General features: G+C 40.0%; 1 protein-coding gene and 1 non-coding gene across 9 annotated transcripts; both read right to left on the bottom strand.

The window, feature by feature from the left end:
• Positions 1-32,137: 32,137 nt before the first annotated feature.
• ENPP2 (ectonucleotide pyrophosphatase/phosphodiesterase 2) lies at positions 32,138-137,693 on the bottom strand. Of its 8 annotated transcripts, none has more exons than XM_036830746.1 (27): positions 137,407-137,693; positions 105,960-106,062; positions 96,240-96,395; positions 91,942-92,067; positions 89,862-89,922; positions 87,697-87,794; positions 87,403-87,482; positions 86,531-86,650; positions 79,275-79,330; positions 74,334-74,399; positions 73,321-73,393; positions 68,744-68,899; positions 66,623-66,731; positions 63,252-63,377; positions 59,925-59,956; positions 59,087-59,214; positions 56,002-56,089; positions 55,750-55,837; positions 54,444-54,628; positions 51,840-51,891; positions 45,965-46,039; positions 44,502-44,638; positions 43,392-43,527; positions 42,626-42,703; positions 39,325-39,457; positions 37,303-37,459; positions 32,138-32,740 (listed from the first exon to the last, which is right to left on the bottom strand). In XM_036830746.1, exons 1-27 carry the CDS (start codon positions 137,425-137,427, stop codon positions 32,570-32,572), a joined length of 2,811 nt encoding a protein of 936 aa, XP_036686641.1. In that variant the 5' UTR covers positions 137,428-137,693; the 3' UTR covers positions 32,138-32,569. The 8 variants fall into 8 exon arrangements, with proteins under 8 accessions (XP_036686641.1, XP_036686640.1, XP_036686643.1 ...); XM_036830745.1 differs by lacking the exon at positions 137,407-137,693 and adding an exon at positions 106,282-106,363; XM_036830748.1 differs by lacking the exon at positions 137,407-137,693 and adding an exon at positions 106,282-106,363 and having other exon boundaries at positions 54,456-54,628.
• Positions 88,825-88,897, bottom strand: TRNAW-CCA. Its single transcript has one exon. It is a non-coding gene; the product is annotated as a tRNA-Trp (tRNA).
• Positions 137,694-144,179: the final 6,486 nt, after the last annotated feature.

The raw sequence follows: 144,179 nt of genomic DNA, 5'->3' as shown, positions 1-144,179 counted from the left end.
CCATGGCCCATCCCCAACACAATACTGGCAACAAGACTCATTCCAGGTTCTTTCCAGTGGTAAGAGGAGGACCCTTAAAATATGGTCACATTTGGCCAGAACTGGCTCAGGCCCCAAGGCAGGACTGAGAGTCTTTGAGTTGAAAGTTTTCTGTTCCAGCAAATGAGTGGGGCCGGAGAGGGCGATGTTAAGAAGAGAAATGACCCAGAAAGAGACTTGAATAGCTTTCATCTCTTTATCTACTCCTCCAGAGCCCTCCCCCAAACAAAGGAAAGGCAAGTAGCATTATTTACTGCCAACTATACTAAGCCTGTGCTAAGGGTTTTCATAAATATTCTCTCTTTAAAACCTCACAAAGCCTGTTATCCTCATTTTACCAATGCAGAAGCTGAATATTATAGACGTTAAATAACATGAACCGACTCTCAGAGATCAGGATTCATACTGTAGTCTACCCCAAAACAGAACACACCCATTTTCTATGAGTTACACGCTCTCTGACCCCTACTTTATTTTAGATCCTTCATTCCTCACCTGACCCTGATAGGCACTTTGTACTTCTTAGAGTCATGCTTCTCTAATGGACATTTATATTCTCATTAATATAACATGTCTGAGGGTATCTGAGGTCACAGACTTAGAATAAGCACATTCCTACAATGACAATTTTACTTGAGGATTTTGCAGGGCTGGGATTACAGGTTGGGGGAGGGTGCAAAGTGGAATATTTTAATTGGTTAGTATTTAAAATATTTTTTATGAAAGCAAGCACAGATGCATGTAAGATATGAATATTTATGACAAAATAAGCCATGTTGAAGAAATCACAAGCCACTTCGGGCAGATCCCTCTGAGATATGCATTCACATTACTCTGTCATTAAAGATATATTAATAGCAACTTTTATGAAACACTAGTTATGAGGTTAAGAATCCGCCTGCCAATGCAGGGGACACGGGTTCAAGCCTTGGTCCGGGAAGATCCCACATGCGACTGAGCAACTAAGCCCGCGAGCCACAGCTACTGAGCCCACGTGCCCTAGAGCCCATGCGCCACAACAAGAGAAGCCACCGCAGTGAGAAGCCCGCGCACCGCAATGAAGAGTAGCCTCCGCTCGCCACAACCAGAGAAAGCTCGCACGCAGAAATGAAGACCCAACACAGCCAAAAAAAAAAAATTTTTTTTTAAATAAATAATTTTTTTAAAAAATTAAAAAGAAACACTGGTTATGAGGAGAAGACCTGGGGGAAACTCGGTTAAGCTCACCACCACCTCCCAAGCCTACTCGTGTGCAAACAATCTCCGTGTTTCATGCTGGAGTTTCCCTATATTGGGAGAAGGTAAAGAGTTGATGACTGTCTGGAGAAGCCAAGGCACTGGGGAAACTCCCTGAGAGTGCCATGCCAGCCTCTGGAAAGAATGGAAACTGCTAGAAACAAAAGAATGAGTCAGAGGCCCATGAGTATAATGGAGGAATAATGAGATGAAATGCAGCAAAGGCAAGCTTTGGCTTGGGGTCAGGACAATTTCCAAGCAGTAAGAACAGTTAGGTGGCCAACTCATAGAGGAAGAAAATGAGATTCCCCCAACACTTAGCTCATCAAACCCAACAGGACTAACTCAGGCTGCCTTGTCTACAGGGAACCATCTGTACTGACTCCGGAAAGGCAAGATGGCCAAGCAGGTCATTTTCAGCTCCTATTTCTGTTACTCTATGGAACAGGGGTGATTCAAACCGTATGTCTTTAAAACCACTCTTCATTTTGGTGGTTTGGTTGTTTGGGTTCTTTTAAAGTACCACGTGACTAAGGCCCTTGTGACAAAACAAAGCACTTTCACAAACAAAGTTTGTTTCAAACCTAACTCACTTATCTTCTTTTCCCTGTGCATGTAAAGTAATGTGCTTTCTTTTAGAACTCGTTCCAGGCTAAACTGGATTGATGTGCTTTATGTAAACCGTGAGGCCAAAGAACAGAAGAATATGAAAGATCCCACACTGGCTAGGATCAAATTTCAGGGCAGCCTGGGGTTCTGAATCTGTCAGTGGTACCCAGGGACATGTGGTTAAAAAAAAAAAAACAAACAAAAAAAAAAACACGCTGGTTGTTGTTAACCTCAGAAAGACAGGGATGAGCCCTAAGCAGACAAACATGCCTATCTTGTGGGCAGATGTTTTATGACTGTCTTGTTCCAACTCTAGTCAAAACAGTAAAAACAGCCTGGCCTTCAGAATCAGACAAAACTGGATTCTGACATCATGGCACACAGAGAAAGGGACTTTGAAGGGTGACTTTATCTTCTCTGAGCCTCATCTGTAAAATGGACACAATAAAAACTACCGCAGAGTGGCTGAGAGAATAAAATGAGAAAATGTATGTGCCTTGGCTGGCATATAGCAGGTGCTCAATAAATCTTAACAAGTAATATGATGGAGGTTCTGTCTAAAACTCTCTTAATACTATATGTTTTCTGAAATTGAGTTATTTGTAGTGAGGTGGATGGACCTAGAGTCTGTCATACAGAGTGAAGTAAGTCAGAAAGAGTAAAACAAATACCGTAGGCTAAAACATATATATGGAATCTAAAAAATAATAGGTTCTGAAGAGCCTAGGAGCAGGACAGGAACAAAGACGCAGACGTAGAGAATGGACTTGAGGACACGGGGACAGGGAAGGGTAAGCTGGGACGAAGTGAGAGAGTGGCATGGACCTATATACACTACCAAATGTAAAATAGATAGCTAGTGGGAAGCAGCTGCATAGCACAGGGAGATCAGCTCGGTGCTTTGTGACCACCTAGCGGGGTGGGATAGGGAGGGTGGGAGGGAGGGAGATGCAAGAGGGAGGGGATATGGGGACATATGTATACATATAGCTGATTCACTTTGTTATACAGCAGAAACTAACACACCATTGTAAAGCAATTATACTCCAATAAAAATGTTAAAAAAAAAAAAAAGACTATATGTTTTCTCAATTTCTGGTGCATTAATACTATAGTTTAGTTGTATATGAGGCCCAAGCCATTCTTATAATTACATGCCTCTAATGAATGATTTCCTACCTCACCAAGAGATACTAGCTGTCTTCCTAGCTGGAAATTGTCTTACTCTTAGTCTGCTCAGGCTGCTGTAACAGAATAACACAGACTGGGTGGTGTAATTAACAAACATTTATTTCTTATAGTTCTAGAGGCTAGAAAATCCAAGAGTGAGGTGCTGGCTAATTTGATTCCTGGTTAAAGCCCTTTTCCTGGTTTGCAGGTGGCCATCTTCTGGCTGTCTCCTTACATGGCAAAGAGAGAGCAAGGTCTCTCAAGTCTAGGGCACTAATCTCATTTGTAAGGGCTCCACCATCATGATCTAATTACCTTCCAAGTTTCCCACCTCCAAATACCACACATTGGGGGTGAGGGTTTCAACATGGGAATCTGGAAAGGAGGGTGAAGGGGGCACAAACATTCAGTCCATCGCAGAAGGGAATGTTGGTATTTTGCTAACAGTGCCCCAAATTCAGACTACAAGGAGAGCTCTGCTCTGTTAATTCTTGGTCCCTAGGGTGGTCTTTACTGCTCAGACTTCCTTTCTCAATCCCTTCCTGAATCCTAAGGGATTAACCTCTGCCTTACTTTCCAGATGTTATGAGTTAACTTTCCCCTTTTACAGGTTTACCTAAACAAATATAACGCTCTCTAACATCTGCCATTTAAATAAGAGGAGATTTATTACTTACTTGTTGCCATGAGAATGTCATAAGAGTCAAGAAGAAATCTGTAACAGCTTGTGGTTGCCTTGCAGCTTCACCGGGTTTACCAAGCAACCTCTTTTCTTACCGTTGTTATGGTAGCCACAGATCAGGCATAGAGCTTTGAGAATGCATCTGAATGAATGAATTAGGGGACCACTCTGATGGGAGAAGGTCTACGGCTCTAAAGTTTCTGACTGCAGGATCCAACACATTTCTTTGTTCCTGCCAGTTTTTTAGGTGCTACAGAACTAGAAAGGGGACTTTAAGATGGCCCTGGGCCACTTGCTCAGAGATCAGTCCAAGTCCATGAAACAGCTATTCTTCAATTTGCTGGTAATCACTTATAAATAAATTCAGCATTTTGTTCATTTTTAGGCAGTGGGGGTATCTGAGATGTATCCCTGCCAATGCAAAATGCCCTAGTGTCATAGATAAACATGGAAAACAGAGAGCAAAGAGTACAAGGAACAGAGTCAAGGCCAGTAGGTCCCTCTTGCTTATATTTGCTGGGCTATCACAGAGTCATTTCCTTCAGTGTACAGACCCAGGCTGCTTAGGGCAAAGAACAGGAAGGTTGTTTCATCCAAGGATGTCAGTAGTGGAGACGTGCTTGTTTCTCCCTATTTCCATCTACTTTGCACTGATTTGCCCTGAAGTTCAAGTGTCTGAACTCCTCAACCCCATTAGGTATCTGTGCTCCTATGACTTATGAGTGCCCTGGGATATTCAGATACTAGTTAGAGTTTGGGATGCAAATTACAGAGACAGATTCTGGCTAATTGACACAGAAAAGGAATTGATTGCACAGGTATTGGACACCTTACAGAAATGGCAAGAAGATGAGAGAACCAAGTATGGCAAGAACCAAGGGAAACAGCCTAGAGATGGTCTGCTATATTGCCACTGTTCTACATAGAATATCCCTCAGCCACCAAATTCTTGCTATAGTGACACTGGACTCATGAATCTGCCACAGCCTGCAGGAATAATTGTTAACTGACCATGTTACTTGCTTGCATAGTTTCTTCAGCATTCAAAGTTGGATGCTGGAGAATCTGATTGGCTACGCATGGGTCACATAAAAATGCCCAGCTACTAGAGCAAAGCTAAGGAGAGAATAGCCCTCCCCTTTCAGTTCTGTGGGAGAATAACCTCCCACCTCTCTTAGGACTATCCCCAAAATACAAAGGACATTTTAAGTTCTGGGGAGCCAAAATGACTAACATCCATCACAGTGCTCCACTCTGGCTAACATCTCCCTAGATCCTTTTTTGCTTCGTAACATTTTCAAAAGCATTGCTCCTGTCTAAACACAATGAAATGCTCCCCAGGACAACCAAACTCTCAGTCTTCTGATGGGAGCAAAACAATGTCTCATCTGGTACTGTAGCGAGCCCCAGTTTCAGGATCTTTCTCCTTCCTGATATTCTTCCACTTTGACTAAACCAAAAGTCATTCCCCAGTAATACATGATATGTACGTACATATAAAATGGGAGAGAAAAAGCAGAAAAGGAAGGAAAGTATATGCACACACACACGGGCACACATATACCTATACACACACACCAAGGAACAAAATATGGGTTGAGACTATATTCCTCATTTTTGTAATTGAGGTGAGGCTATAGCTGATGTTTCAGATTGGGTTCTTTGGGAAGAAGACTCTGAGGTGGCGTTTAAATTTCAGGATATTTATTTAGGAGAGCCCTTGGGATCAACGCCTCTGGAAAGGTGGGGAAGGAAGCAGCGTAGACAAAGGGCAGAGTCAAGCTGCAATGCGGGCCGTTTGGAAGACCATGGTTAAGCAATGAGTGGGTGAGTCACACATAATTAATCCATTTCAACCCTCCTATCTCGAAAGTGTTTGGTTTCCGTCTCTACGATGAAATTGGCATCTTTTTCATGTAGGTCCAGATTTCAGTCAGCCAAGTGAAAAAACAATTAGAACCACTCCCAGATGTTCAAATGTGTACAATGTACAATGAATCCAAAATAACCTGAAAATAGACCAAAATCAATAAATTGGGACTGAAATAAAATTATCTTCTTTCATCCTTAATCCAACACCCTCAGAATCCATTCCTGCACACATATCTCAGATTTTTGTTCACATGAATTAGTAAATTCTTGAAATATTTCTAGAGTATAAAATTTCTCTTCTCAGATTTAATTTTTTAAATGTCCCCAACCCACATTTTCCAGGAGCAAACTTTTTTTTATGGACAGAGAGTCAGTGAGGTTGGTGGAGAGAGGACAACGGGAGAATTGCCTTTCCCCTGCAAGAGTTAGGGAGTTGGTTACAAAGACTTCCAGCAATCTTGGAAAGAGGTGAGCTATTTCAACTGGCCATGGAGGCTCACTGCAGTTGCAAGTGTAGACATTAAATTCTCTCACATGGTCCCATTCTAATTTATGGGGCCTCACCCTATTTCATTGTCTTTTTTTTTTTTTTTCAACATCTTTATTGGAGTATAATTGCTCTACAATGGTGCGTTAGCTTCTGCTGTATAACAAAGTGAATCTGCCATACATATACACATATCCCCGTAACCCCTCCCTCTTGCGTCTCCCTCCCACCCTCCCTATCCCACCCCTCTAGGTGGTCACAAAGCACCGAGCTGACCTCCCTGTGCTATGCGGCTGCTTCCCACTAGCTATCTATTTTACATTTGGTAGAGTATATATGCCAATGCCACTCTCTCACTTCGTCCCAGCTTACCCTTCCCCCTCCCTGTGTCCTCAAGTCCATTCTCTACGTCTGCATCTTTATTCCTGTCCTGCCCCTTCATAGGTTCTTCATAGGTTCTTCATAACCATTTTTTTTAAAAATATATATTCCATGTATATATGCTAGCATACGGTATTTGTTTTTCTTTTTCTGACTTACTTCACTCTGTATGACAGTCTCTAGGTCCATCCACCTCACTACAAATAACTCAATTTCGTTTCTTTTTATGGCTGAATAATATTCCATTGTATATATGTGCCACATCTTATTTATCCGTTCATCTTTCAATGGACCCTTAGGTTGCTTCCAGGTCCTGGCTATTGTAAATAGTGCTGCAATGAACATTGTGGTACGTGACTCTTTTTGAATTATGGTTTTCTCAGGGTATATGCCTAGTAGTGGGATTGCTGGGTTGTATGGTAGTTCTATTTTTAATTTTTTAAGGAAGCTCCATACTGTTCTCCATAGTGGCTGTATCAATTTACATTCCCACCAACAGTGCAAGAGGGTTCCCTATTCTCCACACCCTCTCCAGCATTTATTGTTTGTAGATTTTTTGATGATGGCCATTCTGACTGGAGTGAGGTGATACCTCATTGTAGTTTTTTTTTTAAAATATCTTATTGGAGTATAATTGTTTTACAATGTTGTGTTAGTTTCTGCTGTACAGCAAAGCGAATCAGCTATACATATACATATATCCCCATATCTCCTCCCTCTTGAGCTTCCCTCCCTCCCTCACTATCCCACCCCTCTAGGTCATCACAAAGCATAGAGCTGATCTCCCTGTGCTATGTGGCTGTTTCCCACTAGCCATCCATTTTACATGGGTAGTGTATATATGTCAGTGCTACTCTCTCACTTGGTCCCAGCTTCCTCCTCCCCGCTCCGTGTCCTCAAGTCCATTCTCTACATCTGTGTCTTTATTCCTGCCCTGCCACTAGGTTCATCAGTACCGTTTTTTAGATTCCATATATGTATGTTAGCATACGGTATTTGTTTATCACTTTCTGACTCACTTCACTCTGTATGACAGACTCTAGGTCCATCCACCTCATTACAAATAACTCAATTTCGTTCCTTTTTATGGCTGAGTAATATTCAATCATACATATGCGCCACATCTTCTGTATCCATTCATCTGTTGATGGACATTTAGATTGCTTCCAAGTCCTGGCTATTGTAAATAGTGCTGCAATGAACATTATGGTACATGTCTCTTTTTGAATTATGGTTTTCTCAGGGTATCCTCACTGTAGTTTTGATTTGCATTTCTCTAATGATTAGTGATGTTGAGCATCCTTTCATGTGTTTGTTGGCAATCTGTATCTCTTCTTTGGAGAAATGTCTATGTAGGTCTTCTGCCCATTTTTGGATTGGGTTCTTTGTTTTTTTGATATTGAGCTGCATGGGCTGCTTGTATATTTTGGAGAATAATCCTTTGTCAGTTGCTTCATTTGCAAATATTTTCTCCCAATCTGAGAGTTGTCTTTTCATTTTGTTTATGGTTTCCTTTGCTGTGCAAAATCTTTTAAGTTTCATTAGGTCCCATTTGTTTATTTTTGTTTTTATTTCCCTTTCTCTAGGAGGTGGGTCAAAAAGGATCTTGCTGTGATTTATGTCATAGAGTGTGCTACCTATGTTTTCCTCTAAGAGTTTTATAGTGTCTGGCGTTACTTTTAGGTCTTTAATCCATTTTGAGTTTAGTTTTGTGTATGGTGTTAGGAAGTGTTCTAATTTCATTCTTTTACATGTAGCTGCCCAGTTTTCCCAGCACCGCTTATTTCATTGTCTTAACTTTAGACAAAGTCTAATAAAACTTTGAATTGGACTGATTTTGTAATATGGCAAAGCCCAGAACCAAACTATTTGTTTGGTTTTGGGCCATCTCTGTCCTAAGCCTCCAAGAGATAAGATATTCTTTTTCCATAGTCATAGAAAATACCTCTCTTTCAGGCTGTTCCTTGAGCCAAGAATGTTGTAGGAATTTGAGTTGGTCAATCTCTTGAAAGCTATCTAGTGTCATTAGAAGTAGCTGCCCTTCGAAAAATAGTCTCCATTTGCCCACCCTGACCTACACTACATTATTTTTTTCCTTGCTTTTTGCCCCAAAAGAGTGATCTCCATGTACTGCATCGACATGTACTTCATCGACAAGGTGAAATTAACCTTCCAGCTTCAGGTTGAGTCCAGCCAATGGGATGCATGAGGGGGAGAACCAGATTGAAGAAGATAAGGGGAAATTTATTTCCTGGTCCCCAGGCCATGAGATAACAGTGGCTGGATTCTTTTACCAAAGTCCATAGTTCCTGGTGGAAAGCCTCATTATACAGCTACAGCTGCAACTACAGCTGTCTCTAGGTTCTGGTAACTGCTCCTTCCCCTTGCTCTTTCAGGCATAGCGGGCAGTAAGGGATCTTGCAGTTCAAATCCCTAAGCTGCTTCACCATCTTTTGTTGATTTCCCTTAGCCTTGCTCACAGTATTGTAAATAAACCCTTTGTTAAACTTTCCTCAAATACCCCATTTGAGTGTACCATCTCTTTCCTGCTGAGACCCCAAGTAATACACACCCCAGCCAATAGCTCTCAGATCCTAGGAGTCTTTATTCCATTCTAGGGTGTTAAACGACTCAGTCCACCAAATCCTTGCCTTATATATGCATTTTATTCCAGACTGACAGGGATGATAGCTTCATTAGCAGACTCTCAACTATGTGTCATGAGCTTCTGGATTCTCAAGACTGAAATTGAGCTGCACTTCCATTGCTTTTCATTCTAATTGATTCAAGTAGCCTCATATTTCTCACATTTTCCTGAGATACACCTGCATATACTACATGTACCAGTATCTGCACTAGTCAAGTTCTTGTTTACAAATGACAGAAAGTAACACTGAATAACTTAAGCAAAAACAGTGATTTCTTGGAAGAAAATTAGCAGCTCACAGAATTAACAGGAGAGCTGGAAAATGATATTCCAGATGGAATAAAAGGAGATAAAATGTAATCAGAACACCGCCACAGCTATCACTGAGGTCAAAGCCATAGAATTCTCACTGCCATCCTTGATGGCACAAAAGCCACTGGACTTGAACCCCTCTGCCTTTGGCTACTCAACTCTACTGCAGCTGTTCCGATAACCTCTAACTTCATGGCAGTTCTTTCTTTAGTCCATTGGCTTCAACATTTTCACATCAGCCACAGACCAACCCTGAAATTAGTGTCAGCATGTAGTTTGGCTTTTTTATCCTTCTTGGACTCAGAGCTCTGCCACCTCATCTTTGTCTGTTTCTCCCCCTATTATACATTCTAATATAAGACATTTTTCTCCCTTTCTCTGAAAATAAACTGAAATGTAGCTTGAGTAGAGATTCACAAGTCAGATGTTCATAAATTTATTATTCCTATATAATTTCTTAGACTTCTTTCTTAGATCCATTCATTATTCAAATGTCAGGGCAAAGTCCTGTTTCCGTACAGAAGGTTTATCTAAATATTTGTATCACACAAGGCTTCAACTTTTTTAGTAGTCTGGGACACTTATATCAAGTTGCCTTGATAGGAAAACATGAATAAGTTCTTGGTTTTGCTATGTAAAATATGTTGCAGATATATCCTTTTGACTTCTTGGTTCCACAAAGAATCATTCAAAATGCCTCTCTTAAATATGTAAAGATAAGGCAAGAGTTAATTGGAATCATTTTGGGGTATTTACTGAAACCCCCTCCTGACACTCTTCGTTATGGCAAAGACATTCCTGTGATTAGATGGCAAAGTTTGCATAGAGGTTAAGGAACTTTTGGATACCTAGGTGGTAGAGGCTTCAACAACTTCCATTCTGATATTCAACATTAAACCCTCTCTGATAGATTGGGATGATGTCAACGTAAGTCCACCAAAGGCCTTCGAAAGGGGGCTCACAAAGATGGAGCATAGACAGAGGTCTAGGTTCAAGGCCAAGGTCTACTGTTTACAGGAAGAGAACGGATTCTAGCTGAGCTGGCAGCTGATGTTGAAGTTCTTCCTGATCCAACAGCCATTGTGAGCACTTTGAGAATAATACCTTTACATGAGAAGAAACCAAAAAACTATAACAGTGGTAAGTTCTCTGGCAGCAGATAACAATGGGGAAGTCAGATTATTGTCACTTGAAGAACCACTGTGGCAGGTGCAGAAATCTGGACCAGCAGTGTCTTCTACCAAAGCAACTTCAGATGCAATTAATTTGAATATCAAAAAAGTTAAAGAAGGATCTTCCTTTGTACCACTAAGCTGGTGAGGCAGATCGTCATAGTTAAATGGAATTTCTACCCACAAAAGATTCCTGTTATAATCTCTCCCTATTCTTTGTAGAGCCTTCTTTGTATGTCTCAGGAGGAGGTACTTGGTATATGTATGATGATTTGGACTAGTGAATCAGTAAGACCACCACTGTGTTGACACAAAGATGCATCAAAGTCCAAGTCTTGAAGAGCAAAGCTATGGTCTTTAGTACCTTTTCTATCTTCATTATGCCTGCCTACCTATACCTATGGTATGGACATTATCTGATGCAAAGACTGAATTGTCATTCATTCATTGAGCATATTTAAAAATCTTACCAAGTAAAACCACATTGTTAAGTATATTAAGCACTAGACTGGGAATGAGCAGACCAAGTTGATTCCCAGACCTCATAAACATTTAATTATCTGTGCAAATATGAACAAACAAGTTACTCTCTTTAAACCCAGTCCTCATCTGTAAAATCCATAAAATGGAAAAAGTAAGACTGCTCTTGACTACAACCCAGAGTTAAAATGAAGATCCAGTGAGATAAAGTATGTAACACTGCATTGCAAATTGGATTAAACAATGCATAAATGTGAGAGATGACTTAATTCATCTTCCAGTTTTAACTGGTAAATTTAGGATTGGCAAGTACTCATTTGAAACAACATTTCTAAGAGGAGTTCAGGGCCTCTCCATCATCAATTCTCCAAGGCTTTTAAAGAGAGTCACAAGACTGACTCTCCACTGCCACATTCAGAGTATGAAAAGCCCATTTAGCTGTCATCCCCTGCTCTTGGCAAACTCTCAGGGAATGCCAGCAAAACGCCTGAAATTGGAACGGCAACCCACCAAGTACATCCAAATCTTTCATCAAACTGTGCCTAGTTTAGAAGCAATATTATATTAACATTACCCCCACTGTGGATTATTTCTAATGAAACCAATCTGCCAAGGTGAAATGAGAGTATGTGTCACAGAGAAGCATAATTGGATTGAACTGAAAACTGGCTTGAAAAGTAAATATCCTTTCAATTAAAGATGAGCAAAGAGATTCCAGAAAATATCAAGATTTCTGACTCCTTTAAATCTGTGGCCTGTCCCTTAGACCAAAATATAATCAAATCTTTTAAAGTTTCTGAATGGAATTAGAATAGAAATTTGTAATTCTGTTTGTTGAGTCAGATTCTTCTGATGGCTAAACTCTCTTAATTGTAGCTTAGCAAACTTCAAAGGCAGAATCAGCTCTTTCAAGCTGACATGGCACCATCCAGGATGCAGAAGGTACCAAAACAGTCTTTAAGTTCAACCTCTGCGTGGTCATCATTTCCTTCTTCTCTTTCATTGCTTCATCATCGTCTATCTCCCTTTGCAGCCATCTCCTGCTACACCCCAGAATTCTGTGGTCGTTCTATTTTCTGGACACCATAATGGGCTCTAGGAATATAGAGATGAGTAAGACATGACCCTTGACATTGAATACTCTGTTTTCACTCTCAGATCAAAGACCTCCTTTATGATGTTTACTTATTCATCCAGGAAGACTTAAAAATTCTTTCTTTATGATTTCACTGCTCTTTGAACATAGGTCCATTCTAATTTATATGGTATTCTTTATAATTATTAATTTATATATTTCCTTGAAATCAATGATCAAGTCTTTTCATCTTTGTACCCCAATACCCCACATTGTATCTGGCACAAAATAAGTGTGAAAATATTTATTGAATAAGTGATTCCCCAACTCAATCATTCCCCAGACACCAAACACTTTCATTTCTACCCTCTTACTGGTTCTTCTCCCCAAGTCCCTTTTCTTCACTACTTTTATTGCCCAACTTTGGCCGTTCATCACCTTTTACTATATCTGTCTCAAATAAGTTTTTCATATATTATCCTTACACATCTCAGATGCATTTTATGTTCCTACCAAAGTTATCTAAAGTCTGTGTCCTACCATCTTACTCCATTCATCAAATATTCTCTCCTAGATATACAGTAAAAATATACTGTTCTAATTCTGCCCTCTCCCACCAAGTTCCTTTTGCTCCTAAATAATCTATGTACTTTTGATATCTCTGTGACTTTGCTCATGTGTCCCTTAAGCTTAGAGGGCCCTTCTACTCATGTCTTCCTATTGAAAACTTAACCTATCTTTAATGTTTTAGCTTAAAGATCACACAAAAAAATCACAAAATCACAGGCTAATAAGAATCTAGCCCTTCAAACCTACTAAGGTAACTTGCAACAATCACATCTAAAGGCAGAACTAAAACAAAAACCTAAACTCCTAATTCCAGGCCTCTTTACACTGGTCCTGCTGCCTCACCTGTAAACAGGATGTTCAGATCATGTATGGATCAATGTGGAACACTTCTGAGAGTTAAAGAGGGTACTAGTAATAATTGCACCATTCATAATTACACCTAGACAAAAAGTGTGAATGAGGACATATGGTCAATCTGCGCAAATCGAATCCCCCTTAAACTATGGTCAAATTACATGGACCCCGTTCAACAAAGTGCTCAGCTAGATCTTTCTCCTAATGACAGCTCATTAGATAATTAAGATGATTTGAGCCTTTAACAAGTGATTTTGCACTCTGGTTCCCTATTTTAAAACAATAGCAACAATAAACACACACACATGCAGTGTGACTTGTGTTCTTTCCTTAGTAATTGCACAGCTGTTCTATACCAGGTATTTCTTGGATTCTAGAGTCAGACATACCTGTGAGAGCCACACAACTCCATCCTTTATTGTGTAAGCCTCATAATGAAGACAAAATGAAGACAATGGGGCCTTTCTAATGGGATTTTTGGTTCATTCATTCAACAAATATTTGCTGAGTGCTTCCCAAGCGTGAGATATTGTGCTGGATACTGGGAATACCATGAGCAGATCACTAATCTCCATTACAGTCTAGTCAGCTAGGAAGATATTAAGCCCAAATGAACGTACTATCCCAAGTGAAGACGAGTGCTGTGATACTACACTACCACAAGAGAATCCGAACTACGTTGTGAAGTCATGAAATGCTTGAGGACACGATGTTTATCTTGATACCTTAAGAGTATGTGCAAGTTAACTAGGCAGAAGAAGAAAGGAATTTTATTCCAGGAATAGGAAATAGCATGTGAAAAAGTCTTGTGTCCATGTAGAACCCGGCCTAATCAAGAAACCCAAGAAACGCCTGGGTGACAGGAGCAGACACAGTGAGGGAGAAAATGGTGGCAGATGAGCTGGAGAGGGAAGCAGGGACCAGGATAAGAAATGACTCCATTGGCTGTGTTAAGTAAGGGTCTCTGTTTCTTTGCAAAGAGCAATGGAGCGTTAAAAATTTTAAGTAGGTAGGTGACTGGTGGAAAAGATTGGTACCCACAATTAAATTTGCATTTGGAAAAGTCACTCATAGAATAAAGAGTGGATTACAAAGAGGGCCAGAACTCATGCAGGGAGAACAAACAGGAAGCTCTTACCTTGGTGAGAAGCAAGAGTGGTTTAGACCAGGAAGAAGACAGACAAGGTGTGAGAAGAAAAAAAATAAAGAGGTGAAATTGACAGATTTAGTGATGGTAAAGCAAATTGAAGATAACGGCCAAAAATGACTGCTAAATTTCTGGCTGGATGGTGATGCCATTCACTGAAACAGAGAACACTAGAAAAAAAGTGGGTTTAGGGAAAGTTTTTACATCATCCTGGGTATGATGAGCCTGAGGTGGCCTTGAAACATGCAAGTGGTGATACTGAATAGAAATCTGGATATACAAGTGTGAGGCTCTCAGGGACAATCTGGACTAGAGATTGAGTTTAAAGTCATCCTTGACTTGGTGGTAATGACAACCATGTGCATCAATGGGATTCCTGAGATAAAATACAGAAAGGAAGAAAATGGAAGAGAAGGGGGTCTAACACCAAGCCTTGAGAAACGTTAATATTTAATGGCAGGTTAGGGGGAGAATAACATTGCAAAGAGAAAGAAGACTTAGCCAAAGATGGAGGAAGAAATCCAAGAAGATGTGGCATTTTGGAGTGATCATGAAGGAGGCAGGTATCACTGGTATAAAATACTGCTGAGAGGTCGAGAACTAAAAAGTGGCCTTTAGATTAAGTGGCATGAAGGTCATGAGTGAAGGTCATGAGTGAGAATGCAGAAGCCAGATGGGGGTGGAGAGGAAATGGAGGCCCCACGTGTAGACAGGTCTTTTGAGAATTGGCTCTGAAAATTGGAAAGGATTAGAAGACTGTTTGGAAGAAAAATAGTTAGAAGCAGCTATAAGAGGATACAGGTATAATGTAGGGGAATTTTTTTCACAGACTGAAGAGAGTGAAGAGTGTTTAAATATTTATGGAAAGATCCAGTTGAGGGGAGTCATTGATAATGTAAGGTCCCTGTGAAGACAGAAAAATGTAGAAACTAGAGCACAAGGAAGGAGAGGTTGATCTTAGGAGGAGAGACCTGCCACCACCCCAATAATGTAACAGGAGGTAAAGATGGGTTTTACTATAGGGACAGGTATACACTTGCTAGTCTGCGTTTGAAGAACTTCTGGTCCAATGGTTTCAATTCCTTCTGCAAGAAAGAGGAGATGTCAGCTGCTCACAGCAAGGGGACACGAACCATGATCAGATGTCGGGACAGAGTGACGGTTGTTACTGTGGAGGGTGGTGAGACAGCTGATGGGCCATATGAGTGTGACCATGAACTTATTGTGATACCACTGTGTCCTATTGTGTGGCTTTTTCCAGTATCACCACGCTATTCAGATAAAAATCTAGAAAAGCAGAAAATAAGTTTAGGGTTTTGCCATATCAATGTCAGAACAAGAGAGGCGGACAAGCAAGTGGCAAGTAGAGACGAGCAGGTCTGAGGACTGACACCAAAGCTCTCTCTTTACAAGTAGGTGTTACAGGCTATGGAATGGCCCTTTTCCTGGCATCCCAGAGTTGCAACTGAGGCCAAAAGCTGAGGGCCGAGTTGCCACGTACAAGCCACATTCTAAAGGGAGCCTCCAACGCTGGTTGGCTACAATTAAAGCCTGTGCCCACTCCCTTTCCCTTACTTCTACCACCAGGATTTACTAAGATGTAGAACAGGCCTTCTGACCACAGAACTTCACTCCAAAACCCCCATCACTACCATCAACTGTACACAAGCATCTACAAACACCTCATTATCATTTTAAAAAAGAAAAGAAAAAAAAAAGACTGAACAGGAGGGGTATAGGCTTTCTGGAGGATGCAGAAGTGGTCAGCAAGATATGTTCTTTGCTCAAGACCCTAAAGGAAAGGAAAGAGGGAAAGAGTCACTATGTGTTTCTTGCCCTGCGTGTTATCTCCGCCTTACACATCAGTTACTTTCACCTCACAGGTGACCTGTGACATGTAGTTACCGTGAGTTCACACGGAGAAAGTGTTGTCTAAGGAACTGTGGTTTTCGCTGAACAGCTCCGTCCGTTGTTTTTTTTCCATCTCTGTGCTGGCATCCCTCTCTCATGCTTCTCAATCAATAATTGGGCTTTCTCACTGCCCAAACTCAGCAAGTGGAGGAGAGATAAGGGCCTAGGGTGGAAAAGTCTGACCAGATTCTCTCTGACAGCTCCTTTTCTGCTACAGCTCACATTTGCCCAGACTAATCAGGCGACAGACACTCCTCCCACCTCACCCTTGCCAACGTCCTGGGACAGAAGGCAAGGCTTGTCTCCTCTCTGTCCTCAGGGAATCGAGCCTTCACTTCAAGGGCACAGCACCTTGGTCCTTGGAGACACAGAAAGTGTTACCATGGGAAGGCTCAGGCTAAATGTTTTCTGACTGCAAGTGCGTCACCCTGCCCCTGAAATCTGGGAGACATGGCACCTCTCCCAGGCTCGGAAAAGAGCAAGGGATTCCTGCCAACGTTTCAGTCCCACTGGTGCAATGAGATCTTACCTTAGTGCAAATCCATTCCTGAGCTCCAAAGCAGTGACTTCCTCTCCCTTTTCCAAAACCAACACTTGACTGTTTGATGAGTCATTGGTTCCCTGACATTTGTAGAATACGCTTGAAATGCTCCCAGAGGGAGGAAAATTATACTGTAATCAAACCACATGCTCTCTCTCCTTTGCTCTCTCCAGCCTCTACAAGTGAAGAACCCACAAGCTTAACAGTGGAGGCCTCTGGAATTATGTCCCTTTCTCATCTAATTCAGCTGAATGAGCTGGTTTGTGGGTTTTCAAAAAAGAAATAAACTAGGTCTCCCCAGCCTCACACAGGAACAGGACACTTGAATTTATCCTTGTAACTGAGAAAGCTCGGAAGGGATAAGACAGGAGCAGCTGTGAGGTGAATATTGGTTATGTATTTGTTCTTTGCAGCACTTAAGAGGTGCTGGTAGCCAGCTTAGAGTCTGTCAAAGACCAGCAGACATTAACAAGGGAGCCAGGCACTGGGAGGGAGCTAGTGAGGAGAGTGTGGGGACCAGGTGGGCAGGGAGATTTGGGACCAGGTGGGACATAAAGGAGATGAATTAATGGAGGTGCTTGTGTGGCAAAAAGTTAGAAGTTGAAGCAAGACCTTTGAAACAACAAGGCTGATGATGGGAGGGGTGGGAGGGGTATGTGTGGCTAAGATTGTTTTCTAGGTTGTGAATGGGTTCATAGATCTTAATCTGCAGAAGGAAGAAATGACCAGCTCTTGTGCAAGTCAGCCTTCTGTCAATTATGTGCCAAATTCAAGCCCAAACTAACTGAAGCACAAAAGACATTTGCTGGCCCATGTTACTGGAAAGCTTGGCTGAAGTGTCTACCTACATGCTTGGCTGAGGCAGGGGACCCAATCTGTCTCTCTTTACCTTGTTCTGAGTCCACTGGAATACCCTGTACCTGGAGTAATCTTCCCTCCTGGAAGAAAGAAGAATATCGTTGTCCAACTTTACATCCTCCTGGGATCCAGTCTAGTGGGAAGAAGCATCTCCTTTCGGGACATTCCAGCCAAAGTCCCACTGTATCTGGTTGGTCCTTATGAGGTCACATGCCATTCAGAGTCACTCACTACACCCAGGGAAAAGCAGGTCTATAATTGGTCAGATCTGAGTAACCCGCCTGTAAAACGGGGGTGGATCTATATCACTCAGATTGCATGAACACAGAGAAGGGTAAAGAAAGGTGATTTTTTTTTTTTTTTTTTTTTTTAGCTGAGCTGTGTGGCATGCGGGACCTTAGTTCCCCAACCAGAGATGGGGAACTTAGTTCCCCAACAGTTTCCTGCAGTGGAAGCTCAGAGTCTTAACCACTGGACCCCCAAGGAAGTCCTGAAAGGTGATTTCTTAGAAGGAAACTGGAGTGCTGCTATCAAAAGAGGGGTGCAGTGAATCCCAGCAGCCAAACACACTGCAAATGTCCTTCACAGTTTACTGAGACTTCGTGATAATCTCTATAGTCTGATGGCTTCAAAGAAGATCAACAAACCAAATTAAGTCTGATTTATGTAACAGTGTGAATTTTTCTGCAATAAACATTGCTAACCTTCATGCCAGGTTTATCTGAATTATCTTACATTATTCTCACAATGATTCTATGAAGTCCGTGCTTTATTACCATATTTTACAGACAAGAAAGTGAGACTCAGTGAAGTTATGTGACTTTTGCAAGGTGTCATTGCTAATCAGTGCGTGAGTCAATAGTCACAGCCAGGCAGACTTAAGCCAGAGAAGCTGCTTGAAAGTTTTAAAGTATCATAAAATCTGGCGGAGAGTTTTCATTTTAGAGATGATTAAGAAAAAAAAAAAAATCCCTGAGGGACAAAATATCTTGCCCATAGTCAGCTAGGGAAGATGCTTATAAGAATTTATATAATTTTAAATCACATACAAGAGCTGTGGTGCCCAGCTCACTTCCAAGAAGGCCTTAAATTTATTTTCTTTTGAAGTTAAATGAAAGCAAAGTTAAATGATTGCAAAGGAAAATGTCACTGAGGTCTAGAATTCAGCCCATCTTGCTGGGTTCTTCAAGTCTCTTCAAACAGCTAACCAGGGAAGGAGAAAGGCCAGAAGAGTAGAGGTCAAGGGGAAGTGTGAAGAGAGACGGGTTTAGAAATGCCCAGCCATTGGCAATGGCCCTGGGCAGCATAAACCCAAAAGCTACTTATGTTATTTTTGGTTAAGTAAGGTAATTTGATGTTCCTTCCCTCCCTCTGAGAATCATTTAAAACTCCTTGTTCTTACGTTCATCTAGTCCTCTGACATTATCAAGTTCTTGGTAGACACTAGGAATACACCAATGCATAACAGAGATTATGGGCCAAATATTTTATAACCCAGCCAGAGAGGAACCAGTGGCAATCAACTAACTAAAGAATATAGAGATAAATGTTATCTCTTACTTGGTTAGACAGCAATGGGAGTACAAAGATGGGAGTAAATAATCTTGACTTTGGAACAAACTATTGGTGAAGGGCACAGGAAGAATTCTACATTTGAACTGAGTAGACAGATTTAGAAATTAGGAGTGGAGTGGGAGGGAAAGTTTAGAAACTCAAAATTACAAGATTCTAATCATTGTATTAATCCAGAGATCATCCAACTCACTCTCATTCTGCATGTGAGAAAGTTGAGGAACAAACTGAGCAAGGTCCCTCCAAAAATTATTGACAGTGTAAGACTAGAACCCTGATTTTCAAATTCATGATTTTACCTGGAGCTCGTCTTGCTGCTTTAGTCCAATACTACTCAATTAGTATGCTCTGAGTATCTACTGAGGTTCAAACATGGTGCTGAGACTTGACAGTGGAAGTCTAAGTCGACAGACTTAGAAGCGATATCATATGATATTTGTCTTTCTCTGTCTGGCTTACTTCACTTTGTATGATAATCTCTAGGTCTATCCATGTTGCTGCAAATGGCATTATTTCATTCTTTTTTATGGCTGAGTAATATTCTATTGTATATATATCACACACCAAAAAAATGAACTTATTTACAAAACAGAAATAGACCCACAGACATAGAAAACAAACTTATGGTTACCAAAGGGGAAGGTGCAAGGGGGAGGGATAAATTAGGAGGATGGTATTAAAATATACACACTACTATATATAAAATAGATAACCAACAAGGACCTACCATATAGCACAGGGAATTATACTCACTATTTTGTAATAACCTATAAGGGAAAAGAATCTGAAAAAGAATATATATATATATATATATATGTATAACTGAATCACTGCTGAATAACTCCTGTATACCTGAAACTAACAAGACATTGTAAACCAACTATACTTCAATTTTTTAAAAAAAGAACTTAAAAGTGTTGACTAAAGCACAGTCCATGTTCCTGAGGAGCTTTAGAGTAGAGGCTACCCCAGAAAAAGATCAGTAAATAGAGCTACCAGGGGGTGAAGAGAACCTGAGAAAGGAGTAGCAGCCCCTCTTCTAGAAGAGGTGTTCCGTTGAAAATTAGCCTGGGAAAGAAGAGACATAAGGATACTCCATGGAGAGATCAAAGACACACCTTCATCGCTGGAAATTCTGCTCTATGTCCTCTGTTTGCCTCTGCATCTCCACTCTCCACTATTCTTCCTGTTTGGTTCAACAGGAGCTGTGGACTTATCAACCGGATCCCTTGTCCTCCAGTGTTCAGTAGGCTCTGACCAATGGGAGACACCAGCAGGAGAGATACAGATTCACTGCATTTATCTCTTGGGTCTCTCCCTTCCAGGCAATGGTTTGACATGGCTGCATCCCTCTTCTGAAGGTCACAGCTACCACTCGAGGACCATCTCTACAACCACAGCTCTTTCTCCAGGTTCCAATAACCTCTTTCCTTGGCTCGTCAGACCAAAAGGCAGTAATTCCCCTTTGCTACCACAAGAGAGCTTCACTACCTCTAGCTGGTTTGCCTCAACCCTTGCAAACTATGCCTTCATTTAACTCTCTTCCATCACGCCCTTTGAATGTGCCTTCTGTTTCCTACCAGACGAATAACAGAAACGAGTAATCCCCTCCTCCTCCCCAGGGAGAAATCTCAAAAGAAGACCTCAAGAAGACAAGAAGAGAAAGAAAAAAAAATGCAAACCTGGAGGCGACTTTCTTCAGTTAAACAAAATGCTGGCTTCCCATTTAGAAGTCAGCAATGGTTTATTTTGACATGTAGAACGTAGTATGACAGCTCAGGTATCATAAAATAGAAACAATCCTGAATCTTCCTCATACATTCTTGACTACAAAGATCTTACTGGTCACCCCAGGTAGAAATCCACCTTGGGTGAGACAGGAAGGAGTGTTATTGCCCCGTCACTTATGGAAACCAAGACCTAAACTAAACTAACCCAAGTCCAGCTCAGCTTGTGGAAGGATGGGTTAGTTGGAACAGAAGCAAGGATTTTCCTGTCAACACATTCTCAAACATAGTTTTTAATAATATTTTAAAGGTAATGTATTATAACCAACAAGGATCTACTGTATAGTGCAGGGAACTGTACTCAATATCCTATAATAATCTATAAGGAAAAGATTCAGGAAAAGAATATATATATATATATGTATATATATGAATCATTTTGCTGTATACCTGAAATTAACACAACATTGTAAACCAACTATACTTCACTAAAAAAATTAATAAATTAAGGTAATGTATTGATGTAATTATTATTAGTAAAGACAACAGAAGAAGCAGTGTAAAAGCAAGACGTGGATACATACAGAAAATGTAATAGAAGAGAGCGTCTTTTTCATGAGAGATTTTACTTGATACCAAAGTATAGGCCACTGTCCCCCACCCGGCCACACTCCAGGCTCCGGTCCCCAGGTGGCTTTGCTTTTTGGTACTCTGGAGAAAACGCCATAAAGATTCCATCTGCCTCCTGCTCCTCCAGATGCTGCAACTCTTTGGAGCTCTCCCCAAAGTCACTCTTGTTTGGCCTGTCTCAGGTCCAACACATGAATGAAAGGCACATCTTATATTAGGGAATCCCAAGTATTACCCACCCGTGGATCATCCCCATTCACGGGCCTATGACAGCTGCCTTTTCATTAGTATTATTGTTAATAAATATTGCTCAGGAACAAAATACTGTTGAATTCAGGAGGGTTCATTTTACCCTCAAATACTTGGACTTTTGTCATAATGAGTGTGGATGCCACGTACACGTGTTGTCAGAGACAAACTGACATTTTTATATTCAGATCCTGTATAACTATTTACATCTCTCTGGATAAGGACTTCTGACTTGTAAATGAAGAGAAAAGAATTCTTTCCCCAGATTTAGAGCAACAGAACTCCTCATTATGTCAGCAGATATATGTGATGTGGATTTGTACAAGCCACAGAGAGCTGTTTACTGTGACCTTGACAGAACTGAGCTTATTTTGCGCTTTTACTAAAAGTGTAAAAAAGAAGAGATCAGACTCCACCTCTGCTCTCACGCCCCACCCCCAGTTTAAAATGCTTTCCCACCAGGAAAACGAATGTTTTCCTTCTGGTGTTAAATAAAGGATAGAACTCAAACCAGCCTTCCTTCAACTGCCCCCCACCCTCCCCCCCAAAAAAATCCCAGGCTTCTATGAAACTGAGTGCTCAGCCAAATTCCTACTGAGAACTGACAGCTTAACTCTCTTACATCCAGTAGAGCTGGAGGAAAGGAGAAAAAGCCTTGGGTCACGATGGAGAACTCTGGATCGGACCTTGTACAGCTGTGGCTCGGGATCCCAGCTCTGCCACAGATGTACCATCTTCGGCAAGTTCCTTAACCTCCTTAAACGTTAGCTTCCACATCTATAAAATGGGCCCACTAATACACTTAACTGCTGGGCTTTTGGGTGACCGATTTGTCCCAGCCTGCCTGCGGCTGTTCCAAATGTTAGAGCTAAAAGTCCTGTGTCCCAGGAACACTGTCATTCCCAGGACAGTAGATCATGTTATTTTTGTAAGGATTAAATACAGTAACTCCTGTGAAGTGCTCACGCAATGTCTGAAACACGGTACGTTTTCAATATATTCATATGATTAGTATAGATCCCCATTGTCACACCTCTGGGTTTTTCCTTTTTTTCCCATGGAGATACTAAATGTTCATTGAACTAGGCATAATGCTAGGTGTCGCACATTCATTATGTGGATGAAGAATATCACCTGCCATATCAGTAGAAAAAGGATCTTGCAGCCATCAAGCCAGCAGTCGCTGTGGCGACCCCCAACTGTGCACTCTGAGGAAAGCTCGGATGGAAAAAACCAAAACAAAACAGGATACCAGTCTTAGACCTAGATAGTTAAGGTGCATATCAAAGGAATGATTTCAATGAGCCAGACTCTTCAATCTTCCCATACATAGAAAAGCACTAAATTCCTTAACTTGAGATGCCTGGTTTTCTTTAATGAACAGTGATCTTTGATGTTCCCACTACCTGGTTTTTGTTGCAAAAACTCCTCTATATCCTGGCTCCTCCTGCTTCTTCGGAGCAGTCCCCCAGAGGGATCTGAGAGGCTGGCCTCTTGTCTTAAGTCCTCAGAAAATCTGCCGAATAACACATAATTCTCAACGTTGAGGTTGTGCATTTTTTTTCAGTCCACAGTTATCTCTAATTTTCTTAAATATCCAAAGAGGTACGTACAAGCATTCCTATTTTACAAATGAGCTGGCCACAGGTGAGAAACATGACCAAGAACTAGTACGTGACAGAGCCCATGCTTGAACCTACATCTGATTTCAAAGCCCCAGGGTCTTTCCTCATGTTGCAGATTCAAGCTGTTTATGTGAAAGGGCACAGCAGAGGGATGGGGCTCTTTTGACCAGGTGGGCAACTGAGTTTTAGCAACGTGGAAGAACAGGACAAAAACTGTAAGTCCCTGGCTGGGGTGTTATCATAGCGCAGAGTGAATGCTATCAACACACAGAAGAAGCACCGTTCTCATTTCAGGAGATGCGGGCCTCTGGATTACCATTCTATCTTCATCTCATCCTAGAGCTTTTCAGCCACAATGACATTATCTCAGAGGGTTGAAGAGAGAGGAAGCCCCATCAGTCACTCATCAATCGCTTAATGATAATCAAATCTATATGAGGCACTAGGCAAATGTCTCTGAATATAATGATGAACAAGACAAGATCCCCTACTTTTGAGGTAGAGGAGATAAATATATTAAAGTACAACACTGGTTGGAGTTACTACTGAAATGGCAAACAAAGCCCTAAGGGAGAAAGAGATAAAAGATTTTTAAATCGGTTAAGGAAAATGACAATGCATTTTCTGTGGCAAAGTAGATAATAGAAATGTAAAGTAATGTAAACATAGGGACATTGTGACCAGCTCATCATGGTTTGCCCAAGACTTTCAGGTTTTAGCACTAAGTCTGTCAGTCCAAGGCATCTGGTCACCCTACATGGGGGTCAAAATCAAATGCCTAAAGACAAGCAAAGTAAATTAATGCAGTAGGATAAGTACCAGCACAATAAAACAAAAGTACCAGCACAATAAAAAAAAATGGCAACTTGTACTTCACCTGGGGTGGAAAGAAGGACAGTAAGAGAGGTATTAAAGAAAGTAAAGCCCGTTCGTTTATGTAGTGTCTATGGTTGCTTTCACTCTACAATGGCAGAATTGAGTAATTAGAGGCTGTATGGCAAAGCCTTTTACAGAAAACTTTGCCAACCCTGTTCTAGAGAATGCTTGCCCTGTCTAAAGGCAACCAAATAGGCTTCCGCTGATGGTTGACAAGAACTATAGCCTACAAACAATGACTAAGTAAAAAACGCTTAATGTTTTAAGAGAGGTCAAAAATCTGCAATCCGTTGATTCTAAATTTTGGCATCTAATGTATTTTTTAAATATCATGTGGGCACAACAAAGCAATCTGTGGTCTGTATCCAGCCTGTAGGCCACCATTTTGCAAAGTACAATGTACATCATATGTTCTATACTAACACTTACCCCAAGAGAAAATTATATTACTTCCTTAATTTGAAGGCAAATCTATGACAAAGGACTCTATTCGTTCATTCCTTTCCATTTCAAATTTGTTTATAATTCAGTTGCTTTACCCATGAAGGCCTTTCCAGGGTTATCAAATCTTCTCAACAGCCTATAAAAGCTTTCTTCCACCCTAAATAGCATGAAGTCCTCCCTCAACTCTACCCACCTCTTGCAATTATTGTCTATTTCTCCTACTTCCTATCTTCAAAGGGCAGTCTCCACTCACTGCCTCTCGTGTGGTCTCCCATTCTCTCCTCGTCCCAGTACAGTTTGGCTGTTTCTCAGTACATTCATTGAATGTGCTTCCAGGAAGGTCATGGATGACCACCTTATTGCAAAATCCAATGGATTCCTTCAAATTCCTGTCTAATTTAACTTCTTTCTGGCAGCTGACATCACTGACCACTCCCTCCATTTTGAAAGTGTCTCTATCCTTGCGTTTCACAATACTCACTCTTTCCCCGTTCTCTCCCTACCTCTCAAGCTGCTCTTTCCATTTAAAAGAAAATTTTTTTCCTGGCTCATTTTTATTTAGACAGTATTCTTGAACACCTGACATGTACCAAGCATGGTGCTAAGCATTTTCCAAATGTAGCTGGTATGTATCTCACTCCCTAACTTTATTTCCCTAAAATAAATTTCATTTCTAATCTAAGATCCCAGCTAACATGGCTTACATGATGCTTTAATTCAGTCTTTATGGAGAGTTCCATCTTCCCCTCCAGGTTACACCAGAATCTAGTAAATGGAGAACAATGAGAGAAGGATTGGGTTGGCCAAACTGTTGGTTCGGGTTTATCTGTAGGATGTTATGGAAAAAAACAAACAAATTGTTTGGCTAAACCAATACAACAGGCAAGGATATCTTCACTGTGCATATCCCCGGGTCCCTTGAGGTTTGCCCATCTTCTGTTTCCAAGCCACAGCCAGGACCTCCAGGACCTAGGGCTCCATCTCTCTAAAAGGATCATACAGCACATCCCAGAGTGTAACCACCGCTCAGATCCAGACTTCTCTCGTCCTGAATCCCAGGAATGTTCCCTTTCTCTCTTGGAACTCTAAAGACTATTTCTTTCCACCTCTTCAGTGGGTTTAGGTTTTCACAAAAGACAGGAAATCCATTAATTTCAGACTATTTCTGCTTCCCACACCCACTCTGCAAAAAGCCCCAAAGCCCAAAAAACACTTTAAAAGGGGATGCCTTCCTTGCTGGGAAGTGGACAGAAAAATGGAGGAAAAGTGGATCAATTTGTATTTCAGCAAGGCTTCCTGCCATAATTCTTCTGCCAATGCTGAGAAGAGTTATTGTCACCGTTTTATAGATGAGAAGCATTAGACGTAAAGTTGCCCAAAGCCGTATACCTGCAAATCTCCAGCATTTATCCCACTGCCTTGTCTTCTCTCCTCTGCCCTGAAATGCTGGCATCCTTCCTCTATCTTGGTTTTTCTCACTCTGTATACCTTACAAGGGTAGTGGGGCCCACACGTATTGTATTAACCAACACCTACATACCAGGTGTGCAGATTTTTCCTTATCTTGAGTCTCCTACTTCACTTGCTTCCTGGTCACCTTCGCCAAGATGACTTGTTCACACTTCCATTTCAGCCCTAATAAATGAATGACTTAATTTATTGTCTCCTTGTTACTCCAGCATCTTTCCACCTGTTCCTTTTCCTAGAATTTTTGGGTAATGGCCCCATCATTTCCCCAACTGACCGAATTAAAAGCCTCTAAATTATGCTTATTTTCCCTCTTTCTATCTATTGAACCTCCTATTTATCTGTCAAATCTCCCCCTGCTTTCCATCGCCAAAACTATTGAAACTGTCTGGGCCTCCATCCGTATACCCAGTAACAATAAGACTCTTTACTGGATGCCTACCCAAATTATGCTATGCATTGAAGGAAGATGGAGCTTCCTAAGTCACAATCTTGAGTGCATTGGTCTTCATAGTAAACAAGTTCCATCAGGATGAAGCCTAAATCCTTTCAGCAAGCTCCTTTGTTACTTGAACTCAGCCTTACCAGTCTAACTTTTAGTCTCCACACCCCAGTTCCAAAGCCAGCACGAGCATATGCTCCGTGAAACTAATTTCCATTCCCTGACAGTGTTACGGTCTATCTTTCAGAATTCCTACTTTTGCAAATGTTTGCTAGAACTGCCTTCTTTCATTTTCTCCCTGAAAGACATTTACTAATTCTTCAGGTGTCTTGCCGCTTGAATGTCATCACTTCTCAATGTCTTTTCTGATCTGCTCCTCCCCTCTTCCTACCTGAAAGGCATTTTGGCATGCAGGAATAGCATGGCTCTTGGAGTGAGAGAGGGATTCAAACACTGCCTTTCTCCTCTTTACCTATGTGGCCACGGACAACTCGTTTTTCAACAGTTAGCCTAATCTTTGTCAGCTATAAAATGTGGGGTTTTGTACGTACCTCAGGGCTGTTAATAGCAGTGAAAAACATAACATAGATAAGATCACTAGCTCAGAGTCTGGCATATCGTAGGTGCTTAATAAATGCTACTTTCCACATCAAGGTAGAGTGATTCTTCCTTTCTGTTCTCACTAAATGTATGTTGCATTGTAACTATATTTTAACATATATATGATCCACTATACTGTAAGACTTTTAAAGTTAAAACTATTTCTCATGCATTTTTGTATAAAGAACACTGCCAAGGGTCTCAAATGTTCAGCTGAACATTAATCAGCACCTGAGTTTCCACTGAAAGGCAGGAAAAGAACCACCTGAAGGAATTAGAGGGAGCAGAGTCCAGGGGGAATTAGAGGGAACAGGGATTGGAGTTTTGCCTGTTCCCAAGAACCAGAGTGCAAAATTTCATAGGACAGGGACACAATTTCCACTTTCATATTCCAGCCAAAACTGGACATCCCTGCCAGGAATGGGGGCAAGAGGGATCAAGGACATGCGCTTCCTAGAAGTGCAGCCCAAACAGGAACTACTGCCACTCTTGGCTGAGCCTCTAGCAGTGCTCTGTTTACCCTAGCCTACAAACTCAAACAGCTAAATCCTGTTCCTCACCATCCCATACAATCCCTCTCCTCCTGGGAGAATTCCCGTTGCCTTTACCACTTCCCACCCGCAGGGCAGCCCCGTCCTGACTCAGCAAAGAGATAGGGAGAGACAGCTGAAGTCAGAGGAACACAAACAGGAGGGATCAAGACCTCATCCACAGCAACCCTCTCCCCAGCCACCGCAAGGAATAATGGGCACTGGAATCTGGGGCAAACCCAATTGACACCAAACACTGCTTTTGCTTAGATTTCTTTTTTTAAGTCAACACTCCTAAACACAATTCAGAATGTTTTTACCCTTGAGAAACTATGTGGCTGCTTTCTTGGTTTACTCTATTTACAATGAGCTCGTGTTAGAGAGTCACTTTCTGAATCCATCCACTAGAACAGGACCACCATGCTAGCAAGCAGTTGGCAACTTGCTCAATGAAAGCATGAATGGACCAAGGTCTCAATAAAAAAAAAAAAAAAACAAAAAAAAACACCCCAACTTAAAATAGTCTTCCAGACCTCATTTTAATAGGGCTCCTGTCCATTCAAAGACTTTCACGAATAACCCCACAATTAATGACATGTGTTTATCGGCAAAACCACTCACTTGAAATATACAGTGGTCGGTATGGAGTTTATTTATGAGAAAGAAAGACTTGACCTAAGGATTAAAAATAGAGTAACAGTACTCAACTAAATTTGCAGCTGCTTTCCCCAAAAGCCTCAGGTATAACCTATTTTTAGAAGAGTTCAATCTGAGGTGATGTGCAAATCTAGCTAAGCAAGGAGCTTGCAAATATTTTTAAAAAGTAGAATTAACACTTCTCTCTTGTAATGCTACTTTTGGGAGTATTAGTGCAGAATTACTGCACCTAATAGGTGTACCCTCTCATATCAGATGTATTTTATGTGGAATTACATTTAGAGCATACTACGTAATTATTGAATATCCATGCCAATACACTGAAATCTTAGATTGAATGTTGTCATACCTTGGCTTGAAACTTCTCAATTATTTTCCTTTGCACTTAGAATAGAATCCTCAACCTAGAGTCTGTCTACAGAGTGAAGTAAGTCAGAAAGAGAAAAACAAATACCGTATGCTAACACATATATATAGAATCTAAGAGAAAAAAAAAAAGGTCATGAAGAACCTAGGGGTAAGACGGGAATAAAGACACAGACCTACTAGAGAATGGACTTGAGGATATGGGGAGGGGGAAGGGTAAGCTGTGACAAAGTGAGAGTGGCATGGACATATATACACTACCAAACGTAAAATAGATAGCTAGTGGGAAGCAGCCGCATAGCACAGGGAGATCAGCTCGGTGCTTTGTGACCACCTAGAGGGGTGGGATAGGGAGGGTGGGAGGGAGGGAGACGCAAGAGGGAAGAGATATGGGAACATATGTATATGTATAACTGATTCACTTTGTTATAAAGCAGAAACTAACACACCATTGTAAAGCAATTATACTCCAATAAAGATATTAAAAATAATAATAATAAAATTAAATTAAATTAAAAAAGAATAGAATCCTCAGCAGGGCCCATAAGGATCTGCTGACCTATTCCAAACCAACCCCACCTTTGTGTTTGGGCACATCTATTTTCTTTCTGACCGTCACGCACCCCAAGATTTTTCCCCACTCCTAGCCCTCGGCTCTGCTCTTCCTTCTCATTCTTGTTCTTGAGGCGAATTCTTCTCATCCCTCAAGTGTTGGCTGTAGTGTCATCGAAGGCTCTTCTCTTTCCACCCCCTTGTCCCTCAGCACCTGTTCTCTCACAGCACACATCACAACTAAACCCTGGGGTCTTTTAAGGGGTCTCGTTCTCCCACTAAACTGCAAGTTCTGCGACAGCAGGAACCATGTTTATCTTATTGAGTTTTAACCTCAACAGCAAGTATAGGTACTGGCATGCAGTAGCTGGTCAATCAATCATTACTGAATATTAAATAAATGATGAGTGATATCCCAATTCATTTCTATCATACTTTTGTTACCAAACCAGGTTTGTTTTGCCTGACGTGCAGCAGACCACAACACTGAGACACTGGGTTTTGCAGCAGAGAGAGAGGATTTATTTGAAAGGCAGCCAAGTGAGGAGGCATCTCAGATCCGCCTCCCAGAAGGCAAGGAGCTCGTGGTATTTATGGGATTAAAAAATAAAGAAGCAGGGTGGTCTGAGGCTTAGGGAGCACAAGAATTGTGTGGAAAGGTGACTGGAAAAAGATGCAGTAGTCAGTCATCATTCTGTGCAGGGGTAACTAAGCCACAGGCCTCCGCACATTAAAAAATGGAGGCACTTAGCACGATCTGAAGGTGGAGTTTTTGGTCCTGTGATGTCAGAAGGTCACCGAGAGTGGACACTCGCGCGTGCCCAGTTGGAGGGTTGGTGGTCCTATCCAGTCTTAACCAGCTCAGCTCAAACTAGACAAAGCTGACTCCAAGTTCCTGGAAAACAACTTGGGCAAGCGTCTTATTGTTTAGGCTACATGCCGCTTGGAGGACACGCAAGTATTTTTGATTCATGAAGGCAGGTGAAATGAATTTGACTAATGATTGCCCACGCTTTCGCTTCCACACTACCTACCCCAAACTACAAAGCCCAATTCAGGCCTTCTCCATTCCCAGCTTCATGCTTCCTCTTTCCAGAAAATCTTCTCTGAGCTCCTCACTTTTCAATATTTACAGACAAAGCATATGAAGTGCCGGAGACGTGCCTGGACTATAGCAGCTGCTGGATAAATACAGATGTCAACAGTATTACCATGTTCACTTCTTCCAGTGTATTCCTGTAGCTGTGTTTCCCAAACATCGGTTTTTCTCATACCACCTTCATGATTTTTCGCATATCCCCACTACTGTCTGTCCTACTTTTGTTATTATGTATTTTTTATTTAACACAATGTCTTCCCTCTTTTTTTTTAAATAAAATTGTTTATTTATTTATTTATTTTTGGCTGTGTTGGGTCTTCGTTGCTGCGCACGGGCTTTTCTCTAGTTGCAGTGAGCGGGGGCTACTCCTCGTTGCCATGTGCAGGCTTCTCATTGCGGTGGCTTCTCTTGTTGAGGAGCATGGGCTCTAGGCACACGGGTTTCAGTAGTCGTGGCACACGGGCTCAGTAGTTGTGGCTTGTGGGCTCTAGAGCGCAGGCTCAGTAGTTGTGGCACACGGGCTTAACTGCTCCACGGCATGTGGGATCTTCCCAGAGCAGGGCTCAAACCACCTGTGACCCCTGCACTGGCAGGCAGATTCTCAACCACTGCGCCACCAGGGAAGTCCTCACAATGTCTTCCTTCTTAAGCAGATTTACTTTTCTTTTTTTAAAATTTTATTTATTTATTTATTTATTTTTGGCTGTGTTGGGTCTTCGTTTCTGTGCGAGGGCTTTTTCTAGTTGCGGCGAGCGGGGGCCACTCTTCATCGCGGTGCGCGGGCCTCTCACCGTCGCGGCCTCTCTTGTTGCGGAGCACAGGCTCCAGACGCGCAGGCTCAGTAGTTGTGGCTCACAGGCTTAGTTGCTCCGCGGCATGTGGGATCTTCCCAGACCAGGGCTCGAACCCGTGTCCCCTGCATTGGCAGGCAGATTCTCAACCACTGCGCCACCAGGGAAGCCCAGCAGATTTACTTTTAAAGGAGAATTTATAGAAATTAAAAACCCATTTCACTGACCATAAAAGGTGGCTACTGTAAAAATTAACATGATGAAAAAAACCATGCTGATCTTTTTTTTTTTTTATGGGAGATTACTAACTGTTAGAGACATGGCAATACTAAGATGCACCTTTCTCCCTGACACAATCAGAAGGACTGAAAATCTCTGAATGGTTCCTCGCTTTGTGCTTCATTATTACTTAAAGCCACAACTGGGTCCATCAAAAATCACCCCACCTATCATTCAGACCCTTCTGTCATATTGCATGATTACTAACACTTTTCACTTGGCATTTATTATTCTCAACTTTGATTGGTTAATTACACATTTATGTCTATATTTCATCCCAGTGTCTTATTTCTCTTTATATACTCCCTGGTTCTTATGTTGATACTTATACAGAATATAGCCTTAATATAGTCTCTGTTGAGTCTAATAAAAGCTTTGAAACAACTTGATCAAAAGAACCTGTTCCTCCAAACTTCAAAATATTTTTAAAATAGATAGGTGAGAGAGGATATTCAGGAGTTCTTCTGGTTCCTCTTTTCCTCTGCCCTTCTGATTTCCCATAGATATGTACCTCATCTATCTCATCCAGGCCACCACAGTTGAATATTAAGGATGTCCCTTTTTCTATGTGAACTACATCCAACTAGGAAGAGGCTCCAATACAAGAAATGTATACATTTTATGCATGAAATATACCAGAAGCAAACACTCTAATTTATGTGAAATAAAGACCAAATAAAACCAGAAAAAAAACTGAATGTGTGATTTATTATATTTAAGATTGGTCTATAAGGCTTAAATATGTCTGTCATAATTAACAGTAAGTGAATGCAACTTTACAAAATCAGTATTTCAATACAGTACAGGACTAAATGTGGCAACTGTGCATTGAAAAATTGATATTTCCTCAATGCAAATATCAAATGTGCAGCACCATTTAGAAGCTTCCACTAAAAATGCAAGCTGCAGTAATTATTACAAGCTCTACTCAGAACACAAGACTACCTATATCAAGCGTTAGGGGAAAACAGTGGAGTCATTCAGGCGTAATATGTCAGATTTGGTACAGGATTAAAATACTAACATTTTTTTTTAATGTCCTGGTTTCAAATTAATAAATACAAAAATAATATAAAAATATACACCAGTTGATAAGACTGCACCGCAGAGGATCAGAAAGTTAAATCTCGCTCTCATATGTATGCAGGTATGTCTTTAGTGTCAGAATTTCTGGATAGCTGCGGCTGGTCTTGCGGAAGAAATCCAGACTGGTAAGATGTTCAATGTCCCGCACCCGAGCCGTGTGCATCTTTATAAGCTCTTCTACCCATTTCGACTCATCCTCTGAGCTCTGCAACGGAAAGGGAGTACAGAGTCAGAATTTTCCAAAGGAGTTTCTCTACACGGTCCATTTGCTTCAAGTCCACAAATGACCTCTACATACTCCTGCACCCAAAGCCAAGGCGTGTTATTCCTTCCTGGCCTCCCCGCCTCTCTCCCACAGTGCTGCTGGCAATGGGCCACAAATACTGGCCCTTGGCTGTGAACATTTTCAACAGCAACTAGCTGTACCAAATAAACGAGATGTGTGGTGCGAAACGGCATTTGATGCAATACATTCTCCTAACATAAATCAAAATTGGGAAAACCAAAGGCCCTGGAGAATTCAGTGATTCGTTTCTTTCCCCTGCTGTCAAATTGCAATGAGAAGTACAGAGCATGAGGAATTAGGAATGCTCCTCTGCCTCCCAAGGAAAGGAAAGAGCTTGTGCCCATTGTACAAAATGATGTGTGTGCATTTCTAGTCCTTCAGAAGAGTGTGCTAGGTCAACGACATCATCTATTAGATGGCAGTGAATTAATATTTGAATGAGTTCGACTCTAAGCAGCTCAGTTGATACACCTGGCACTTTGGGGCCCAAGAGGCCTGAGTTGGAATCGCAACTCTTCCACTTCCTGGCTGTGAGACCTTGCTGAAGCTGCTTGACCTCTCTAGGCCTCAGTTTCTTCATTGGTTCACAAGAATAATAATGCTTACTTCAGCTCCCTGGGAAGGAGGAAGGAGAGGAAGGAAGAAGGGGAAAAAAAAGAGTAAAGTAAGGAAACAACATCACGGGTTTTCCCATGATGGGAAGGAAGGAAATCTCTTTCTGTCTTAACTACTTGCCAAAAATTGCCTCACTGGCACAAATTCGAGATGAAAGACATTTAAATGTCCCACACTAAACAATTTATTTCACATCTAAGTAGAAACAAAAAGGCAGTGCAGATAAAGCAGTCCTTTACATTTAAAAAATACCTTCTTTCACTTTTGAGGGAACTTGAGAGAAGGAACGAGATCTGAGAACCTTGAGAATATGGAGAAATGTCTACCTTCGTCAGTAGACATGGGGCAGGAGGGCCTTTGCCAATAATTTTATTCCCAAATGCCCCCGGAATTGCAATGGCTTCCAAAAGTCTTTCTACAAGTCGAAGGGTAGCTGTGCGTCCCAGGGCTGAGAATGTTCAGGCATGCCCTCGCCCAAGTCTTTGACTGCAAGTGGTCTCAATGAACTACCCACCAAAGCCCAAGAACCTGCACTGGGTTTTCTCAGAAAGCTCCAACCCACACGGACCTGGACACGGAGCCCCAGCAGCTTGTGCCAGTGCTAAATATGTACAGGAGGCTGTTGGTTCAGGAAACTGATGCCTGGCCATCCCAGGCAAAATGAAGAAACAGGAAGAAATTGCTTTGCAGGCTGGGGGAAATAAGGATTTTAACCCTCCACGCCCCACCCTCCTAACCCAAGCTAACCAAGATCTCTGCGAGTCATAGGAAAGAACAGGCCTAAATATAACTCTACCCACAACGGTACTGACCAATCCTCAGTGTGACCATATAATTAACGAAGTAGGAGGTCTCCAAATGGGTCGGGACCCCCTCAGAGTAAGCAGAGTAAGCATGAAGTGATATTTTCGGGAGAATTTTCATATTCAACTCATTTATTTTATTTTTCAATGGTCAGTAAGTCTAATGTTTCCTTTGTAAATGCAGTCATTTGAGTGAGTGGACATGAAGTAAAAAGGTTTTTCCTAATTTAAATAATGGCTAGCTGGGATTATACGAATTTGGAGGAAAATCTGTCTTTTGCTATTTCTTTCCTTGGGAAGTGATTTGCCAATTTCATTTGAGAGGCATTCTCCTCTGGTTCTCACAGGCTAAAATCCAGCCTCCAATTAGTCAAAATACTGGGCTATGTTACACATGAAGAAAATGACTTCTGCCTCTTGCTAGCTAGCAATCCACAGAAGTATTTGCTGCAGGAGACTCTAGTACAAAATGCAAAACTAATAAAAGTCGAATAAAAGTTCATGTGCACCAAGAGAGGAAAAGAAAAACTTTAAAAATAAATTTAAAAAATAAATAACTTTACACATTAATGCAAACGAAAGCACAGTCCAGGAACTTGCTTAGTGTTTTTCTTGCTATGGACATTTATCCTTCACCTGCCTTTTCTCCCTGACTTCCTCCCAAGTGAATTTGTGAATTCAAGTCCCAGAAGTCTTAAGGTGGACTTTAAGGCAAGGACAGGTGTCTACGTAGGCAGGGGGTTCTTCAATAAGAGGCATGCTGGCCTTGAACGCTATAAGAAATACCTCTAAGCTCTGTGCAGAGAGGAAGATGTATGAGGACATCAGTGGATTTCATTTGTCAGATGTAACATCGGGGTGAATAAAGAACTGCCTCTGAGCTGAGTTCAGAACAATGTTTTACAAACTCCTGCACCACCAAATTCCCCTAATGACAGGGAAACGTGAACATACATCTCCCAGGAATTGAGGTGTCTCTTAAATGGCTTACTTTAAGTCTGAAATGTCTTTGTAGTCTCTGCCTTATCTTAAACATGTATGGCAATTTTGAATTTAACTCCATAAAATATGTGTTTACTGTTTTGCAAAAATTTTACCTCCCCACAACAAGATTTTAGTAAAACTGAAGTTCAAAAAAGTACATCATGTTATCCAGAGGCATTACATCCCTCTGGTACACCATTACCTAGTCTCGTGGGCTGTGAACAATCAAAATTGAGAAAGTCAAGCCAATAAATTGAGGACAGCTTCTCTCTCACTTGAAGTTCCCTTGCTTCTCCACCTCCCATCCAATTATTTCTAAGATCTTATTTATCCTTCCAGTACAATATTGCTGCCTTCCACCTTCCTTTAGAAATTTCCAAGACCACACCCAGTTCAAGTTCTGTTCCCTCAATCCTAGGAATCTTGCCAAAACGTTTGAGGACCATGCTTGATCCCCTCCAATTCAAATTTATCTCCCCAAAACAGAGTCTACAATGTTGCTTTTATGCCTAAACATTTTCTGTGGTTATCTAATGTCTGTGCGATGAGAAAAAAGTCTTAAGGCCCCAAGCTTCCACTATAGAAATCTGGTAAGTTTGAAAAAAGATGGGCTTTTGGAATCAGAGGCCTTGAATCTAAAGTTCTACTTTTCTACTGACTAACCAGTAACCATGTTACACACTTTTTCTTTATGAGCTACAGGTTTCTCAAGAGTTAATAAAAGGGGAGGGGGAGGAGCTCATATATACCTGCCTAATAGGGTAATGAGATGATTAGAAGTAATGAATGAGAGGACCTGCACAGTACTTGGATAGTAACATGGACTCAATCAATGATAACTACTACTACTATGGCCGCTATGACTACTACCAAGACTACTTTTATTTTAAATCTGATTCCATGCAAACTTTAAAACCTTATCTCCCACTATGATCCTCATTTCCAATATTCTAGCCAACTTAATTAGCTTTTTCAGCCATATTTCAACTTTCAATTTTTTGTCTGCATCTGTTATTTTGTTTTGGATGGTCATAGCTTCAATCTTCACCTGTAATTGAAGCCATAGCCCCAAAGCTGCCTTGTCCATGAAGCTGAAAATCTCTGTTGAAGCTATTCTTAAGGGTCTTTGCCTTTTAGTGAAGCAATTTCTGTGCTTGTTTCATTTATTTTCCCCCTTGAAGGCTGCCTGCCGTGTGACTATGTTAAACACACCATCATTTTTCCCAGGGTACCTTACATAATTAAGGAATTTGAGTACTGCTTTTTGACTAAAAATCTTCCTCTGTAGATTTTATCTCCTATTCTATTATATAAACAAAAGCATAGAGACTATTACTTCTAAAATCAACCTTGGAGCACAGGATTTCCATCATATTAAAGAAACCTGGAGTAATCATGTGATTTGTCCCCGAGTGCAGCATTAGTACAGAGCCAGGAGCACAGAGCATGGATCCTGTCTGCCTTCCTGAGGCTTTTTCGCCATGCCGTCCTCCTTTCACGTTGGAATAAGTGAATCAAGAGTCATCTGTGCTATTTAAGAACGGGATGACCTGTTACATCTGCCCTCATAACTAGTAGCAAATGAAACTCTGATTTGTAAAGTATATATTCCTGTGTGTGTGTCTTTTTAAAAAAGTTTTTATTAATGAAATTTTCAAACATCCACAAAAGTAGAGCGAATGATATAATGAGCTCCTGAGAACTCTTCCCTCATTTCAGTAATTACCAAAATTGTGTTACTTTTCACTTTTTACAAAATATCTATGTCTTTTGCAAAATGGAAAACATGTGGGCACTTCTATCATTTGCCAAAATCAAACACAGAAATAGAACAACATTAAATGCACACACATCCCACACACCCTTATGTTGAAAAATAAAAAGCCATTAGAGCACAAAGTTCCCAAGTGTTATGCAACGTTTCCTTTGGGTCCTTTCTAAAGACCCAATTTGTACACCCATTTGTGTAGTGCAAATGTTTTATGATAAGTATGTCCTAGTTCAAGGGTGGGAATATAAACTAAGACACAAAGATGAATTCTGTCAGCAAATCCTAAAGGACGCTGTTCTTGAACTCACATTGCAGCTTTCATCATTGTCCGGTCTGTGAGGAAGGATGAACGAGGACACGGAGAGGGGGCCGTCACACTTGTCGGCGGGCTGGGTGAAATCCAGGCAGCTGGTGAGGATGATGTAGTAGTGAGTTGGAACAGGAATGGAACTGCCTTCCACGTACCTGAGACAGGAAGGCAAAATCAAACTATAGCCGAGGTAGTAGCTTTCTTTTTTAAATGGTGGCCAGTGAATATTGCCCAAGTCACTAAAGTTAAATTTCACTCAGTGGAGTCATTTTTCACTTACAGGTGTTAACCCACCTCTATATCTTTGAATATCATGTTTTCAATGCCTGGAATCTCCTCTTTCTCTCAACCTGGTAGAGTGAAAAAGATACTCCAGACAAAGAAAACAGCTTGAACCAATTCTCAGAGGCGGGACATAATGCATAGGTCAATGGAGTAGAAATGTAAGTCTGGAAGAATCAATAAAAGCCAAAGTAAGGGGGGTTCTGAGTGCCAAAGTTGTCGAGTTTGGGCATTATTTTTCAGGCAGTAATGCTCCACCGAAGGTTTCTGTGCTAGGAAGTGCCATTATGAGATCCAGGTTTCAGGAAAATAACTTTCATAGACTTGTATAAAATGGACCGGAGGCAGGAAACACAGGAGCTAGGAGAGTGATAGCTCTTCAAGCCACAGTGAGATCCTGAACTTGGTACAGTTGGTACAGAGAATTCATTTACTAAAGAAAATTCTAAGAACTGAGTGCTACTGATGAGTTACAAAAGTATAAAAAAATATTTTGAGTAGAGCATAGTATAGAAATTCATAATTCCTTACCTGGTTTTCTATTATCTTAATTTTAATCATTTCAAAATATTGAAATTATGATTGAACTAACAATATAATTTGGGCTGAAAACTATGACAATAATCAGCAACAAAATAAATGTACAAGTAGGATAAAATTTCTCTTATGGATGACTGTAAAGGGGGTAGGATAACACCTATTTTATTAGTTATATATATGAAAAAAATTAGCATTTTGTGTCTGTCTGTCAATCACAATGAAACCCTCTCATATTTTGTGTTGCTCTCTAATTGTTTCATGCATGTATAAAATTAAATGAAGAGGGCTTCCCTGGTGGTGCAGTGGTTAAGAATCCGCCTGCCAATGCAGGGGACATGGGTTGGAGCCCTGGTCCGAGAAGATCCCACATGCCGCAGAGCAACTAAGCCCGTGCACCACAACTACTGAGCCTGCACTCTAGAGCCCGCAGGCCACAACTACTGAAGCCCGCGTGCCTAGAGCCCGTGCTCTGCAACAAGAGAAGGCACCGCAATGAGAAGCCCTCACACCGAAACGAAGAGTAGCTCCCGCTTGCCACAACTAGAGAAAGCCTGCATGCAGCAACGAAGACCCAACGCAGCCAAAAATAAAATAAAATAAATTAAAAAAAAGAGTTCTTCAAATATTAGGTATGTCAGCTCCTTAAAAAAAAAAATTAAATGATGACCTATTATGAATTTGTTGTATTTATATCCTCTTACTTTCTCCACCAGACTGTAAGTTCCTTATGAACAGAGTATGCCTCATCCTTTTATATCCCTAATAGCACCACAGAGAAGGATAGAAATGAGATTTGACCAAAGTTTATATGTAATTTCCTATTGAAATGTACTGACTCAGAAAACCTAAGGAATTCTAAAAGTCCCCCCCCCCCAAATAGTGAACACAAGTGAAAATTATCATCTTCCCACTAAAGAGTTGTTGAAGAATAAAGTTAAAAAAATTTCTAATCTTTTGATACATTTTCTTTCATGAAAATGAAAAGTGCATTTATTTACCACAAATCCTAATTCCTTTCCAACCACCAATGCCTCGTTTAATCACAGGTCCAAAAGAACTGAAGAAATCACACGGAGATTCAAAGAGCAACAGGTTTAAGAGGTACCAGCTCTTCTCTAGTACGTGAATATTTGAAAAATATTCTTGAGTGAGATCTTGGAATTTAAAAGCACACGTTGCATGGAAATGAAAAGCTTACTGTTTGATTTTGTCTTGTGTGTCATGTAAGCCATCGTAGTCATAGTCAAAAATTGGTCCACTTATCACATTAACTCCATTTCTTTCTGAAGCATATTTCTTCACCAGAACTCTTTGGAAATAATTCCAGACTCCTGTACAAAAACAAAATCAGTTCTCCATGAACAAAACTCCTTGCTTTGGCCAAATTCTCTCTCGGATGCATTAAACAAGCCAAATGTCACAAGCCAAGAGACAGTAGAGCTGTTGTGATTCTTAAGAGCAATCCATCCTAAAGCATTAGCTGTGGGTGTGTCATTTATGAACCGGCCAAGAGAAAGATATGCAGACAATGGTAGAGGAGTTTAACGTAGCCCAACCAGTCAGGGAAGGATTTGCAGGTGAAGTGGTTACTAGGCTGAGATCTGAAGGACAAGTGGGTGTTTCTGAGACAAAGAGGTGGAGACAACATTCCAGGCAGAGAGAATAGTGTGTGCAACAGGGGAAGTATGGTGTTTGTGGGAAATTGAAAAAAGGCTTTAATCTACTTTCTCTTCTTTCATACGTCGTAGATAGGCTAATTCCCAAGTTTATGTCTCTAGCCCTAACCTTTCCAGGCAACTCCAGACATGTTATCCAACCAGCCATCTCATGGTGCATTTGAATACCTAATAATCATATCTAACAAAAAATTATCCAAACAGAATTCTTGATTTTTCTTCCACTCCTGCTCCAACTCTTGGCTTCTCCATCATAGCCAGTGGCACTCGCACTCACCCTGATGTTCGGGTCAAAATCTTAGGATTCATCCCTGACTTCTCTCCTTACTTCATATGCATCTGAACAAGTCCTGTTAGTGCTACCTCCAAAATACATCCCAGTCTTCCAAATCTGACCACTCCTCACAATTTTCACTGCATCCACCCTGGTCTAAGTCACTATCCTCTTTGCAATGAACTACCACAAAAGACTACTTGGCACCTTGGGAGAAACTCTTCCTTCCCTGTAGCCCATTCTCTCTAGAGTAGCCAGATGGATCCTTTTACACTATAAATCAGATTGCATCACATTTCCGCAACACCCATCTCTAACACTCCAGATGATTTCTCACTGTAATTAGAATAAAATCCCAACTTTCCACCATGGTCCTTGCCTCCCTCCATGACTTTTCTTCCTATTCCTTTCCCCCTCAGGTACATGCCTTTCTTCCTGTCCCCCTACTCGCTAAACTTGTTTCCGAGTAAGATTTTGCATATGCTTTTCCCTTTATCTGGAAAACACGTCCCCGACTAGGCATGCCTTGTTTCTCCTCCACTATTCATTTCTCACTTTCATGGTCATCCTCTAGAGAAGATTTCCTTGACCTCGCTAGCTCCAATTTACATGATGGTCAATCACAGGGGAAGGAGAGGGGCAGAATGGAAAAGGGAAAAGAAGGGAATAACAGAAGAGGACAGGAAAGGCAAACCAAAGAAGTTGGCTCTAACATGTTAGATTTAACTTACCATGCTCTATTCTACATGGGGGTTTTGAGGTTCAGGCTGTTATCATTTCTTACCTCCCCTTATTAAAAAATGCTTGGGCATTTTTCCCATGGTGCTTCAACTGCTGATTCTCTATTCGAAATGAGAAAGACAGAGCAGCCCACCAGAGCCAAAATACCATGGATAATTATTTGCAATAAAGAAAGGAGGACAGTGGGGAAGAAGTTCAAATGTTAACTTAAGCATAAAAATTGGAGCGGCATAGAGGGAAAGAAATAACAATGAGAACAGTCAAAAGGCCAAACCCGCAGAAATGTGGCATGTGAAAAACACCATTCCCCTAGTGAAGAAGAACAGCGGGCCCTCTGTGAAAGGCCTTTGGCCACACCAGCCTCAGGGTGGTACCGTGTGCTTCCTTTATTGCTGCTTGGTCAAAAAGGCATCAGTAAAGGATAAAGAAATCCAGGAAACCCTGATTTGTGGAAATTCAATGAAGCTGCATTCCATGTAATATTAGGACAAATGGATCTACGTGGGTTTGTGAAACATTTCTCAACTGGGGCTGAGAAGAAACCAGGAAACCTCCTTCTAAAAGCATACTTTAATTTTTCACTCATATGCAAGAGATTCTACCTTTGAATAAGCCTTTATTTACTAGCTTAGGACATCAAATAAACATTTTTTTTTTTCTCTAAACCGTGTTGGCCATTTCACCAATGTCAAGTTGAGGAGGCCCAGCCCTGTAGATGACATTCCACCATCTCGTGTCCTATTTTGAGACTTTATTTCAGCCCTGAGAGTCATGTAACACAGCCCAATACTCCTTTAGAAAGCGGAGTTATGTAGAAGTGTTTCCTTTTCCTACCTTTCCTATAAGCATATATGTCTGCTCACTGTAAATAAACTAAAGGGAGGTCAAAGCTACTCTATAATGCTTTCTCTGTCTTTGAATACATGGATGGTTGGATGGATGGGGGATGCATGGATGGATGGAAGATGGATGGATGGGCAAATGAGTGAATTCTTTGTTAGCAGAAATAGGAAATGGACTGTTTTTGTCATTGGACAGTTAAGTTACAAATCCATATAAGCCATAGAAGTCATGCAATCAAATCTCATAATTTTATAAATGAGAGGCTAAATGGCATTTCTATGATCACATAGCCAGTGTTCACACTCCAGAGACCAGAACTCAGTTTTGGGGCTGGGGCTCACTGTGCCTATACCATTCATTTCATCACTATCATCCACAAATATTTATGTCATATACAAAGAAATTATGAGTGTATGTAATTTGCACAGCCCTAAAACCAACTGAACTTAATTCTCTGATGATTCAGAAGACCTTTTAAGCTCTTGCTGGTTTTCAGGGTCAATATTCAGAATACATCACCATCCCCCTAAAGGAAGAAGGTGTTAGTGGCTTTTACTGTAACATTCTATAAATAAATACAGATGCTGTTAAATGTCAGGTAGCCTCCAAAATACAGAGAAGACTCTTTTAAACCACTGAGCATTGAAATAGGGAGAACACTGGATTAGAAGGAAAGCACAAACTTGGTTTAGCTCAGCTTCTGCCATTCATGACCTGGGTCACTTCTTGTGACTTCAATTTCTTAATTATAAACAAGGGATAAAAAAACCTGCCAAGCTCCCTCACAGATTCATATTTTGGCTTAGCAGTAGAGAATTTACATTAAAGTTCTTCAAAAATTATAAAGGCTAAACACATGAAAGGTATTATTATTAAAATGAATAGAGAGGTAAGAAAGGTAAGTGGTAAATTTAGAAACATTTCTTTCCACAAATAATAGTCTACTAGGTAAATATTAGACTTACGTTTGAAAGCAGGATACATTGGAACCATATTGGTTACAAGGAATGCATCATATTTAGCTTCTGGTAAAGAGCTCAGATCTAAACATTGGGAAAACAAATAGTGCCCATTACATAATAAAATCGACATCAATAAAAAAAAGGAATCTTCTAAAATGGTCCAAACAGCATGAAATGCATGGATCTACTCTTTTATTCCTACTTATCCCATTCTTTATATATCATTTCCTACTTCCCTTCCCACTCAATCTCTTTTCTTCACTCAATAGTTCTCCTTAAAAAATTTTTTATGATTCTTTTTCTTCCTACTTAGTCTTGGGTCTACTAAGTATTTTGTAAAAGAATTCCTTGATTTTACTAGCATAATTTGGACTTTTAAAAAAATGTCATCAAGGTAATGAGAGAGAATTAAAGGGCTTCATGTATTCTTAAGAGATCACCTCTATAGTATTATTTAAAAGATTTATGTCAATAATTTCCTATTTCACTTTCAGATGCTCATTTAATGATGTCAGGTGACACACAGAATATTCCCTTGCATTTTAGAATTCCCTGGGAATAGGATTTTTGAAAGCTGGTCTCTTTTCTGGCTGCTTTTGGAAGGCTCCCAGAGAAGTTCATCTCCTCAATCTCTTGAGCGCCCCTCTGGTTTTTAGGTTTTTTAGAAAACCTAAAAACCACTGAAATCCTAAATACCAAGTTGCACACGCCACACTCCACAAAATAACATCCCTCTAGAATGGTCAGATCCTGCTATTCTGTAACTTACAAGGAGGAAAGAGGAATCCATAGGACATCTGTTTATCATTTTTGTAGGCCAAACAGCTCTGACTGAAACTCGGAGAAACACGGACATCAGGCCGGACGCAATTGGTCAGGTGTTCAGGGATGCCAGAGACCTCAGCCTGTATGGTAGTCACAGGTAGTCAGCAATGCCATGGCAGAGACAACACCAAACCAACAGGGAAACACTGAAGCCAGATTGGTTCCAAACAGCCAGAATCAAAACCCCATTACCTTTCAGTATAGCTCATATTCTGATATTGACTCTTTTTTCTTTTTTAAGGACCTCAGTTTTAAACGCACTAAGCCAGTAATTTTTTAACTCTTATTTTTTTAGTAGCAGGACTCTCTTATCAGTCTTAGGTAAAACAATAATACGTAAGGCAGAAATCTCACTGTTGATATAATGAATGAGATTCCACAGAAGACAGCTAAAAAAATAATATTCTGAGAAATAATACAGACATATCTCCTATTTTAAAAAAAAAGACTATATATGCATTGTATGTGCCTGAGTACAAGTTAATAAGAAGCTGTGTTTGGGGCAGTAGAAGTAGTCATTTGTATTCAGAGTTTAAAAACATACTTCAACTGCCAAATGAATTTTTCTAATTCCTGATATAAACTTTCCTACCTCATCTTTACCAAAACTGAAACCCCAACATAAAACCTTCATTAAAAAAGAACAGGATGTTGATAGTGGGGCAGGCTATACATGTGTGGAGCCGTGGGTATATGGGAAATTTCTGTCCCTTCCATTCAGTTTTGCTGTGAACCTAAAACTGCTCTAGAAAGTAAAGTCTATTAAAACAAATGGCCAGATACTGGTGGCTTGTGTAGCTAGTGGGCCATGACAAGCAGAGTAAAAAAAACTAAAAGAATTAGTATGCTATGCTATTTCACCTATTACCATGAAGTTTTTAGAACATTGCAGAAAGTCTAATTCAAAATATTTTACAACAGATCCAATATAGGATTTCTTCCATCAGGAAAACTTAAAATCTTTTCTAAGACAATTCTGTTCCGCAAACAATCATTATATTAAGGCAAGGAGCGTAATGACATGAAGAACATGAAACCCAGTTTTCTCAATGACCTGTTTGGAAACAGTGTACGATGTCCAGAGTGGCATTAGGAATATTTCACTATAACTGCTTTCAAAGTCAGTGTGATATAAGATATCATATCTAGTCCGATAAAGCACTGCAGGCCGTCCATAGAGGAGGTGTCTCTCTAGGAAAGAAAAAAATAAAGTGTCTTAAACACATATTAAACTGTACATCAAATGTTAAAGAAATATTGGAAGGGAGTCAAATTGTCCACAATTTGCTTGCTTACTTATTAATAATGTAGCTCCTTCTCCTTAATTTAATCAGGTTAGTTTTCCTAACACTTCTGTGGTTTATTTGATCACCTAAGCGTGGGTCAAGGCTTACAGATATCAAAACTGTAATGTAAATACCATATTTATTTTAATGGTTTTTTTTCCAGTTATAAAGAATTTCAATCTGTATGGGAAAGAAAATTATTTATTAAATTTTGAAATGATTCAGCTGAATGGGAAGTCAAGACAATTAGATTTTATAGAATTAATTCATTTGACCCTGGAAAGGCTCATCAAATTAACCAATGATTTAATTAAGAGGAAGGTACTCTTTGATCATTATTTGTAAACTGCAACTCAAATATGTATTATTTCAGCATAAAAAGTGAGTACTAATGAGCATTTAAAGTAAGTAGCTTTGTGACATGGAGGAAAACTCTTTAGGTAAGAACTTAAAGGAACATGTATAGATAAAATAAGTGGCATTCAAGGGGGTCCTTTAAATACAAAAGGGAGGTCATCGGTTACCAAAGAACTCAGTTAAGACCCCAGAATGTAGATTCAGACCCCTACGAGAAAGCTCTCCTCTTAGGAAAAAATAAAGGTTTGAAACTTTATTCTTCTAAGAAGAAGACATGAGAGATTAATGTGCAAACCTTCATTCTACACCCACAATAAATGCCTCAAGCTTGATCTGCCCATTTTAGACAGGCTAAAGTCAGAACTGCCATAGATTCATAGAAATTGGGGTCCTGCAGACCAAAATATTTAGAGACTGAGGCTTTGGCAATTCACGATCCCCTAAGTGATAATCAAAAAAATTTTTTTACTATTATTTCTATTAGAAAAATGTCAGTTCTGGCAATCACTTATTAAATTATGTATACATGTTGCTTTAATTAAAGTATTACCATTCTACACAAGTAACAGAGAAAACCCTTTGTAGATTACTTTGCAAGACCCTCCCAAGTAGAACTGCTGATTTGAGGCAAAACAGCCCACACTGTTAACAGCACAAGCCTGTTCTGGGTAGTTGGGCTTTGTCAGCATTGCAGTAAATGTAGAAGTCTTGGTAAAGCTGCCAAATTTGGGGACCCACCCCTAAGAATTAGAACATAATATGCTAATATCATATAAATGAAATATAATGAACAAATTAAAAGCCAGCAAATCATAACAGTAGTACTTGGGGGCAGTTTACCAGGTCAGACTTTCCTTCAAAACTCAAACCAAACCTTTTCTAGGTTCAAAATTTCCATTAACGTTTTCCTTGATTTCATTTTTGCTGCCTCTGAATTTCCTGGTTTCAGCTGGAAGCAGAAGTATCAAGATTCTTTGAGAAGCTATTCTCTTTTTATCATTCAGGTTTTAATGCTTACCCAACACATTCCTCCAAGCTCAAATGCAAACCTGGCGTATTATCCAATCTATCCCATTAAGAGGACAACGAAAGAGCAGCCATATTCCTCTACGCAACATTTACAGCAGCCATCGGTCAACACTCTTAGACAATCTATAGACTCCACCAGCTCTGGTTCCTCCTTATTTCTCACCGTTCCTCAACATAGCACTCCATTCCATGAAGGCTGATTGATTTGCAATACTGCTCATAATCATTGTCAACAACTCTATGCTATTATATATATATGACTCCTTTTCTCTACTGGGAATAACTTCTCCACCAGTCCTGTCACTTATCTCCCTCCAAATTTTTCATTAATGTATTCCCCCCTCATCAAACATATACTGAGTACCTTCTTTGTGCCAGGCCTTGGGCTATGGAATAGAGATACTTGGTAAAGACAATTAAGATAGAGCTTTTACCCTCAAGAAGCTCACGGTTCAACGGGAGAGACAAACATGGCATAAATAACTCAAATGCAATATGCTGCTCACTATATCAGAGATATCTACCTAGTGGAACAGGAACACAGAGCATGAAGCATGCCACAGATGGGGATGAGGTGGCATCAGTACGGTCCTTACAGAACTTATGAAGCTAAGCCAGAGTCACCCCACATCCCATTTATGCCTGTTGCCCTGGCATAATTGTCCTTCTCACCTTCAAAAGGGGATGACAAATAATATGGTCACATAGTTCAGCTCCCATGAAAGAGACGTGGGGAGGAGAGGGAGAAAAGGACAAGAGGGGAAGAGACATCTTAAGAGTCACTTTCTCCTGAAAGATTTCTCCAGTTAAGCTTCTCCATCTCTACTCATGCTTCTGCTCTGCATGTAGAAACTCAATTTTCTTGTGAAATGTGGGTGTCATAGCTCCCAAGATATGCACAACTGCAGTTTTTGGCACACAGTTGGAGCCCAAATATATCATTATCTGACTAACTTTTTCTCAATTGTTAACTGAGCATGTATGACATGAAGAAAAAAAAATGTAGTGGCTTTGGCAGTCTCCTAATATCCAACCAAGTTCCCCAACTGACCCAAAGAATCTACTTGGGTCTTCCTGTTGCATAATAGTTTCATCTAAGAAAGAGGTGAAATCATCTTTGCAGTAAGAAACACTTTAAGGTCCAGAAACAAAATTTAGATTTCCCTTTTTCAGTTTATCAGGGTATCAAACAATCACACGTTCTTGGTCACAACCTGCTACTCCATATGACATCTTAGACAAGTCACCCATTGCATTTCTGTTTAGCAAAAAGTCCCTTGTTGAGCCACAAAAGTGTACTTGAAGCTCAGTCTTTGGATACGTAAGTGCTTCATCTAGAGACCAGCCACCCTGGAGATGAGCCTGCAAGCTTCTGCTTTTGAAATATGTTCCTCGTGATTTCTTGACAGGGATCTAGTATAGCTTGTGTCTTCCTAGGCTGGGTTCCTACTCCATGAAATTCCAGACAGAGCCTCCATTCCACACCCCAGTTCCCTGTTTACAATAGTGGCTGGCATTTTTGGTACATGCCACGGTTCTCCTCCAGATACCACGTTGGCAAAATACTGTGAGGCAAATCTTTTTAAGTGGTGTGGACTTCCCCAGTGCTCATTCTTTTTGTCTTCCAAAACTTGGTCATCCAGACTTGAGTGTGTGTTTCTTTTCCCTCTTCAGCTTCCTGATTCATATTCCCACAGATTAGCTGGCTGACTTGAGAGCCACATGAAAATCTCTCCTCTTTTTTGTTTTTGTTTTAAACATCTACTCCCACAATAATATGCTCTTACATTTTACCACAAAATCTCTACCCAAGGTCTTTCCTTTTCCTACATCCTTTCTCTTCCTTTGCCTTAGAAGTGTCTACTAGCATTTACTGCCATGTCAACCTCCTCTGGGATTAGATTTGATGCCTCTGGTAGGGTCCTGTTCTTTCTTACCTCAACCCTTAAAACACTACGCTATAATTCATCAACTGGCTAAATCTCACAATAAAATAATAACTTAATGAGGACACGGATTTTATCTATTTTGTTTACCATTGTATCTCTACCTCCAACAATGCCAAATATCTATGTGGATAAATAAATGATTGTTTTATTTTTTAAAAATACTGTTCTTTATGACTTTCAAGAACTGGCTTTCTAGGTATGACCTGCCTAATATTCCCTCTCTAGCTATTCAGGACTGCTTTAAAGTTAACAAGAATTACTAGTGTTTAAGTCGTTTTTCTAACCAAACTAATTTCTCATGGTGTGTGATAAGGAGCCAAACACATAGGTGTTAAAATGATGTTTAATTCCCTTTCTCACAAAGATGATAGTGAATGCCGACCTGACTAAGAAAATACAAAACATGGTTTAGCAATGCTAGTAGAGAAAAGACTAAAGTGAAAATAAATAGTGCAATTATTCTTACAGTAAAAATTACACCTGGCTCTAGGGCCAGAATTGCTTGCTGTGAGAAATTTAAATATTTCCATTTCATTCATTCATTTATCCATTGATTCATGGATTACAAAATGAAAATTCAATAAGTTTGCCAAGACATTACATACATGTGATCCAGAAAAGCAGCCATGCAATTAAGATCCGGAATTCACTACAAATGTAGAAATATTAAAGCTTTAGCAAGCATTTTAGATCACAATTTTTGAAGCTCATATTTATTCTTCCTCTTCATTTTAGTAAAGGACTTGATTCTGTAAGTTTAGTATTTATAATACTAAATCTTATAATAGCCTAAGATTAATTTAATATACCACTGTTTTGTTACCTCAAATTTACCCTGGGTTGTTTCACTGTTGGAATGCATAGCTTTTACATGTGTGTTTGGTACAGATGTATGAGTGGTTTTATGTCACATGACATTAAACCAGTTACATATGAATGTTACAAATGGAATGGGCAGGGCCTGTGGTTTATTCTGAAAAAATCAGCTACCTATAGGTGTATTTTTTAAAAAAACTAAGCAGGAAAATAATACAACTTTACATTTGTATAGAACTTGAGGTCTACAAAATGGTTTAAAAGCCTCAATATATATTAGAGATAGCCAGAAGGGGGAAATGATTACTCTGAGCATAACACACACAGCACCTCGAATTCATGAGGTTCTACTCCAGCAGAGCAGACATTGACTATTTCCAGTGGGGGACTAGACTTATGACCCAGGACACACCATAAAGGCCTGAAAGAACTCAGACCAAGAAAATGTCACTTTGCAGTTGAAGAAATGACTGAGACAAGACCCTTAAGGAGACAGACACCAAGAGACAGAGAGAGAGAGAAAGAGACAGGAGAGAGAACACCGAGGCTTACCCATATCCTAGAATCTAAACAAGCAAATGCTTTGCACATAATAAGACAATGATATATAATTATTTGAATTTCATGTAATAGTTTAAAGTCTATCTTGTATCACTCCAGTTATTGGCAATTGCAAATAGCCATTATTGTGCACACATACAAAACAATGCTGTATAAACTTAAACAACTTTACCAAAAGTCTATTGAATATTAAACTGTTAATTATAATAAAAATAAATAAAGTCTCTCTTGTATCATTAGAGACTGTCCCATTAGGCCATGAGCAGACCAAGAAGGTGTGCTACCATGATCCTCCCCTAACATTTTATGTCACCGTTGTGAAGTCACATGCTGGAAACTATTGGTGACACAGCTGACAGAACCAGATGTCTCAGAGAAATCAGCTCCCAGCCCAGGGTAGGCGCTCAACAAATACACATGAGGGTCCATTTCCATGAAAGTATATAAACTTTAAGCCTCGGTGACATAAAATCATCTAGAGATAAGACACATATTCACCTCTGAGCAGAGCAATGGAGCGGTGAGGTCAATAACTATGGCTCTTTCCAGCCCTGAGAGTCAGTGATTCACCTGGAAGATGCCTCTTATTTTCATGCTCAGAAGTTTGAGGCCGCTGCTTATGCTGACTTGTGGGACTGGTTTTGTCCTATGAGCACACTGCCACGAAAAAACTAAATGAAAGATTTTTTTCCCAGATGGAAATGTTTTAGGACCATGAATAGTCAGAGCTTGAATCAGCAAAAACATTAGAGTCCATTCAAAGTTATCATAATTAACTATTTCATTAGTGACTTTTAGAAGAGAAACATCTCAGTAATATTTCTCTGCCTTGGTGAGTGAATATTTGAAAAACTCAAATCATGAGACTCCATACTCCTTGATCCTGGCAGCATTGTAATTTTTCCAATTCTAATGACACCGCAGTCCACTAGAGGTTCGATGTCAAACATTTCAAATCACTTCTAGATTTGTGAAGGATTTGTGTACCTTCCATCAACTAAGTCCTATCTCGAAAGCCGTGTTCATCCAATTACATGCCAAAGAGTCTGTGTGTTCTATCATCAAAGAGAGAAGCAGGAGGGTGATGATGCAGAAAGAGAAGAAGAAAAAACATGAAGATCTTTATAAAGAGGGGAAATAAGTCAAGTAAATAAAATATTCCGCTGGTTTCCTCAACCTTTACTTAATCAGACTGGAAATGGCACGTATGATAAATAGAACCATATGTAAGCTAATAACTCAAGTAATGTTCTCAAGAGAATTTGACTACGTGCATCTTTACTGCGTGACTTGGGCTGCTGTGCTTGATTTCTGTCTTCTTTTTAATACACTTTTGGTCATTCCCTTGCTGTTACAAGATGCTATCCCATCTGCTGTAGTAACCTGTGTAGGAGCCTTTCCCTCTTCTTCTAATCTCTTCTAATTTTCCTTGGATTTCAAAACCAGAAGGAAGAGCTTATGTGGTAGATTGCATTATTGTTCCTAATTATTTACTGCTCTTTTGTAAAGGATTGTGTACTTCTACGCATTGCCAAGTGACTTGTAGGACAGTGTCCTTGTGGAAAGAATATACTTCCCTACTCCACTGGTTTCATGTGCCCTATTTTCACCAATGAACTGGAAATGGAAGTGACAGATGCCTCATCAAAGCAGAAGTGTTGAGACCCATTGCCTGGTTCTGCCATTCCTCTTTTCCCTCTGCCACGAGAAGGGCATGTCCCAGCTAGGGGCTGCTCCTTCAGCCTAGATTCCAGAATAAAAAGTACACATGGGGCAGAGCCATACTTGGCCTAGAGTCAGCATCCTGAAATATGAACGAGAAATGCACAGACCACTGAGATTCTCTTTTTCATCACAAGCTTGCAAAAGTTGACTAATACAGGAGGGTTATTATTGTACTTAAAATAAGAAAATGAGTTATAGCTCAAGATAATCCTTCTTTGAAGAGAGATTTCTGATTTGGTTCCTTCTGTGCATCCCTTCCCGTAACATACACACTGACTCTGCAGGTCGGTAAGCTTCAGTAGAGGTACCAGCTGTTACCATTTATAATTGTGACTTTCATTCCCTTCATTGAAGTCCCCATCAGCACCTTAACTTATGACCCATCAGATGCACAATGGTATATTTAAGCCCTCTGCTTTTCAGAGGGCTTAAAAGCTATTGAGGAAAAAAAAAGGTAATGGAACTTTTCTGACTTATTATACAGCTGGCATCCTGTGTACATAGAATAAACCAATACCTTTTGCCAGATGGTATAAAAATCACTTTGCAATCCAAATTCGAATTTTAAAAAAAATTGTGCTTACACTATGAAGTAAATAAGAAGTTTCTCCAATTTTTGGAAGCTAGAAAACAAAACTTATCTGGTTGTTTTTTCCATCAACTCCTTACCTTCTGTAGACCCTTTTATATGAAGGCGTTTGTTGAGTTCATCCAATTTGTTCTTCATGTGTGAAAGCCAAAAAAAAAAGAAAAGAGAAGACAAAGCAAATCAGAAATGTTTTTTCTCTCCAGCACCCTTCTCTCTATTTAGTACCCAGCTAAATTCAAAACAGGATCCTAAACTTCATCAATATCATAAACTCTGTAGAGTATTACTACTTTATCTCAAAATGAAATTTTAGGCTCCACTTCCTAGTGATCTATGGTCACGAATATGTTATTTAATTTCTCCATGATTTTGTTTCCTTTCCTTAGAAGTGTGAGTAATCATGTTACCAACCTCCCATGTCGACAACAATGATTAGGGTGCATATATGTAAATTAATTCGAATATTGCCTCAATATTTCGGATTAATCTCTAGGTACACTAAAGTGATTCCCAAACCAAGTTATGAAATTGCTTTTTCTAAAGCTGAAACATAACGACTCAGCAGTTCTGAAAAGTCACGGCTCAGCAACTCCATCTCCCACTATATATTCTAGAGACACTCTAGCGTACGTGTACAAAAAGACATTTGCGGTAATGTCTACTGCAGCATTGTTTGGAAGAACTAACAATTGGAAATTACCAAATGTTCTCAGATAGGAAAATGAATAGAATCATGATGGTGTAATTATATAATTAAATATTAATTATTAGCGGTAAAAATGAATGAGCTAAAACTTCACATATTAACATGCATAAATCTCAAAAATACAAGGATGAACAAATAAATGCGGGATACATATAGTAAAACAGCATTTACATAAAAATATAAAATACCCAAAGCTATCCTATAGGTTATTTTAGGGAACTATACACTAAAAATTAGTTAATACATTATTTAAGAGATACATATGTATGGAGTGAAAGTATAGAGGCCTACATGGCAATTATATACACTATATTCAGGATATTAGTTACCTTTGGGGTAGAAAGGAAGTGGGATTGGGGTGTGGGATGTCACATGGAGCTTCCATTCGATCTGTAATGTTTTCTTTCTCACAATGTGTGTATTGAAGTATTCATTTTATTAATCTCTATACCTTTTCAGTATGTCTGTATTTTTTTTTTAAGAAAAGGAAAATAGTCTTTTGGAGAAACCCACTGACAAAATAAAGATGATCTAGAATCCCTCTAAAATGGTTTAAGATAAAATAACCAAACTATTTCTTGCTTCCCAGAAGAAAGGTAATTCAGAAAACAAGATACAGTTAATAGATGCGTCTAAAAATATAACTAGAATTCACTTCAAAGACCACTTCCTGTTGACTTTGGCAACTCAGCTCCTCCAGCTGAGGTCTTAGAATTACCTACTTTATACTAATTAGCCCTGTTATTTCTTATCAGGAGCTAAAGTAGGAAGGATTAATAAAGGGAAGGAGGTAGGGAAGAAGAGCAAACTTCCTCCCATGGTGGGCCTCCCAAACTGTGGCTCCTAGGCCCCTAGGAATCCTAGAAGGTAGCAAATGGTAGGGGAGGGGGATAGACCAGTAGTAAAATTATTTTCTGAGGTCTAATAGAAAGATCACACATTTGCCTGTAATAAAACCACACATGCAAAAATAAAATTGCTTTGCTTTGTGTTGGAACCCTCTCAACCACTAACCAGTGTTAGTGGTAACACTGGTTGTATCTTGCTGTCAGAAGCACTGATGGGCAACTCTAAAAGGTCTTTGATCGATATAAAATTCAATAAGCCAATCATTACTGAACATGTGTAGTTTGCTTGTTTCAATAACTGTCCAAACACGAGGTGCTGGGTAGTCCCTATCAGCACCCCCAACGCCCGCCCTGCCACACCCTTCCTTACCCTGCTCTGTGCCCTGGGAGACTGATCTCTAGGGACTCATCAAAGAGCGAGCTTGCCCTCCAGCTGGGCTCCAACAATGAGAGGTACCAGCAGGGGATTGGGAGGGGTGGATTTACTCCCCCAGCTTCCCCTCTACCAGGTTGCAGTGCGTTTGCTGCACCCATCTACCAAATTCCGTTGTTCCTTCCTATATAGCTCTTTCTCCATGTGCCAGTAACTGCTCCCTCCCTTTATTGTTGAGACCTAGGATTGGTACCCTATTAGCCCCAGGGTACTTCAGCATCCCTCACTGATTTCCCTCTACCCTGCCAGCCTTTGAAATAGTCTTCTCATTAAATGTGATTGAAAAAATCCCTTTAAACCTTCTTTAAAAACCTCTTCTAAATGGGCCATCTGTTCCTTATTGGGACCATGACTGATAGACATGTGATCCAGGTTGAGAAAAAAAAAGAAAAAACTCATTTTGGTTGGGAATTGTGACTCCACAGAATAGCATTATGAATTTTACTTTTTGTTCTTCATTATCTATCCCTGGGCTGTCCAATATGGTAGCCATGAGCCACATACGGCTCTTTAAACTTAAAGTCACTAAACGAAATTAAAAACTTAGTTCCAAGTGTTCAAAAGCTACACCTGACCAGTGACTACCATTCTGGACAGTACAGATATACCATTCACATCATCACAGAAAGTTCTATTGGACGGCACTGCTCTACACCCAAAAGGCTCCTCCATGATAAACATTAAAAATTATTTCTACCTTTGGCTCTACCTTATCATCACAGGTACAGCCCAGGTCAAAATCAGACTGAAGGTACATAATCCCTGGGTAATTGGGTCTGGTAACTTCCTCTGGCATGGTTGGTCTGAAAGTGTTAGTACGCAGGAGATGGTTCAAACTTCCATGAGTCCCATTATTAGGAGCTGGTTTCAATCCCAGGAGATCTGATGAGAAGAAAGAAAAGAGCCAGGTACTTTGTAAATATTTTTGATGAGGTATAGGGAGAGTCAAAACCATTCACCTTCCAAGGGCCTGAAAACTTGGAACACGAATTAGAATAGAATAAAACCAAATTTAGACTGTAGGCTAGCTTCTTACTTCCTAAATCATTCTTGCCTGATCACGTCTTGGCAACAACTTTCTGAAATAGTATGTTCATTGCTTGATTATAAAGAGAGACATTTCCAAAAAGAGAGAGTGAAGAAATAGGGCCTTACTTAGCTACTGCCTGTGTCTGTGATAGTTACAACCCAAGGACCATCAGCGTCAGTATCATTGCCCTTCTGCTTCTCTAAAAGTCTAAGGAGACTTTTTATCCCGAATTTTGAAGTGGGACTTATAATCAATAAATAACCTCTAGTCTGCCCTCTCATGCACTCCACAGAAGTACGGGGACAAGAAGAGGTTTTGGCCTTGGGCCCTAAAGTGCCGCTGTGAAATGAACAGGCTGATTTCACAGCAAGTGAAATGGTTGCCAAGCGAGCATACAGTGACTTGCCTAAGCTGAGAGGTGGGGCAGGGGAGAGCCAGCAGCCAAGATGGGAAAAGAACCCAGGAGACCCGACTTTCAGACTCCCCCTCTAACCACCAGACTGGCACTCCCTTACTAAATAGGAAAAGTTGTCCTCATTCAGCAACTAGAAACTCAAGGAAGAAAAATAATTAGGAGTACATAAATAGCTGGCCAGGATACAAGCTGGCGAAATTTTAACTGGACTGCAATGGGAGAGATGGAGGTGGGAGAAAGCTCTGTGCCGAACTCTTGCTTTACCCAGCCTCTGACCATTGGTGTCAAACTGTAATGCTATGTTAGATCAGCCAGAGACTGCCAACAGCAACACTATGAAAACTCCCCGTTAGTCAACTGTTGACGGAAGACAAAGAAGCCTTAGAAGGGGATGATATTCTGTCTCTTGAACCAATGGGCAAATTACCACATTTTTTGTGTGTGAAAAGATGAGGTGATCCCAGAAAACAGACACCTCATTTCTTTCTCTGACATTGAAAGAAGTTCATACGTTAACTCAAGATTGTTTTCTTGGTTTTGATGAAATAAGTGACTTACCACACATGACATTGTAAAGTTCAATGTTTTCAAATGGAGGCACTTTAGTCTTGTACTTAAATGTTGGGCCATAACCTACGAAAACAGTCTTCCAAAAGAAAAGAAGACAAACAAAACAATTAGGCATTGCTAATATCTAGTAGCAACCCTTCCTCGATTTCTAAATACTTTGCAAGCTTCACTCACACCACCATTCCCATCCCTTCTTGGAGTCACTAAAACACACTTCGATTCACAGTTCCAGGAGCATACCTGCATACTGTTGACCTTGTTATCAAATCCATGGTCTCCCTGGAAAAAACATTTTCCCGATGGTTTCTTATAAACATCCAAAGTTTTCCTAGAGTGAAACAATTGTACAATCAGTCAGGATTTCTCATGAAATCATTCTGATTTTTAAAAAAAACAAAAAACAAAAACAAAAAAAACCAGTGCACAAAAAATATCTCTAAGGAGTGGATCTTACAAGTATATTCTTCTCATTGTAATTGCATCATTCCTGTGGTGATGAAAACATGATGCTGTTCTTTTGCCCCAAGTGCTTTTGCTTTGACAATCAGCCCAGGACAAGTTGGAACCTGAAGTCCTGGTCCCCTCCTCATGCCTCGTGCTTGCAAAGCACGAGGTCACAGGTACAGACACACCTTGTAGATACTGCACGTTCAATTCCAGACCACCACAATAAAGAGAACATCGCAGTAAACTGAGTCACATGAAGTTTTTGTTTTCCCAGTGCATAGAAAAGGTATATTTACACTATACTATATTAAGTATGCAATAGCATTATGATGTCTAAAACAACAACACACATACCTTAATTTAAAAATAGTGCTGGGGGCTTCCCTGGTGGCGCAGTGGTTAAGAATCCGCCTGCCAATGCAGGGGACGCGGGTTCGAGCCCTGGTCTGGGAGGATCCCACATGCCGCGGAGCAACTGGGCCCGTGAGCCACAACTACTGAGCCTGCGTGTCTGGAGCCTGTGCTCCGCAACAAGAGAGGCCGCGATAGTGAGAGGCCCGCGCACCACGATGAAGAGTGGCCCCCGCACTGTGATAAGAGTGGCCCCCGCTTGCCGCAACTGGAGAAAGCCCTCGCGCAGAAACGAAGACCCAGCACAGCCAAAAAATGAATAAATAAATAAATTTTAAAAAAAAATAGTGCTGTTGGAAAAATGTCACCTATAGACTCTCGATGCAGGGCTGCCACAAAGCTTCAACTGTCTGCCTATGTGCTTCACTAGCTCCAGGACTGTAAGACTCTCCACTCTGGGGCCGTGTTTGTCTGGTTCATTTCTACATAGCCATCACTATGCTTCATGCTAAGCACACAGTTGGCACTTTAAAAATATGTGATGTTTAATCAATGAATGGAGATCTGTATTCTATAAAAATGTTTGCATACAAATTTACCTGTCAACAAATTTACCTAGTAATACCACTAGAGAACATAACTGAGTCATAAGCTTAACATATGTAATAGTGGCATAGCTAACAAGAGCCAAGCCTCACCTAGACAGTACCTCCATTTAGAAATAGAAAACGGAAACCTTGCTCTCTAGACATCAAAAGCATCTGAGCTTCTTTGTTGGGACAGGAAGATGCCTTTTGCTTAGAGTCATGCAGCACTTTTCCAAAACACTTTCATGTTTATTAAGACAAATATTTCCTAAGTACCTATAGGTACATTGCACTGAAGTAAAGTGCTTGGGGGAAAACAAAGAAATTAAACTTTGGGGTCTTTGCTCTTAGGAAAAGTACTTTCAGCTTGGGATAATAAGATATGTGCATATAATAACTCAACAGTGCAAGATATAAGTTGAAAAGATTTACTGCTAATTAAAATGCCTGGCTTTGGTCTACACTCATTTGCTCAACTATCTTCATCTTTTACTTAACTCCTACTCAACTCCCAAGTTTTCTTCGTTGAAACCTACAAACGGTACAAATTTGCTCTCTCTTCCAAGCCATCCCATACTCAGACATACTCAGCCAAGCCATTTTGGTCACATTTTTGTAACTTTTCCTTGAAGACTCCCCATGTCTGTTCTAAATGATCTCAATAATTTCTAGTTTACATACGTATCTCTTCACAATCCTACATATTTAACTCTATGTACCCCCTGACAGTTACGGTAGGATATTTGTGTATTTGTCACATGTGTCTCTCTAGATGTTCCATACTGATGCAAGCTCTTAGAGGACACACATTTTCTTGTTATCTTCTCTCTCTTGTAAATTCATTCAAGTACCAAGCCAGAGTACATCTAGTAGTTGTTCAATTATTACTAAGTTAATTAAGACTGAGTCTCAGCACTTTTCTTAAGGAGAAAGTCAGAGCAAGACTGAGTGGGGGACTTCCCTGGTGGCACAGTGGTTAAGAATCCGCCTGCCAGTTCAGGGGACACAGGTTCGATCCCTGGTCCGGGAAGATCCCACATGCCGCAGAGCAACTAAACCCGTGCACCACAGCTACTGAGCCTGCACTCTAGAGCCTGCTAGCCACAACTACTGAAGTCCGCATGCCCTAGAGCCCGTGCCACAAATACTGAGCCCGTGTGCTGCAACTACTGAAGACCCCGCCTAGAGCCCGTGCTCCGCAACAAGAGAAGCCACCGCAATGAGAAGCCCGCACACTGCAACGAAGAGTAGCCCCTGCTTGTCTCAACTAGGGAAAGCCCATGCGCAGCAACGAAGACCCAACGCAGCCAAAAAAAAAAAAAGATTGAGTAGGAAAGGGCTGCCCCCAGATCTGTGTGAAAGTGATTCAGCTTTGGATAATTAACTCTTTGGAACTGGTTAGAGCTTCCAGACACATCCTACATCAGATTCAAGAGCAAGGAATAGTCTCTTCCATATTGGAGAGTCTTGTAGTTCAAAACAAGGCAAACAACTGAAATACTTAAGGCAATGTAAAACACGCCTATAGTAACAGAGGTTTTAAGATTAACAACATTTTCTGAACTCTTCTATGAATGTCGCTACAAGCTAAGTCTCGTCAGCGGAGGCCAGACCTGTCCAGTGTGGTAAGGCAATGTCCCAGGTATATGTTTGACTTACTCAAGTAATAAGAATAGAATGTAAATTTGAAAAACAAAACAGAGAGACAAACACACAAAGATGCACTGAGAGGCTACAAAGAGCCACCAAGATGCTGAGACCAGGAACACAGAGATGTATTGTCTCAGGGCTAATTGTTTACCCAGCACACAAACTCTTTGCAAATGTTGAGATTTCCAACTGAGATTTCTTTTCATAATGGCTGAGGACCTTAAAGCACTCCAGCTGCCAAAGGGGTGGTTATGAAGATGAGGATCAGGGACAGCCTATCCCCAAGTTACCTTGCGACGTGCCATCTTCGGTCCACCAATAAATGGATGTCCTCAATTCTTCTGTTGTTGGCATAGTGCAAACGTTTGGGAAGGTGCTGTTTCATGTAAGGCTTAAAGTGCTGATCTGGTTTTTTACACTGAAATAGAAATGGATATTGAACTTTAGATGGAGTGTCTTCTAGAAAAGTCCAAGACATTCTCTCTAGAAAGAGGAAGGTTTTAAGTCAAACGAAAGGTTAATTACTGAATAAATGGCATTTGTTACCCCTATCAAATGATAAAAGCTGAAAACAAATAGATTCAAAGGGGATTAGATAATGTTGAAGAAGACATAGAAGGTTATCAGAGGGGAGTTAGAAATTTTTAAGATACATTCCTGACTCGTGAGACCATCACGAAGAGCAACTCAAACTCCAAGGCTTTTTCCCAAATGCTTCAAATCAAGGGATGGGGAGGTGGGGTGGGAAGGGAGGAGGAGGCATGTTCAGGACCATGTGATTACAGTCTCATGTGCCTTTAAGGTCCCTATCCCGGATGGGAAAACTATGGAACAGGGTGGTGGGCGGATCTGGTTCAGAAAGAGTAAGGATCTGTTTAATCATGAATGAATACTTGTCAGCCCTAATGTCAAGGTCAAATACTCTCATTTTGTATGGTTACCAAGACCATTAGGGAGCCTGCAGCTGTCCATGGGCCACAAGTTTTGAAAGCTCTTAGGGAAACAAATATACAGGATGGCAGGGCAGTGAGGAAAATATTCCTGTCACCCTACAGGGGACTTGAATACAAGAGAAGAGTGTGTGGAAGCTACTCCAAGGGCAGAGGCCTGGTGACATGCAATACTTACCGTGAGATTAGCAATAATGACTTTAGGGTCATCTGTTCAAAGAGAGAAGGAGAAAGGTTTCAAAAGAGTTGACAGTAATCACTGAGAGAAATCATTTTTGCAGTGAGAGACTCAATTCTTTTTTTTTTTTTCTCCTAGAAGACCTATCACTTTAGATTTTCTTTAAAATATATGTAAAACTGTGTGTGGATATTTAAAATTTCAGTAAAGTGAAATGTATCTAAATGAGAGGAACAATTCCTATGGTAAATGTCCCTGCTAGGTCCAAGTCAACCTTTCCAGAAGGGAATTCCTCCTTCCAGAGCACCGGGGTACTGCTGGGTAAATTGCTTTTTTAAAATTCTCCCAAATGGTCCCTCTGGAACCTGGATTGAGTTTACTTGAAATTTAACATCAGGAACTAAACTGGGCATTTGGGGCTTTTAATGTAATTTCCTATGTATCTGCAGATCTTTCAAACAAGCGATCATCCACTTTTAAGATGAATCTTCGAATCCATTATTTTTTCTGAAGGGAATTTTTTTCCTCAGTAATATCACAGGGCTAATTACATAGGTGGTTGCCCCTTTCCAGCTGCAGACACACACATGTATGCACCTCCTTTCTTTTCACTACCAGCAAACAAAGGATATTTTAGTCAATACCCTGAACTAGCTAAAAGCAAAACTATGTAAATGATGGCTGTGTATAAACTGTGGACAGGAATATATTATCTGAAGGTCCCCTTTTGGGGGGGGGGTGTGGGGAGAAAGAGGAGATTGTAGGTTGGTTGGATTTTGTTTTGTTTTCCAAAAATTTGCTTCAGCATGTCATTATAGAATCAGCAGAAAAGGAAAGCAGCGTTCAGAAGAGATACCGACAGTCATGAGGCAACCGTCCCTGGAATATAAACATCAGTAGAGCAGGTCATGTCTCTGTCATTTCCTGCTGCATCCCCAGGGCCTGGTAAGCACTCAATAAACATTTGTTAATAAATATAAATAAATATTTGTTCATGTTTGTTGCAAATGCATGAATAAGCTTGCCTTGCAGCGTAAATATACACTCTTCAAAGACAATGTTCAGAATCTTAGTTCTAAAGCTATGAAATTCGAAGATAAAAAAATGTGGATTCCCTTCTACTTAAATTGGGGTTAAAATTTAGTTGCATCTTTCAATGACAAGCAAATAAGTAATAATAGTAGCAATAATAATTAACCCAAATTGTGTCCATATCATGTTCGGTCTCTGTAAGGGCTTTGCAGGCACTGTCTCTCTGGTCATTCACAACTACTCTGCTGGAATGTAGGTGTCATCAGAATCCTCACTAAGCCAACTGGCATTTAGAAGGTGGAGGCGGGGGAAGAGGGGAACGTGCACACTGGGACCCTGCTGGCAATCTGAGCAAGCCATGCTTTGAACCTCTACATTCAGTGACCTCATCAACCACAGTCCTCAAAGGGACCAAACAGAATGAGTTCATGTTCTTCGATAATGAAGAAAAATAAATAGCACAGGGCAGTCTTGTACTCAGATAAATCCCAGAGAACTTCTAGGAAATAACAAATGCCTGAGTCCATGTGTGGGACACCAATCCTTCAATTCTGAAATACTCAGCCCTCTCATGCTAACAGCTCCCAGAGAGCAGGGGAGGCCCCCAGTACAGGGTAGTGGTTAAGAGTCAGTTAAGCATCTGGGTTTAAATTCCCGCTCTGCCACTCACTAACTGCCGTCCTCTTAGCCAGTTACTTCACCTCTCTCTGAGCCTTGATTGCCACTGTTTATAAGAGGAGATGATAATGCCTAACACACAGGCCATTGGAAGGATTCAATAAGGTGTGTGTACATCTGGCTGAAAGAGCGATGTGACGAAAATATCATCGTCATAACTACCATTTATATAGCTTTGACTATGTGCTAAACATTAATCTAAGTGATATGTAGAGAATCTCTCATTTAATCTTCCCAACAATCCTTATGTTACAGATGAGAAGACTAAGGCACAGAGTGTTAAAGTAGCTTGCCTTAAGTAGCTTAAGGTCACAGAGTGAAGCAGCTGGCAAAGATTTGAACCCACGCATCCTGCCACCATTGTTTTTGCTCTTAAACACCTCGCTCTCCCATCTCTCATAAAATGTATGAACGTGTTTTTTAAAATACAAGACATTTAACTATTGGTAGTTATCATTTCATTAGCCTTAGGCAAGTTTTCCTTCCACCCCTAAAACAACCTCCCCATTACTTTTACTGATGTTTTGAAATACCTTTCAGAATAGACAAAAACTTTCTTGCATAAGCCCTAGAATGCACATACTAAATCAAGAGGTACCGTAGTGACTCTGCAGGCCACTCTGGCGAGGGCCTGCCTAGCTCAAGTGAACAGGGAAGACAGGACACGGAGGATAGAAAAGGCATGGAAAAGAGAAGGCAGAGACACCAACGTTTTGTTTATTTCACAGTGTTGCCTGGAGCTGACCTTGGAACAGTTCCCATTTCTGTTGACTCAGTAACATCGTTTGGGAAAAACTTAATTTTCCAAAGCTTTATGCTTGGTGCCAATGGTTTCTTATTCCCAAGGCTAAAAATGCTAAAGGATTTTCTTCTTCCCCAAAATGCAGCATGCCTCCAATAAAACTATACACTTCTCCAAAGCTAGGCGGCTGGGCAGCATGTAAGACATCTTAGCCCATAAATCAAAGTTCTCGTCAGTGGCATATCATAACCCAAACGTGTAAAACAGAAGTGATAAGATTATTCCTGTTTATTTTATTTCTAATCTTTCAAAACAGCTGCCCCTTTCCAAGGGCTTAATAGTTTCTCCTGCTGGGTTCTGTCAATCACTTTTTCTAAAGGTGAAGATTTCCCTTCAACCAGGCTCCTAGGAAGGTTTAGGGTCCGAGGGCACTTTTGCCAACCCTGTCATGGACTCCCTCACTTGAGCTAAAGAGTAAACCTGAACCTCTTGTTGGAAAGTTTGTCTCTTGTAAGCAGAAGTTTATGGTTATACACATGCCTCAAATTAAGTGTATTTTCCACATGATAAGAACAAGAGCAAATATTTACATAACGCTACGAGGGGCCAGGAACTATTCTAAGTGATAAACATAGGTTCATTTTCACAACAACCCTATGGGCTAGTTGTTATTTATCATCGTCATAACTACCATCGCCTTTTTTCAGATGAAAAAAACTGAGGTTTAGAGAGAGTTTCAATGACTCATTCAAGTTCACTCAGCTAAGCAGCAAAGCTAGGATTTCCACCCAAGTAGTCCAGCTTCAGAGAATAAGCCCTTTCTCACTCCACTAAATTACCCTTCTAGCAATTTAGTATTTTAAGAGTCAACTTACATTTAGCATTATTGCTAAATTTGGGTCGAATTCTTCCTAGAGTTCCTGGCACTAAAGTAATGTCATCCACATTAGTTAGGTAATTGCTCAAGAATTCGGTTCTATCACATGTGACATCTTCCATTCCTATGGGGAGGGAAAAGAAAGTATTTTCAGGCAACTGTAAAATTAAAATCTCCATACAGACACTAAAGGTAACATTCAGGCCTCTCCTTAATTCGTTTTTCACAACTTAACATGAGGATCCCTCTCTTTTGAGGCTTCTTAACTTGACTTTGAATTTTTGAATGCTTCATTATATAATCTTTTCATCAGACATTGCTTTAGTCATATCATCTTGCAGCACAAGAAGGCTGAAAATGCATCATCTCAATTATATTTTAAGTCATTCAGCAAGACCAACAAGATAAAGGAAGTAACCGTGATCTTTTAAAAACAAATCTATTTACACTGTCATTATGAAAAAGATCTATTCTTTAAAAAAAAAAAAAAAATCCCAGATTGCTTTAAACTCTTCCCAGCTGGGGGTGGTGTAAATAGCTGTGTCTCTTTTACAAAATGTCATTTTCCAACTCTCTAATGTATCTCGCGACTTGAGTACAGAATCACCAGCCCTCACTCTGCCTTCACTGGTGGCCTTGGATGTTACTGACAAAACAATACTGGCAACAAGAGAGAGAAAGAAAAATGTCAGCCCCAGTGACCACCCAAACTGAAAAACAAAATAACGCTGAAAACAAGCTGTAAACAATATAATCAGTTAAAACTGAAAGCTAGCAACTAGAATATAAAAAGGGTCTTGGGAGGGAATTTTTTCACCAACAAATATTGCCCCCTCCCACCCATGATTTGTTTCCTGCCTCCCATCAAGGAGAATTTCTTGATCAATATTAAAAAAATAAATAAAAACAAAAACAAGCTCAGATCTTAGAATCACAAGTTATGGAGGCTGGAAGAGAACTTTATTGTCATTTCAGAATTTATGAGATGAGATGAAGCTATAAAGGTTTAATATATAGCTTTGTACAATCCAGTATCCAAATATTTTTTAAGTGGGGAAACTTAAACGATTCTGTAAAGGATTCCCTAAGGTTTTGGAATAAAGAAATATAACTCAGAGTGGCCCAGGTATGGTGAAATTCAAATTATCACCTTCTGGGATCCCAGATCCAGACCCCTCTTTTTTAAATATAAATTGGAAGGAAGAGAGAGAAAAACATATCCCAACATAGCACAAGGGTTATATATCTTGCCTTTTAACATTTAAAATCTCAGGAGGAAAAACTGAAACAATAAACAGCTATTATGTTCAAGTACAATGTTAATCCAGGAAGGGGAAGTCTCTAAATACACGTTAATGGAAGACTAGAAGGATCTTTCATTTGCTGCCTTCCTAAGTCACTTAAGCCACCCCAATGGTGAACCATCTCTCTTGCTTTCAAAGTGCTTCTCAAGCATCATCACCCTTCACCCTCCAGACTAACTCTGTGTCCGTGGTGTTAGTGTTCTCATTCTACAGATGAGGAGGCTGAGACTTGGAGAGGCTTTTAAGTGGCACAGTGCAATTTGAACTCCATTGCAACTCATTCTTACTCCAAAGCCCAGGCTCTGGAACGCTAGACAATACTACCTTTTAAGAAAGAGATGTTGTGCCATCTATTCATCTCAGAAGCCTGCACACCGGCCAGACCAGATTGTAATCTAGCCAAGACTTTTACAATGCTCCAGCATGTGATTCATTGGAGCCCATCTACTTCTGAGACATATGGCTCCACCATGTAAGCAAATGTTCTTGACACCTCTGGGCAACTTAAATCAAATCAGCTGTGTCACAGGCGCCAGATTCTCTGTCCTATCTGCAGCTCTCCACCAAGTCAAACTCATGGAACATGATTTTGCAGCTGGTTACATTTAGTCCCTGCAAAAGAGCATGTTAGTTCTAGGGTTTTTTTGTTTTTTTGTTTTAATTTCTCATAGATCTTCTAGAAAATTCTATAAAGAAAACTTCAGGCCCAGAGCAGAGTTTTGATTAGGGAGAGTTATCTGCCCTTCTTTTTTTTTTTTTAAATGAGTTTCAACATATTTCTTTAGCCCTGACAGTTGCATTTCCCAGTCTGCTGCTGCTTAAGAAATTCTTAATTGTTTTTTTTTTTTTTAAGTTTTAATTTTTATTTATTTATTTATTTACGGCTGTGTTGGGTCTTCGTTTCTGTGCGAGGGCTTTCTCCAGTTGTGGCAAGTGGGGGCCACTCTTCATCGCAGTGCGCGGGCCTCTCATCATCGCGGCCTCTCTTGTTGCGGAGCACAGGCTCCAGACGCGCAGGCTCAGCAATTGTGGCTCACGGGCCTAGTTGCTCCGCGGCATGTGGGATCTTCCCAGACCAGGGCTCGAACCCGTGTCCCCTGCATTGGCAGGCAAATTCTCAACCACTGCGCCACCATGGAAGCCCCTATCTGCCCTTCTTAACAGAACTACCAAGTCAACTAATTTTCTTCTTCCAAACCCTCTCCTAGAAGGGAGCAGCCCCATATTCCAGAGTCATGATTGCAATTTGCTAGTTCTGGAATGCAGAAGGCACTCTCAGTCTGCACACCTGTGAAATAAGAATGTTCTCTGATGCACCCTCCCACCCCAGCTCTATAAACATATATGTTTATGATGCTCTTGACCCATAAATTTTTCTACTTTATACAGTGATTTAGAAAACTGCTTCCTAAACTGCTTCTTCCTCTCTTTAACAGTCTTCTCTACTGAAACAGGGTTCTCTGATTTGGGTCTTGAATTAGCTCAATGAATGCATGGAAATCACTTTTCTCATAAGCCACTTCTTTGACAAGAAGCCTATGTCTCCACCTTTTTTTAAATCATATTTAGATTTATTTTTTAGCCACATGAACTCTGTGGGGATGTGGCTAGCAGGGATATGTCACATTCACAGAGGAAGCTCTTAATATCACAAGGGAATTGTCTGCGATCTTTTTTTTTTTTTTTTTTTTTCTGTCATGCTGCACAGCGTGAGGGATCTCTGTTCCCCGGCCAGGGATTGAGCCCAGGCCCCAGCAGTGAAAGCGCCGAATCCTAACCACTGGACCGCCAGGGAATTCCCTGCAACTTTTTAATATGGGACAGATTTTTGTAGGAAGGCTTTTCCTGCAAAGAATAGGAAGATACAGGAATTCCCTGGTTTTGATCAAAATGTATGCAGGGTCATCTCAGGTCGTCTCATAATTTTGAGTCACGGCTCGATTTCTTTCCCCATCCTGAAGAAAGGGGGAAGGAGGAAGAAGAATACAACCTGGGATTCTGAGAGCAAGGGTTTCCCCAGCACATCAGAAACGTTATCTATCTGGATAAAGAAACAAAGCTTTACCGTGGTCTCCAACAAAGATGACATTTACACAGCGATGCAGCTTTAATTGTTTCAGTCCATCCATTAATTGCCCCACTGTTTTGTCAATATCCCTCAGAGGATTTGTCATCTGGAAAAAGGAGCAAATTAGTCCCTGAAGGCTTTTTTTTTTCCTTTCAGTATCTCATAGATCTTCTACCCCTAGAACATTCTGGAAAGAAAACTTCAGGCCCAGAGGCAGAGCTTTGTCTAGGGAGATTTTCCTGCCTTTCTACATGGAAACATGGTCTAAGCATTTTTATTTGTATTCTTTTAGGAATGTAAAACCTCTCCTCATTCAATCCCTTTCAAGATTCTTTGATATAAAAATGGAAAAATTAAGGGCACTTCTTCTTTTAGAGATAAAATAGCCTTTCTAAAATGTAACAATGTTCTTTAAGTCCAAGAATTTTGAGAATGAGAAGAAAGTCAGATGGACAGTTTAAGCCTCTTGTTCCCTACGTGAAAACACCTAGGCTTTGAACCATGGCAAGAAGATGGAGGCTAAGTGAATCAAAAGCTGTTCTGAGGTTAAATGGTAACCTTCCACTGGATGCCAAATTAGAGCATCATTAATACAAAGAGATCCATCTAGTGTTCCAAAAAACTTAACTGTCAATTTCTGACAACAATAGATTCTTAATAGAAGGACCACTTCTAAGAAGCAAGCTACTACTTCCCAATGTAGTCCCTTTCAAGCTGATTTTGAGTAAAATAAAAATCTACAAGAGTTCAAACTTCAACAGAAGTGAATCATTGAGCTTGTTCTAGAAGGTTTCTTAGTTAGCCTAACGAAAAATGAAAACTCAGTTCTCTGAAGAACATTCCCAAAGCATAAGAATCATAATCCATCTCTCATGTTCTTGTTTCAAATGGAAGTTTCTGATAGCATGAATGCCACCACCTACTAGAGATTTCCCTCTCCCTCTCATCTCTGTGCAATGGAAAGATTTTCAAGAAACATCCCATCAGACAAACACTTGACAGAACTTTAGCTGAATTTGACAGCTTAGCTACAATCACACATATCCACTCAAAATGACAGATAAGAACGGAAGGGATCGGCATATCTTTTTTTCCTCAGACACATAATCTTATCTTCCATTAGCATCTTCTCAGATGACTCTTGACCTCTCCTCATATCATGTTATCAGTAAAATCAGGTATAAATTTGTTTTTCTTCATGACAGGAGTCAGTATTTCAAATTCTGTCCCAAGGAGTAAGTCACAAGTGAAAGTTTCATAATGACGTGTGCAGCATAATCTGAAGAGACTAACAGAGGGTAGACTTAGTGGTATTTGCTTCTGAGTAAACCGTGCTCTCCTCTAAGACCTTCACCTAGACAAAGAAATACCAAACGCACAACCTATGTCAACCCTTGGCAACAAATTCATTTTCTTTAGTCAGAAAGATGACTCAGGTTAAAATCCAGAACCTAGTTCTTAGTGATTAGTTCAAACAATCATAAATAAGATAGTGCCTTGGAGGTCTCTGGAGGTTTCAAGAAAAGTAACAACTTATAGGCTATTCTGAATGTAATGAAAAGAGTACACATTGCTCATATCTCTATAAGAAAACACACCCAACTCTATCTACCCATTGTTTTCTCTCTCCTTCTGTCTCAGCTCTTCCCTTGTCTATCATCTAAGACCTCTTCTGAACTTGGAAGGTACAGACCACTAATCTAATCCAATATACTATTGAGCTCTAATCTATACCATCTCTCAGGATTTCCCCGACTACCTTGCTGGGTTGTTCTCAAGAACCAAGGCTACAAGAAACTGTGACAAATTCTGTGAAAAAGTGCAAGCAAAACCAATAGCTTTCTTAACACTCATTCAAGCCTAAATATTCATACTAGTTTGGGGCAACTAACTCTAAAGAAAGTAGAAGGTTTTTTTTTTTTTTCTAGCTGAAAGATCAAGAAGTCTTCACATCAGTGTTAACCTCTGAAGGAGCAGATTCTTCTGGACTCAAAGCCAAGGAAGACACACCAGACTTTTTCTGAAACATATTCAGCTGATTTTCAAACCAAGGCACTGAAGGAAACCTTCAACTCAGACCTGCCCGCCACAAAGCTTTGGAACAATAGATAAACTTACTTTGTCCTGACGAGTTTCCGCAGCATAATGATCCATCCTATGTAATTTTCTTCTTCTTTTCTTTGGAGGAGTAACTGGTCTTTCCTGTCTCCTCTTAGGGGTAACCTTCCTCTTAGGTCTCTTAGCCGGAGTAAAAGGTGAGCCATAACTACTCTCCTGTACTGGCGGATAGAGATGTCTGGACTCAGAAGTCGTCTGTCCCTCTGGGTCAGATCATAAAGCTCACACTTTGCCATCTGGGGTCAGCAGAGTCTTAGTTAAAAAAAACTAAGACTCCTTAAGTGAGAAAAAGTTGGTATGAGGGATGATTCGGGGAACTCTACAGAGAGAAGCCTCCTAGATCGAACTTGATACTGCTGTTACGGCTTCTTCACTGAGAACAAGAATATAATTTAAGAGAATCTGGTCATGTGGGTCTCTTTTGGCTGAGGAGCCTACTGTGGATAGACCTGAAGGTGACACAGAATTCTGCATTCCATAACTCCTGCGTTACGGAGCGACTGGTCCTTGGCTATGAAAAGCTCTCCATTTATAAAGTATTAGCTGAAAACTAAATAGAATACTAGTCACTTGGTCATTTCAAGGTGCAAAAGGATTCATGGAGGTGGTTCCAATTCAGATCTAACAGGTATCTGTTCAGACCACCAACTATATCCAAGCAACTGTCACCTTCATTGGAAAGGATCAGGAAAAAAATTTTTAAACCAAGGATGGAATGAAACGTAAATACCAAGCAGTCCTCCTTGGTCATGAATGTACTTCCACACATCAGCAGAGAGAACTTCCCACTGATAATTTAGGTTTCTGGTAGAGAAGAACTCTCAGCCAAGAGGTAACCATAAATAGAACTGTCTTTTTAAAAATCCTCTTGTAAAATTAGGTGAAATGTAAAAAGTCATCGAGATCTCTTCATCTTGGTATACATATATGTATCAAGAAAGAGTCTACTTATACTCTTTCTGTTAGACATTCCCCTTTTAGTGGTGGTTGGGGGGTAGTGGCTGTACTATGCATTTGTTTTGAAAATCTAGCGAGCAGTAAAGGCTGACACGTAAACTGTAGATAAGGAAGATAACCTTTTGGGACTTCCAAATGCTGGAGAAAAACAGGCCCCTGATTTGCTGATGGTGCAAAGGTGAATTAAAGCAGCAAGCCCTGCTGTCTACCTAGCTGATTTCTCTCGGTGGGACTGTTCGAGACTCATTCAGATGCAAGAAGGGCCAGGAGGAGGAACGATGTTAGTGTATCCAAAAAGGAGGCCACTGCCATGCGATTTCACTGTTTCCAGAGCAAGCCACTGCAAAGGCATCGCCACAGCTGTCTCATCCTCTCTCTCCAGCAGAGCGATGGAAGGACACAGCCCCACGGACTCTGGTTTGGTTTTTTTTTTTTTTTTTTTAATGCCTCTAGTTTTAGCCAATTCCCCATGAGATGAGAAGCAAAAGGAAAAAGAGGGTTTACCATTTCATGGTCACCAAATTCATTCAGCTAGCGCTCAAGTCTGCCCATCAGACACTCGGCCATTTGCAAGAGACCTCAACATTCCGAAGGCTCCAAAGGCGAGCCCTTCTGATTGCAGCAGGTTAGAGGAGTAGCAGGAGAAACAGCATTTTAGTCAAAATGAGTTTTCATCCAGGGATTATATCGCACGGGTCTCCTTCTTCGAATGTTAGAGGTTGACAATAGCTAAGTTTTCACTGACCAGCCATACTTTAGTCTGACTTTAGAAGATTTAGCCTGAGGTTATTAAAAGGATGGGAAGGAGAGGGGCAAATTTCCCTGCTTTTCAGAAGGATACTTTGCCGTCTGAAGGTAGTACCTAGCCAGCCAAAGCTCTGCCTCTAGGCCTGAAGAGCAGCCGAACGGAGAGTCACAGGGAAAGCATAGAAGCTCAAAGAGAAAAAGGTTGCGCCAGTAACCAAAAGCAAGCATATTTTCTGAACATTCACCATTACACTATGAAACCAGGAGCAATACGCCATTTCTTGAAGCTATTAGCCCAATGTTTGCGAATCGTCCTGCAAAAAGTATACTCAGGTATTAAGCGAATAAAGCACAAACTTCAAGTGTGTTGGAGCACACAACATTTTGCCAGATTGAATCCTTTCGATTGAATTTCAAATGCAAGGTGTAAAAGAGAACATGTTACTGATTTTAAAAATAATATTTCAGCTACATGCACAATAAGTGTAGATGAGGGATATATAGGTAGATAAACCAATTCATCTACCACTAAAAAGAGGTTTTGCTGGCTTTGGTTTCATGTTTTAAACTGTTTTCTTTTTCTTTCAGTAAAAAATAAGATTCCTAGAACCAAATGAGAAATAGTTGAAATCTGAAAACACCCCTTGCTTTTTTGGGAGAAAGTGACCAAGTTCTCAGGTTATCATAACTGAAGATACATCGTAAGTGTTTTACCCCGTAGATATACGAGAATATCCCAGTTATAAGAAGCATTAATACTAATATCCCAGTTATAAGAAGCATTAATACTAAAGCATTAATACTTCCAACTCTTAATTCAAAAATACTCAGGAAAAAATGTTTGTATATTTATGAGAATCCTGAACATAGAACCATCATTACAGCAAATTAAAGCATCCTATATTATGCTTCATTTATCACTGCTCAGGACTTAAAAAAAAACCTTTTAGTTTATTTCTCGATCAAAAACACACTTTCAAGTAAGTAATTATAACTGAACTACACATATTAGAAATCCAGAGATGTTAATGAATAAAGAACATTCATTGCTAAGCCATATAACTTTTAAGGAAATGAAAATTATAAGAATTATACCTCCTCTGTGTTGTAAAAAGCCAACTTTTGACATAAAGAAAACGTTCTGTGTGGTTTGAACATAGTTATTAATGGACCACTTTGCTTATCTCCTGGACTAAAGGAGAGTTAAATTATTTCCTAGTCTGGGAGTCAGAAGTTCTGTCTCCAAGTTCACTTACCAGCTGAGCAATTGGGAGTAGCTCCTAACCTCTTAAAGTACCAGCCTCTGGCTTTTTAAAGAACGGCTATACCAATCGCTGTTTGTCTATGCCACAGGGTCTTTTAGGGGATACTATTATCCAAGCAAAATTGAACCTTTAAATAGGGTACATGGAACTGCTTAGGGTTTGCGGTTTTTTTTTTTAACATCTTAATAAAATAAGGTTCCTATTGTTCACTTTAGATTAATCTCAAAGAAAATCATCCTAAAGATAAAATAGTCATGCTTGCTCTGGCAAGAATAAGATTTGTGTTTCATGTATGCAGATGTTTATCTCATTTTATCATTTGTGTTTCATAGTCATGCACCAGTGGTTAAACATCAAAGGAATAGGAAAAAGAGCATCAGACCTATATGACTTCAATGATTTAAGGCAAACTAGGAATGGGTTCGCACAGCATCTAGTTTCCAGTGCTTAAGGAAATCACCACTGAATTGATGTTAAAGCAATCAGAAGTATTTATGGCTCCTTAGTATTTACTGTCTTTGTTTAAACATGCTGCATTTTGATCAGAAATACTTAAACCAAGACACACTTATCTGTATTTCCTTAGTCATCCTTATGCTGAACATAACAAACTTAATTATAGCCAACAGTGTTGCCATCGGCTATCAGAGAATAAGAGGTAGTTCCCATCATCAAAGAGTTTATGAAACAATTTCTCATCCAAAATCAAGTTTTATTATGTTGATGTAGACCTCACCACCCTAGTAAGAAAGAGAGGTGGAAAACATTTAAAATATTAAAAGATTTAGATTTGCAAATCCCAGCATATTTTAAAATGATCTATGCTGAAGCACTGGGAAAATTTCCATCTCTCGATAAAAGAGGAACATAATAAAATATCCCCATCCCTTTCCCACCTCCTGAATTTGAAGTTATACTGGATACTACTACCTTATAGACAGATTGTCTTCTACTAAGAGCCCTGAGTGATACAAGGGTGTCATGTTGCTCTGCTAAACAGATTCATTCAACAGTGTATTTCTCCCAGTTAAGAATTTGTTTCACTTAGGGGGGTGATGGATATATTCATACTCTTGATCGTGGTGATGGTCTCACAGGTATATACCTATATCAAGATTTATCAAATAAAAAATGTCCAATGCTATCAAATTTTCCAGGTTGCTTGTACCTGCTAAGGCTAGTGAGCTGACCTATCCTCTCTGAACAGCATAACCATTTTAAGGGAGCTGAAATTCAGTTGCAATGCTTTATATTGCAGGTTTCATCTCCAGATTCTTTTCTACTCCTTTCCCAGTGATGGCAAATGCCAACCCTTCCCGATCCTTCATCTTTTGACTGATGCCTGCAGGGCTGGAATACATCCTTTCCTATGAACACCAAGTTTAGGATATGTTTGAATAGCAAATCAATCTGAAATGAAGTTACTGTAAGAAAACCAGGTATGTTTAAGATTCTTTTCAATGTTCTTACTCTTGTAGTTCTTTGACTCTGTATCCACTTTGCACATACAAACACCCTAAGAGACTTGGTACAAATCCTGAAATAAGGTCAGTAGATTAGGTGGCCCAGGGACACAGGTTCTCCTCAGGCAGAAGATAAGCTACTAACCTCAGGGCCAAAAGGGCCATATTTGTGTCCAGAGAAATCAGGTTGTTCGGAATAGAAGGCATAGACTGAAGGCCTACGGGAAAATTGGAAGGTTCAGAATCTCCCCCAAACCACACATGACAAAGAATATCAAATATCCCTACACATTACCAAAAAATCCTCTCAAATCAAGTTAATTAATCGCCCAGCCACTGTTAGTCTTAGCATGAAAAAAGTCTCTTTCTTGTTTTTTTTCTACAGGAAAAAACCACCCACCACCCTCTACACCATCCCCGCTGGGGTAACTGCCTGATTACTACCTTCAGGAATAAAAAGTCATGAGGAAAATCTGAACGCAAACTCTGGTCTTGGATCCTCAAGATAATAGAGCCCAGTGATCATTCACAGGGGCCAAGCAATCTGCAGCCTGAAAGAACAACTCCATTCAAGTGACAAGTCAGTCTTCTGGACTGAGAGCTTGGGATTAGCAGATGCAAACTATTATATATTGAATGGATAAACAATAAGGTCCTACTGTATAGCACAGGGAACTATATTCCACATCCTGTGATAAACCATAATGGAAAAGAATATGAAAAAGAATGTATATATATGCATAACTGAATCACTTTGCTGTACAGTAGAAACTAACACAACATCGTAAATCAACTGTACTCCAATAAAATAAAATCTATTTTAAAAGTCAGTCTTCATGCTTCCCCAGTCCTTGGGATGCTGCTGGTTTATTTATCAAAGCCGGGAACTCCCTCGAGCTCTACTGTGGTGACCAGGATTAATAGCTGGAGTAATTCATGTAATTAAATGGTCCTCAATAACCTACGTCCATTGTAACCTAAGTCCTTCTTAGGGAAGCCACGTTTCAGGCTCAGAACCACAAAACTTGTAATAATACCAAACCATGGCTGTGCTTCTATTGCATAGTCCATCTGGTTATTCACCCAATTCCAACCTAAAATGGAAATGTACTAAAGAAAGAAGAGGGAGAGCCAGGTGGGATGGGGGGAAGCAAATACCTTTCGTCGTCCGGCAGGGTGAGCCACTGCAGGATGGTTAATATCCTCCGCTCATGAGGGATCATCCTGTAGGGTAGCAACCGGCAAAGCATCAGGTTAGGTTGCATTTCTACCATCTCCAGCCTGATGAGCTCTTGCTCCTGCACCCAGGCTAAGGGCTCTCTATTTACCACCATCTGTTTTCACTTTGTCGTAGTAAAAGATCCCCTTTCCAATTAGTGTTTAAACGTCCATTTCTAGTTGCAACATGTCATGCTGCTCAGCCTCTGCTACAGAAGACAACACTGGAAACTCCGATTCACAGTCAAATGAAGAATCTGCCATGCTTATCAGAGGCTCAGCTACAGGCAGAAAGGACCCCAGACTCAGAATCATTGCTATTTAGTGGGTAAAGCCATTAGTTGTAGCCACCGAGGGGCCAGGACTTATATCCCCCATCTGCCTCTTGCTGGTGTGACCTCTCTTGACCTCTATGCCTCTCGACCGCTCTCAGCTTCAGTTTGCTCATCAGTAAAATAAAGATGATGGCAAAGCACACTGAACAGCTTGGTTGTAAGGAGCAAATGAGACAAGAAAGGCAAAAGGCATGTACAGTGCCTAGCACATAGTGAGTGCTAAAAATAATCCCTATTTTCATTAATGATCATGATTAGTTATCATTCTATCGCTAAGTAGCTATATGACTTAAGAAACATTATTTAATCTGAAACTTTAAGTTCCTCGTGTATAAAATCAGGGTTTAGGAAAGGTATTCTTGAAATTCTCTTCTAGCTCTATAAAAATCTATCAAGAATAGGCACATATAATTATGAGACTGACAAAAAGGGTATAATCTTCATCCACAATGACTTTTGTGTTTAAGTCTCATTCCTCTGTTGAAATATAATTACCCTCAATCTGGCACTCATTTCAAGAGCTCTCGGCTAACATGATAGCTTTGTATCATGGGCTGAGTTACATTAAGATGTTCACAAGCTGAGTGATGTCTTTATTTGTGGGGAAATTTGCTTATTTTTTCCTAACAAGGAACACAACATACTTTCCTGCTTCCCCATCCAAGACCAGGCATTAGAGCATGTTTATGATGAATTTAAACCGAAGCCTAAGTTTAATGGTAGATAGTAAAAATTACTGTGGCCAAGAGTGAACCCTAATATAAACTACGGTCTCTGGGTGATAATGATGTGTCAATGGAGGGTCATCATTTGTAACAAAGGTACCACTCTGGTGAGGGGTGTTGATACTGGGAGAGGCTGTGCGTGTGTGGGTGCAGGGGGTAGATGGGAAATCTCTGTATCCACTGCTCAATTTTGCTGTGAACCTAAAACTGCTCTAAAAAAATAAACTATTAAAAATGTATTGTGGGATGTTGGGTGAGCCATTTCAGCTTTTACTTTTGGTAGACATGAGCATGAGAGAGCTAGGAGGAAAGACAAACCTTCAGAGCCATGGTAGATGGCTAGAGTTGGCAGGGACCCTAATCAAGCAGCCTCCCCCTATTTCCAATCGGTAGGGGATTTGTCATTCTTCTCTCTGGCCCCTTCTCTGTCTAGAACTATCCTACCAGCCCAAAAAAAGTCATGTTTACCATAAAACAAGGTCTCATTTAAACAAATTCCAATGCTATTGAATAAATGCGATCCTGTTTATTATATCCTATAATTGAATTTGAAGTAGGCATAGCAAAGCCAGGTTAATCGCTGAAGGTATTTAATTCTTCAGCCTTAGAAATCCCCTGTATCTGAACAAAATAATTACATATTTTGAATTCTTTCCTAACTTAAAAAAAAGTGAATGTTGCAGGCTTTTTCATTTTACCTTACTTCACTACCTACCTACAAGCTGCTTTATTTTATGTAATTGGTGTTAAGTCACAAAAATGGATTCTGATGGACTCACTTGATGCTAATGGAAAAAATACAAATTAATAGAATTTGTTTCAAGCTCCAAATGTTCACCCTTTAATGCCTTCTTTGGATGGGGTACTTGACAAGCAGGGAACAGGGGAAAAAAGCGTCAGCTCTGAGGCCAGAATGCCTGGGTTTGTGTTGGATGAGACTTTGACAAGTGACTTAACCTTTTAGTGCCTCTATAAAATGAGGAGAATAATAGTCCCTATCTTATAAGGTTGTTGTATGGATTAAAAGAGTTAATACTTAGAATAGTGCCTGGCACATTGAAAAATGTTAGCTTTATGGGAGTTCCCTGGTGGCCTAGTGGTTAGGATTCCGGGCTTTCACTGCTGTGGCCAGGGTTCAATCCCTGGTAAGGGAACTGCGATTCTGCAAGCCACGTGGCATCCCCACCCCCCAAAAAAGTTAGCTTTTATCATTATGTACTGTATGCACAGGCCCACAGATATGGTACACTCATTCACGAAATATTTGTTAAAAGCGTATGACGTTCAAGTCATTTCTGTGAATATAAAAAAAGCTACAAGATACTCCTACCAAAAAAAAAAATCTATTACGGGGAAGTCACCATTCTCTGCTTGGAACGAGAAGCAGGTGATTGCCGTTTTCTGGGCAGGGGCTGAATACGTGTGTGTGGTAAGAGCATGAGTACGTTGGAGGTCTGAGTATCCACTGTAACTGTGGCCTTGGGTACATTTTACCTCTCTAAGCCTTGGCACTCTGATCTCAAACATGAGGAGTCAGACACAGTGGTCTCTAAGTTTCCTAGTCGTTTTAGATTATCCTTATGAAATAACCTCAGAGACCAAAAAAGACATGGCCCTTAGCCATTAATGTTTAAAATTTGAAGCAGACACGGCACAAACAGATCTGACAAAGGAAGAGTGTATTCCAAACAGAGAGGGAAATGGGATTCATGCTGTTGCCTTTACCATCATTGATTGATATAGAATTTCTCAGGACACCAAGTACATTAGACATGTTTAGAAAAAGAAAAGGAAGTAGGAAAAATGGAAAATAACCTAGATGAGTTATTTAGTGCTAAAGGGGAACAAATTACCTTAGGTCATATATAGCCATTGTCTGGTCATTGTTGAAAGAGGTAATGTGAATAAGAAAACAGATACCATTTATTGGCTGTTCTCTATGTACTAAGTACCCTACTAAGCACTTTAAATAAGTTAACTCATTCTATCTTCACGATGCCCTATGATGAAGATGCCCTATGATGAAGACTATCATTCCTATTTGAAGATGAGGACATTGATTTATCGAGAGATTAAATCACCTGTCCGAGGTCAGCAATCTATTACGTGACAGAGCTGGGATTGGAATCAATCTAGACACGCATACATAAAGGGAATTACTGCCTTTGAACATGAATTGACATAAAAGAATGTAATGGAGACTCAGCTGAGGATGATTTTGAAAGGAAATGCTATCCCTTGAAAAGCTAGACTAATTCTAGGTTGCAATATGGAACCAGGTTAAAAAGATGACCTTTAAATCTAAGTCTATGGTTGAATCTGGTTTTAAATTTTAAAATTTTCAGAATCTATGACGTGTAGATTTCCTTGACCTATATTCCATTAAATACCTGGAAGTATGACAATTTTTTTTAAGTTCTAAAGAGATTTTTAAAAAAGAAAGAAAGAAAATGAATCCAAGTCACTTCCAGGATATAGAGATAAAAGAATAGTCTGAGAAGCAAAGCAAACTACAGACATCTTTGGAGCAAAAAAGCTACCTTCTTATAAGATTTGAAATGGGTGGAAAAAATTGCCATTCAAAACCGGAACACTAAGCTTTTTCAATGAAGCTCTGCAGCAGTTTCAGGGGGTAAGGGTGGGGACTAAGTATTAATTATGCTGTTGGCACCTCCCCGTTCTGCCAGCCAAATATGTTGTGGAGCAGAAGAAATCACTTCTATAAGTATCAATGGCAACCAAGGGTTAAAAAATGTAATGCATAAGATTAAATTGGTAAATCTACATGTCATTTCTAACATATACTTATTTCTCAACAGAGAAAATCTCTTTTTAAAAAGGGGGGGAGACTTTTAAGGGACACTCTGTGTGAGCTTCAAATCACCAAACCCAATTTCAATTTAGCCCTTCAAATCTGAAAAAGCTACCTTTATTCCTGAATTTGGAGAATATAGATGGTACCATTCTGCATTAATTTGAACCTGTGATTGCTCTCAGCGCACTACTATTACAGAATAGTCAGATTTTTGTTACGGCATAAGAGGCAAATATGGAAACAGCTTTAGGTGGTTAAAAAAAAAAAAAAAGATGGAAAGAACATCTCAGTGGGAACAAAATCCCCATGAAAGTTGAAACAGATTCCTTTTCTTACTAAGGAGCCTCAAAAATAATCAACATGTTGACACTTGTATTAGGTAAGTTTCATCTTAAGGCTATTTTATGAACATTAACTACTAATCCCCCCATCACCTCTGCGGGGAAGAGAAGTAGTTCCTTTTTTCTTATTAGGGAAATCCTGGAGCTCAGTGGGAAAATGGGGTGGAAACAAAGACTTCCTCTTGTCTCCTGTCTGGAGTTTCCAGTCTCTAGACCACTACATCAGCTGTCTGAGACCATATTCGATTTTTAAAGTTGTGAACCAAAATAAATATAGAATGTTGTAATATATTTATAGAAAATGATCATTCAAATCACAGCAATAAATAGCCTGAGAAATATATATTCCCTAGGTGCCAAGTTACCAAAAACCTATAAACAGGGACAGAAAAATGTAAAGGGTGACTAGATGTAGGAGAGAAAATCTTCCTTACATTCTATTAAGAAAAGATGGGGGAAAAGAGAGAGAGAAGAGGAAAAGAGAATGGAGATGGAAAAAGACAGAGAGGATCTCTTAAAAAAAAAATGGAGGGTTATTTTGAATCCAAAAATATTCATACGTTGGAGTATGGTAACATTTAACTGAAGTGAAATCAAATTAAATTAATGTTTCTTAAATTGAATCATAATTGTAATTTTACATTGACAAAATAGAGGTAACTTACACAGACCAGAAGAATGTCCCAGCTTTCACCCCTTGCTTGGTGGCTGTAATCCATAGCTAATGAGGAAAATATAAGAGGCTTAGAACATATTCTGGGTTTGGGTCAAAGAAGAAAAAGGTTTTAAAATATATTAGCTCAGATATGTTATACTCTACCATACCCCACCATAAATTTCCCAATATTTGCAACCTTTTTTTTTTTTCACATCTGGAAGTCAGAATTATTCTTTCCATAAATGTTATTCAATACATTCTCTGCAAAAGCTTTCAAGCTCTGCTATGATTATAGTGGCTTTTTTAAAAAAAACTTTTATTTCATCTCAAGAGTCTCTTCTGTACCTGTCTTTTCTGATCATTGTTTTGAACATTTCACTTACATGGCAGAATTCTGCTCATCAAAGGACCCCGAGTGACCATATGTTTCCTTGACTGTTGAAAGCCTACAGAGGAAAACCCCAATTTGGCACACAGATGCCAGGATCTCAGAACCTAGCTTTGTCTCGTTTTGTTTTAAATGAGGTTAGTGAAATGGGGAAAAGGGGCTATTTTTTATTCTGGTTTTCTCCTTGTACCTTTTACTTAGCCTTTGAGTAAGTGGAATTTTAGGAGTAAACTCCTGGGATAAGTTAGGTGAACCAGGCATGTCATTAAGGCTTTTAAAATATTCTTTCCAGGGACTTCCCTGGCGGTCCAGTGGTTAAGACTCTGCGTTTCCACTGCAAGGGGCGTGGGTTCGATCCCTGGTTGGGGAACTAAGATCCCCCATGCCCCGTGGAGTGGCCAATATATGTATATTCTTCCCAGCTCATGCTGTTGGGAGGTAGAAGATACGGCAGTTAAGAACCTGAGCCCAGCGACCAGCTAGCTGCATTTTAAGCCTTGCCTCTGTCACTTACCAGCCGTGTGATCCTTCAGTTAGTTATTTAAGGTCTCTACATTCCTTTAAAATATAGATAATATTACCTAGCGCATAGGATTATTCTGAGCTTTAATGAGTTAATACATGTAAAGTCCTTAAAAACAGTGTTTTAGCATTTGGTAAACACTAGATCAATTTTCATCTTAATTATTATGCATTAATGGAAATAAATATAATCCAGTTATTTTCAGGACACTAAAAACAACTTAGAATGGCCAGTGTCCCATTGAATAGAAGTCTGTGAGAAGAAACCCCTTAGCTTTAGGAGGCAAACAGGAAAAAGAAGTGTAGCTTGGTTTTTTATAAGACCGAAACAAAAATGGTCTACGAGTTGCAACCAACCTCCTTTCTGGTTTCTTTGTCTCCAGAATTTGATAGTGTTTTACTTACTCCAGTTAAAATCTTTGTTTTTTGAGGAAAGGGGTAATTTGGAGGTGTGGGGCATTCAGGAGCTTGGCCATGGCCTCAGAAATGTCTGGAACGCCTGGCCTGGGAGAATTCTGTAAGGATTCCCAGGCCCCTGGGGAGGACTGGAAACTCCCAGCTCCAAAATCACAGCTGCTGCAGCTGGCAAGTGAGGGATGGGGCAGGAGAGCATACAGCACCCTCCCAGATTCCTGGACGTCTGAGCTGCCAGCGGATGTCATTAGCATGGGAAAGGTGGAGTCCTCGTCCCATTGGGATGGACCAGAGACAGAGAGGTCAGGGTCTCAGATTGCTCTGAGCATCCTACTGGGGTTTAGTCCAAAGTATCCTTCTGCTTTACAGATGAACTCTGGCATTTCTGGGTATCCTCACACCAAGGAGGACTCAGATGGGTCCCGGAGTTTCATTCATTCTTGTGTCAGCGCCTCCTCTAGCAAGAAGGTGAACTCAAACTGAGTCCTGGACACCCTGCACGTGCCTCAAAATCACCTCAGATCCCAGAGAGATCAGTTTCTTATATTAAGTGATCTATTTGCATACTTATTTTAGTTTCAGAGACACAACCTTGGTGCATGCATAGCCAAACAACTTCCTAGAAAATGTGGTGCCTTGACATTTCCAAGGAAGCTGTATTAGGCAATATTTGGCAGATATGAAATGTAAAATCAATCTGCGGTTTTCTAATGGAAATTTTTTAAATACAGTTTTGTCAAATGATGACCCTACATTTTCAAAAGTTATATTGTGGAATACACGCTGATGTTGGCATTATCAGAGCAACAGGAAGCCCTATAAGTAACTTTTAGCTTACTAACCCTCAGGGGGAAAGATCACCAAAGGAGTCTTTGCAATAGTATAAGGAAAGAGCACTAGGAGAGACGACAGATGTGAGGGTGCTAAAATTATCCCAGTGGCAAAATCAGAATCATTGGTTCTTTGTACTTGTCTGTACTTCCCAAAAATTTTGTAATGACAATTAACATCTTGGTAATCAGAAAAAAAAAAAAAATTAACCAGTTGTAAAAAGCAATGTGAACTATGAAGACAAACTAAAGGTAAAAATTTTTTATTTCTTTCTTATTTCTTCCAAAAAAGAAGCAAACAATTTCTCCCTGATTCTTGGTACAAGTCGTGTTGGCCACATTTTCTAAAAGAAAATTGGGAGCATGGTCAGAAAAGTGCAAAGAATGAACAAATAAGAGAGAATACTTGGAATTAAAAAAATTTTTAAATCTCAAAGGAAAGGACCCTAGCAGTAATGAAGCTGGTCGGTCAAAGGTTTGGCAAATGGTATGAGACTGAAGCATGAAGAAAATTTCTTAAGTTAAATCAGATCATGAGCAGCTATAAAAGTTCCTTTGCAAGTTATACATATATATTATATTTCAGAACTCTAAAGTTAAATCTAGTAATTACAGAGAAAAAAATGCAGTAAAATGCTGGTCCAAAGGAAGATAAATGAAAAGGAGCCTCTTGGTCTATAAAGTGGAGGAGGGGCAGGGGAGGGAGAATCGTAAAACAGAAATCATAAAACTAGTTTCTTGTTAATTCAGAGAAATAGGAATTATAATTTCCCATTTCCCATTCTGAATTTGAATGTAATCTATATTTCCTCAGAGATGGGCCAAACAACACAGCTAAAAAAAATTAGCTAAGAAGACACTGAGTCTGGCCTTCCCACCTTTAATCCCAGTATCTCTTCCATTGCTTTCCTTTATCTAGAGGCAGAGTTTTCAACATTTGTGTCCTAGATGCTACATTTTGAAAAGGGGACAAATGGAAATAATATTGTACCTTCTTGATATGTTATCAGGAATAAAGAAAAGAAGAGAAAACTCCCACTGGGACCAGGAGCATTTAAATGCGAAATTCAACACTTTCTCAAATTCAGGAGAATATGCAGCTGTGGGAGAAGGGGAGATGTTTTAAAAAGGAAAACAAGCAAAAAAATTTATGAAAACCATGAACTACTATTGTAGTCTTCCTAGCAGTTCTTTGCAGGGAAATTATTCCTTTGCATTCTAAAGCACAGAGGTAGAAGAAATAGAATTCTGGGAGACCAGAGGAGTGGGCGGGGCCCTAGTATCAGCAGGAGTAAATCAATCACTGAGATTCAAGAGTAGGAACAAACTAAAGCTGTGAGGGTTCGGGGATGCAGCAGAATAGATCGTGGACTAGTGTGGCTCTTTCCAGGTGATTAGGGCCAGAAGAAGGTGAATGATGAAATACAGGAAGAAGTACAGGCAAACATGCCTCAGATGGGGCTGTAGAACAGTTCAATCCAAAACATAATAAATGGACACCTAAATGTGTTAGGTCGTGGGTTAGGTCCTGAGAATAAGGAGATAAATAAATCAAGTCTCTACCCTCATGGGGCTCATAGACTAAAGCAGATTATGTGAATAATTTCAAATGATATGGTCACAATTATGATAGAAATAACAAGAAAACCCAAAAGAGGGTCCCTGAGCTTAGCGAGGGCTGAGGGAGCTTAGTGAAATCTACTTAGAAAAGGATGCTTAAAGTGAAATTTGAAAGAGAAATGAGCCTGGCAGCAAAGGGACCAGGAGAGTAGAGTCTATCCTAAGTACATTATGATACAGTAAAATGAGAAAAATATAGATTTATCGCAGTATATGGAAAAGAAACAGAATAAAGAAAAGGTAAAATTTTCCTGGAAAAAAAGAAAAAGAAAGTCACCTGTTAGACAAAGTGGTAAGCAAAGACTAACATTTTCCATCAAGCCAATCCCTTTGGCCTGGAAGTCCACTCCTACTCTAATGTCATTCTTCTTCTCTTTGCTCTCTCTTTCTTGAACCTGCCATCTTTCTTGTGTTCTTACACTACAGTAGTTCACAAGGATGGTCTCAGGACCAATTCACTGCATCACCAATACTGACCGAAAACCACCATAGACCCAGCAACTTGAGAAGTAATAGGAATGCAACAAACTAGTAAATAAAACAAAAAAGAAGCTGACTCACAGATATAAAGAACAAACTAGTGGTTACCAGTGAGGAGAGAGAAGGGGGAGGGGGCGATAGGTAGGGGGAAAAAGGGGGGTTATTATGGGATTATCTGATATCATGTGTGTGAAACTTCTGAAAATTGTAAAGCACTATAGAGTTTAAAGAATATTTTATTCAATTAAAATTTTTTTTTTAACTTTTAAAAAGAATCCTCCTTCCTCCAGAAACTGTGGCTTCAGAGGACTTGCACCATGGAAGGGTGCTGGACTCATCTCTCAGCTCACCACACGTAGTGGGCCCTGTGGAGTCTCATTCACTCTCCACCTCTCTGAGTCCAGCTTTGAACGGAACAGGCAATTTCCCCACTGAGTTATCTTAGTATTAGAAATTGCAGGATTAGAATGGAGAGATTTTTCAAAGAAACAAACACACTTATGGCACTCTGTTAAGAGTATGGAACATACTTTTGTAATGAGAAAAAAGTAAATAGTTTCAAAACAACAACATAAAAAGGAATCCTCTTATAATATGTAGGAGAAATGTAGGGTCGTACAGTGAATGACAACTTTTAATAGTGCATTCTGAAGATTAACAAATTAAAAGCAGACTCAAGTTTGCTAAAGTGGCTATATCAGGGTTTTAAAAATAAAATTAAATTATAGAAATTATTTTTGGAAGTCGAATGGTGCGATTCAAATTGAATGGACACTACAAATGCCTCATGTCATATATAAAATTTCAAACTAGAATAAGAGTGGTTCTTATTCACCATTTAATCTGACTCATATATTATTTAGCCAAATGTCTTTCATGGTTTAATCACTCAGTAAAAAATAAGTTGAGTTTGGCTTAATTACCTGTTAAGATTTTTATAAATATTTTCTCTACTCCAATTATTTTTTCACTGTAAAATATACAAGCCTCTGAGAGGATGGTATAAATGCTTAAGGAGTATTTATTAAGGCTCATCTTTTCTTATAGCACTTATAATTTCTTATACTCATGCTGTAGTTTCTTATAGTTCCTGCCCATATATTCTTCCTGTGTGCCAAGTTTCTATAAAACATGTTTTTAAATGATATCTACTGTGCTCCTTGGATTTCTTATGGTGGCATCTTGTTCAAGAAGATAGAAACACAAATCAGTTTCACTGCAAATCTCCGTCAGCACTAGGGAACTACTAAACTTAGTGAAATGTGTCGACTTAGAGAGTTAGTGAGGAAACAGGCAAACAGAGTTAAAACAGACTTCACTTCATTGAGCAGGTTCACAGCTTTCCGTCTGCTCTGTTTCTGCAGAAGTTAATGAATATGTGGACTCATCTTCTGAGTCATGCCAACCCAGAGGAAGCCTAATATCCACACTCAGTGGAAGTTGATCCAATTTGATAAAATTACTATTTATATCCTTTGCGGTTCTTCAAGCAAGTTTGCTTCATGACAAAATTAATATAAAAGACCAACTAGCAACAGCTCTTGACAGAACTCAAATTTCAATTATTTTATTTACACCTAAAATGTTCCTCTATCATAAACTTTGGGAAATCCACACTGTAAACAAATTTCACTTTGCTTACAACGTAGGACATCATAGACTTCTGGGAGTCTAGCCTAAATAAAGACAGCAGAATCAGAACCTCTGCTAGAAAGAAACACTTCTACAGATATACAAGTCTTCCAACTTTTTTTTTAATGAAAAGCCCATATTTAACCATGCATACTGATTATGCAATATGAATATTTTTTATCACAGATGACCTTTTCTCAAAGAGCAATACCATTTTTTTCATACTTTATATTCTCTTTAGCCCATAGACTGAAGCAAACATTTCCAGGAAGGAGATCATTTGGGGATGGTAGGTACGTGGACATTTGCAGACTGCCCACTCTTCATGCCACGGCAGATTGCACAAAAGCCTCCCAGCCCTCCTTCCCGCCAGTGTTCCAGGGAGCCGTGGCCCCCAGTCAGAGTAGACATGAGATGGAACCATTTGCCATCCTTCTTCTACGTGTTTCTGATTGACTGTGTGTACTGGGATGTGTTCCTACGGGGATTCGCATCCTTCTACCCAGGGTCGCACGCACTTAGTTCAATTCTGCACATTAAACAGCTGTGGATTTATGTTGCTGCTTTGCTCACCTCTGACCAAAGCAAGCTGCCTGACCGTACACATACACATAGTCACAGGAAAAATATTGTGCAGAAAGCCACCTACATCCCTTTTTACTTTCTGCCCAGCCATTTGATCTGAAGTAAATAGGATGATTTCTTTCAAAGTATCTATCAATTTGCTGGTCCAGAACCAAGGTGGATTCCACTTATATGTAACTTCCAAGATTTTTTAAAAAATGGATTAAACAGAAGAATTCATAAATTTACTGTGGGTTTCATTGAGATTTTTTTTTCCCAGCAAGTTTCCCTGTTCCTGATCATATGGCGCTTGGGCTAAAATTTTGTGGCAGTCATGTCATTCACTTGTTTTTCGTTGTGCCCACAAATCTAGTAAATCAATAAGATCTGAGTATTCCTTCTTCAAAATATTTCTGGAAGTCACCCCTATGTCACCATTTCTACCACTGTCACCCTAATGAAGATCCTTATCATCGCACACTTTTATAATCATAACCTCACATACACATACACACATGTATAAACATAGACACATAAACATATGTATATCAGTATATATACATTGTATATGCACATATGTATATGCATACATATATAAATATATATACATAATACACATGCACATACATATTATATGCACATATATATACACATATATTATGTACACACATACACACACATATATATACAATATCAAAAGACAGAAACATTACCAAGTATGAGGAAATGAAATGCATCTTTTCAACAGGTAACAAATTTGGGGGTGGGTGAAATGTTTCAAGGCACAGACACACAAAAAAATGCAAAACTCACCGGTTGACCTCCCCACCACCTATGATTAAATTTCTCTCGCCCTCGAAGATGGAAAGTGGCATCAAATACAGGATCATACATTGAATTGCCAACAATTCCATGTGATTCTGGATATAGCCCCTTTGTGGAAAAGCAAATTTATTGTCAAAATAATCCACACATAATAGTTCTATCATAAATTTTCTTATCATAGAAGGTTTTATAACAATATTTAATTTCCAATTTTATATAAGACATATATAACCTTTATACGTGTCTGTCTTAGCAAACAGAAATATTATCTATGGACTAATTATAAGCCATCCGTGAAACTTGACATGATTATAAGAAATTTAATATTGGGATTTTTTTTAACTGTTGCATTTAATAAGATGACAATAATTTTTATTACAATAAATTATCCTTTAGAATGAAATTTACTAATGTGCCTCCAAAGTTTCTAAATACCGTGTTCCTTTTTCCTAGGTTCTATTTCTACTCCAAACCAAAAATAAATAAATAAATAATATTTTTTAAAGAAGAAAGCAAGGTAGAATTGGGAGTGTCTGAAAATTTAAACATAGCAGCTCTGAAGTCAACATTTTTCATTTGAAAATTCAGAAAATAAAGAATAGCTCCTGTGGTATTTGAGAGGTTGAATGTATGTATGCAGACAGAACTGCAGCTGAAAAAAAAAAGGTTTTAAAGTTGCAATGAAGTTCAGTCATCCACAAAGTTGTAAAAGGCATTTACTATGAACAACTGATAGAGGTAAGATGAAAAATAGAAAGATTTTCTTTCAACACTAAGGAACATGTTTTTTAAATCTCTCTTTAAGTCATTTCAGGATGAAACCAGCGCTTTGAATCTACACCACTTGAAAAAATACTTACAGTGGCCAGAGTGTATAAGTTAGGGAAAGTTTTGGTCGGGTACACGGGCCTCATGTAGGGAGAGTGAGTGCCACAAGACCCTGGAAACAGAATTCAGGTATTAGAGCAAGAGAACAACCAGGGATCACCTCATGCATGCAAATCCATTCTATAAATGATCACAGACATGTGCTACCTTCACTTTTGAATTTCAAATAGTGAAGTCATGGGTCCATACATCTCATAACCGACAGCTAAGTGGTTACTGGGCAGATCATGGATTACAGATAAGAACACAGTATGAAAATGACTTACTTAGTTTTTCAATGTTAGGCATGACCTTGCTGCCTTTCTTCATGTACGATGCACGGAAACCATCCACAGAGAAGATGATTAATGGAGGGCGAACAAACCTTAAACAGTAACACATTAAGCTTTAGAAAAATTATTGTCACAGGTTTGCTTTATGCCTAGCCATTCTCAATAATTGGAACCGAGGGTTTCCAAGATGAAACTTCAAGGGAGGATATCTGTACAAGCCTGGGCTTCTAGCCACATAACATTTGTGGCAACTTAAGTGCAGAGTTAAATGACCAGGGAAGGGCCTGGACTCCAGATTTCCCCTAATGTACTTTCTCCACTGCTGCCTCTTGCACTGCAAACAAAGTTTTTCACAATGTAAAAAGCTGCTATATTTGCCTGGAATATTGATTCTCCCATTTGCTTCCTGAAAAACTCTTATTCATTCTTTAAAATTCAGCTCAAGATTTCCTCTTTCATAGTATTAGGTGTCATGCTTCTGAATCCCTTTAAGATATTAATTAATACCTCTTTTATCATTCATATATACATTATACTATATTATATTGCTATATTAACATGTTTACCTTCTTCACTCGTTTCAAAGCACAGTTTGTGTCTTATTCATCTTTTTATTTTGTGGACCCATAGTAGGGCTTCAATAAATATTTATCAACTACAAGAAAAAAGGAAGGAAGGAAGGAAGGAAGGAAGGGAGATGAAATTAATAGCAGTAGTATTCCTGTCACTAGAACTAAATACTTACACAAAAATTATTTTAGGTTTAATTACAAAATAATTTCAAAAATAATTAAAATTGTTGAAGATCTAAAAATCAATCAATAAAGAACTAGACTATCCACCTAACTAGGGCAGGACTGATGAAATAGGCCTTTTGTTATATTCTAAAGATACAGTTGTTCGATCAGACTTGAGAACGCTAAACTATGTGCAAAACTGTTTCTAATAGTTTGAAGATAATTCAGCAAGCACGGGCTTGAATTTATTTGAAGCTACATTTATGATGAGGCATTTTTAAAAATATTTATTTATTTATTTGGCTGCGCTGGATCTTCATTGCGGCATGCGGGATCTTTTTAGTTGCGGCATGAGGAATCTTTAGTTGCAGCATGCGGGATCTAGTTCCCTGACCAGGGATCGAACCTGGGCCCCCTGCATTGGGGGCATAGAATCTTAACCACTGGACCACCAGGGAAGTCCCAAATGAGGCACATTTTAAATGACTCATTTGAAATAGAGTCACATATAAAGAACTTAGAACAATACTATATGAGTTCATTATTATCATAACTATTATAATTTAACGCTTCTACCACATAGACTGCTTTCACCTCCAAAATAACTGAACACATTTTAAACATTCAGAAACTATTGCCATCCCATTCTAAAAGTCCAAAGAAGTTCAAGTAGCTCATGAAAGTTAAAAAGGAGACAAAAATAAAAATATTTAAATTCTTGGATTTTGTGTCCCAGGCTGTGCTGCCTAAAACAAAAAGACACTCGATCAAATACATTCATGAAAACACATTTGTAGAACATTTTATTTTCTGCCAGGCATTTTAAGGGTCCATGAATTTGCAACAGTTTCCTGGAAGGCGTAATAAGTGCCTTATGCTGGTCCCACTTGAGCTGTGGGGTGTCACTCAAGTTTGGCTGTATCCCAGCAAAGCAGGGCTGTAGTGGTTTGTCAAGTTTCTGTAGCATCTGGTAGGAGTTACCATCTTGGATAATATTTTCGAGACATTCTGTAGTCCTCCCTTCAGCCACCCCACCACCACTACCGTCACCAAAAAAAAAAAAAGCAAAAGCAGCACTTCAGGAAAAAACACAGGAAAAAAAACCAAATCACTGCCGGAAATGTTTCTTTTCTTCTTCAGTATTACTTACATATACTTCGTAAAATCTTCAGCTAAGGTGAGATACAGAGGATATTCAGTCTCTGATATGTGCAGGTGATAGGAGAAAAACAATTTTTTAATTCTCTACTTCAAGATGTACATTCCAGCATTCGACTGGTAAATTACTCATAAGTACTCATAAGTTTGCCTATATAAGAGGATTTCAGTTTTACGTTGTTTTTAACCATTTACCCATCCATAGCCTGTGATATTTTATCAATAAATATATAAAACTGTATAATATTCATAAAATGCACTCACCCTGCAGGACATTCTGGGGCCTTTATTTCCTCACAGTCATCATCAACCCAATGTGACTCTCCTGTAAGGAAAAATGGGTAGACTTTTTGGTGAATCTAATTATAAATACCATCCAGAGCCTTGAAGTGTATAATTGCAGGACCTGTGTCCCGTTTGATACTCATTGTTTATGGGACGCCATCTAAAAAGAACTTCTGAAATAAAGCCTAGTGTCTGTTTTGGCTTACTAAACTACACCCATACATGATGGGAAAGTCTAGATTTAATAACCCCAAGTGGTGTTTATTTGAGCCTTCCGAGTCTAAATGGTTTGTAGATAAAAACACCAGTGGCGTCAGTGAACAAAATTCCATGTTTGTTTCCCTCCAGAAATAAACTGTTTGGTCATTAGACAGAACATTTTTTCCTAGGCCACCAAACATCTCATAGCCATAGAAAACATGGCACAACTTCCCTTTGGTTGGGGAACAAGATTTAGACTACTCAGAGGTGATAGATGGAATATCGCGATAGAGAGGTTATTTGCCAATGGATTTGTGCACAGCCCTTGCACTTAGGAATAAAAACCAATGCTATCTTTCACTTTTATCTTCCACTAAGATCTGAAAGCATAAACCTATGTCTTTCTTGAGTTACTCCCATCAAGAATAGAGAACAGAAAAGAGCTTAGATACAAAATGAAGCTTACTTTGGAGAAAATGAAACTTATCAAAAAGCATTTGCTTTAAGTTCTCCTTGAACATAAGTAACATTTGTGACCAAGACTTTGGAGAAATGGCTCCCATGTAAAGAGCACTGGATATCTCCCTGGTCAATAAGAATCTAACTACTGACAATTGTGTTAAGTACCATGCTCCTTAAAATAGGGAAGTTTTACCACACGTGTAATGACTCAGGCGTGCATATGGGCCCTACAAAAGTACTACAACTAGAATTTTAAACCAGCAAAAGCCAGCGTTTCATGATTCAACGACCAGTGATACTTAGGACTTTATTTTCTCTTCTAAAAGCCTTTGTGGCTTATTGGTACGTTTACTAGGGAAATAAAAGGGAAAAGGAAATAAATTCTCAATGAGTTTTATGCTTTATCAACAGTTCCAATAATCATCTGGGTAGGAAAAATTTTCAAACTCAGCATTCAAGCAGTATGTCTTGCCATAAATAAACACTATGCATATTTCAGAACTGATTTGCTTTTCCCCCAAAATATTTTAACAGAAACTCTATTTAAATGTTCCATGTCACAGCTAGGAAGAGGACTTAATTCAGACACTAAAAAATGACTTGCAAACTTTACACAAAGATCCTTGGATCTTTCCATTAACTTTAGAAGTGGGTGCCATGGTGACTTAAAAATCCTTAAAGACAGAAACTGCATATTTTTATATGTTCGGCAGTCCATTGAGTAGTATTTATTATTGGAATAAAACCATCATATTTGACAGTCAGCCACACAAAGTCAGCACACATGCATGTACGGCTTTGGGGTATAGCAGGAGCTAGTGGTGTCCCATCCCCTTTAGCAGCTAGTACCCCCATTCCCATGCTGCTGCTGGTGCTTCGGCTTACAACTTACAGCTAGTGACTACAAAAGCCATGCCCCTTGACTCAAAGGTAAGAACTCTGGGATTTACTTTCCAGAGCCCGCAGTAGAGCAGACCAAGGTGAGACTTCCCCTGACGCCACATCCTTGCTTGCTTTCCCCTCTCCCACAGCCCCTGCTCCCTTATATGGTTTTCTTGCAGAGCACTCTTCCAATAAATTCCATACACAGAATTCCTGTCTCAGGCTCTGCTTCTAGGAAACCTGACCTAGGACCAAGACAGGAACTCTTTTAGAAATCTCCTCATTATTCTGGCTGTATCTAATTATAGAACTTGGGGTTATTTCCTTGTTATTTCAGATCAGTGAAATGCAGAGAAGCAAAACTAAGAAAGAAGCATGAGAAATTAGGAAGGACAACTCATTCCTGCCTCCGAAGCCCATATCCAAGGTGATATATCCACAATATCCAAGGTCTCTTCGAACATCTCCAGTTTTTATTCTTTTAAAGATCAAGCCAACCCAAGGAAACATGTACCTTTGCAAACCACTTGGTAATTAGTACAGCAGTCTCCCCTGGCCAAGCAGTCCTCTGAGCAGTGACAAGCATTGTCTTCATTTCTTACTTCTCCGCATCTGTCCTTAGTACACTCCCAGCCGCCAGCTGAAATCGGCACAACAGAACACTCACTGCTTCACACAAACCAAATAAAAGAGGCCACAATTGCTTACAACGTTTGCCAAGAAAAAGAGCTAAAATCCCACATCATTTAATCTGCTTGTGAAATTAGAGTTGGCCTGAGGCCTAGATGATATTTGGAGGACTTACAAATAGGATGGATTTTTAATTTTTCAAATCAGAGTACAAAGCCAAATGCCACTGGGCTCCTTTGGAAAAATGAAACCCTTAACCATCTGCCAACTGTCCTAAAAGACCCAATACAATGCATAGTGTGTAAGGTTTGTGAGAGAGATACCTACCATTGTAGGCATAGTTGCTATAGCTGGACTCTTTTATTTTCCCAAGTAGCTTTATTTAAACTTTAATCAGCTTGATTTAAATATAAATGATAGTGCAACAAGGACCTACTGTACAGCACAGGGAACTCTGCTCAAATTATGTGACAACCTAAATGGGAAAAGAATTTGAAAAAGAATAGATACATGTATATGTATAGTTGAATCACTTCGCTGTACACCTGAAACCAACACAATATTGTAAATCAACTCTACTCCAGTATAAAATAAAAAGTTTAAAAAACAATAATAGTGCAACTAAATGGCCTCTACCTGCTATAAGATTCATTTGGGGGTTAAAGTCCTAAACAGATATGAAGAGTATAAAGGTATACTAAAAACATTCACAGTTCTAAGCGTTGACCAAACTGTGGCCCTACCCACAATCAGAGGTCAGAGTCCCTATTTCCAAGGAGGTCAATCGCTAGGTTACAGATTTCTATCTGAGCATACTTGATTGGGAGCTCACACTCAACTCTACCAAGAAAATATCTTCGAAAAAGTAATATTTTTATTTTAAAGAGTGTGCTGTACTTTTTGTGTGACTTTTCATCTGCTAGACTGTAAGCTCCATGGAAGGAAAAATCACATCTCTCCTCTCACCGCTATATCTCCAGTACCTGAGTCTATCTGCCTGGCACATGCCAGGTAGTCCATGAACACTTATTAAATCTAATTGAGAATTACCATGAAAATAAAATACGACTCTTTAAATTTGGGGTTGCTGTATTGAGAAACTTCATAGTTAATTCATTTATTCAATAAATACATCTACTATATTTTCCATGTTCTTGGTGCTGGGGAGGTAGTGAAGAACAAGGAAGACAAGGTCCTGTCTTCATGGAGCTTACATTCCAATTGGGAAAGACAGACCATAAGCAAGTAAACTAGTCAATGAGATCATTTCAGCTTGTGCTAAGTGCTGTGAAGGAAATAACAGGATGGCATGGATAGTGAGTGACAGGGGTGGGCCCAGTCTACTTGACATAGAATGGTCAAGAAACGCTTCTCTGAGCTAAAGGACACTTCAGGTCTTCACCTCTTAAAACATGTCATAAGTGGAAAGCAATGATTTTAGAAAGCAGTGCTGATTGACATATATACACTAATATGTATAAAATAGATAACTAATAAGAACCTGCTGTATAAAAAATAAATTAAATAAAATTTAAAAAAAAAAAGAGAAAGAAGTGCTGCTCCTTAATAATATTCTACCTAGAGATACTACTGCTATGTGAATAAATGGATAAGGAGATAATAGCTGCCATACTAGAAAACAATGCAACTACTGTCTAATTTCCATTCTTTTAGAATTACCTTTGCACCCTGATTCCATTCTCTGATTTTTTTTAATATCCCCTATTTCCACTGCCTTCTCTTCCCAAGCAGAATAAATGCTTGGAATTCTTTTGTCCAGGGTATGCTATTCCCAATGGTTAGCAATTTTCCAAGGTTACTTTGACTGATAGAGGTCATGTGAGTCTTTTTTCCTCAATTCAAAGATAACTCTATCAACCAGTATTCCTCTCCTAGTTTATTCCTCCCCTAGTTCCATAAGGAAATCCCTTTGCTTACAAAAGGGCATCACTATTAACAAGCTAGGTTTATTGAGAAATTACAAACTTTGTATAAGAATGAAATTTTTAAAAATTCAGTGAACTACAAGTAAGGTATGATTCAGTCAGCTGTATAATTTTCAAAGCAAATATGGGAATAAACATAAAAAACATTGAACTTTATTGGATAACAAGAAAGGTACCTATCAGAAAAATATTTTTAAAAATGAGAACATGCTGAAAAGGGAGTGCTGAAAAGCTCTTGTGCCCTTTGAGAGAAATATCAACTTTGAGAAGTGTAATTCTGTAATATATATTTAAATTTTAAAAATGCATATACGCTTTGATCCCCAAATCCCATTCCTCAGAATTTATCTCAAGGAAAATAGGCAAAAATATGAATATGCATGAAAAATATTCATTGATACATTGTTCATAATAGCAAAAATTACCGAAACATAAATGCTGATCATTTACTCAATTAAGTAGGCTGCATCTGTTCAATGGAATACAATGCAGGCATTCGAAAGGGGGATGTGTATAAAGGTACATAAATACAGATACACCTCACACAGGCATAAATACACACAGGTATAAATGTGTACACACATTCTAAACACACACCCAATCTCAGAGTTTATACTGAAACATTGATTGTGCTTATCTCTAGAGAGTGCTGTGTCAGCATAGTAGAATCTCAGAGATTTCTGTTTGCTCCTTCAACCTTTTGTTATTATTTTAGGTTTTATTCTTCCACATTTGGCCTTGTTCATTTCCACAGGGAAACAAACTACTTTAAAGTGTTATTATAGCCTATATTTATAAAACTTGGGAAGAAAGGCATGAGCTACATTCAGAGAGAGCTAAGCTAAAGTCAGGAGATCCATTAAACTTTGCAAGGAGCTCTAAGATCAGGAATCTGGAGGGCTGAGATGACGTGTCAGGGACAAGATACTCAAGGTAGAGAGGAAACATACAACATTAGTTAGTTCCTCAGTGCCAAGCAAATACAGACCGCTGGTTTGAAATAACACTTTAGAGCCAAAATCTCTCCTGGAACATCTGTTCCATCCATATATTCAGGTTACGAGGTTCTCAGCATTTAAGTTTACAAACCCACAACTAAGGAAGCTGGGGGAAGTTCCAAAGGAAAGTAACAAAAAAAATGGCCAAATGTTTGGAAAATGTATTATGCAAAAAAACAGCCTAATAAAATTCTTCTTATCTGGGATGGAAAACAAACAAATCAGAACTAGTAAGGGGGTTGACATAGGTTTTCATATAAATCAGCGGCTATTTCTTTAGTAAAGGAGAGTAATGTCTCTGTTTCTAATGATGTCATTAGAAAAATCAGACTAATGTTAATGATAATATAAGTCAGATTTTTGAAAGAATCATCTAAGCATAAATGTCTGAAAACAGGTAATAATTTATCGAGAGAGCTGTAGAATCTTTGCATCTAACAGTGTTAAGAGCAGGGTTGCTCATCACCTTTCCCAGAAAGTTTGAACGTGATGTTGCCCAGAGGCATGATGGATAACCTACAAGGTATCTCAAAAGTCCCATCTAAAGTGTTAGGCTTTGGAAACAGAGCAGGTAGAATGGCAGGAGTCTCCAAAGTGCTTCTTCTCAACTCATGTACATTCACTCAGAGGCCTGTATATTCTACTGACTCTTCCAATAGGGAAGAAATGTAAAGAAAGGTCAGGAACCTGTAGAGGAAGATCTGAGAGCTGCCTTGAGCATGCGACCCCAAGTAGAATTCCATAACAATTTTCTACTTGCACTGAGAACAGGGAATGACATCAAAGTAGTATAGCAGTGGACTATAAGATGAAATAAAACAAACGTTAGAAACTGGGCAGGCAAACAAAAAAATTAAAGTTGAAACAACAACAACAAAAAAACCCCAACACTTTAAGAATGTGCACAATTTCAGCCCAGGTATCCTAGCAGTGAATGAGGGAATTGACAGCAAGAGACAGAAATGATAAAGATGAAAAAAAAAAAAAAGGCTGGCCACAAATACTTCCAAAACTAGCAAATAATGACAGCAGCTGCAAAGAACCATCTTTGGGTGGGCGTTATGTGGACACAACAGTCACATAGGGTGTGCTCATAATAAAACTGATAATCATTCAAGAAACAAAACTAAAACTCATGGTTTGGTTTGGCCAAAGCAGAATGGCAATGGCAGGGTGTACAGCAGCAGGGGGTCTTAAGCCATCTAATCAAGGCTAGAGAAGACTCAAAAGTTACACACCTGTCTTCAGACAAAGCTCATCAAAGTCATGGCAGCAACTGCTGTAGCTCTTACATAGGTTGTCACACCGACAATCAGGGGGTCCGACCTCTTGAAGTTCAAAGCATCTGCCCTTGCAAGATCCGGAGGTGTTGGTCCAGGGGGAGTCTGATAACACTACAAGATACAAGAGACAAAGGCAATGGGATTAGGGAATGGGTTATGTTGCTATGGAGGGGTGACCCTGTGTAGCAATACAATGCGGTGATGCAGTCAGACTCTGGCTGAGCAGCCGGATCCATCACCCGCCGGCTATGTACCTTCAGCAGGTTCCTTGTTCCAGTTTCTTCATCTGTAGAGTGGAGGATTAATAGAAGCAACTCGAGGTTACAGTGAGAATTAAATGAAACAAACCATGCAAAACATTGAGCAGAGCGTCAGACATATAGAAAGTAACAAATGTTGGCTATTGGTTTTACTACTGTTTACAATGATTATTACTACAAACGTGAGGGTTAGTTTCTCTGTGGATGCTGTGATTCCAACAGAGAAGAGAACTTTGAAGTATATACTTAGAAAGAAGAGTTCGTTCCCCTATTCAAATACCCATAGCTTTTGTAAGGAAAATTGAGCCTAAATGTTCTGAGAACAGTCTGAACAGATGGGATTGGAATAGAAGACTGTTAAGATCTCTTCCAGCCATAAAATCTACACCTATAACTAGGGTTACACAAACACGAACTCTACGATCTCGGCTTTTCAAACATAAATCCTCCTACATTATCTTCATATGATATGATTGTATATCTAGAAATCTCAAGAACCAACCAAAAATTTTAGGAAAAAATAATTCAATGAGATAAAAATTCCACAAATTTGTAAAATACAGGCAATATAAGTTCAAAAATTAAATGGAAGTTCCATTCATCATAGTACCTAAAAGGTAAAATATCTAGGTATAAATTTAATAGGATGTTTAGAACCTACATGAAGAACACAGTAAAACTCTACAAAAAAAGATATTTTAAAAGATTTAATTAAGTGGTAAAACATACCATCTTGGAGGTAAAAATATCAATATTACAAAAATGTTGGGAATTCCCTGGTGGTCCAGTGGTTAGGACTCTGTGCTTTCACTGCTGAGGACCCAGGTTCAATTCCTGGTCAGGGAACTAAGATCCCAGAAGCCACGGCACAGCCGAAAAAAACAAAAACAAAAAACCAAAACAACAACAACAACAAAATGCCAGTTCTTCCTAAATAAACTTAAATTCAATGCAATCACAATAAAAATACAAAAAGGAATTCTTGAAACTTGAGAGGATATTAAATGCTTATCAAAAATAAATATATGAAAACAAAAAAACACTGAAAAGGAAGTAAAATATATTCTGAAGTTAAATAATTAACACAGATTGGTTACAGAAAATAAGTAGATCAGTGCTGGGCATGAGGATGAGAAATAGGACCAAATATAAGAGAAGTGATTTTATAATGAAAATAACATTTTAAATCAGAGAAAGAAAGAAGGATTAATCAAGAAGTGAAAAAAAGATTTATCAGTAAGTAGTGCTGGGGTAACTGGCTGACTGGAAAAATTAATCTGGATCCTCATCCTAGCTTACAAAATAATTTCTGATGAATGGAAAGTATAAGCAGTGTCATACCTGTTGCTAGGAATTAAAATTTTTATAAAAAATTTTATACAATTTGAAAGTATCTATCAACATTATTAAAGGCATATGAATCTTTCACCCAGAAATTCCACTACTAGGAATTTATCTCTCACATATATTTGCAAAAGTTTGCCAAGATACATGTACAAGAAAGAATCACTATCTCCATAAATGGAATATTGCCCAGCCCTTAAGAAGAACGAGTCAGATCTGCATAGGCTAATATGGAAAGATCTACAAAATTGATAAACACATTTTTTTAACCAGCAAAGTACAGAAAACTGTTATAGTAGTAAACAGTACATATAATTGATATATTTTGTGTTAAAAATAGAGACAAAGCAATAAGAATAAAGATGAATATAAAATAAAAACAGAGGCCAGAGCTAGAGATGAAAGAGAGGGTGAGAACAGAGGCATTGAGACAAGGTGCCAGTATGAATAACCATTTTTTTTCACTGTAAGAAACTCCTTACAGGAATTACATTAGGGGAAAATGAGAAAGAGAGAAGCAAGGAGACTTCTTACTTTTCTGCAGTTTGAAACGTCTAACATTTTACAAATGTCTTTTTGGGTTTTTGCCTGCTTACTTCTCTCTCTCATGTATATATGTATACATGCATGTGAACATATGTGTTTAAAGCATGTTATATAATATTGATATATAAATATCCTAACAAATGTTATTTAAAACATGCTATTTGTAATTTTATTTCCTTATTTACATTTACAAATTTTTCATTTTTTTTATGATTAGTATTCATTACTTATAAAATCAAGAAAACACCAGAGGCAGGGAGAGAACAGATGTTAAATGATATTTCCAGGTTCACCGAAGCCATTTATCTGAACATCCTGTTCATCCCTTAGTTCTTTGTCCTCTTTAAAGTCAGAGTCACCCAATCCTCACCCATATGGCATTAGATCAGTTCAACTAAAGCAAACAGATTCACTAGACCATGAGATGTGAAACGCTTTTGCATGGTTCATTCTGGGATCTTGAAATACATACAAAGCACACCAGTTCAGTTTAAGAAATAATGTCAGGTTTCCAATGCAATGCCTTACCTCTGGTTCTTAAACCACATTTTTCTATTGACTTTGGCCAACCAATCAACAGTGCATGCTGGACCCTAAGAAACTATGAGGGGAGGAGGGTTGAGAAGTGGAAAAAGGAAAAATAGAGAAATCCTATAGTAGAGATAAGAAAAAAGATAAAGATTAGAAAAATGCTTATAATTGAATTATTCCTTTTTTAAAGGTACTGCTTAGACAGAATCATTCTAACAGCCATCTAATAAATTCTGAGTAGTATTCATGCCTATGAGTTACATACATAAATATGCTTGTCTACACTTATAGCTGAGATAATCAGAAGAGATCCAAAGGCACATTGTTTGTAGTTGTTTACTGGCTCCTCTTCTTCATAACATGCCAGCCTGCATGTGAAATTTTCCTCCATTCATGCCCTTTGCTTTCCCCTCATCATAATCTCTTCTTTCTTTCTTTCCTTTCAAAATATCTGTACAAAATTTTAGCCATTTTAAACCTTTCTTCATCCATTCTATCAACGTGAATTTTACTCTTTTCTTACAAAGTTGGTTATTCTCTAAGTTGATCCCTTATTTTGTCTTTGAAAATAATTGAATTTCCCTCAATAGCTTGCCCCTATCAATTATAATCTTCCTTGCCAACACTTAAACTGAAGACAGCTTTGTTAAGAAAGATTTGCCCTTAACACTCATAATGCAAAGATATATCTCATAAAAAGTACTCAAGATTGGGTTACCAACAGCTTTCAAATGAGAGTGAATTCCTGGGCCTATGTGGATTAGGGATACACATGACAAAATTCATTCTTGGCTGACTTGGATTCAGCTGACAATGGCAGGAAGAGAAATAGGAAGATAAACAATTGAGCCATATACTTCTTCAAGTCCGATGAGCCCAAGAACTGAACTGCTGCACCTTTTTTAAGAAAATAAAGTGATAGAGTAGAACAAAGTTCACTTTGCCTTTCCAGGGCCTATTCCATCCCTGCCATCTTCTTTCACAACAAGTTCTAGCCCTGCTTCTTTCTGTAGTTCTGTAATTCATCCCCATGTGCTGGCTTTTTCATTTCATGCCCAGGTCCCATGTCCTTCTCCCCACACCAGGCTAAGCACAGATTTTAGGACTTTTCTTTTTATTATACCTGATTGAATGATCAGATATGGAAAGATTCTCTGACTTATTATGCCTGAATTCTAAAATCTGTAAAGCCTTCCTTTTCCAGACCTAATAAGCTCAGAACTAACAAGAAAGAAAAAGACAAAGACAAAACGAAACAAACAAACAAACAAAAAACTTCAAAAGGATCAAGTCAGAAATCTGTGCTAGGTGCAATGGGGGTTTGAAATTTTGTATGAGACATTTGCCAATTTAATTACATACTTAAATGGTGTTATTTTACTTCAAAGAAACTAGTCTGTTGCAGAATCTTAAAAAATAAATGTTACAGATCTACACAGACGGAAGTTTTTTGAAAATAGGAACTTCAAATTTTAAAATATGTGTGTATGTACATGTATGATATGCATAAAACAATGTTATACATTTCTTTTTTTTCACAGAAGCATAATTTCATGATTTAGAAAAAAAAACCAACGTAAAACCTGATTTATTTCATTCAAATTCATAATTCTGATAGAAACAAGTGAAATTATTTTTATTTCTTTAAGTAAAACCTTATTTCTAAAACATTCCATCTTAGCATATCGACACAGAGGTAGCGTTGTGGAATTCTGGTGTCATTTATATACGGAAGAAATACTATTGATAATTTAATTAGACTATTGGAAAGAACCTAATTCATGACAAGAGTTGTGACCTAAACATTACTTCATCCTGGAGTCCCAATCATATTTCCCTCCAACTCTCTCTGCAAAATGGAAATTTTCAGATTTGGATGATGGCCAGTGAAGGAGGCTGTATTTAAGTTTGAAAACATTTAGCTCAGCATAAAGCTGGATGATTCTTCTAAGTTTTGTCTGGTCCTGCATTCAGAGTTTGCGATATGACACCCTCTCTGTTCCTCCCATTCTCCATGGTTCCCAGCCCTAGTATTTCCTGACAGTGAGAGTAAAGGCTTGAAATGAAACAGACTGTGGTTATGTCGCCTCCTTTTCAAGAGCATTGAAACAGATCTGGTTCTCCTGTGTCTTCCTGCCCTGTGTGAAGTATAAAATGCAAGGAAAGGAGGCAGACAACGTGAATGACACTCAAGATACCACCCAACTCGAGGATTTAATACTGTCTGATGCCTCTTCTGGAGTATATGATTCGTTCTTTCTGGTCATACCTTCTTGTACTGAAGTCATTTTTTCTTTTTGTTGTTTGTTTGTTTTTCTTTTTTTTTTTAATTTTTATTGGAGTATAGTTGCTTTACAATGTTGTGTTAGTTTCTGCCGTACAGCAAAGTGAACCAGCTATATTATACATATATCCCCTCCTTTTTGTATTTCCTTCCCATTTAAGTCACCATAGAGCAGTGAGTAGAGTTCCCTGTGCCATACAGTAGGTTCTCATTAGTTATCTATTTTATATGTAGTAGTGTACATAGGTCAATCCCAATCTCCCAGTTCATCCCACCCTCCCTTTCCCCCCTTGGTGTCCATACATTTTGACCTCATCCCTTAGAAAGCAGCACTTACATACAGGCCTGCATGTCTGTATCTCTGCTTCCTAAATACATCATTTTCTATAAATACCTATTACTTAGGCATCACTATTATCTCCTCTTCACAGCTTCCGAACCAGATTTCATAGACAATTTTTTTAATAAATAGGTCCACCTGGGAAGTTTTCAAACACCTGTACTTTCAATGTGTTTTTAAATACAACATCCTCATGTAGAAAGACCTCATAAACTACAAGAAAACAGATTTCTAGATGACTTGAATGAAATTTAAGACTTTAATTTCACTTATAAACCACTCAAATAGCATTTATGAGAGTAGTCAGTAGTGTAAGTCTGAACAATTTACAAATCTGCTACCAAACAATGAAACATCATTTTATATAGCAGGTATTGTCAACTTGATAGGGTAAAAATTTAGACACTGACTTTCAAACAAAATTGGTGGTAAATTAAGTGTATCATCTTATACTTAACACTTTATATTCTCATCAGTCTTAGCATGGCATTTTGTTTTAAAAAATCTTTTCGGATAAAGAGGCAACATTACCCCCATTTTCCTGGTTGGAAGAGCAGAGCTCTAGGCCTAACTTGAGTTAGCAAAGGCCTAGCTGCAATCTCAGATCATCTGACTATAACTACAATACCATTTTCACTAACAAAGGATTTTTCAAATTATGTACATAAGCTCTGAATTTTAGATGTTCTTTTTAAGACATGATCTTGGAAGATATATTCTATTTGAACTCTATTGAAGATGGAGATTTCTGGTTAATGCAACAAGACAGAAGATTCTGTATCGTTTTTAAGACAAATGAAAAACCACTGCACCAAAGCACCAATTAACAATGAACTGAAAAATCCATGCCCTCCTTAAATTCTAATTCAAATTATTTCATTCCATTGACTTAAACTCCCTCTGATTTCTACACTAGATTTAACATAAAATCCCATGACGTGATAGTCCCCTTAATTTTCCTTGCAGAGTAATGACTGATATATCTGTCAGCTTTGCAGTTCCTACATGCTGCTACCCTATCACTGAAGTGACTTTTCATTGTAGAATGAGGTGCCCAAAGTTATCGAATGAACGTGAACCTTCTCGCTCCCATCACCGTTGTCTGCTTTCTCCAGGATTCACAAAGAAAAGCTTTACTCATAAAGTTGTTAGAGACACTCTTCATTTCACATTTCCCCATGAATTTCATTCACATTCACATAGTTTTAAACTTTCAAGCCACTAAAAATGGTGATGACTTGGACTGAGCTTTCCAGTCCGTATTAGCCAGTTATTCACAAGCTTATAAATTTCCCTTTGTCTTTCAAGTATCAACTTGCTTCTCTCAGAGGATATCCCATTTCCACCTGGAGGCTGGAAGAGTATGTATCACCAGCTTCAGTGAAATAGACTCCACCATCACACCACAAACATACACATATGCACATTACATGAGTGCAAACACACTTGTATACACATAAATTCGCTTGCAGTTTTAAAGGTAAATCAAGCTGGCTACATCAGATGTATGGGACAAGGATGTCAAACTGAATTGCACATATGCTTTACATTCTCTTTGAAAGGTTATTCCAGCCATCTCATCTACCTGATGGCCCATTACATTTACCCAACAGAATTATAATTAGCTCTGCTCATTTCGTATCTTCTAATAAATCTATAGATCTTCTATGATCTGGTAGAGGAAATCCTATTCTACCATGATTTCCAATAGATCACAACATCCTAACAAAAAATTCAGCTAACAAGTGTGCTAGTTAATTAATTATAACAGTTTGCACTGCCACAGCCTTGAAACTTAACACCTCAGTCCGTAGTACAGCAGCAAGGGTCTGCGTGAATACAGAACGTTCTCAGCTACAGTTGAGGACTCTGAGGAACTTCATTTGCTAAACAAGAAACTGAGTGCTTGTGAATGAGAGGTCTTGCTCCGGTCAGTCTGAAGCTGGCCATATGTCAATACCCTTTATGTTCCTTCTATTTGGTGGAAAGATCTCGAAGCATCTAGCTTCCCAGGATTTCTCTGGAACATGAAAGCGTTGTTGAAAATAAGCATAGCAGCGTTTCCTCCTAGTTCCTTGTTCTAATACATAAGTAATAGTTCACCCAGTGTTTTCCGATGTGTAGGCTTTGCTGACAGAATAACCAAGTATATGTGTCATTTCAGGCACATATAACATTTAAAAAGATGAAAATGCTTAAATTCTCTGCACTATGCTCTCACCCAGTTTCCAAAGTACATCTTGGTCTTTATTCAGGAGAAATCATCCACAGTGCCTAGACAGCCGGTAAGCTATATCAACAGAAAATTTAAAGTAAAAAGTGTCAGGTATACCAAAGTCCCAAAACTCAGACTTAAATGGCGTTGTGTCCCAAGACTAATACTTCTTAGCCGTAGAATTTTCACTAATAAATTATTTTAGAAGATACCATAAAGGCTGAAAATAATCAATGATTTAATTAAATAATTCAAGAAGCAAATATTTTGTAGTATGTTTAAGATCACTTAGATTTATAGTTGATAATTTAGATTATATTATTTTTCCAGAAGTAGCATTGATTCATTAGTTCTTACAGTTGTTCTTAATAACGTATGGAAATAATTTATTATACACAAAATATATTCAAGGATTAGTAAATCTGGTCTATATTTTTCAAGTTCTCCTGAAGAGAGCACACACATTCAAAAGGCAATGAAACAGAGTGGACAGAATCATGGGCTTTTTTTTTTCAAATACAGAATGAAAACTAAAAATCATCTAGGCCTGTTCCTTGTCGTACAACTAAGGAAGAAGAATTCACAAGTGACTTCCCCAAGATGGCCCTGCAAGTGGTACAGATCCAGGGTGCCAATCCAGGACTTTCATGACCATTTTCCAAAGAAGTCAACTTTGAAAATAATGGGCGACTTGATTTTACAACATTCATCAGGGAAATCACTTTTAATATCAGTTTTAGCCAAAGTAATATATTAATACAAAACAGGAAAAAAGTTCCTTTAGGGTCCATTGGAAAGAACCAGCAGTGGGCTCTCAAGATGCTAGCTTGCCCACGTGACCAAACTAAGGATCCAATTCCCCCCTTCCAGTCTGAACAGTTACAGTCAGTGTGAATGGGAGTTATACTTGTCTGGAACAAGAAAAAGAAGTCTTTGAAGAGAGCATTTGTTACCAATAAAAACAGGTTTCTCCAGCTTAGTGATCTACTTTCCTCCCCTTCCCCAACAGAAGACAACTCATTCTGTCCATTTGGCTCCCTGGGGGTGCAATTTTTATGATCTATTTTCTCACTTTTCACCCCAAGCACACCCCACTTGGATGCACTAAACTACTTCTAATATAATTTTTTCACCCTTACTCAAAAGTTACTTGCTTGATGTAAGGAAGACTCAGTATTCCATCCATGTATGGATTATAACTTGGCTAATAAGTGCTCATGCTGGCTAAACAGAGACAGGTGAGAGTCTCTTATGAGTCAGGTCAAGAAATACAGTGCAGAGAAATACAAAATGCACAGGAAGGCAGACAAACCTGCTGAGATGTCAGGAAAAGTCAAGAAAAGATTGCCCCATAGAGTACCCATTACTTAATGTGTAATTTTTATTTATAAAAGCATCAGCAGCTCCAATTTCCAGGAAATTAACCAACTCATTACTTAAGACCTGGTCAGTTAAGCCCCTCCATCTGCACAAGGAGCTCCTTCATAAGAATTCCCACACTGCTTATGGCACAGTGTATTGTAAAAGGAAACTCTTTCACTTCAGTTCTATTAGTTAAGTCAAGGCACACTATTAAAACTTACCCCTCCTCAGTCCAAAAGAAAAATCAATGAGTGCAACTCAACCTTGTAAGCTCTTCTAAGCACCTCGTCTCTTTTATATTTTTCCTGTTCTAGGTAAATCTTAATCTCATAGCCCTGAAGTTTCACAAAGAGAGTTCCCTGCCTTTTGTACTTCTATTCCTATTTTTCTCTAGGTCAGAACTTTCTGAAAACAAATACTACATCTCATACCACATGACAATAAATCAAATTCATGGATCTTTAATATTAAGCCAGCACCTGTTCTCACCATTTCTGTTTCAGCCTTGTCAATTCACAAGAGCTTTAATATTATCTTAACATTTAGAAATTTCAGAGGACAGAGATTTAAATAGCCAGTTATCTAGCATGAAGAGATCATAAATGTTCTCTCATTAAACCACATTATCCTATCTGAATTATACACAGAGCTGCTTTTATTCCAGAGACATCTAGGACTAAAGTAGTTACACTGCAAGATTAGCTTAAAGATGAATTTCTTAATGAGCTGACATTGATTACCCAATGCATAAAATTTTTAAAAGATTGAAAATGGGAATAGTTGCTACACTTACCTGTAGGAGGGCCTTCATCCCATCCTTCTGCCCTCTTAATTCGATTTGCTGTGAATCCTAAGCAGATATTGACCCCAACAGCAAAAGTGAACAGGGATATTACCTAAGGGAATAAAGAGCTCAAATTGTCAATGCAGCCAGACAAGCCTAAATCAAATTCCAGGAAGGCAATGCAAATGACTTCAACATCTCCCCCCAATCTTACAACTTCCCAAAGGCACCATACAGCGCTGTCTTCATTTTAGAAACAAAAAGAAAATTCAGAATCAGGAAGCAGCTCTGAAGACCAAGGCTTTCCCCTGGCATTCTGTCATTCTCCTACCTGATACAGCTGGCAGGAGTTTCTCCTGGCCATGGCAGAGGGTTCTTGGAAAGCCTTTTGCAGTGTGTTCTGTTTGCCTACACTGAATGCACTGCTTTTTGGGGCTCTGAGTCCAGTCTATTAACTACAAGTAATCCCACCTGGGAGGTTGACAGGCTCCTCTGATTTGTCCACAGCTTGATTTCATCACAGTTTGTTCACAAATCGCAGCTCTGCGCATAAGAAGCTTGAAATATCCCTCTCCTTCTCTCCACCCCCTATCTGTCCCTCCCCTGACACACAGATACTTTCATGTGGTTTCCTCTGGTAACATAAGGGTTTCTTATGTCGCTGTAGCCAATAACACTGCATGTTCATTTTTCTTCCCTCCTAAAAACATGGTTTTAAAAAAAGAAACCAAATGCATTTTATCCGATAAAAATGAAACAGAGCCATAAAAGGGTTTCTACCCGCTCTAAGCTTTTAAGGTTTACAATGTAGTTATTCAATGTAGTCAACCTCACGACTTTATTTTTTCTAAAAGGAAAGTTTTATAATTTATAAACCTAATAACTTTCTCTGTCTTGCCTATTTATTTACTTTTCTGGCAGTTTAAACGACCCTGTCCCTTTTGCCACATTCTCAGCTACTCCCGACTCCTCAAATATTTCTCACGATGAAATCTCCCACGATTGTAACTAAACACAAGAGAGAGCATTATGTTTCCCCATGTTGTTGTTAGAGTTTAGAGAAGTAACTTTTATCAAAATACTGGGAATGCCAACTAAGCAACACAAAGTTCTTCTGCCCGGTGAGGAGGGACAATATAACTTCACGTCTCTCTGCCTCTTCCTCCCAAAAAAACTGTCAGCTTGGGTTTTGGGTTTTTTGGGTTTTTTTGCTTTTGTTTTTGTTTTTTGGGAGGGGTGCGGGAGCAGCAGGGGTACGATGGGAAAGCTTTATTAATGATTGAATTGAGGAAGGAAATCTCAATGGCAGCAAGAATTTAGCTTTAAAGAATTGCTTCCCTAGGTTTTTCCCAGATAAATTAACATCTAGCCACCAAACACTGTGCCCTTTGATGCTATCGTGAGCATTAAAGTCTCTTTACTAACCTAGTTGGCAATCAGGAGACTTCTAAAAAATATCAAGGCCTCAAAAGCTGAGAGGTCTTTAAATACTGTACACTTTTAGGATTCAAATGAGGGAGGAAAGCTTATCTTTGGATTTTCTCCGGCCGGACCCGGTGACCATGGTTCTTACACACAGCATATGTGTGTATGTAAACAAATACGGCGCTTACCACGCAACAAATTACTGAGGAAGCAGTGGCTCAGCTCAAATAAAACCTGATAGCACAAAAGCCAGAACTTGTTTATGGTGGATTGCACATTAGTCCTGGGTTTCATTAGATATTCTAGAATTTAGTAACAGCTAATTGAACAAAAGAAAAAAAACACAGTGCTAAACTTTTAGCCGCCTTTCTAACGTCCTTTTCATTTCGCAGTCTTGCAGAGATGGCAGGCTTATGAATTTTTCTGTAGAAGTCTCTTGCTTTAGTCTGTGTGCCATACTGAAATGATTTGGGGTCCTGCATTTAGCAAGGCTTATGAAAGATGTTAACCCCACGTAAGATTTTTTTACTCTTTATGTTCAATTTCAAGATGCAGGCTTGCTTTTACAGAGGACAACTATCAAGCTAAAAGGAAAATATCAAGGCAAGCCTGTGACTGCACCGTATACCACAGTGTTCCAAAGTGCTCCCCCGCCCTCGCCAGCTTCCCCAGCCCTCACCGGAGTCCAGCAGATTTAGAATCTGTCTGACATTTGATGGTAGAAATCCAGCATGAGGACAGTGAAGGCTCCCCTTGAAAAAAAATTAGACTCAGAAGCTGAACATTATCCATTAATTTTTTTTGACATGCAGAGTAGCTGTGCAGGGGGAAAAAGTCTGAAGTGTAATAGCCAGGTTGATCCAGAATTGGCTTCTGTACAGCACTTGTTACCAATTATCTAAGAGGATTGAAGTCAGCCACTATTTCTGTTAACCATCTGCCAAAGAACTTTATCTTCTACCAGGTCATTGTGTGCACGGAACACATTCACACAAACACACACACACACACACACACATGTACACACACACCCCATCTAACGCAGTTACACAGGATTTTACTAAAAGACATCATTATAAATTAACTGTCAGGAGGATGACCAAAGTCCCCATCTTGGGCATCAAATCAAACACAAAATAAAATTACCCCTCGTTATCTAAAATTGAGAAAACCAAAAAGCCTGATAACGCATACCGCACGTCCAGAAACTCAACTAAAATGACTGAAATATAGTCTAAAACCTTCTATAACAAAACCGAATCAAGAAAGTTCACCTGCTCTGGTATTTAAGATTTTTGGTATAAGGTCAACCATGGTTGGGGTCAGGAAACAAGAAAGTGTATGAGAAAGACTAAAATTAACTTTCCGCTTGGTTTATTAATCCAGCCATATTTCAGAGAACACCGCCCCCTGGCAGGAGAGAACCCAAACAAATCTGACAAGTCTCAGGCCCTAAAAATCATTCTGTGGTTCTCAAGTTTTATTGGGCATAAGAATGACCCTGGGCAGTTGTTTAAAATGTTGATGCTTACTGTCTAAACCCCAAGATTCTGATTCATTAGCTCCAGGAGGTGAGGAGAAGAAAGGGGGAGTTTAGGAGCCAGACAAGAACTGACACAATAGGCTATTCTGATGCAAGCAATGTAAGGACCACATTCTCATACAAATAATGTAAGAACAACAGAGCATTAGAATAAATTACTCTGAATCAATTAATTTCTGCCCTGAATGTTGACTTGCTTGATCTAATTCATAATGTAATTTTAATACACCATTAATAGCATTCACTACTAATTGGACATTAAAGTTTCAATCTCAATGACAAACCGTGGCTATTCCTCCATGGGGATCATCTCCAAACTGTAAGAAGCAGAATAGTATTTTATTTACTTTGCTGGTGGTACGAAGCAGCAGTGTGTGTATTGCTTAATAGCAATACAGTAGTTGCATTTATACAAATGCACAGTCCATCTTTTCATGAAATGCTTCTGTGAATCCTTGTTCCCAAGCCCTGATTAAGGTAAGAGGGCTTGAGGTTAACAGTGAGATTTGAAAGATCTGTAATTGAGGGTTGTCATTCTTGCCTCCTGCAGTAATTATGAAGCGTTCATGAACGATTCAAACTTTATCAATGTCCAGCTTCTCATTGTGCAAAATTAACTGCAATCATGGTGCCTTGACTTGACTTAATTCTAGTCCCAGGATACTTCTAAGACTATGGTGTTAGACAGCCACTGACCACCTGATTTTCAGGGGTACCACTTAGCAGTCACTACAGCACATACACCAGGAAAGTAAGAAAACCGCACCCATGTGTATTCTTCCTATCCTATTTTACAACTCTTTAAGTCTTGTTTTTCAGTTCTGCTGTGGTTGAGGACTATTAGAAAATTCAGAATAAAAACCGGACAACAGTCTCTGCGAAAGGGATTTGCCAATCTAAATGGAGCAAAAAATCATGACAGCTAATAGAAAACCAAGCAGGCTCAATCGCTCCCACAACCCAGGACTGCCTGTGTGTATAAAGTAGACACCACTTAAGAGTTTAAACCACAGAGGCAAAGTTTTACGGGTAATCTATGGTCCCGGGGGTTTCTCCAGTGGAGAAATAGCATACGCCTATTCAAATGAAAACAGTACTTGTGTTATTACTTATTACACAATTGAAAGCTGAAATCAACACTGTCACCTCTTTCAATGACATCAACTTATATCATAAACTTCTATGCATTACACTTATTCCCAATGGAATCGAAGCATGAGCCCCTGACTGAAACACTCTCTAAGAATATGCATTCATTGCACAAATGTTCATTAGCTCCTACTGTGTACCAAGCACTCTTCTGGGCACTAGTTCTATACAAGGAGCCAAACTAAACATGGTCCCCTGGCTGCATATCAATCAAATAGACACAGAAATAAATGTAAAATTGCAGCTGTGGCAAGCATAGACGTAAAGAAGTCAATGATGCTATGAGAACAAGTAATTCAGGTTTGATGTGGTCAAGAAGGTCACGGAAGGGCTTCCCTGGTGGTGCAGTGGTTGAGAGTCTGCCTGCCGGTGCGGGGGACACGGGTTCGAGCCCTGGTCTGGGAAGATCCCACGTGCCGCGTAGCAACTGGGCCCATGAGCCACAATTTCTGAGCCTGCGCATCTGGAGCCTGTGCTCTGCAACAGGGGAGGCCGCGACAGTGAGAGGCCCGCGCACCGCGATGAAGAGTGGCCCCCGCTTGCCGCAGATAGAGAGAGCCCTCGCACAGAAAAGAAGACCCAACACAGCTATAAATAATAAAATAAATAAATAAATAAATAAATAAATAACATTCCCTTTAAAAAAAAAGAAGAAGGTCACGGAAGACTCTGAAAAGTGTCAGATGAGACGTGATTTGAGGGATAGAGGGGGGTAACTAGATAAGAAAGGAGAAAAGGATTCTAGGCGGAGCAAACAGGATCCGCAAAGGTTGTAGGCTGGAGACACCAGGCATCCACCAGAAGAGAAGACAGCCCGTTTGACTAGTTCAGGGAGACAAAAGGGAGCCTGGAGTGAAATAAGACTGGAGAGGTTAGTAGAGGTCAGTCCATGTGGGGTCTCATCAGTCTTGTAGGGTGGTATAGTCTTTATCCTAAAAGCTTTGGAAAGCCTTTAAAGGGCTTAAGTCGGTGGAAGCTTAATTAGATATGAAGCATTAATCTCTGTACGATGTGGTTATGAATTGGAGGGAGTCAAAATGGATATAGTAGATTAGTTTGGAAATGACAGCAGTAATCCAGACAAAAGACACTGAGTGATATTTTGCACCAAGAAAATTATGGTGTTGGTGGAGAGGCAGAAAACTGGGAGAGTTATAGGAAAAGGACTTGTTAATGCGCTGGGTATGGAGGTTGAGGGGCAGGAAGGTGTGAAATGTGATGACTCCTGAGTGAATGAATACGCAATGATTGTGATGACCAGTAAAGTCACTTCTTAAATTTTAATGGGATTATAAGAAAGACTTAGAGACATGTATCCATTTGCTAACACTCTAGAATTAAATAGTTAACATAAGGGATCTCGCTAATAGCTTTAAAACGTGTCAGTAGTCTTAAAAATCTTCTAAGGCAGTGGATTTAAAGTAAAGTTATAGTAGACTTGAAACACTTGAAAATACATTTATTCATAATTGAGGTTAAGAAGAATTACCCCACACAGTAAATAACTCAGCTTTGTTCCTAACCCTAGCTTATAATAAAACATTTTAAAACTCAAACTCAATTTAAGTCTTTTTTTTTTTCTTGGTTACTCTGAAACGTGCATGTAAAAGTCCAGGTGAATGAAAGACGTTTGAGTCTACTTTGCCATGTGGACTGTGTAACATCTGAGCACGAATCAGTGGGTATGTGACTAGAGAAAATTGTTTTACTAAAAGTATCAACACAAGGTTGGAAACGCTCAGCCTTTACCCTCTAGTCTCACATAAGCAGGCTGAGAAGCTGTTACCAACACCACTTGTAGATAAAGAAATGGAGGTAGGTGACATCTCAAAATGGTAGAATGGGTGATTGAGTTTCTAGAAACCAGGCCTTCTAAGCCAGTTTGGTCCTCTTCCCACTATAGCGTGATGTCTCTCTATGAGGCCACACAAGGGCCTCAACTCAACATGTTCAAAACACAGCTACCTCAACAGCCACCCTGCTCTCCAACTTCTTTTCATGGAAACCTTAAAGCCACTTTTTGTTCTACAATCCTTTCATCTCTTGTTTCTAATCAGAAACCATGTCTGCAGAGTCTCATTATTAATTACAATTATTACTATCTTTTATCAGAGCCTGCTGAGTGTCATTAATACCTAAATTATCTTTCTGTGTGATTACTTTTAGATTCATCTCTTCATCTTCATTCTTCTGGACACACATTAGAAGTTCATCTCATAACTATTCTTCCTGTTTGCATTCTCTTCCCCCTTCAAACACCATTTCACTGAGGTCTCTCATCCAACTTGTAATTCATTTCCATTCCTTACCCAGAGAGCACTGCATAAAATACAGGCAAATCTGATGATTTTCACCCCAAACTGAAAACCTTCCAGTAGCTTCCTATCACAGCAGTTCTCAAAGTGTGATCCTCAGGAGGGCCAGAATCACCTGGAAACTTGTTAGAAATGCAAATCCTTGGGTCTTACCTAAGAAACTCACGGGTAGAGCCCAGAATCTATGTTTTAACAAGCCCATCCGGTGATTCTGCTGCAAATTTGAGAACCACTGACCTAGAGGATAAAATCCAAACTGCTTAGCAAGGTGCACAGGACTCTAAATCCAAAATTAAGCTCCCCGGATTCAGATCCCAGCTCTACCACTGTTTAACTGTGAGACCTTACATGACCCTTAGGTGAATTACTTCTCCACCTTAAGACTCAGTTTTCTCATCTGTATCCAGCTCATAGGATTCTTAAGAACATTACATGAAATAATCCATGTAAATTGTCAGGCACAATGCCTGACACAGGAGAATGCTAAATAAAGGGTAAGTTTTCTTAATTTGAGAACTATTTGCTATTCCCTGATTAAGCTGTGCTTTCCTACGTCTTCATTCTTTAATATATCTTGTTGTTTTAGCCTAGAATGCTCTTCTCCACCTACTCTCCCTGGCAAACTCCAACATATTCGTGAAGATTCAGGTCAGGTGTCACTCCTCTGTGAAGCACCCCCTGATTTTGCCCTTCCCGTGCAGAGCAATGGGCCTCCCATACTGTCTATAATCTCTTTTTAGGCATCTCTATCCCTTGTGGTCCTTCAAATGCAGGGACCAGTCATCCTTGCACTCCACAGAGCTTTGAATCTTTCCTGGGATATAACAAACAGACAATAAATGTTTGTCTAATGAAGGACTTGGCATCAAGAAGTTTAAATTGGAACTTGAATTGAACTTGAATTCTTGCTCTCTTACTAACTAGCTGTGTCCCTTTAAGCCCATATTTATTCATCTGTAAAGCAGGATTATTGGGCTAACTCAGTGGTTTGAAACACTTTTTTAAGCATTAAAACCTTATTTTCAAATAAAATCTCAAAATGAATACCAACATCTAAATTTGGAGCTGCTCTAGTGGGAGTGGGAAGCCAGGATCCCATCTAAGCAGCCACCTCCCTTCTCTCTCTGGCACTTTCTCAGAAATGTGGAAATTCAAGGAGTACAGTTTGTAAAAACAAACAAAAACAATCAATAAGTAAGTTAATTCCACTACTTAAATACTTTTCTAAACCTTACCCTTTGTTGTAGTATTCATATAGCTACACACACACCAAAATATGACCCAAATTACCCTCAAACCAGATCTTTCATTGATAAATGACAGAAACTCTCACTCTAGTCAGACTATTCCCCCCAGAAGTCCAAGCTAATTTCCACACTTCTCCTTATGCTATTTCTCAGCCCTGCTCCTCTTTCCATTGTGCTCATACAAATCTTAGTCCATCCATTCCTTTCCCCAAGGCTCAGCATCTTAACAAGAACCCTCCTCACAACTGGAATACCCACTGTGCTATACTCAAGAACCTATAGATTCTACCCAAAACATTTATCTCTTGTTCTTTAGTGTTGCCTGTTCTATTTAAGTATTTCCTGTCTCAGCAATAAGAATATAAATCCCCAGAGAGCAGGGGAAAGGAACAACATGGTATAGAGACTCAGAGTCTGGATTCTGGAGTCCAACCAACCTAGGTCTGCCCCTTTTAAGGGTGAGACCTTGCTTAACTTCTCTAAAACTCAGATTTCTTTTAATAAAAATAATAATAGTTCTCATCACACAGGGTTGATATGAAGACCAAATGATATAATGCATGTTAAGCAGGTAGCTCAGTACTTGAACATAGGAATCGTACAAATATTAGCCATTATTAAATACAGGAGGATAAAGACTGCATCATCTGCTATCGTGTTCATGTAACTGAAAGTGGGGTCCGGCTGCTTGCTGCTCAAAAACCAATAAAGAGGCAAGGCTGGTGGAAAGGAAAGTTTGCTTTATTTTGGATGCGGGCACTGGGGGGTGGGGGGAGGGCAGATGCCGGTCCAAAGGCTTACTCCCCCCCCCCCACTCCCCGACAATCAGGGGGCAAGAGCTTTTATAGACAGAGGGAGGGGGCTACATGCAGAAACAGCACAGTCAGCTCTGACAGTCATCTTGAAATTGGTCACTGGTGGTCTGACCAGCCTCATCTTGATGGTTTTAGGTATAGTTAATCTTCAGTTCCAGGGTCGGTTTGTTTCCATTTCTTTGAGGCCAATCCTCAGAATTGTGGCAGCTCATGTCATTGCTATAGTCATGTCATAATGGTCATCCTGTAGTTAACTTCTTCCACCTGGCGGGGGTTTCAGTATCTATAAGACAGCTCACAGGATATGGCTCAGAATATTATCTATAGCCCTTGAGAAGGAACTAAAGGTCCTTGACTATGCTTAATGACTAAACTATTATTATTTGGTCTCCTTTGACTGTTTTCCTCTGTTTCTGCACTTTCTCACCACTCTGATTAAACTTATTCTTTGGATAAAATCTTTCCACAGACAAAAGGCAGGCTGAGGATATGGGGGGAATAGACCATAGGGCCCTGCTCCGTTTCATTCTCAATAGGTAGCAAAGGGCTGGGCACATAATAGGTGCTTAGTAGTGACAAAGGTTCTAGGAGAATTCCCTTTACTTATGGAGAGATTACATGTAGGTTTAAGTTAGATATGTTATGAACCACTTTTTTTCACATTCTCTCTAACCTCAAGAGAAAATGGGCAGCACTTATTTGGAAAAGGGTGCAGTGACTCTGGAGACAGCTTTGAAGGCACAGGTTTTAACTACAATAATAAAGACCTTCTATTTGAATTGGAAAGTCCCGAGAATTTGAGCTTCAACTCAAGAAAGTTGTTGAACTCAAACCTAAAAGGAAGTTTATACTTGCTACTGGAATGGCATCATCACATGCTTAGAGCACAATGGTACCCTCTCAGGGAGGAAGCAAAACTGCCATTTCTGTGATTCCCCTTGAAATCAAACAACAATTAGTGACATTCAGCAAAGTAGGAATAGAAAGAAACTTCTTCTGCCTGATAAAAGATTTCTTCGAAAAACTCACAGCTAACATCATACTTAACAGTGAAAGACTGAATCCTTTCCCCCTAAGATCAGGAGCAAGACAAGGATGTCTTCTCTCGCCAGTTCTATTCTGCACTTCTAGCCAAAGCAATTAGGCAAGAAAAACAAACAAAAGGTATTTAACTTGGAAAGGAACAAATAAAACTATCTCTATTCACAAATGACATAAACTTGTACATAGAAAATCCTAATGAATCTGTTTAAAAAATATTAGAACTAATAAATGAATTCAGGAAGATGGCATGATACAAGCTAAATGTTAAAAATCAGTTGTATATTTGTACACTAGCAATGGGCAATCTAAAATGAAATTGAGAAAGCAGTTGCATTTACAATAGTATCAAGAAGTCTAAAGTACTTGGTAATCAATTTAACAAAGGAAGTGTGAGACTTGTATTCTGAAAACCAGACAGCATAATTTTAATATATTATAGAAGACCTAAATAAATGGGAAGACAATCATGTTCATGGATTGAAAAACATTATTGTCAAGATGGCAAGAAAGTGAAAAGATGGTCCACAGAACGGGGGGAGAATTGCAAATTATATATCCGACAAGGGTCTAGTATCCAGAATATGTAAAGAATTCTTACAACTCAGCAATAAAAAGACACATAGCCCAATTTTTTAAATGTTCAGAGGATTAGAATAGACATTTCTAGAAAGAAGATATATAAATGGACAATAAGGGCATGAAAAGATGCTCAATATCATTAGTCATTTGGGAAATGCAAATCAAAACTACAATGAAATATATACTACTTCACACCCACCAGGATGGCTAAAATTAAAAAGACAGAAAATAATAAGTATTAGGAAGGATGTGGAAAAATTGGAACCCTCATATATTATTGATAGGATTATAAAGTGGTGCAGCAGCTTTGGAAAACAATTTGGCAGGTCCTCAAAGTGTTAAACACTATGTTAAACATAGTGTTACCATATGACCCAGTAATTCCACTCTTAGGTATATACCCAGGAGAATTGAAAACATAGTCCACACATAACCTTGTACACAAATGTTCATAGCAGAATTCTCAACTGATGAGTGGACAAACAAAATTTGGTATATCTATACAATTAAATGTTATTCAGCTATGAAAAAGAGTGAAGTCCTGATACATGCTAAAACATGGATGAACCTTGGAAACATCATGCTAAGTGAAAAAAGCCAGACACAGAGGCCACATACTGTATGATTCCATTTATATGAACTACCTAGAATAGGCAAATCCATAGAGAAAGAAAGTAGATTAGTGGTTGTCAGGTGATGTGGAAGTGACTACTTTTGGATATGAAGTTTTGTTTTGGAGTGTTGAAAATGTTCTAAAATTACATTATGGTGGTGTTTGCACATCTCTGTGAGTGTATTAAAAACCACCGAAATGTTCAGTTTAAAAGGATGGATTTTATGGTTTATAAATTATATCTCAAAAAATGCTGCTAAAATAAAAGAGAGTTAGTGAGATTATTCCCACAGTGAAGCAAATTCCAAAGCATCTGGACCCAGAGAAAAGGAATATTAATCCTGATCTGCAGCTTGGGTCAGTGCCTTCAAAGCTGTCTCCAGAGTCACCTCAGTTACCCTCCAAACCTGATAATTAACAGGAAAACTGAAGCGTTTTGAGTTGTGGTGTGGACCTATTTTAACTAGCCCCGATGTGTGATGAAACCCTCTACTTCCCTAAAAATAGGAGGATTTCCTGGGACGCCTTTAGAGCACTTCAGGGTCTCTGCCATTCTTCTTCATCAGTTTCCTGCTTCATTTTACTTTCAAATAAAGTAGCCTAAGAAGAAAACCTAGGGCATTGTAGCCCTGTCATTTCACCTACAGATCTCAAGCGGCTTGAATTTAATGGCAGCAAACTGTAACCAGAGTCTGTGAGACAGTTGTGGGGATTTAAGAACAATGACTTGGAACAACATGGATGGTCCTTGAGGGCATTATGCTAAGTGAAATAAAGTCAGACAGAGAAAGACATATACTGTATGTTCTCACTTATAGGAGGAACCTAAAAAAAAAAAAAAAAAAGAGCTCAAAGATACAGAGAACAGATTGATGGTTTCCAGAGGCGGGGGGTTGGGGAGGGCAAAATGGGTGAAGGGGGGTTAAAAGGTACAAGCTTCCTGTTATAAAGTAAATAAGTCATGGGGATGTAACATACAGCATGGTGACTGTAGTTAATAATACTGCATTGCAGATTTGAAAGTTGCTAAGAGAGTAGACCTTAAAAGTTTTCATTATGAGAAAAAAATGTTTGTAACTATGTGTGGTGATGGATCTTAACTAGAGTTACTATGGTGATTATTTCTCAATATATACAAATATCAAATCATTGTTATACACCTGAAATGACTATAATGTGATATGTTGATTATACCTCATCTAAAAAAAAATGTCTTAACAGAGGGCTATGAGTTAGAAGAATTAAGGCTCACTCACTCTTCCCACTTTGCAATCAATAAAACTGAAATGCTGCTTGTAGGCAAGGTCACAGAGCTAAAGTAGCTCTGGTTGGGAGATCAGGACAGCTCAGGACTGGGTGAAGGAAAAGGGAAAAGCAAGTATGCATGAGTGGTACAATACCTGGCATGGAGCAGACACCCCCTAAGTGCTAGTATTTAGTAAGTGCCTGCCTTTTGCCCAGCAACATAACTAGAGATATTTTTATATATTGCCTTATTTAACCTCATAAAGCCCTTCAGAGTATTATCACTGTCAACAAGCTCAAATTGGGCAACTTGCCCAAGTTCAAGTACATATTAAGTGGGGGAGTTCTCTTTTCTCCATGATTTCCCAATGAAAATTACAAAACTAGCAAGATCTAAAAGGAATGGGAATTTCAACTATTTTCTAGAAGAAACATGATTCTATTAAAAGCAGAGAATCTGATAAATGTTTGATAAGTCTTGATGCTTGATAATGTTTCCTACTTCAGAACATATCAGAAGCCACAGATTAACTTCTATTCTAGACTGACCCCAAAAAAAGAATCAGTTGGTAATGAGGAAGTGATCAGAGCCATGGGCATCATAACCGTGCCATTTCAAAGTTCCTAAGGGATCAGAGAGAATGCAGGTCATTGTCAGACAATGGCTCTAAATTTTGGAGTGTGAGAGTTTTACAAATTCGTATAGTGTTGATTCAACACAGATTTAGTAAGCGTTCCCTATAATATAAGCTAATGCTTAGTGAAAGCTTACTCTGTGCCAAGTACCACGTAGTATCAGGGATACTGAGGTAAAAAGCATGTTTTAATCAGAAGAAATGGAAGGCAACTGTTTGTTAAACACACTCCGGTGAGTTCCATCATAGAGGTATGCAAGGGTTATGTGTGGAAGAGACTGAGCACTGGCTCCTTCAATCTCTACTCCACCCCACTTCCAGGGACCCCTCCTGTCTTGCAGGCTTTTTGTAGGATGAGTTATAGATACAGTTTATAGACTCTGCCAGTTTTGCTGCTGAGATTGTCTTTATGTACATGTGATTTGGACAGCAGAATTAAGACAGGATCTCTCTTCCAGCCTCTTTCAGCTGTTTCTCTGTGCAAATAAGACTGTGGAAGTGGAAGGTTTTCTGAAACATTATTTCAGTGTCCATTCTCCAGCTTCCTATGCCCTAGGAGACATCTGCGGGGGTGACAGAGATGGTAGCTTCTTGATTCCTGAATCATGGATACAGGGTATGTTCTTGAGCACAATATTCCAGCAACAGCTAGCTGCCACGTACTACGTACCATGGACTGAATCGAAATTCAAAACTATCTTGACAGGTTGAAGTCAAAAGATTTTAGAAAAAATAGAGAGAGAGCCAGATCAATCTGTCTGGGGTAAGATTCTTGAAATAGAATACAAAATTCAGTTATAAAACTTCACACTAGGAGAGACCAGAACTGAAAACAATCCTTGTAAAAGAAAGCTGGGAATTTGTGTTACCTGCAAGTTCTATAGGAGCCTATGCTTGACCACAACTCTAAATGACCTCATTTTACCTTAGGCTCCTCTAATAGACAATTACCGCTCAGATCCAGGAGAGAAAAGTTCAGCTGAGCCTGGCACCGCATGGACTGCGTCTGGACTGTTTTCACTTCTGGGTGTCTCATTTAAGTGACCACTTGTTTTAGGTCACTACAAAAGCAGACAGCACTGAGAGAGGCATGACCAAGATGACGAGCAGTCCCTATTACCCAATCCATTTATTAATTCATTCATCTATTTGTTTATTTATTCAACAAACTTTTATCGAGCACTTTGAATGTATCTAGCACTGGAAATGCAAAGTGAACAAAACGAAACTTCTGCCTCATGGATCTCACATGCTAGTGGGAGAGAAATATAATAACGTCAGGTAATTAATAAATGATCAGGAAAACAAAGCAGAGCAGAGAACAGAGAGTAATGGGAGGAGTTATTTTCAATTGGGTGGTAACAAAGGTCTCTCTGGAGAGATGACCTCTGAACAAAAATCTGGATGGAGTGAGGGAAGAACCAGGTGTCTCTTGGGAGAAATAGCAGGTGGGAAGGCTCTGAGGTAGGGACAGCTCAGTGTGCTCAGGAAGGCCCGTGTGGCTGGAGTGGAGTGAAAGATGGGGCAGCCATTTCAGAGGACATCAGAGACTGGATCAGGTGCTGGTCTATGTAGGACCACCCAGGTCACAGTGAGCCTCTATGTTTCATTTTGGGTGTGCTGAGAAGCTACTGGAGAGATCTGAGTCAGGCAGTGACATGATCCGATTTCTGTTTCAGAAGGCTCACTCTGACTAATATTTAGAGAATGGATATCTAATGGGCTCCCCTCATGGCCCATGGTTGAGGAACCTGCGACCATGCCTCCTGGGTGCCTTGCATGGATGATGGGAGAAGGTGGGTGTGGTTGTCTTCCTCAGATATTTGAAGGGCATTGCACTTCCTTGAGCAAAACTAGAAGGTACAGAGAAGCATGTTTCATCTCATAATAAAACGAACTTTCTAGCCAGCCGTGCTGCTAGAGTTCTCTTATAAAAGATGAACTCATGGTTACTATTCAAGAAAAGGCTGGTCTTATAAAGTATCTAAGTTCAAAGGAAGATGGGCTATACAACATTTATGGTCCTTTCCAACTCTAGGCATCTATTATTTTTCTCTCTTCTTAAAACTCTCTTAGGGAGCTGAGTTCTCTCTCTCTCTATAATGACCAGCCAAGAGCTACTCAATTAAATTAAATAATCAGAACTTGGTTTTATTTTTCCTGAGTAAATCCAAAGGAAAGGTAAGGATCCTATACACACCTTGTTCTTACTATTTCATTTCCTGAAGGAAATATACATATAGATATAGATAGGTATAGATAGATATATAATACCTATGGCATGCGCAATGTAATTTATGCTAATTAAAGGGAACATTGTCAGGAGTGGGCTAAGAAAAGGAGGAACACCTTTCACAAAATCATTTGATGGACTTAAGAGATGAAGCAATCTACTTCTGGATGGATCTAGAAGACAGGCATAAGACAAGCTGACCTTATAGCGCCTCTAGCAGCCTTATAGGTCTCTTACAATCCTTTGTAAACAGGGAGCCACTGAAAAGTTGAAATCCGATAACCCCAGCTTGCCACTAGAGTATTATGCAAGAGAATGCATAAGTCCTGGACCTTCCGTTGTCCCTCTAAGCTTCTGTTACTCTTATGAGAGATGTTATACAACTTGCTAATTACGAAAATCCTGGGCTCTCAGGCTTGGTTAGAGTCATGACTCTAGCTCGCTAGCTGTGTGGCTTTGACTAAGTTAGAAAACCTCCCTAGACCTCCACCTCCTCATATGTAAAATGGGAAGAATCCCCGTACCTTCTCATAGGGTTACTGCAGAATTAAGCAAAATCATCCACGTAATGTTCATTGTTAATAATAACAGCTACCATCTATTGAGCCCCTAGAATTGCCGGACATTGTACAGGAATGAACTCACTGAATTCTCTCAGTCGTGCAAAGTACATATTGGTTTCTCTTTTTGACAGAGGCTCACAGAAGTTTGAGTAATTTGCCCAAGTTCACACAAGTTCATTCAAACTCGGGTCTGCCTAACCAGAATCCAGCTTCTAAGTATTTCTTGCTATATAGTCCACTATGTTATATTTCGTTTTATTTTTTTTAAAAGAAATTCCTCTAATCTCACACTTGAAGGGCAGTTGAGAGTTTCTTTTCCTAGTGCCTTTAACAATTCAGAAACAGAACAGAATTTGTCAAGGACAGATTCTCACTTTGGCACCAACTACAGGTTGGGGCCATTTACCAGTGTACTATTTTTGTGTCATCTGACTGAAGCAGCTGCTTTTACATGCCTTCTAGGTTTGGAGCTGGGTAAGTCTCAGTCAGAGACTTATAGCCTATGGTCCCATGTGACAAAACATTTTGCTAAAGATGCTATTTTCTCCTTTTCCCAGACTTTCCTCCCTTTCTGCAGCTGTTTCCCCTTCTTCTTGAGAATTGATAAAAATTCTGAAACTCTTATTTTTACAGTTAATCTCATGTGACCTTACTATTGACAATGACCCAGTTGTTTCTCCCAGCTACAACACAGTTGATAAGATGCCAGTGTTAAGAACAAAGATCACCACCTGACGGAGCCAGGAGCAATCTTTCTGTATTGGGTCCTGGCCTGGCACGCACCATATTCTACCCCTAGTAACGACACTAAGCACAAGGACAGCTCCCGTCTGCTGGGAGCCTACGACTTGCTAAATATTTAACCTAGGAGTTAGCATTCATTCACTTGCTCATCCATTTACACAGTAAATATTTTATTGAGAGCATATTATGTTCCAGGCATTGTATTTAGGCACAAACAACACCAGCAATTAACAGAAGAACCCAGATTCTTGCTGGAGCTTACATTTTTTTGGATGGAAAAAGACATAAAATATACAAATATGTCAACGAGTGATAAGAGCTATGAATAAAGAGAATAAAAAAAGGATGGTAAGAGTGATGAGAGAATGCAGTTAGCTCTTGAACTACACACATAAGGCCATTAGAATTATCCTATTTTACAGACGAAGATTTGAATAGTTTGCCCAAAGTCACTCAATGTTAGAACAGAATTTGCCATATTCTGATACTAACAGTAATAAATACAGCAACAGTGATTAATAGTCACCGTCTATTAAGGTAGTTATACAATGGCATGAAGTAGTTATAAAATCCCATTTTATGAGTGAAGAAACCAAGACTCAGAAAGATTAAATAATTTCCTCAAGACTACATGGTAATGATGGAGAAAACCCAGACTGAATGGTTCAAATTCCTGATTTTGTCACCACACCTTGCCTCCTGGGTTGAGTTTGTTTTGTCAGAATTTCTTCCTACTAAACTGAGAGTTCCTTGAGGACAGGGATTGCCTCTCCATCATCTCCTGAAAGTTCCACAACATCTGGCATAGAAAGTGTTGAACTTTCTCCATCTGGACCAGCCGCATTCCCCAAACAGACAGAACTCTAAATACCCAAGAAATATGGCTGCCAATTCTAACATTCAGACATCCTCAACCTCCCTTGGCAGTGAGTTGCAGTGTGTAATTAGCACTGCAGGCAATATTACCCTTGAACCCCAGAGTGCCAAATGACATTCAGAGTTCACAGTGCAATGGCAACCTGCTAGCATGAGCCTAACCTCCCCAAAATACCCATCTTCCCAAGTGAACTTATGACCTGGACACACTTGTTTGCCTCTTTATTAGACTTGTGTTTGTCTAGGAATGAAAGGAATAAACCAGTGGGATGCACATGCCTTGCATTTTAATGAGGGCCAGGATCCTTTGGAGCAAAGAGGGCAATTGTGATGCATTTGAAGAGCACGCGGACTCTGGCCACATCACCCCAAGTCCGGGCTAACAATGCTTTCCTCAACATTCCTTGGCGTTGGTCACAGCTGTGCTTTGCACTCGCATACACATCGTGGCTAACCCATGGTAAATGATCAGATTGGGTGAAGGATGAATGATCTCTCTCCTTACTGTTGTTCAAGTTGCTTCATGGGAGGACAACGCAGCTAAATGTAAGCATTTTGGGAGCAAGTATAATTCTTTCTGGGTTAAGATTTAGTGAAGAGTGGAGAATTCTCAAAGTCAGGCAAACCTAGGTTCAAACTTCAGGGCTGCCGCTCACTAGCTGGTTGAGTCTGGAGACAACTCATCGGACTTTCCTGCTCTCACCGAGCCTTCAGTTCTCAGCGCAGAGAGAGGCCTTCCTGACCCCAGCCACACCCCTCACACACACACACACACACACACGTCATTATTCTCTTCCTCCCCAATCTTTATGCCTTGCAATACTTACTCTGTAATAGGGAAGAACCTTCGTATTCTATTACAAGTTAATCACTAAAGGGATGTTGCCTATAAGCTTTAATTATACATAATGGCCCATCGCTGGGAACCCTGCTTCCCAGGTAATGAGCATTAAGCTAAAATACCTTTGTTTAATTCACAGGAAACATCCTGACCGGGCCCACCTGTGCACGACTGCAGGCAGGAAGAAATGAACACATCCCCTCTGGAGGCTGATGGGAACCAGGAAGTGTTTGACTTTAGTCCCTCCCCTTTTAGTATAAAAGGAACCTGAATTCTAACTCAGGCAAGATGGTTCTTTGGGGCACGAGCTCACCATCTTCTTGGTTTGCTGGCTTTCTGAATAAAGTCATTCTTCCTTGCCCCAGCAACTCGTCTCTCAATTATCGGCCTGTTGTGTGGCGAGCGGTATGAGCTTAGACTCGGTAACAACTTCTGGCATGTGTGCCTCTCCCACTAGACTGTAAACTCCACGAGATTAGAAACCAAGTCTTTGCCTCTTCTCATTTATCCCCAGAGTCTGGCACAGTGCCTGGCACACAGAGACATTCAATTAATGTTGGTTCAATGAATTAACAAAGGAAGAAGATTGTGAAGAGAGAGGAAGGGAAATGTAACCAGAGTGTGGAGGATTGAGACAGAGGAGAAAAGGGATGAGGCAACTGTCCTGCAGCTTTGTTCTCTGTAAAATGGCAGCAGGGTTGCTGGAGACTTCTCCCTCCACCTCCAAGGCCAGAGTTCTCAAGAATTTTCTAGATCCTAGAGGATGGCTAAGCCAACCCTAGAAAAATAATGCTACTTTCTTTGCTCCCGTTTCCATGCACCCCAGGCACGCTAGGAAATTGCAAAACCCTGCTGATAATGGCTATGCATGCTCATGCCACTTCACTTTTGCAACGCAAAATCTCCAGCAGTCTTGGCCATGTTTTTAATTACTACATATTGACTTAGCCCTTGAATGGTTTATACACAATATCGCAAATTTTTCCAGTCTTTTCAAGTCTTCCAATTCCATCACTCTCAGGGAACAACTTTTATCTCCTAATCTCATCAAAAGATCAAGGCTATTCTAATATAGTTAACAGGCTCTACATACAGATTTTATTCATAGTGACTCCATACACAAAATATGCTTTGGAGGGTGAGGAATACTGGTAAAAACTGATTTTTTTTTTCTAGTTTTTGGCTAAGGATTAAATTATAGATTGAGGTGTTTCTGAGGACAATTGCCTGTCTTGTGCTATTTAAGAAGGTCATTCTCTGGCAGCCTGGCTATATTTTTAGTCAATTTGGAGCCACTGGGGGTGGATATTAGGGCTATAAATATCAGAGGTAATAGTAATAAGGGGTTTAAGGTCCAGTGAGTACTGGATGAACATCCTGTAACATCTCACAGCACGGCTTCCCAAGGCAAACACGGCCAACCAAGGACTAAAAGACACTCTCAGAACAAAGACATCTCTTACAAGCTCACCTCAGAGATATTACGGGTTTGGTTCCAGACCACCGCAATAAATCAAATACCGCAATAAAGCAAGTCACACAAAAGTTTTAGTTTCCCAGTGCATATAAAAATGATATTTACACTATCTTGTAGTCTATTAAGTGTGCAATAGCATTGTGTCTAAAAAATCAGTGTACATAACTTAATTTAAAAATACATTATCGCTAATAAATGCTAACTGTTGTCTGAGCCATCAGCAAGTCGCAATCTTTTTGCAACAGTCGCATCAAAGATCACTGATCACAGATCACACAACAAATATAATAATAATGAAAAAGTCTGAACTATTGCAAGAATTACCAAAATGTGACAGAGACACAAAGTGAGCCAATGCTGCTAGAGAAGTGGTGCCCATTGACTTGTTTCACGCAGGGTTGCTACAAACATTTCGTCTGTAAAGAAAAACGGAGGACAGTATCTGCGAAGCACAGTGAAGCAAATAAAATGAGATATGCCTGTATAAAGAAGCCAGACAAGCATCTTTCCTTGCGGTGATCTGACAAGCAGGGGCCACTGTGCTCTCTGAGCTTCCTGCCTGAGCTGTTCTGTCAACCAACCACGGCAGATGTTCCCAACTTTTCCAAACTCTTTATCTTACCCTTGCTTTGAAATAGTCATTTGAAATAAAAATAATAAATGCCTAGTGGACCATTAGGCAAATGCTCTTCCCGTTTTTTTAGACATCTCATCTCACTTAACCCCAGTAACAATCACACATACAGGAATTATCATCATCTGTAATTCACGAGGGTGGAAACTGAGATACAGAGAAATTAAGTGGTAGAGCTGGGGCTTAAGCAGTGTGGCTCCAGCGCCTGGGTGCCTAACCACGACCCCATTCCTTCTGCCTTATCTTTGGGATGGACAGTATTTAATCAGAAATCAGAAATCAGTTTCTCCATTATTAAACCCATTTAGGATAAATGTAATTGACCATCAGCCTTAGGGGCAGCTGTAGTCAGAAGTTTGGGAATTCAACAGACCTTAGTTTGAACTCTAAGAGCTGCGAGAACTTACCCAGTTTTTTAAATTCTGTGGGCCTTCATGTTTTCATTCTAAAAATGGGAATATAGGTAACTCCTTCAAAGGGTGGTTTTGAGCAAGTGTAGGCAAACTTTTCTTGCAAGGGGCCAAATAATAAGTATTTTAGGTCTTGTGGGCCATACAACAATCTCCTATCACAGCTACACAACTTGCTGTTGGAGCATGAAAGCAGCCACAAGCTATACAGAAACAAACGAGGTGGCTGTGTTTCAACAAAACTTTATTTACAAAATAGGCAGTGACCGGATCTGGCCTGCAGGCTACAGTCCTCCGACCTCTGATTTTGAGGATTACATGAGATAATGCATGTGCTTTGCATGATCCCTGGAATACAAGTCATCAAAAATGGTAATAAAATTATGGTTTCAGCATGAGATGACAGTGCTTTCAAGTTGGGTCAAAAAAATCCCAACCAGGGCTTCCCTGGTGGCGCAGTGGTTGAGAATCTGCCTGCCAATGCAGGGGACACGGGTTCGAACCCTGGTCTGGGAAGATCCCACATGCCGCGGAGCAACTAGGCCTGTGAGCCACAACTACTGAGCCTGTGCGTCTGGAGCCTGTGCTCTGCAACGGGAGAGGCCGCGATAGTGAGAGGCCCGCGCACCGCGATGAAGAGTGGCCCCCGCTTGCCGCAGCTAGAGGAAGCCCTCGCACAGAAACGATGACCCAACACAGCCAAAAAAATAAATTAAAAAAAAAAAAAAAAGCCAACCTCAAAAGTTGACATACCGTATGATACCATTTATACAACGTTGTTTAAAAAATATAAAAAAAAAAAAAATCCCAACCAAAATCAAGGAAATTTAACATTTTCAGGAACCTCTGAAGTCTTACTTGTGTAAATGTATAACTTTCATAACTTCTGAAATATTGACAAATTATCAACACTCTACCCCCAATATAACCTTATAGGTAGGGTTGCCAGAGACAATACTTTTTTAGTATTTTCAATATCGGGGACATAATTATACTAAAAAAGTATTTCTTGTTTATTTGCAATTGAATTAAACTGGGGCATCCTGGAGGTTTTATTGTTGTTGTCTATCTTGGTTCCTTTGCCTGTTTTTCCCTAAATCTGATAACCCTACCTACAGACCTCTGTGATTCCACAATTTGGGAACCACTGGTTTTATCACATAACAAGAATAGCCCAACACAAGCAACATTTTGTTCTTTCAGGGAGGGAAAGAATTACATTCTTATGGAATTATCCCTAAGGTTCAAAAACTAATAAGTCCCCTGGGTAGAAGCCACTGAAACACTATGAGACAACCAGTGCTCTGTGTTCACGGGTGCCAAGAACAAGCTTAGGTCACCCAAGGAAAAAGTGCAATAATCTTGCATTTGTTCCTGCTGATTAAAGTCAAGCAGCTTCCTGGAAATTGCTTGGCGGCTCTCATGTCACTATGTTGAATTAATATCTGAGCAGAATTAATGATGGAAAAACTCAACTATATCCAACACATCCAAAGTTTTGCAGTTGGATTTGTCAGTAATCAAACTGTATCCTGAGAAAGCCCATTTTGTCAGTAAACAAAGCTTCTGTGTGGAGAAGAAATATTCTGTGCACATAAACACGGGTGCCTAAATTCCTGATAAATATTTGATAATGAGGACGTGGATGGAGTAGGTGCCTTCAGCCATCAGAGATCTTCCAACAAGTGGGATTATAAAATCATTCTCAGGGGATTTAGGGGAAAAGAAAAAAAACGAGAAATCTGGCTCAGCATGCCACAAACATGTCTTTCAAATTTTAAAGAAGGAAGATGATATTTGACATGTCCATGAAGGTGAAAAGCATTGTGTTTTCATTAAAGTAGTGTGGCATTTAGTATCCAAAAGCGAATATTTGAGTTTCAGGTCTACCTCTTCCAAGCTTTGCAACTTTGAATAATTCACTTAGTCTCTCTGAGCCTCTGTTTCCTATCCCTAATGGGCATTCTTACAGAGACGTAAGAATGCCCATCTCTTAGGCTTTGATCAGGGTCAAAGGAGATCATGGTAATGAAAATGTTTGCTAACTGAAACAGCAATATATCGTCAGCTGTCATTCCTAGGGACACCATAATCTCTGGTGACCAAAGAGCAAAATAATGTTGTATTGCTACCAGCTGAAGTCACGCTAAGGGAATTATGCTCTCATGAAATCTGTATTAATTCAAATCTGTATTAAGCCATAAGAAAGTATCACAAACTGGATAGCTTAAATAACAGAAATGTATTGTCTCTCAGTGCTGGAGGCTTAGATGTCCAAAATCAAGGTGTCAGAAGGGTTGGTTCCTTCTGAGGGCTGTGAGGGAGGGAACTGTTCCAGGCCCCTTTTCTTGGCTTCGTAGATGGCTGTCTTCTCTCTGTGTCTCTTCCCATCATCTTCCTCCACGTCTCTGTGTCGAATTTCCCCTTTTTATAAGGACACCAGTCATATTGGATTAAGGCCCACCCTGATGACCTCACTCTACTTTGATTACCACTGTAAAGACCCTATGATGGTTAATTGTTACGTGTTGATGTATTTGGGCTAAGGGATGTCCCTAAAGCTGCCAAAACATTTCTGGGGGTGTCTGAGGGGTGTTTCTGGAAGTGACTAGCATTTGAATTGATTGAGTAAAGAAGATCACCCTCGGGACTTCCCTGGTGGTCAAGTGGTAAACAATCCGCCTTCCAATGCAGAGGATGTGTGTTCCATCCCTGGTCGGGGAACTGAGATTCCACATGCCGCGGGGCAACTAAGCCTGCCCGTCACAACTATTGAGCTCACACACCTCAGTGAGACAGCCCACGTGCCGCAAACTACAAGCCGGGACGCTCTGGCACCCTCCCGCCACAACTAGAGAGAGAAAACCCGCACGCCACTAGAGAGAAGCCTGTGCACCGCAACAAAAAGACTGTGAGCCGTAACGAAAGATCCCACATGCCTCAACAAAGATCCCGTGTGCCGCAACTAAGTCCCGATGCATCCAAAAAAATAAGGAAAGTAAATAAAATAAATAAATTTTTTTAAAAATCACCCTCAACAAGGCTGGTGAGCACCATCCAATCCCCTGAGGGCTTGAATCGAACAAAAAGATGGAGGAAGAGTGAATTTTCTCTTTTTGCTTGAGTTGGGACATCCATCTCCTTCTGCCCTCAATATCAGTGCTCCTGATTCTCAAACCTTTGGACTCAGACTGGGACTTACACCACTAACCCTACAATTCTTTGGACTCAAAGTGAATTACACCACCAGTTTTCCTGGTTCTCCAGCTTGCAGACAACACATCAATGGTCTTCTCAGCCTCCATACTCGTGTGAGCCAATTCCTATTATAAATCTCTCTCTCTCTCTCTTTCTCTCTCTCCATATACATATACCTATTTATAGATATATGTATATAGTTGGCCCTTGAACAACTCAAGGGTTGGGTGCTGACACTCAGAGCAGTCGAAAACCTGTGTATAACTTTATAGTCGGCCTTCTGTACCCACAGTTCCGCACCTATGGATTCAACCAGCCTCAGATTGAGTAGAAATGTAGTACATATTTATTGAAAAAAATCCACATATAAGTGTGGACCCATACAGTTCAAACCTGTGTTGTTCAAGGGTCAACTGTATATCCTATTGATCCTGTTTCTCTGGAGAACCCTGACTAATATGGAACTTATCTCCAAATAAGATCGCATTTAAAGGTATTGGGGGTTAGGACTTCAAGGAGTGGGGGATAGACACAAATCAACCCATGACAAGATCTTTCATTTATTTTGTTAAAAAGTCACCAAACTGATTCACAGTGTTTCCCAACCAAGGCCTGCTTCTCAGATGAAACATTTCACTCTACAATGGAGACCTACCTGTTCCTTGAGTGTCTAAGAAGATTAATTATTTACTTTAGAATAAAGATCTAAGGCCATGGCCACGTATCTCCTCCAGACACCAGAATATTAGGCAGTGTCTCTCTTTTCAGAGAATTCTCTTTATCCTGCAACATACATGCCATCAGTTTTCCTTATATTTAGCTTGGAAACAAAAACTTGTCACCCTGATAGAGTCACTGAAGTTTTTAGATTTCAAACTCAATTCATTGTTCAAGAAATGTATTCACTTGTTATCTCTCACTTCTGCATTAGCCCACAGATTGTTGATACATTTTCAAATCAGATACCTTCATAAAATTAGAGAATTAACAAGCAGAGACACACACACACGCACACAAGTAATATCTCATATATAATAGATTTATATAACATAGAATAATAGTGAAGTTTTTAAAGTAAAATTAGACCTTTTTTAAACTCATGCTTTCTTAGCAACTCAATATCAGTTTTTGGTCAACTATCTTGCAATTTTAGAAAATGTAAATGTCCCATACAGATGGATATATGGGTACATGGCTGTATGTCTCAGAGGGTCATCAAAGCATTATTTGTAACATCAAAAGATAGAAACAACCTGATGTCCACCAGAAGTTAGTTAAACAAAGCATGAGACAGCCACAGAATGGAACACAATTCACCACCCCCCAAAGACCATGTTTTTGAAAAATATATAATGACATGGGGTAACACACTTGATATGTTTTAGTGAAAAGCAGGTTACAGAAGGATATGCATGATTCCAATTTTAAGACTACATGTGCATAAAAGAATATAGAAGGGATATTCACTGACATGTTAACATGCTTATCTATAGGTGCTACGATTGTAGACAATTTTTTGTTTCTTCCTGGTACTTTCCTTAAATTTTTTCTACAAAATGCATGAATCACTTTAAAAATGAATATATGACTTTTTCTAATAAATGGGAATTTCCTTCTGAAACGTTATTGCCTTACACATTGTACCATTCATACCATTGGGTGACTATTTTTCACAGATCTTAGTACTGGACTTCTAGGGGATAATAGAGGGAGATCAAATATTTATAAAAATAATTATGTACTTAGCACTTTAATGCAACCTACAATGTTATAAGAAGGCCTTGATGAAAAAATATATTCTCAATGAAGTATACAGAATGCACAGAGGAGGAGTATTCCTGACATAGGAAATGGCGTAAGTAAACAAACATGCAGCAAAATGCCAGGTTTCCTCTGGGAGTAACAAAAACTTCAATATGAGTTGTTTGTAAGGTTTCTAACAGAATGCCAGGGGATGAGGCAGGAATATTAAGTCAAGGGATGGATGATCATAAAATTTATTGTTCAAACTAGGGCCTTTTGAGAGTGAACGTTGAGTGCTCATAATAGCTACTAGGAGACACCAGGCATGCACTAGGAATGTACAGGGAAACCAGGACATAAGACTTCCCTACAAAGGGCTGGGTCACAGTGGGCCTTAAATGCCAGCCTAAGTAAGATATTTGAACTTCATACACACAATCTTGGAATCCTGGGGTTGGAAGGAAATGTCAATGCCCTCCAGCTTGGCCACCCCATCCCTGCCTCTCCAAATTTCCCAAGAATATTTAGCAAGCCTTTGTTTAAATATCTCTGTGACAAAGAATGCATTGCCTTGGAACAGCTCTGTTAGAAAAGTCTTCATTGTATTGAGCTGAAATTTATCTCCCTGTATCTCCCACCCATTTGGCTCAGCACTGCCATCTCAGAGAGAAAAGCACAATACTAATCTCTCTTCCCATGGAGAGTGAAAGATGTAAAGACAGATAATATGGCTCTCTAGACTTTCTCCTTTGCAGGTTAAATGTCCTACAGACATCCTTCCTACAGCATCCCTGAAGTTTGTCACTATTTGCTTTGTATCTCCTAATTAGCTTTTAAAATGTTCCTCTCTTGTCATCTCCCTGCTACCATCTTCGTTGGAGCCACCAACCCTTCTTGCTTATACTATAATAACTCCTCCTATGTCGTTTCTCTCCCTCTCTCTCTCTCATTGACCATCCCTCCAACCCATTGTCCATATTGACCTTTCCAAAACACAAAACTGATTGTGACACTGCTTTGCTTACAACCTTCAATGGCTCCCTATTCTCCTCAGGATCAATTACAGCTTCAGAGCATGAAGTTCTAGCCCCGACCACCACTCTAGTCTCATCTCCCTCATCCCCTCTCCTCTGTGTGTGTATCCCTTCTCTCAGTTCCTTGCACAGGACTTTTGCCCTATGGAAGTTACTGTCACCTGCACTTGGAACCCTCTTCCCTATACCACCTGCGCCTTGATAACCCCTCCTCAGCTTTTGGGTTTCAATTTAAACATCACTGCCTCCAGAAAGTCTACCCCAATTCCATTAAGTCTGGATTAAAAACCCCTTCTTAAGTGGTCCCTCAGGGACCTAAGCTTCCCCTATTATACAAGTAAAACATTTAATTAAAATCACCTGCTTATTCATCTAACACCTTTGCTATATTGTGAACTCTGTGAGAGCAGGTCTGCTCTTTTCAGCGCTGTTGTCATAAGTATCTAGCACAGTGATTGGCAAATAGTATGTGTGTGTGTGTGTGTGTGTGTGTGTGTGTATAATATATGTATGTGCTCAAAAAATGTGTTAATGTGTAGCACCCAGAACCAGGTACAATTGTTCTAAATGTGGTCCGCATAATATAGATTAGAATGTCTATTGCCTTCCATGTGCTATACTCCATACCTCTTTTAACAAAACCTAGCATTATTTTAGAAGAAACATCTCATGGTTGATTTTATTGTCAGTTTAAATCCCTAAACCTTAACTATATGAAGCCACCACTTCTGTCTTTAACTTTCCCTCTCTGTCTTTTCTCCCTCTCTCTCTCTCTCTCTCTCTCTCTCTCTCTCTGTCACACACAACCAATAATTTGCAATTGATTTTTGGCAGCCATACATGATATATTTTATATCTATTTTTGCACACTGCTTCTAAAAATAAAAAGTCAAAGTATGCTACAACTTATTGATAACTTCTGGACTCCTAATCCTTATGCCTTTTCTCTGAGCAAATGTGATCAGTGTGCTATGCCTTCATGGATGTTAAGAATATTGAATAAAACAGGAATGAAGATGGACCCCAGTAGCATACCATCCTAAAGACGTCCATCTGTCAATCAACTATTCTTTAGTAAATGCATTCAGTCATTAATCCGGCCCACATGCATGCTTCTAATCCAGAAGAATATCACAAGATCTGGGCCCTTCCTAAAATCAAGGTTTTTGAATTGATTAATGTTAAGTGAGTATCACCATGTTCCAGGTATTTTCACAAACTTTATTTTAGTCACCATTTCCAACACTTGTTATCCTTTTTAATAGATGATAAAACTGTCACTCAGAGAGAAAGTCACACAACTAGCAAGTGCCAAAGCAGGGACATGAGCCCAAGTCCTATGACTCCAAATTCAATGCCACATATTACACTGAGATCCTCTGAAAGAGAAAATATGCATTATTGGACTTATGTGGGCTCCTATTAATCACCACCTACTCTCCCAAATATCTGTTGAATGAATGAATTCTTTGATTCAAGATTCTTAACCCGAGGTTCATGACAACACAAGGGGGTCCAAGAGTAGGCTTGTATGAACCTCCTGAAAGTTTATGAAAAGTGCCATGTGTGTATATTGTGCATTTTTTCTGAGAAGAGTAATGTACATTTGAGTCTCAAAAGGACTGTGGCTCCAAACAAGAATAATCTGCAGTTTATCTAACTCTTCATCATCATTCACCTCTGTCTAGAGTTTCAAATGCACAAATTTCTTCAGAAAATCAAACTGAATTTTTTCATCTGTAGTCTCCAAAGCCTCCATCACTCTCTAGCAGCTCTTAGAGATCTCACATGTTGGTCCCTTCTGAGCCTTCCTTCTGGTGTCAAAAGATGCCAGCTTGTATCTTTGATATCAGCTTATCAAAAGGCTCTCTTAAAAGTCCACCCAGCTTGGCCTTCAACCTCTTCCCGGGCCAGGTACTATCCTGAAAATGATTCCTTCGCTTTCGCAAAGCCAAAGCAAAATTGCAAAAGGCTTTTCATGCAGCTTTTCCCAGCCTTGGGCAAGGTTGGTATAGATGTGGACAGCAAGAGGAGAAACCCACTGAGATGTGGATGGGAGAGGGCGCTGGTAGATCTGGAGACTTGGGGGATTGTCTTAAGTACCCCGGAAGTCTAAAACCTTCTTTTGTTAAATAATTGGAAGACTACGCCTTTCCCTGATAATCAGGGTTGACTTTCATTCTTCATTCTTTACCATATTGTATTATACATTGTATCTCTGTCATCTTATTCAGTGCCTGAAGATCATAGTCATTGACAAGAATTGTACAAGAATTCACACAGACTTACTGAGCATCCTCATTGGGTCCAGGGTGTAGGCTCGAAGGATGCTCAGACAAACAGAGCTGATGCCTGCCCTCGAGGAGTCTACAGACCAGTGGCGGACAGACAAGTAAATAGATACTTGCAATAAAGAATGGTAAATGCTCTGCGAGAAGGAATAGAGGAAGCTCTGGGAGAAAAGGCGAGAGCCACCCACCCATTCTGGAGGAAGAGGAGCAGTCTCCAGGAGAAAGTGGCTCTCAGCTGAGTCCTTAGGGAAAAATAGAAGTCAGACCTAAGAGAAGGACAAAGAGGAAAGTCATGTTTAGTAATTAGTTTAATATGCCTAAATTTGCATACAACATGCATAAAGTGTGTATTAAAATGTGCATAATATGTGGAAAGGGAGTGAATGATGAGAGATAAAATGGAAGAGAAAGGCAAGTCCCAGAGAACCTGTGTACATCAACATTATTCTCAAAAGGAAAAAAATAGGAATCCACTGTAGACTTTTCAAAAGAGATCTGCATGATCATATTGCATTTTAGAAAGACCATTTGATACAGTATGGTGACAAGACAGGGGGCATGGGGATGGGTAGTACTGGCCTAAAATGAGACTAACAGAAAGTTGTGACCAGAATCAAATTTGGGGTGGTACTGACTTACACTAAAACAGTGGAAGCTGAGCTGGAGACACAGGTATGTGTATGAAATGCATTAAGCAGGGAGAGCAGATAGGACTAGGTGTCATGAATGAAAGAGAGGAATGATGATTCTGTCTAGGATGATTCTGTCATGTCTGGCTTGGACAACTTGGGATGCCATTTGAGCAGTGAGAATAGAAAAGTAGGAGCAGGCCTGGGAGAGAAAGGGAGAAGACAAATTCAGTTTGAACATGTTGATTTTAAGGTGCTCCATGGAGATGCACCTTGGAGATGCTCTATAGAAAAGGTTGGTATTTAGGAGAAAGATCTGGATAGGCTATAGATTTGTCTGTAGTGGGTGAACCCATGGGGGTGGAAGAGGTTTCCTAGGGAGACTACTGGATGGAAGGGGAAGAGAGTCAAGGAACAGAGGGACACACCAACGCTGATGAAGGGAAGACCTTTAGAGGCATTAAATGAAACTCAAAAGGTCAGAGGGAAACCAGGGAAGCATGGTATCAAAGAATCCAGGACGGAGTTTAAAAAAGAAAGAAAGAAAGAAAGAAAGAGAGGGATGGGGGGGATGACCAACAGTTCAAAATGACACAGAGAAGACTTGGGGAAGGTTGAACGCAACACACTCTCTGGTTTAGCTCCCAAGAGGTCTCTGGTGGCCCTGGCCAAGGTTTGTCTTCAGAAGGGAGGGCAGAAGCCATTGGCTGTGGGTGAGCAAGTTACTGGGTAGTGAGGGCATTGAGATGGTGAATGTCACCCACTCGTTCCAGAAGCTTGGTGGGGCCAACTTCCCTGGTGGCTCAGTGGTTAAGAATCTGCCTGCCAATGCAGGGGACACCGGTTCAAGCCCTGGTCCGGGAAGATCCCACATGCCGCAGAGCAACTATTGAGCCTGTGGTCTAGAGCCTAAGAACCACAGCTGCTGAAGCCCGCATCGCGGGCACCGCAACGAGGAGTATCCCCGGCTCGCTGCAACTAGAGAAAGCCCGAGTGCGGCAACCAAGACCCAATGCGGCCAAAAATTAAATAAATTTATTTCTTTAAATAAAAAACGTTTGGTGGGACGGTAAAGGAGAAACATTATTTTCAGCTAGAGAGGAAGTGCAGAAACTCAACACAAACATCGATTGACTGAAGTGAGGAAAACGTCCTATTCCCGGCAGACCCGACTGGGTGAAAAATTCATAAACAAATGCCAGAACCGGCTTCCCTCTCTGCGTCCTGCTGAGCGCTAGAAAGACTTTTGTTTTCATTGTCTTTATCAGTGAGAAACGGCTCGGTTCGGGGCTGAACCTGTTAAAATGAAACCAGAGTGTGTGGCAGGACAGCCATCGAAAGCCTTTGACCCACCGCTCGCACCTGAACGCCGGCTCTGCCCACTGCCCCTTCCGACCCTCCCCACCTGCCGTGTCTGCCCTGCGAGATTTCCAAGTCCGGAGCAGAAAGCACCCCTGCTCAGCTGAGACTCCGGGCTCCCTCAACTCTTCTCCAAAAACGAGCCAGATTCATCTGAAAGTCAGCTTGTTCAAATAGTGAAGTACAAAGGGCCGAGGGGCTGGCCGTGCCGCCGCCGGCTCTGTGCACGCGGGGCAGCGCCTTCCCTTTGTGGAGCCCCCGAGGGGACCCGGCCATGTGGAACGGGCTCCCTCCGTCAGCGAGATGTCTGCTGCCTTTGGAGTCAAGTGTAGGATCCCACAGCACGTTACTGAAGCAGATGGCTTTAAAAATCCCTATCCTCCCTGCAAAGCCCTGGTCCAACAGGTAATCAGCCAAACGCCGAGCCCTCTCGCGGCCCCGGAGGACCGAGCTCCCCGAACCCCGCGACCCGCTGCGCCCAGGGGAGCTCCCACTTGGCACAGGTTCCAGCCGCGGTGATCGGAGACTCGTCCACGGCCCCCTCTCTGCAGGGACTACCGGCTGGGTTTCCAGAAACGAGATACGTATTTACAAACCCAAACATTCCCTGGCAACCAAAGCTCGAAATGAGTTCCGCTCTGCATCTCGCGCGCCTGGAAATCGCTGCAGCTGAGTGCACGGGAACGCAGCCCAACGGGGACCGCTTTCCGGCACATCCGGAGGCCCTTTGCAAGGTTTCTCGGCTGACAGAACAGCAGCTGGGACCCGGGAGCCCGAGCAATGGAGGACGGGGAGAGGGAGGCGCCTACCGTACCCGCTCGGCGCGGCGGCTCATCGCTGCGGCCGTCTGGGCGCCTGCTCCGGCCCGGGCGCTGCGGACGCGGCCTCTGCTGTGAGCTCTGCCCCGGGACGGCTGCCTCGGGCTGCTCTTGTTTGCACTGGGCCGTTTGCTTTTGGGATTTCTCCAATGCAGATGTAGTCAGGGGGCCGCTGTCCCGGGGGACAATGATTCCATTGGAAGCTGGCCTTTGACAAGACTCACACATGACCTTTGACTAAAATGGCTTTGGGGAAGGAAAGTGACCGGAGGCTGAAGACCGGCCATCCAGGGCAGCCGTCCGCATTCCCACCCCCAACAGTGCCAAGTTAATTTTTCATCCCGTAATCTTTCAAGGAGAGTCTCTGTGAGGTTTGATTTGCCATTTCTCCCTCATTCTGCCGGATCCTTTATCCGGGGTTTCCGAAAGGATTTTGCTGCCGAAGTTTCCTGCCGTGTTGTTGATGAGTTCCCTGAATTAGCATTCCCAGGTTAAACGTGAGCAGTATATCGTATAAAGTCCTCTAACACTCTGAAAAATAATACCCCCATTTTTTTCCCCCTAAAGCATGCTACAATTGACAGAGGGCTTGTGACAATCATGCTGTCACTTGGCCTCCCAAACAATGCCAGGAAGACTCTCCTATTACTGCCATTTTACACGTAAAGAAAAAGAAGCTCCAGAAAAATAAGATATTTGCCCAGTTACCCAACCAGAAAGTGAAATCTGAGTCTTCTCAATCACATTCTGTCCACATCCACAAACCACCCACCTCCCTGCTGGGTGACCCACCCCAGTAACTTAATTATAACACATAAGCACATGTTATAATGCATAATATACAGCAAGAGTAACTATAGAACATTTTAATATTTGAATTATAAAAGTGTTAGAAAGTGTTTTAAAATAATAGCTGTTTTGGTTAAGGATAGCCACAGATATCTTGAGTTCATTGACTACGTTTTTTTAATTGTCTAATTTTTTCTCTTTACCAGCTGCTAAAAGAATGCTATAGGAACCAGACTGGCAACCCTGAGGTGCTGGTACAAGCCTAGGGATTCCTGAGGCTGCTACGAGAGTCTGTCACTAGTCATGATCAGAGCCTTTTTCCCTCCTTTTTCTGGGTCCTTCCAGATGGCAGAATGCTAAATAGAAGGGGAAGAGGCTGTGGGATTGTAAAGAAAGCCGCTGTGAACAAGGAGGCAGCGTCCCAGAATTTTAGTGTGATGAGGAGAGCTGTGATGGGGGTCTGCGGAGATGCTCTAGAGATGCCTGGTCTGGCAAATGGCATCACTCTCATTTTTCCGCTTAGAGAAGGGGAAAGGGGGTGATACACTCAGTCTGGGAGGATTGGAAGGAGTCGGCCAGGAGGAGAAGAGGAAGAAGGACATCACTGCCTCATACAACATCATGTCCAAAACCTGTCCTGATGCCTTTGGCAAACTGAAAATAGTTCCTGCAGACAAGAGCAGAGGGTGTGGGAGGCTGTGTCTAGAGAGGAGGGTGTGGGTTTGGACTCTGACCAGCCTCCTGTGTCACCTGAGGGAATTTGGACTTCATCCTGCGGAACCCAATGGGTTAATATAACTGGCTCCAGGTTACCAGCTCACAAGAAAAGGATGCAGGAGTCATATTCTGTTCTACAACAAGAAAAATATATCTATCAACCTGGCTTGGTGGTTATGGGCATTGGCTTCATCAGACAGATGCAGTTTCTTCTTCTTCTTCCTAGCTACAAAAATGCGAGCAATATATTTAACCTCACTAAGCCTCAGTTTTCTCATCTGTAAAATGGGGATTATGGTACACGCTATGAGAATTAAATGAAATTATGTAGGTAAAACCCCTTGCCTTTCTTCTGACGTACAGTCGTGCTCAGCAACAGGTAGCTACTGTTATCTTTTAAAGTATTGATGCTTTAATGTGTGCAGCAGCTACCATGGAATAGGGACTCCCTTCCTTCCAGCTCATTCCCTTCTCCCCATTATACTTTTTTGGCTTTTGACTCATTAGAGTTTGTCCTCTGTTCTTTCCACTTTGTTCCTCCTTCTCGACATTACTTCCTTCCTTTATGTCCCAGTCTAGACTTTAATGTCGGTTTCGATCTTACTCTCCTTCCACCTCAGTTTGTTCATTTCCTGGTCCAACCACTGCCATACCATCTGCAAAACCTTCAGCCACGATGTAACGGTCTGCTAGAGCTACACAGCATCACGCACCGTGTCCACTGGCACCACCAGCTATGTGTGCTCTGCAGCCTAGGTGCCGTGTCCAGCACCACTGTATTCCTTATGAGTGTCCCTGGTCAACCCACCTCTTCACTTCCACAAAGTCACTCCTCCCACCCCTGCAGAACCCGGACCCCACTCCCAGCTGACTTTCAGCAAACGACCTCCTCTCCCCCAGCAAAGGGCACAAGGGCTATCAGGAGGGAACTCTGCTTCCTGGCCTTGCACCAGAAAACTTATTTCCAGTCTCCACACCTTGCCTCCCACTTTCGAAGTGGCCCTCCTTCTGTGTGCTATGGAATCCCTCTCTTCCCATGTCTTCTGGAACATTCTTTCATCAGCCATCCCTCTATCTTTCAGTTTCTTCTTTACTGATTTCACTAGTTCATTTATTCATCAGACATTTATACATTACATGTATAAATTACATGACAGTCAGCATCTTTGATTCTGGGAATACAAGAATAAATAAAATATCACAGTCGTTAAACATATTCAACTGTCTCTCATACAATGTACTCCATTTTTCCTAATATGGTCTGAATACATGCCTGTTCGTTTTAACAACAATAACAACAACACACACACACACCACATGTGTCCACTGTCTAGAACATACTTCCTGTGGATCTTCCAAGGTCAGTTCCTTCCTTTAGAACCAGGCTTAAAGTCACCTCCTCAAAGAGACCTTCCCTGACAGCCAATCTAGGGAACCATCCTCTCCCTCATTATCAGCTATCTGTTAGCCTTCTTTATTTCCGTCACATCATTTATCCCATGTTGTAATGAGAGATTCCCTTGTTCCCTTACTTGCCTATTTCCTGCTGCTTCCACTAGTCTGAACCTTCATGAGGGCTTGGACCCATCTTTTAGTCACTGCTGTATCCCCAGTGCCCAGGGTGTACTTAATAGGCTCTCAGAAAACATTTGTTGATTGTTAAACCCCCAAGTGCCACAACCATCTTTGCCTTAATCTTTTTTTATTTTTTATCTCCATCAGACATCCTACTGGTTTTCAACATTGACTACAATTAGAATTCCCTGAGGAGTTCTGAAAAATCCTGATGCCCAGAGCACCCTCTGGGGTGAGACCTTGCTACCAGTTTTTGTAAGCTTTCCAGGCAATTGTAAAAGCCAAGCTTGAGACCACTGACCTAACCTCTGCCTGACATGTGGGTGATGCTTGAGAAGGAAATGAATGGATGAATGAATGATTCAAGGGATGCGGTCATTTAGCTCCTGCTTATCCTTCAATCCTCTTCCCCTGAGTCCTCCCACTCATCATGTTATCCAGGCATGCAAACCGCAAAACAAGCCCTGCACTATCCTTGCTCCAAGCTTTCACATAATATCAGGTCTACCAAGAGCACCCATAGAGCATCTCAGCTGTCTAAGGAGTTTCCTTGCCTCTGGACTTGCCGGTAAAATCTGGATTTGGGCTCAATACCATCTCCTCTGCCAGATCTTTCCCAGTGTCCCCAAAGGGCTCACCTTTCTCTTTGCACATGTCCCCGTTAGAGCCATTGTGCTGCCGCCAACAGCTGTGTCATGATTGGTTTTGACCCGGTGATCCTTTCTCCTTGTACCCCCATGTCTTGCAGACCACCCTACCAAAGATAAATTAATGGATTATCACATTAAACAAATTTTTTAAGAGATGCTCTATGTTTATTTTTTGTTTGGGGATTTTTAACAGCCTAACTGAGCTATAAATCATGTAACATACAATTCCTCAATTTAAATGGTACAAGTCACGGTTTTTAGGATATTCACAGGGTTAACTATCACCACAATCAATTCTAGAACATTTTCCTCACTCGAAAAAGAAACATCGTACCCATTAATTATCACTCCCCATGACTCCTCAGCCTCCCAGCCCTAGATAACCACTAATCTACTTTCTGTCTCTATAGATTTGTCTATTCTGGACATTTCATATAAATGGAATCATACAATACTTGTTTTTTGTGTGTGTGTGATAGGCATTTACTTCCACATTTGAAGACTTATTTGGCCGCAGGATCCCTCTCACATGGAGTCGATGTGGCAGAATATGGACTCTGTAGAGAGAGCTTGGAGGACAAACCAAAGCAGTATTTCTTAGACCACATTACACAGCAACCTGGTAAATTACCAAATTCCTGAGCTGGGGGAAGGCGGATACAGGGATTAGCTACACCTGCTATCGCAGAAGAAAGGGAGAGGGGATGGATTCCCGGACGGCTCAGCTCTGCCTCACCAGTCCCATCACAGCCAGGCCACTGGGACAGGACCTCCTGCACCAAAAGGACCCCACATTGGGGACAAACTGCCTGGATCAGACTCTAGTTTTGCCACATGTTAGCTGTTACTCTTCATTCCCAGCTACCTCATTTCTAAAAAGAGGATAAAAACAACCCTACCTTATAAGCACCACATCATAGGATCGTGATAAAGATTAAATGAGGGGATGCATAGCAAGTGCACAGCACAGCACTTGGGCCATTATAAGTGCCTGATAAATATTTATGGTGTTGTACTTGTCAATGTTTGACCACAGCTGTTTTCATATTGTTCTTCTAAGTAAAATTTAATATGGAAAGAGGGTTCTGCTGCTTTACAAAATAATTCAAACCGTTATTCTAGGAAAACTTCACACACCATGCAGATACCTACTGCCAGACGGTCATCTGTGTTTTGCTTGATGAAAGTAGGGACAGTGGCAAGATTTAGCTGAAGCCAAAGAGTACTTGTTAATGGAAAGTTGGAGAGAGGAGATGGATTAGGTCCATTCCTGGCATAAAAAGCTGATGGAGAGAACCTAGTTCTTCCCACCAAATGCACATCAGTGCCATTAGCAGGCAGCGGATGTAGGCTAAATGGACCCTGTGTCTTGTCTTGTTTATCTGCACTCCTCTCCAGCAATTTCTTTACTTTCCTTTTACTATTCTTATGTGTCAGCCCTACCTCTGGCATCCTCTGCTAAGCCCTCCTACGGTGTCTCTTAGGTACCTCTGAATTCAACATGTAGGTAGCTACAAACAACAAATGCTGGAGAGGGTGTGGAGAAAAGGGAAACCTCTTGCACTGTTGGTGGGAATGTAAATTGATACAGCCACTATGGAGAACAGTACGGAGGTGTCTTAAAAAACTAAAAATAGAACTACCAATGACCCAGCAATCCCACTACTGGGCATATACCCTGAGAAAACCATAACTCAAAAAGACACAGGCACTCCAATGTTCATTGAAGCTCTATTTACAATAGCCAGGTCATGGAAGCAACCTAAACGCCCATTGACAGATGAATGGATAAAGAAGATGTGGCACATATATACAGTGGAATATTACTCAGCCATAAAAAGGAACGAAATTGGGTCATTTGTAGTGAGGTGGATGGACCTAGAGACTGTCCTACAGAGTGAAGTCAGAAAGAGAAAAACAAATACTGTATATTAATTTATGTGGAATATATGTGGAACCTAGAAAAATGGTACAGATGAACTGGTTTACAAGGCAGAAATAGAGACACAGATGTAGAGAACAAACGTATGGACACCAAGGCAGGAAGCGGGGTTGGGGGGGTGGTGATGGTGGGATGAACTGGGAGATTGGGATTGACATATATACACTAATATGTATAAAATAGATAACTAATCAGAACCTGCTGTATAAAAAATAAATTAAATTAAATTAAAAGAAAATCACGTAGGTGGCTGAGCCTTGGTAGGCAATCCAATGGTCAGACACAACCACCTGTAGCAAGTGGGCACGGGATCTACCCACTTTGCTCTCAAGTGGCCAATCACCCTGCCAGCTCCAGGGGAGCTGCTCTTGCGTGTAAACATCCAGTGTCTATTCCGAGTTACAGAGGGTAATTCGCGGACCTTCATCTGACTTCCGCTGCTTTGAATGGCCTTTCCTGCACATCTGGCAAACCTCTGTACAGATGCAGCTCAACTGTCTCTCTTTCTTGACTTCCTCCCCTCTGCGATCTCACAGCCCCTGTACACGCCTGTGGGGCGGCGCCTAGACAGTGCCCACTCATCACCTGTGCATATGACTGTGAACAACTAAAACACAAGGACCTTTTTCATTTATTTCTGTGTCTCCTATTAATAGCCCTGGACCTAGCGCACGAGGCTCGTTCCTCCAATTTTACAGATATATATTGAGAGCCTACTATGTGCTGACACTTCAAAGTGCAAATATTTCATAGAAGCACGGGAGTTTCACTTTGAAAGGAGTTTTGAGACAAGCAAATGAAGCCCAGAAAAGGTTGTGTCTTATCAAGTTTCTCCAATGCCTGAGAAAGGAAAATATAGGGGATAGAATTCAACTCTCCTGACACCTTGTTCTTTTAAGGCAGGGATTCTTTTTTCTTTGGTTAAAATAACAGATTTCTGGGGACTTCCCTGGTGACCCAGTGGTTACGACTCCGCGTTTCCACTGCAGGGGTCACAGGTCGATTCCTGGTCAGGGAACTAAGATCCCACACGCCGCATGGTGAGGCCAAAAACTAAATAAATAAAATAAAATAACAGATTATTGAACATGGTTAG

This window comes from Balaenoptera musculus, chromosome 17 (assembly GCF_009873245.2).
Source record: "Balaenoptera musculus isolate JJ_BM4_2016_0621 chromosome 17, mBalMus1.pri.v3, whole genome shotgun sequence".
Lineage (NCBI taxonomy): Eukaryota > Metazoa > Chordata > Mammalia > Artiodactyla > Balaenopteridae > Balaenoptera > Balaenoptera musculus.
This window is presented reverse-complemented; position numbering and strand designations above follow the sequence as displayed.

Coding starts and splice junctions, on each gene's coding strand:
- ENPP2 (XM_036830745.1), bottom strand. CDS start 106,314: ATGGCCAGGAGAAACTCCTGCCAGCTGTATCAG. Junction 87,795..89,861: donor GCCCCAGAATGTCCTGCAGG/GTGAGTGCATTT, acceptor TTACTGTTTAAG/GTTTGTTCGCCCTCCATTAA. Junction 87,483..87,696: donor GCCTAACATTGAAAAACTAA/GTAAGTCATTTT, acceptor TTCTGTTTCCAG/GGTCTTGTGGCACTCACTCT.